At 37.9% G+C, this 130,482-nt stretch overlaps 2 protein-coding genes and 1 non-coding gene across 4 annotated transcripts; 1 reads left to right on the forward strand and 2 right to left on the reverse strand.

Moving 5' to 3' along the window:
• Nucleotides 1-2,251: 2,251 nt before the first annotated feature.
• Trnan-guu (transfer RNA asparagine (anticodon GUU)) lies at nt 2,252-2,325 on the reverse strand. Its single transcript has one exon. It is a non-coding gene; the product is annotated as a tRNA-Asn (tRNA).
• Nucleotides 2,326-28,418: 26,093 nt separating this feature from the next.
• LOC129926888 (cysteine-rich, acidic integral membrane protein-like) lies at nt 28,419-29,672 on the forward strand. Its single transcript, XM_056033364.1, has one exon. It carries the CDS (start codon nt 28,419-28,421, stop codon nt 29,670-29,672), a length of 1,254 nt encoding a protein of 417 aa, XP_055889339.1.
• A 9,187-nt stretch (nt 29,673-38,859) lies between these two features.
• On the reverse strand, nt 38,860-121,684 carry LOC129926953 (protein lin-28 homolog). 2 transcript variants are annotated; one of them, XM_056033746.1, is made up of 4 exons: nt 121,526-121,684; nt 49,868-49,983; nt 47,988-48,160; nt 38,860-46,558 (listed from the first exon to the last, which is right to left on the reverse strand). In XM_056033746.1, exons 1-4 carry the CDS (start codon nt 121,539-121,541, stop codon nt 46,309-46,311), a joined length of 555 nt encoding a protein of 184 aa, XP_055889721.1. In that variant the 5' UTR covers nt 121,542-121,684; the 3' UTR covers nt 38,860-46,308. The 2 variants fall into 2 exon arrangements, with proteins under 2 accessions (XP_055889721.1, XP_055889722.1); XM_056033747.1 differs by lacking the exon at nt 121,526-121,684 and adding an exon at nt 107,751-109,032.
• Nucleotides 121,685-130,482: the final 8,798 nt, after the last annotated feature.

The raw sequence follows: 130,482 nt of genomic DNA on the forward strand, positions 1-130,482 counted from the left end.
GATATAACAATGGGGTATATTGTTATTTTGGACAATTTCCATAGACGCTTAATCTCCAAGCCTAGGTTCCCATATTTTCTTTGTTTTTCTATCTCAGTTTTTCTTAAATTATGAGACAGTGGTACGGCGATATCGATAATGGTAGCGGTTTTTTCTTTTTTATCGATGAACAGCAGATCCGGGCGATTGAAATCTACCGTTTTGTCGGTCAGAATAGGCCTATCCCAGTACAGCAGATGTTCAGTAGACTCGAGAACCTCTTGCGGAGAGTATTTATAATAAGGGGGAGTGTCCTTACCGATCAATTTGTACGTCAAAGCCAGGTGTTGGTGTATTAACTTTGCAACTTGGTTATGGCGACCTAGGTAGGCTGATTCTGATAGGGCTGGACATCCTGCCATAATGTGTTCAATCGACTCGCCCACATTTCCACATTTTCGGCATTTGTCGACAACATTGAGTTTCAGGATATGCTTCTCGTAATTTTTTGTCCTGATTACTCTGTCCTGTATTGCTGTAACAAAGCCTTCTGTTTCAGGGTAGAGATGACCTGCTTTGAGCCATGTTAAGGAAGCAGCCTTGTCGATGTTGTCCCCATGTAATGAAGCCGGAAATTTTCCGTGGAGTGTTTTTTCTTCCCATTGGCGAATCTCATGCCCTACGTCGTCCAAACCGATATTGACATCAGCATTGTGTAGGTTCAGAGGTGTTGCATCGGAGTCGTATTTCCGTAGGAAGGAAACTAATTTGTTGCTGGAGACGAGCAGTTTTGATCGTATTTTTAAAACTTGCATCTTACACAATTTGAAGATGTTCTGCAATCCACGACCCCCATCCTTCCTGGGCAGGTATAACCTTATGGTGGAGGACTTGGGGTGTAGACATCGAAACTTGGTTAGTAATTTTCTAGTGAGTCTGTCAATGTCATGTAGGTCGGTGTCAGTCCATTTGATCACACCGAACGTGTAAAGGTATTATTATTATTATTATTATTATAACTCACAATAAAAATATACGTCCTTATACTCTGGCATTCTTGGAGTCGTTTGGTTTAATTAACAAAGCTTAAGACAGCGCCGCTTATCTTGCAATCATTCTACTAACATTCAATGAATGCTCCCTGTCAAGAACTAACAATAAATACTCCCTGTCTTTAATATAACTAGGAAATACACACACACACATACACACACTCCATAATACTCATTAAATTCAGTCGAGTCGTAACACACCAGCTCTCTCATAAAAAGATGACAATTTTCTCAGCTCTCTCCTTCGTGAACTAGTGTGTGTATATTGTAAGGTGTTTCGCTGTTGCAAATATGTCTGACTTCTGTAAACCTTCAATTACTCTGCAGATGTTTAAGCGTCTTGTTTGCGGGCGTACAATTTCATTTGGGATTTGACTAAGCAAACACACAATACAAATTACTCGTGACTAAGTCTTGGAATTTGACTAAGCAAACACATAATACAAATTACACGTGACTAAGTCTTGGGATTTGACTAAGCAAACACATAATACAAATTACACGTGACTAAGTCTTGGGATTTGACTAAGCAAGCACACAATACAAATTACACGTGACTAAGTCTTGGGATTTGACTAAGCAAGCACACAATAAAATTACACGTGACTAAGTCTTGGGATCTGACTAAGCAAACACACAATACAAATTACACGTGACTAAGCCTTGGGATTTGACTAAGCAAGCACACAATACAAATTACACGTGACTAAGTCTTGGGATTAGACTAAGCAAACACACAATACAAATTAAACGTGACTAAGTCTAGACGGTTCAACAATTTAAACGAAGTGGGATTGGCCACAGTCGAAGTCACTGTCGCTACACCATGTTGTCACTTCAAAGTCCTAATGCTACCTGATTATTAGTAATGCATAAACAACCTAGACCCCCACTACCCGTGACGTTACTAAATGTCGCGTTCAAAGTGCGTCGCTAAGGTAAATAAGCCTATTACAATATTCAACATTTCAGGGTTGTTTAAAAGAAACCTGTTAACTCCAAGGGATCTGTTGTTTTGTTGTTGTTTTGTTGTTGTTTTGTTGTTGTTTTTGATGTTGTTGTCTGTACCGGACAGACAGTAAAGTTTACTGTAACAAATGTTTTAAAATCTAGAAATCAGATCAAACCTTTCCCTTTTTTATTTATACAAACCTGAAATTACAGGCAAAAAAAAAAATATTTTTAAATGAGTTAATTTCTTTAATAAGGAAAAAAATGACCGTCCCTGGGTGGGCTCGAACCACCAACCTTTCGGTTAACAGCCGAACGCGCTAACCGATTGCGCCACAGAGACGCCTGCATTTGACCAGCCGTGAAGGATATTAAGTTTAAAACGTGTGACAACATTTTAAGGTGGACCGTGGACGAAGTTGTTTTTTATTTTATACACTTTTAATTATTTAATAACCTGTCCATCTTTTCTGTCTGTCTAAAGTCATTTGGTTTTTAAAAAATGTTTAAAAGAAAAACAAATTTAGTCAGTAGTAGGATTCGAACACACTCCAACAAACACCTGTCACAATCTTCCGACACCTCGTTGAGATGTCCATACATAGGTTCGAGATAAGATAAATCCCTTTATGAACCTTTTGACCGGGGAAAGGATGAGGAGTTGGCACTTCACCGACCACTCTGTCAGGAGACCCCCGTCTGCTAGTCGATCATTTCATCACATCTAACACCTACTAGGTCTATCACCTGTCCAACTTGTCATGAGCGTGAATTATGAACAAAAAAACAACTAATTTGACAGCCGTTTGTAGGACGTCTTTGATTGATCTCATAGAGCGTTATTTTTGTTGATAGGGTAATTACATGCAATTGTTTTTGTTGATCTAAGAAAAACACTCCTGTGCTTTGCTGTTGTGTCTTATCTTTTCTTATAAAATACAGACGTTACTTTAAAAAAAAAAAGAGGATTACGTCCTACGCGTCATGCATTTAGTCATGCATGTTAACCAGTGAATTAAATTCTGCCAATCATTGGTTTTCCTGACTGGCTCGGGTAACCCATTCTATGCTCTAATACAGGGGCTCTCAACCTGTGGATCGCGACCCCTTTGGGGGTCGATTGGCGATTTGCCAGGGGTCGCCTAAGACCCTCGAAAATATGGATTGTTTTTTTGTCTATTCTTCTATTGCTGTGTGTGTTTGAGGGTGGGGGGTCGCGGCAAAGTGAGGGATTGTAAAAAGGGGTCGCCGAGCTTAAAAGGTTGAGAACCGCTGCTCTAATAGCACTAGGGAAAAAGGAGCACTTGTACGAATTTGTCCTGGCATATGGAACGAGGAATGTACAAAACAATTGATTAACTGAGATAGCAAAAAAAGGCTTTTAAAATACAAGATATGAAACATTCGAGATATTTATAGATTACATTAGGCATATCTTTTTGGCTATTTGAAAAAATAAATGTTAATGACTGACAGATTAACCCTTTAGGCGCGTGTGGTAGATTAGCCGCCAAACATTAGCATCTCAATTCCATTTTGTATGCACTCATTGTAATACAGCTCGGCATTTTAAGGGTTAAGCTTCTGAAACAATGGGCCTCAAGTTGGAATCCCATTGTTGTAGACGCGGCAGGTCGTTGTGATGGCCACAGGCTGCTCTCGTCAACCGTCGGTCCAGTGACGTAGCTAGGGTGGGGGGAGGAGGGGGAGAATTTGAGAATCCCCCCCCCCCTGGCCCCCACTTGAGAGGGGCCCCCAAATGTATGTTTTTTTACATTGAAAAAATAAATATTACGCAAAATGCAGGGGCCCCCAAAAGGGTCAAGCCCCAGGGCCCCCAAACGATGGAAAGTTCCTAGCTACGCCCCTGCGTCGGTCACAGAAAGAGATAAGCTTTAAATCTTCTGCTCTACGGATTACAAGGGAGGTTACTGTGTACTAACATAGTTCTAATTGTGTTGAGTTACGAGATAGAGATAGAGTGTTTCCTGCTTTAATTTGTGGACGGGCTGCCGTCTCGATAGTCTTAGGTTCGAAGCCTGCCCGCCGAAATATCCCCGCCGTCCATCAGAAGGTGTGGGCTAGGATGTAATAATCTTCAGTTCTGTAGACAAAAGTAGAGACTGTCTAGAGATTGTTTGCATTCAACTTGCTAGAAGTAAGTTATTTTGTTGTTATTTTGGTTGTTATTTGGTGGTTGTTTTACTGTTATTTTGTTGCACTATATATTTCCTTGTCTTACCTGCCACTAAGCGATACGTGTATAGAGAAAGGTGAGTGGCGTGGCTTGGGAAGGGGAGGGGGGTGCTATGACCATCATGTCAAGAGAGTTGTAGGCGGTGATGGAAGGGGAGGTAAATGAATGTGAAATTCGTTGAGTATGTGGACTGGGGTTGCCTACCTTTGCCGGGGAAAAAAAAAAGGTCTGATGAACTTGATGGGGTATCTACAAGATGGGGGCGGGGGAGAGGGTTGTATGTCTTGTGAGGGCGTCGACTCCTACATTCCTCCCGTGTTATGCGGGGATCTAGATCAGAATCAGGTCTATGTGGTTCTGATTTTTTTGTTTCTGCGGTTTCGGTATCTCGCGATATAGACGAGTTCGTAACACTTGTTAAATCAAGGGAACCTTCACTTGTGGTGTCACGCTGTTATAGCAAGGGAACCTTCACTTGTGGTGTCACGCTGTTATAGCAAAGGAACCTTCACTTGTGGAGTCACGCTGTTAAATCAAAAGAATTTCACCAGTGAAGTCCTGCTGTTAAATCGAAGGGAGCTTCACTTTTGGTGTCACGCTGTTAAATCAAGGGGAGCTTCACTTTTGGTGTCACGCTGTTAAATCCTGGGAACTTTTACTTGCAAAGTCACGCTGATAAATCAAGGGAACCTTCACTTGTGGAGTCACGCTGTTAAATCAAGGGAAATATCAATTGTGGAGTCACATTATAATTCGTTGGTGTCAAGAGGAGGGGGTTTTATACCGGAATGATAAAAGTGGAGAGGATGTGATTGAGAAGGCGTGTATTTGGTCTGCTTTTCTAATATAACAAAGGTGGTCTATAACGGACCTTTGAGGGGCTGGGAAATAATCTAGATATAAAGAGAGGGGGGGGGCGAGAAATGTGGTCTCAACACGATTCATATCTGTACAGGTAGGGGTGGCAGGAAAGAATAAAAAGAATTATAACCATGCGCGAAAATAATTGTTGATAATTAGCCATAAATGCTTAGACAAAAAGATAATTCAGAAAGAGAGTTAGCGATTTGAATTCAGAAAATGATCTCTACTAATTCACGTCTATGTAGTTAACTCCGGCCATCTGCCGGTCCCAAGCCCGAGTGAGGAGGGTTTGGCGTGGGGCTAGCGACCCTACCCTGTAAAATGTAAAATGTTTTACATATTTCGGATGTTCCTTCAGAGTTGAAGATAATTTACTTCCTAGTCCAAACCTCCCGCAGGACGACGGGGGATGGGAGCGGGCAGGGTTTGAACCCTCGACCGTCGATAAATCCGAACGACAGACCAGCGCGCAAACCGCACGACCAGGCAGCCATCCACCCTGTAAAACAGCAATTGCTGCAGAAACTTGACACATATATAGTTAACATAAAATTGTATTATAAATATTTTTCTATGTGTTATTGGTAATTTTTTCTACACGGATGAAAATTTTAATAATTATGAATTATTTTATTTTAATTTTGTATCGGGTTCACAGAATGCGGAAGTATTTTAAGAGAAGAGTTTTAATAACCATATTGTTACGCTTCTCTCTCTAGTTCTGTAACAATGTGCTCATCATAGAACACATATAGCTCAAGAATGTGACAACAAGATTTCCAAATAATCTGGTACTTTAATAATAAGTCAATAAAAATAGACAGTACGACAAAATTGGCAGTACAATAAGCTACTACAAATGTTACACAGTACATCATCGTATGCTGTCCCATCTTGGACTCGTACGTTTCACTCGAGGACTCCACCAGGACCGACTTCATTGCCGACTAACAGCCCAGGTCTCACTGCTCTCCTGTACTGTACTTCACTGCCTTATATACTGGTCTCTGGTCCACGAAAGCTTCTGATCACATGACCATAACAAGATTCATATTTAAGTGCAAAGTCTAGTGCTGTCCCTTGTCCATTGTTAGACACCTTATTTATATAGTTTAGTTATTTAGCGACGCACCATAGAAGACGCATATTGAACGGGACTAGTGACGTTTGGGATATGTTGGGTTAGAGACCGGAAAATCAGTTAGCGATATAATCCTCTAGGGTAACGACGTGTTTAGTGACAGAGACTTTTACTGTGGCCTTTTCTTAGAATAAATATATGTTACATTGTTCTTCAGCGTTGACTACATCTCTTTACTTGTTAAAACCGATGTCTTGTTTTGTCTGGATTGTTGATCAACTACACGGAATACACCCGAACAATAATACCCAAACGCTTGCAGAGTAATTGGTTGAAATTCAACAGTCATCCATAGTTGACCTCAAGACAGCCTGAACAAGCAACATCACACCATCGATATAGGACGCTAAACTGTATTACAGGCCTGTGTCACACGTGTCAGCTGATCGAACAGTTAACCCTATCGTATCGCCAATAGGGTTACAACACTATAATACCGGTATTTTGTGTGCACTTATCTTCACTGTGACATCAAATGTCTAACCTCTTTCGGTTGTAACACAAAGTCATTCTCTTATTTAGTTGGCAGCAGTGATCTTTCCAAACGTCGTCCTTGACCTTGTTTATTTTGTCTACTCATTTCAACACCTCTCCCAATCTTCCTCTCTTTATTTCCTAACGTTTTTCTTTAGGTTCCATTACATGGTCGCCACATTTCTTCATATCCCGTTCTCTTCGTATCTATATATATAATTCTCTTCATGGCTCAAGAGTTTGGACACCACGTAAGGGAAAGATCTCTCTTTTATTTCTGCAAATCGGACGGACTAGAGTTACCCCACGTAATTTTAGAGGCGAAAAAAATAGGGGTGGGGGGGGGGGGGAGAACAAGTAGTATTCACCCGTCACCAAAAAGCAGGGCTGACTTAACCATTGTGGGCCCTATGCGAAACGGATTTTGCGGGTCCCAGTTTGGGTAGAGATACGGATAATAAGTGAAAATTAATAGTTTGTGTTAGAAAATATATTCGTCTTTGCATTTTATTCATTCTTTACTACGTACAGTATTACTTTACGAGCCTTGCGTGTAGCGAAGTCATACAGTATATCTTAATAATTCTGTTTCCTGCATAGGTCACGCTCAATAGCAAGGATTACCAAATGTTTCAATCTATCTAGGAAAATTCTTCAATAATTTGAGGCGCGAGAAGCTTCTTTCACTAGATTCAACAATTACGGGTATTGTATAATGCCGTTTTTTATCGCTCTTAGGATTGGCGTTTTCCATATTGAATGACACCCCAAAATGACAATTTTTGTCTATATATTTCAGGACAGATGCATGAGTTTTTTTAAAGTTTTAAATAATTTCCAGATATTTCCAGGACATTTTCGTATATTTTGCAATTTCAGGAGATTTCCAGGAGCTCCTGGTAAGTCGACAGGAATCCGCGAGAAATCTGTTATAAGTTTTCGTGGTTTAGAAAAAAAAATGTGATGGGAACATTCTCCGTGTTTCCGATGCAGAAGATCAGAAATACTCTAATTGAAATACCAACGACGTGGGCCATGTTTAAATGGTATATACATATAACACACAAGGTACCAATTTTTAAACGAGAGAGCATAGTTAATAATAATAAAACGAGATAATGGGCACGACCCTCTATCAGTGATGTAAATATCGCCTTTGTTTAGAGCAGGGGTTCTCAACCTGTGGGTCGCGACCCCCTTGGGGGTCGATTGACGGTTTGCCAGGGGTCGCCTAAGACCATCGAAAATATGGATTGTTCTATTGCAGTTTGTGTGTTTATGTGTTGATGGGGGTCGCGGAAGAGTTGGGGATATCAAAAAAGGGGTCGCCGTGCTTAAAAGGTTGAGAACCGCTAGTTTAGAGCGACCCGAACGAAACTAGTTACTACAAACCGATCTAGATTATTATTTACTAAATTTTGTTTAAAAGTCACCAAACATAGCTCGTTTAGACCTTTCCCCTCAATTTAATGTAGTCACTTCCCTTTGTAAACTATATTTAGATCTGGTATGATGTATAGCAGTGATGCCCAACCTAATTCGACTTGCGGGCCATTTTAATTTCTAGCACTAGCGTCGCGGGCCACATCAAGAAAAGGTACAAAAATGAAATAAAATTGACTCAAAACTATTTTATTAGAAACCCGTAGGGATCTAGTATTTGCATTAATTGATTGAATATTTAAAGTTTATCTTCTTTTTTTAATCGTCGGAAAATGGCTTCATTTCTTTACTTAAAATGTGAGCAACATTGTAGCCAGCATTACCACCGACTCATTTTCTGGTCTCTTGTTGGTAAATATTTTCACGGATTCTCCAATCTCTAAGCATAGTTTAACAATCTTTTCTTCATGGCTGAAATTAAGAATGCCGCCATATTTGTTTCATAATTCCGTTTTTATGTTGTTTTTTAACTAGCTACATTTTCTTTATAAAACGAACATATTGGCCTATCATTATGTTCCACAAAAAGATAAAGATCCGTTCACTTTTCCTGGTCCTACATTCTGAGTCCCATGTCTCAAAAGTACAACTGTTAAGGGTCATGGTACCAAAAATGAAGCCCCTATCAAAGGTAAAGATATGTTTTTTAATTTATTATTCCTTTGGTGGGAGGATTTTCTACACTTAGTGCCGACGTTTCTGCGGGCCGGATGGAACCACGTCGCGGGCCGGATCTGGACCGCGGGCCGTATTTTGGGCATCACTGATGTATAGTATGTCAACCCTACATGGTGCAATAATTGAACCGATGAACTTTCGTAAGCAATGTCAAGGACGCTATATAAAACGATCCCTGCTCCCAACTAAATCGAATAAAAATAAAATTAAAATTAAAAAAAATAATTGAAAAAAAAATAAATAAATAAGACTTCCGTGATTAGAAATTAAAGAGATTTAAAATGGAAGCCAAACGCTTTACTTTTTTTTTTTTTAATAATGACGTTATTTCTCTTATTCAGTATTAATATAAATATATTAATTACCAACAATTTATTAAGTTTTTTTTTTTTTTTTTTGGTTAGGTAAAATAAATAATTGTTTAAAGTTTAAAGCATCAGCTTTATCGGAGAATGCGTGATGGAGAAATAGCGTTAACTATTATGTAAGGGGACTAAACTCAACTAATTTTTGCAATATCTGTATTACTGAAGGATTAGTTTTCCCTTGTTGTAATCAAACAAAATAATTAATTACCAGTAATTAATTGACTAAGTGGTTACTTTTTTTTTTTCATTATTGATTCATGTCTTGTCTATGTCAATGAATAATTGTGCTAAGTTTCAGCTTGATCCGAGAATGGGTGTGGGAGAAATAACGTGTACACACTTTTTACCATACAGACAAACAGACAGACAGACAGAGTGAGTTTTGTAAAAATAAGAGATAAGTGGTGTAGGGCTTAATGTTTCTTTTGCTTTCAGAATGAGTCAGTAAGTCCCCAAGACATTGTTAGCTCAAAGCATGTCAAGTACAGTAATCGTTCGTTTGTTTTTCGCAAAAAAACAAAAAGTTCAAATTAAATGTTTGACTCTGGTCTTATCTTATAATTTTAATCAACTGACTTCTCTTTCTTTTTTTTTAACAAAAAGACAACTATTGTGTCCTATGACCCTTTTATATTGCAAAGATTTGCCACAGAAAGTTGAATAAATGCATAGAATATATGTAACTAATGTAAAATGTTGAAGTGCATTTCTAGTGTTAATAACTTTTTGTTTAATATAAAATTTTAAAAAATAATTAATGATTTGGATGAGGTTGATGAGAATTTATAAATGTATCTATGCCCGGCTCAACGAGAGAAAATTTCGAGTCAGGACGGCTGGGGTGTGGGAGGGGGGGGGGTGGCGGCGATCAGTGTTCGAACCTAACACCAGCGTGATGGCAGTCAGGAGCACATCTACAATTTTCTGTGACGTGGATCTATTCTCAATTAGTGGCCTATCTTATCTTATCTTATCTTATATGATACAGACATTACTTCAAAAAAGAAGATGATTACGTCCTACGCGTCATGCATTCAGTCATGCATATTAATCAATGACCTAAATTCTGCCAAGTCACTGGTTTTCCTGGCTAGCTCAGGCAACCCATTCCATGCTCTAATATCGCTAGGGAAGAAGGAGCATTTGTACAAATTTGTCCTAGCATATGGAACGAGGAATGTGCCTTTATCTTTGTGTCTTTCAGAGTATTTTATTAAATTTTGCTTTTGTATTTGAAGATTATTGTTCAGTGTTTTATGTATAATTGCCACTTTACTTTTGAGTCTTCTGTCATGAAGACTTTCTAAATTTAGAGATTTTACTAAAGGTGTTACTTTAGTCAAATGTGAATATTCGTTTGTTATGAATCTCACTGCTCTATTTTGTGTCTGTTCCAGTTTCTTAATGTTTTCTTGAGTTGACGGGTCCCAAACAAAGGATGCATATTCTATTATTGGCCTAACCAAGGTTAAATAACATTTTAGTTTTATGTTCTTATTTGATTTATAGAAATTTCTTTGAATAAACCCAAATGCTTTGTTTGATTTTTTGATAGAGAAATGTGTGTTGCTGGGTTTTTTTTCTTTGTAGAAAAGTTATTTGCAGAGTGGCTGAGTGGTGAGTCCGTAGAAATGTCGTCAGTAGGGTCCCCAGTTCAAGCCTCTCTAGCTGTTCAGTCGAGCAGGAGGTAGGTTGGGGCTACAATCTTCATATCTGAATCTTACAAGTAGCCTACAAACCAAATGATAATATCCAGATATGCTTAGAGATAGTCATCGCGAAATTCCAATGCAAACATTGCGTCAGGGTTTACGAATAGTATTTTTGTTTGAGGACCACTGGAAGTTCCACATCCGGTACTATTTTTTTTTCCCATTTTAAGTTTTTTAACCTACCACATAATACGTCACGGCATTAAAAAAAAAAAAGATAATGGCGGTGGTGGGGCGCCACCACGATGTGATCGCCTCCATGTTTTTCTCCACACCTTAAAGCTCTATCTTACTCGAAGTTGCCTCTCCCTCCTAACTCCCCCCCCCTACACACACACACACGTTTTCTACCTCATCCTCCTTTGGTTTCATTAATTTTCTTTAACCTTGACATTCGTATAGAAAATTTACCACATTCATTCTTCCACTGTGCGAAATTTTAGACTCCCCTCTCCCCCCCGCCCTCAGTCCTCGGAAAATCGTGAAGTGGGTCGGGGAGGAGGGGGTGGAAGACCCGAGGTGAATGGGAGGCTGGAGGTAGGAGGGAATGTCTTATTTGTAGAAGGAGGGGGGAGGGGAGGAGGAAGTGAGAAGAACAGCCAAAGGTCAACAAGACGCCGTGACCTCTCTCCAGTGACCGCGAGTCACCGGAAGTTATTGTGAAAGTTGAATCTGTGTTTGGCTATGCGGGTGGTGCTTGGTAAAGTTAAAGGGGGGGTGGGGGTGGATAGTAAGAAGAAGGCACTATATTGTGTGTGTGGGGGAGAGAGGGGACAAGAGGGGGGGGGGCAAGGGGGCTAAACCAAGACGCATGCTCTTACAAATATGTGTTTTTTTTTTGTTTTCTTGAGACACGGGCCACAGAATCAATGGACAGAGATGGGAAGAAACGTAAGGGGGGGGGAGAGAAGGGCGGCGGGGAGAAACGCTACCTGGGGTAAATCTGGTCAGGTAACGTTTCAACATTCAATGAGGAAGAGAGGGGTGTAAGAAGAAGAGGGGGATTTAGAGAGAGAGAGAAGAAGAGAGGAAGAGAGAGTGAGGAAGACAAGGTTAGGAATAGGGGAGACAGAAGTAGACTTGAGAGGGCAGCGCGAAGAGGAGAGAGATAAGAGTAAGAGAGACAAATGAGATAAGAGACGAGAGGTCATAAGGATAAGACAATGAGACTAGAGAGGGCAGCAATAAAATGCAGAGTGAGATAAAAGGGCAGTACTAGGAGGAGAGAGAGACAGAAAGAGACGGACAGACAGACAGACAAAAGAGGCAATGAGATGGAATTATAAATGTCTAATTTGACCAACAACATACTACAAACTCAAACAACTAAAATTTCATTCTAAAAAAAAATCTTATTTATAGGAACACTTACAGCTATATATCTCAATAGTGTAGAAGTTATTTCCATTATAGGATATCAAACACAATAATTAATTACCAATGATTGATTGACTTTTCTATTGATTGTTTTAATTGATTTTGTCAAGTACAATAAAAAAAACTTCATCCGAGAATGGGTGTAGGGGGAAATAGTGAGACAAATGTTATAAGCTTTGTAATAATAATAATAATAATAATAATAATTCTCGTTGCCTGTCAGAGGGCGGTACTGCTTCAGACCTGCCACATCACCAGAAAATTCCTCGGTGGAAACTGATAAAGGGACTACGATGAATTTTGTTTCCCTTTAGCGAAACTCGACCCTGGCAGCGCCAGAGAATGACTACTCGTTCTTTTATAATAATAGATTTCAATCGCCCGGATCTGCTGTTCATCGATAAAAAAGAAAAAACCGCTACCATTATCGATATCGCCGTACCACTGTCTCATAATTTAAGAAAAACTGAGATAGAAAAACAAAGAAAATATGGGAACCTAGGCTTGGAGATTAAGCGTCTATGGAAATTGTCCAAAATAACAATATACCCCATTGTTATATCAACCGAGGGGATAATAACCACTGACCTCACAGACACCTTCAAGGCCCTTAACATTCCTAGGAACATCTTCGTTGCCTGTCAGAGGGCGGTACTGCTGCAGACCTGCCACATCACCAGAAAATTCCTCAGTGGAAACTGTTAAAGGGACTACGATGAATTTTGTTTCTCTTTAGCGAAACTCGACCCTGGCAGCGTCAGAGAATGACTACTCGTTCATTTCTAACATAATAATAATAATAATAATAATAATTCCCTGGCAGCGCTAGAGAATGAATACTTGTTCGTTTCTAACATAATAATAATAATAATAATAATAATACTTTACTATCCGTGAGGAAATTCGCTGTACAGTTGTGCATCACAACAAAACATGACGTAACAGAGAAAACAATGTACCGGTATACAATAGAACACAAAATAAATATTCATACACCCAGTTTCTTTTTATCACTAGTATAAGTGAGAACAAGCAAAATATAACAATAAAATCCTTTCTTTTTTAAAAAATAACCTAATCTAAGTGAAAGAACTCCGCTTCCAGAAAATGTTGAAGTTATTTCCCTTATTCAGTATCAACCAAAATAATTAAGTACCAATAACAATTGACTAATCGTTTTTTTAAATTGATTCATGTTTTGCTATATTGTGCTATATTTTTTATAAATATTTGTTTATATTTTGATATTTTTTTTATTTTTTTTTAATATTTTGATATATTTTATATATATATTTTTTATATTTTGATATATTATATATATATATTTTTGATATTTTGATATATTTTTGTTTTAATTTCAACTTGATCTGACAATGGGTGTGTGAGAAATAACGTGTACAAACTAGGTCATTAACATTTGGTAATTAATTATTTTGTTTGTTATCTCGAACAAGGGAAAAAAGTTGAACTGAAGGGGTGGTATAAACTGAATTAGTTCCCTTTATAGGTCGCGCTCTAAACTAAAACAAACAACATATACATATATAACTATACTATCTTTTCCAATCATTAGCACCTCACTAGCAGAGTAGTTAGCTCGTCGGCCCGACTAGGCTTGAGCCACAAGCTCGAAGTCAGGATGTTCCCCCACCCCCTTTTTTTTTTTTTTGTAAATGCTTTTGAAAACAAATTACGGTCAAATCCACCCAGATATCACCTTTCTCTGTCTCCCCCCACCCCCAACATTTTCCAAACTGGTTCAGACAAGTGATAGGATCATAGCGTATTGAGAAAGCTAAAAACATGAAAACAAAATTCATTAATACAGACTACTATTTGGAATTTCTTGAAGTCATTGATTTCTTAAATGCATTCGCAGCGCTTTATAGAGCATCTCACCGGGAAACAAAAGACCCGCCATTTGCTTGAGAACCACTGCTGTAGCCCGCTGTAAGCCTACATGTCAGACGTGACGATGGTAAGACCCGCCATTGGCTTGAGAACCACTGCTGTAGCCCGTTGTAAGCCTACATGTCAGACGTGACGATGGTAAAACCCGCCATTTGCTTGAGAACCACTGCTGTAGCCCGCTGTAAGCCTACATGTCAGACGTGACGATGGTAAAACCCGCCATCAGCTTGAGAACCACTGCTGTAGTCCGCTGTAAGCCTACATGTCAGACATGACGATGGTAAGACCCGCCATCAGCTTGAGAACCACTGCTGTAGTCCGCTGTAAGCCTACATGTCAGACATGACGATGGTAAGACCCGCCATTTGCTTGAGAACCACTGATGTAGCCTGCTGAACTATGTAAGCCTACATATCAGACGTGACGATGGTAAAACCCGCCATTGGCTTGAGAACCACTGCTGTAACCCGCTGAACTATGTAAGCCTACATGTCAGACGTGACGATGGTCAACACCCCCATGTGACCCACCTTCTTAGGTTGGAGAGTACGCGGTCAGAGGTTGTGGCCGAGATAACTTTGGAAATGTACATGCCTGACTAGAATAAGAAATGTACTTTTTATCTTAGTGTGTGTGTGTGTGTGTTTTTATTAAGTCCTGGTTTAGTGTTTTATGTTTAATTTATGCTTTAGTCTACCATCCTAAAATGTCTGCATATTTAGTGATTTTACGGTTGGTCAACCTGTCTCCCTAATTATAACACTTCAGTTTATTTATTTGTTTGGAGATGTCCAGATCGTTTTATATACAACTATATTACACTTCTGTCTGTCTGTCTGTCTGTCTGTGTTTTGTTTGTTGTATTTTTATTCGTTTCTTACTTGAGAAATATAGACCATTACGTCCTAGCCCAGTATAATAATAATAATAATAACAATAATAATAATAATTTTGAAACACCAAGAAACTTGTTTGAGACACACCTCGCTATATACTGCGCCGCTGTGGCTGTCACGGAGCTCTCTGGACAAAAGACCTTCGAGCTAGGCCCAATTAATCAAAGACCAAAACAACATGTGCCAGCATGGAAAAGGCGCCTTGAAGACAATATTAATCAACTGAGGAGCCAAATGGATACAATTGGACAATATCTGGGAAACAACCATTCCGCGAAAATACTTAACAAAATGAAGACAATACTAAGAACAACTGGAATCAAATTGACGGACTGTGATAGCCACGCACGACTCTTATGTTTGAAAGATACTCTGAGACAGAAAGCTAAATTAAAGGGAGCTAGGTTAAAGCGCTACAACGAAACCACCAAAAGAAAGGAGCATAACGCTTTATTTCAGCACACGAGAAAACAGTTCTTCCGTAAACTAGCTGATAATGGTGCTGACAAAATTCAAACCATTGATAGCACTAAACACGGCTCCTTTACCGACTACTGGGCGGCGCTTTGGTCCGACCCGCTACATTACAATGTGCAGGCTGACTGGATCGAGGAAATCCAAACTAAAAACAACCTAATACCAGAAATGCCTGATGAGGATTTCACAGCTGAGGAAGTCTCCGCAGCTATTTCAAAAACCCACAACTGGACTGCTCCTGGACCGGACAATATACACAACTTTTGGCTGAAAAAACTTACAGCCGTACATGCACCACTAACATCAAGTTTTAACGAGCTAATTTCAGAACCGTCTTCAATGCTGTTGGAACTCACTGAAGGGAGAACATCTCTCCTCCCCAAAAAAGGGGATCCGAACCAACCATCAAACTATCGCCCTATCACTTGTCTGTCAGTGGTGTATAAACTATTAACTTCACTTTTAAAAAGTAAAATGTATAAATTTTGTTCTGCCCATAAGCTACTAGCAGATGAACAACAAGGTTGCATTGAAGAGTCGATGGGCTGTAAAGTACAGCTAACTATAGATGGTATTATATTGCATCAAGCTAATAGAAGAAAGAGAAATTTACACATGTGTTACATCGACTACAAAAAAGCTTTCGACTCAGTTCCGCATGATTGGCTTTTAAAAACCCTGGACATTCATAGAATCAACCCAAGAATAAAACAACTATTGAAAGTCTGTATGAATAATTGGAAGATAAATCTGCACCTTAATCGTGATAAACTAGGTTCTGTGCACATAAGAAGAGGTATATACCAGGGTGACTCACTATCTCCACTCTGGTTCTGCCTAGCGATTAATCCTCTATCTACATTACTCCAAGACTCTACAAACGGTTTTAGGGTTGACACTAAATGTACAAAATGTGTGTCCCACTTATTATACATGGATGATCTAAAACTATATGCAGAAACCGAGCAAAAATTACACACCTTAATCAAAACGGTAAAATGCTTTAGTGACGATATCTGTATGTCTTTTGGCCTGGATAAGTGTGGCATCATAAGCATTAAAAAGGGCAAGGCAACGAACACAAACATTGAATTTGAAGGCATCGAGGAATTGAACTCCGCCTCTATTTATAAATATCTTGGAATAAACCAGAATGCCAAGATAAACCATAAGAAATTAAAAGAGGACTTTCTTGGCAAATATAGGCAAAGAGTTAATAAAATCCTCAACACCAAACTGTCTGGCAGTAATCTCATCACTGCAATAAACAGCTGGGCCGTCCCTGTGCTCCTTTACACGTTCGGTGTGATCAAATGGACTGACACCGACCTACATGACATTGACAGACTCACTAGAAAATTACTAACCAAGTTTCGATGTCTACACCCCAAGTCCTCCACCATAAGGTTATACCTGCCCAGGAAGGATGGGGGTCGTGGATTGCAGAACATCTTCAAATTGTGTAAGATGCAAGTTTTAAAAATACGATCAAAACTGCTCGCCTCCAGCAACAAATTAGTTTCCTTCCTACGGAAATACGACTCCGATGCAACCCCTCTGAACCTACACAATGCTGATGTCAATATCGGTTTGGACGACGTAGGGCATGAGATTCGCCAATGGGAAGAAAAAACACTCCACGGAAAATTTCCGGCTTCATTACATGGGGACAACATCGACAAGGCTGCTTCCTTAACATGGCTCAAAGCAGGTCATCTCTACCCTGAAACAGAGGGCTTTGTTACAGCAATACAGGACAGAGTAATCAGGACAAAAAATTACGAGAAGCATATCCTGAAACTCAATGTTGTCGACAAATGCCGAAAATGTGGAAATGTGGGCGAGTCGATTGAACACATTATGGCAGGATGTCCAGCCCTATCAGAATCAGCCTACCTAGGTCACCATAACCAAGTTGCAAAGTTAATACACCAACACCTGGCTTTGACGTACAAATTGATCGGTAAGGACACTCCCCCTTATTATAAATACTCTCCGCAAGAGGTTCTCGAGTCTACTGAACATCTGCTGTACTGGGACAGGCCTATTCTGACCGACAAAACGGTAGATTTCAATCGCCCGGATCTGCTGTTCATTGATAAAAAAGAAAAAACCGCTACCATTATCGATATCGCCGTACCACTGTCTCATAATTTGAGAAAAACTGAGATAGAAAAACAAAGAAAATATGGGAACCTAGGCTTGGAGATTAAGCGTCTATGGAAATTGTCCAAAATAACAATATACCCCATTGTTATATCAACCGAGGGGATAATAACAACTGACCTCACAGACACCTTCAAGGCCCTTAACATTCCTAGGAACATCTTCGTTGCCTGTCAGAGGGCGGTACTGCTGCAGACCTGCCACATCACCAGAAAATTCCTCAGTGGAAACTGTTAAAGGGACTACGATGAATTTTGTTTCTCTTTAGCGAAACTCGACCCTGGCAGTGCCAGAGAATGACTACTTGTTCATTTCTAACATAATAATAATACTTTACTGCCTGGTCGTGCGGTTTGCGCGCTGGACTGTCGTTCAGATTTATCGATGGTCCAGGGTTCAAACCCTGCCCGCTCCCATCCCCCGTTGTCCTGCGGGAGGTTTGGACTAGGAAGTAATTATCTTCAACTCTGAAGGAACATCCGAAACATGTAAAACATTTTACAAACAAACATTTTACAAACATTTCTCAAACTGTGTTCCGCGAAACCTTAGTTTTACGTGAGGCCTGAAAAGGCTTTCAAAACTACTGGAATAATAAACTAGAAAGCCACCATGTGAATTACCTTTACCTTTTTTACCTTTACCTATCCCTTAGTCTGTTGGACCGTTGGGGCACCAGGCAAGACTTGTCGACCGTCTTTCTCCATTCCTCCCTTTTTTTTGCCTTGTTCAGAACCTCTCTCAATGGCAGGCCCGTCCATTCTTTAATGTTGTCCTCCCATCGCTTTTTCTGTCTGCCTCTTCTTCTTTTCCCTAGCACTGTTCCCTGAAGAAAGGTCTTTGCGAGCCCCGTAGATCTCGTAATGTGGCCAAAGGTTTTAAGCTTTCGTTTTTTCACAATAGTAAGCAGTGAATTAATCTCTCTTAAAAAAAAAATAAGTAAAGTGTTCCGCCAAATACCAAGAACGAGCGAAAGATTCCGTTAAGGAAAACGTTTTTGGAAACACTGTCATAGCCTAGACGTCCTTCAGGATTGCCGGGGATGTTAGCAGGCAAGGTCGTCTCCGGTGCCCCGGGTTTGAACCCATACCCACCGTTATCCCCGTCGTCGTGCGAGAGATTTGTGCTAGGACGCAATGACCTTCATTTCAGAAGCGAAGTCTGAAACAACTTTCTTGATTTGGAGAGGAGCACTATCACCATTGCTGGTATCATTAACTGATGGACATTAACCTTTGACATGGTCATCGCCATAATCTTATACGCTTGTGAGTCTTGGACGCTTACTGCAGAGCTAGAGAGGAGGATCCTAGCAATGGAATTAAGATGCTACAGAAGGATCCTAAGCATCACTTTCAAAGACCGCATCACAAACCAAGAGATTAGAGACAGGGTTACTGCAGCGATCGGACATAATGATGATCTGCTAACTATCGTAAAAAAAAACGCAAGCTAAAAATCTATGGCCATATTAGAAGGTCTTCGGGGCTCACAAAGACCTTCCTTCAGGGAACAGTGCCAGGTAAGAGAAGAAGAGGCAGACAGAGAAAGCGATGGGAGGACAATATAAAAGAAAGGACGGGTCTGCCATTGTAAGTGGTTGAACTGAGGTAAAAGAAAGACGGTAGACAAATCTTGATTGGTGCCCCAACGGTCCAACAGACTAAGGGATAGGTAAAGGTAAAGAAAAACCTTTTGACTTGGGGGGAGGGATGGGGTAAACTACAAGTACCTAGAAGGACATACTGACATCAAAGCTGAATGTGTGACTTGTTTCGGATATTCACTTTTACAAAGCTTATAACAATTCACTCTGTCTGTCTGTCTGGTAAAAAGTGATAATGTACGGCATTGTGCCGCTGTCTTCCCCTATGAAGAAGTAAGGCTATAGAGCAGCGGTTCTCAACCTTTTAGGCTCGGTCACCCATTTTTACAATCCCCCAATCTGCCATGACCCCCCCCCTCCCGAACACACAAACAATCCTTTTTTCGATGGTCTTAGGCGACCCCTGAGAAATCGTCAATCGACCCCCAAAAGGGTCGCGACGCACAGATTGAGAACCCCTGCTATAGAGCCTTGAAAGCTAAACTAATCAGGCGCATTCGTTGTCATGCGAGTCGCCACTCAAACCGTGACTGTAGTCGGGATCGCTTTACTTGTATCAATGTTTTACTCTGAAGAATTTTGTCCTTTTGGTGACTGGACCTGAAAACACTCATCTAATTTGCCCCCCCACCCCCCTTTCCGAATCTTATGGCGCCCCACAGTCCAAGAGTTGACTTTCCACGGGGGCCACTCCTTGATGTACAGAGGTGAAGGCTAGGTTAGGTCTACAACGGACATCGTCAAGTACACGAAAGTGGTAAGACCACAAAACAGCAGAAAGCGAATGAAGTAACTTTCCCAAAAAAAAAACTGAGCGTGTGTCTCCGTGTGTGTGTCTGCGAGTGTCTGAACGTACGTGTGATAATATTCAATTATCGTTTTTTTTTTTATTTTTTAAAAATTTGCTTGTGTTGTTGTTTTTTTGTTTTTATGTTGTTTTTATTTTTCTATAAGAGTTAAAAAGCAACACAAGGAGTGTTTAAACTTATTTCGAAGGGAAACGGAAAGGGAGGGGGGGGGGAGCGCAAGCAGTTAACAGTAAAGGTCGAACTGCAAGCGATAAGACTATCTTGACCTGTCTACTAAAGATGGACGTTGGCTGGGCGGGGGAAAGGGGGGGGGGGGGCTGCTAGGAGTGGCGCTGGTGTACACATGTACTAAGTTGACTAACTCCAACACTTTTAGTTCTCACGGTACTGGAAACTGAATGAAGGGGGACAACTATGCGAGGTCACAAACTATCCTCCCTTCCTACCTCACCCTCTCTCTCTTCCTCCCTCACCCTCTCTCTCTCTCTCTCTCTCTCTCTCTCTCCATCACCATCTCATTAATTGACTATATTCTTTTCTTCATAGTTTCGTGCTATTTCACAAAAGTCGAAACTAATACATTCTTTTCCAATTTAACTAGACTGGTGTACTACCCTTGACCAGCTGACCAGGACAAGCCTCCAATGTCTGTACATTCTCAATCCCCCCTTTTCCCCCCTCTCGGCTAAGAAAATCGTCTCAGGTCTTCCCCCCCCCCCCATATATATATATATATATATATATATATATATATATATGGCTCCTTTTGTCTCGAAAGGCAATGGATGCGCCCAAGTGAGTCACTGGTTTTGGCTTAATCTTGAGACGGGGCAGAATCTGGTGTGGCTAATCAAGCCAATTCTAGAACGGCAGACTTTGCCACAATATATATATCTACCTTAAGATTTAAGATACTTTAGACATGATTCTCTATGGCCTCCTTCAGTCGCAAAGCGACTATGGATCATCTCATGAAAATGAAATGAATGCCTGGGCATTGGCTGTGGTCGGAACGATGTCGCCCACACATCAGTTCCCCCCCCCCTTCCACGCAACTGATATATCCAAAGGAACGGCCATGCCGATACAGTTTGGGGTCAGCGGCGTCGCAGGTTCTGCCAGGGTGTAGCACTGCCTTAGGGTCGCCAGCTCCTGATTTTTCCTCAGGGTTGACTCCCGAAGCCTTTCCCATGATTGGGTATAGCTGCAAGGCAACAGAGGTTTGAATTCAGAGTTTTCCTTCTCCGTGGTGGGTAGCCAGCAATGGCTAACCAGCCCCTCCTGCCCGAAGCCCGGGTAGGAGACATGATTACAGCCTCAATAAGACGAGGATGACTTATATGTTTTGACTACATTTATGACGGTGTCTGGAATTTTAGACACAGGTAATTTAGTCACCGGACATTTAGGCACATGGAAATTTAGGCACCGGAAACTTAGGCACTCTTTAATAGCGACTTTTAATTTTGAAGATAATTACAGCATCAATAATCTCAGTAGAAGAGGCTGCCTGTATATCTTTCGGCTACGTTTAGGACGGTGTCTGGAAATTTAGGCACTGGAATTTGAGGCACAGGTAATTAAGGCACCGGGAATTTAGGCACCCAGGAATTTAGGCACCCAGTAAATTGGGCACACTTGACAAGGCGGAAAATAGCTTAAATGTTTCGACTCCGTTTTGGGACTGTGTCTGGAAATTAACGCATTGGTAATTTAGGCACCGCATATTTAGGCACCCGGAAATTTAGGGACCCGATAATTTAGGCACCGCATATTTAGGCACCCGGAAATTTAGGGACCCGATAATTTAGGCACCGCATATTTAGGCACCCGGAAATTTAGGGAACCGATAATTTAGGCACCCGGAAATTTAAGCACCGGTAAATTGGGCACTTGTTGACTAGGAGGAAATCGGGTGCCTAAAAGTTAAAAACAATTTAATAGCGACCATAATTTTGAAGTTAAGGACATTCATGTGTGATCATGGTCCCAGGTAGAAATTTTACCTTTCATACTTTACAAATTTTTCATGTTTCGAGTTTCCTTCAGAATGAAGGATTATATAAAATCTTAATATAAACCGCCCAAGGGATTGCAGGAAGGGTTTGAACCCGGGACTTTCTAGACCTCAATTCCACACGACCAGGCAGCCATCCATAGTCCCCTCTATGACCATTAATCAATGTGATATATCATTTATTGTATGTGTCTGTGTTTTTGTCTTTCACGTCATTTGCTTATTATTTTGGCCTGTTCATATGTGTTTATTAAGCGGAACATTTTTATGTTCATAAATTATGCTGGATGTGGCAAAACATGTAGGTCACAACTGGGGCTACGTATCCACTTGAAATACTGTATTCCCCATTAATCTTCAGACTCGAAAGCAATCCTTGGTATTCTTATTATTAAGTAATTACACTAATTTATAAATAAAACAAAGTGAAACAATGATACTGCCGCAGTTATACAAATTATTGTTTACACAGAAAACAAAAAGGTTTATTCAATGTAATTAATTTATGGTATCTACAGCTAGATCTACATCAGGCATGTCAAACTCGTTAAGGTGTATGGGCCAGGTAAAAACTTACTATGACCTGAAGGGCCGCAGCCAGAAATTAGTTGCACAACATAGCCTACTAGTTTTATGTAAATTTGAAACAACAGAATAGAATACAATAATTAAGGAATACCTGTCCCTTGGTTACATTTTTAATACTATTTTCTTAATTAAAAATTATTATAATTACGCATTATTTTCGTTGTCCTGATGCTTGACATCTTTTCTGGAATATAAGTTTATTAATGTCAGGAGGAAGTTTGCCACTGACACTTCCCTCAGTAATGAAAAATTTTGATCAGATAATCTCGAACAGTGATGTGTTTTTGTAGCTTTTATTATGGAAAAGAACTGCTCACAGAGATCAGTGCTTCCAAACTTAGCAAGAATTCTGGCCGCAAATTTCCGCAATTCAACGCACCGTTCAGGGTAAATAGCTGTTAAACTTTGGCACAGCCACTTCTATATATTTCACTTTAAACCAAGAATCTGACTGCTATTCTATCAGCTCTAGTTGCACATTACCAGCAACATTTTCAGGAGCAAATGAGAATGGAGATACAAACAACGAAAATTCTTGCTCGTATGAAACGAAGTCACGAAAACAGTCATTGAAAGCATCTACTAACGATTCCAGTTGTACGACATATTTACCAAACTTTTCAGCCGTATTTAATCTTTTTAGTTCCTGACACGTTGAGAAGTGAACAAGATTGTCTCTTGATATTTGGTTTATCCGCGGTATAGTCGTAACTTAACCTGAAAGCACTTCACATCTTCACAAGAAGTTATGACAATTTTGTCTTTTTTTTTACCTTGAAGTTTCAAATTCAGGTGACCAGTGAGATCATCTGCAAATACCAAAATCCTGAACCTATTCGTAGTTCACCATTCAGGATACAATACAATTGAACAATACAATTTCCTCACGCAGTGTAAAAAATCTCTTCAATACTTTATGACAGAAGAGCCAGCGGACTTCTGTTTAGCAGGGGACACAATCAAATTTGTGGCTTTTTTATGATGTGATTATTAGCAATTAATACTAATTAAAAACTTCACAAAATCAACACTAAACTTCAAAGATAACTTCAAAGATAATGCGAAGTTAATAAATAAATGGAATTTACCACATCAACTCCAATTAAAAATAAAATATTTTTTTTTACAAATGTATTGTTTAGCTATGTACATTCCGTCATACAAACTACTACATTTACACACACAAAAATCTATTTTTATGCATATAAGTGGAACATACTCTAAAACAATAATTGAAAAGAAGTTTTTCATATAACCGAGTGAACTGCAGGGCGGTGTTATAGCTATAAGGACACTTAACTAAAGATTTAAAAAAAAAGATTGTTACGAAATGTTTTTTTTTTTATGAGGCTTTGAATAAGAGATTGACCCTATACAAAACAGATCAATAAGATAATCATAACATGAAATCAGTTAGGCCAGGTTCACATCTAACTTCACCTTCACTTTTACCTATCCCTTTGTCTGCTGGACCGTTGGGGGCACCACACAAGATCTGCCAACCTTCCTTTTCCATTCTTCTCTGTCATTTGCCTTTGATAGAATTTCATTCTGATATTCTTTCTGAAAATATTGAAACCTGCCTTTTTACTTCCTGAACCAGGGGTGGGCAAATTACGAACAGCGGGCCACATGCGGCCCGCAGGAATCTTTTATGCGGCCCGCGGATTCCTAAAGAAATCAGGTGTGCCCACAGGTTATACATATAAAAAATGCAAATATATTTAAAAATAAATAATTCTAAATATCTATATAGATTTTAGAAAGTCCTGATTCTTATCACTTATGACGAAGAGGCTAAAGACACATTGTCTCTACATGTCATTCTAAAACGTTTAAAGTAAATGAAGATTATGCTTATTGGCAATATTTCAAAACATTGAGTCAAAGACACAAACTCAGACCAGTTTTTATTTAACGCTATGATGAACTGGGTTGAAAGTATTGAGTAGGCTTGGAACAAGATGGCGAGTGTAACAACTGATGGACCTCGTGCTTTGACTGAGAAAAATAAAACAATAACCCAACCGTAAACTCCGGGAAAGTTTGCGCAAAGCTGTATTGGATATCAAACATATTATTGACCCAATTATGTCAGTGATCTTTGCTGCTTAACATTCACATTATTTGGGTCCACATACATCTGTGAACAAGCATTTTTTTTTGTTTGAAATATAAACAATTATAATCACAGGTCTATGCTGACTAGCTACAATTTGAAAGCAGTCACGAGGAGAAGAACTAGTAAGCTAGTTTCACAGTTCAGGAACATTATGCACGAGTGTAAACAGTTAAATACTTCACTTTAAGTACAACTTTACATTTATGGTAAAATGTTGTGATGTAAAAGAGACTATAGCAAAATTTTGAAAAAAAGTTTTTTTGTAAAATTAGTTTCAAAAATGGCTCTTGTTGTAATTCCACAATTGGGAGGAAGAGTGAAAAAAAGAAAAAGAAATGTAAATGTATAAAACAGTATAAATGTGAATTAAAAGATCTTATCTTATCTTATCTTATAGAATACAGACGTTACTTCAAAAAGAAGATGATTACGTCCTACGCGTCATGCATTTAGTCATGCATATTAACCAATGCCTTAAATTCTGCCAAGTGACTGGTTTTCCTGGCTAGCTCAGGCAACCCATTCCATGCTCTAATAGCACTAGGGAAGAAGGAGTATTTGTACAAATTTGTCCTAGCATATGGGACGAGGAATGTGCTTTTATCTTTGTGTCTTTCAGAGTATTTTATTAAATTTTGTTTTTGTATTTGAAGATTATGGTTCAGTGTTTTATGTATGATTGCTACTTTACTTTTGAGCCTTCTGGCATGAAGGCTTTCTAAATTTAGTGATTTTACTAAAGGTGTTACTCTGGTCAAATGTGAATACACAGTTAGCTTGCGTATTTTTCTGATTCGTGTATTTCATATACCTATGTGCGACCCCCCATTCCCAAATTTTTTTAATGCGGCCCTCAAAGGAAAAAAGGTTGCCCAACCCTGTCCTGAACTATAAAAAAGAAAGATAGGCAACGAACTGTCGACATTTGTGACATTATTTCCGTTGAAGTGGAGGTTATAGACATTCAGTTAGAGTTAGAAGACAGCGACCTCGGAAGTCTTTATCGCAATGTTTGTTGTCCTCAGTGCTTGACTATAACGCTAATGTAACCAATTTTTCTGGAAACTGTAACAGTTGGTGCATATCGCTGAGAAAAGAATTACTAGCTCGTTGGTCACATGGGGAAACTCTAGTTTGACCGTTATTTTTGTTAAAGAAAAAAAAATTAAATAAATTTAAATTTGGCTAGAGATCTAGATCTAGGTCTATACCCAACATCATCTTTGAAAGGACTTTCGCGTTCTTGAAATGACTATCACTTTCTGGAATTTCCGAATGCAAGGCTTTTTTTTTTTGCAACTGAAGAGTTTGGTAAATTAATGTTCCGGAAAATAGTGCGCATCGTAATTCTAGATCTAAAGGCCAATCTTTAGAATATCAGAAAGTGTACTAGATCTATACATTCGCTTAACCAGGATTCTTTCTCGGGGAAAAAGGGGGGTGGGGAAGGGCTGGGTAAAAAAAAATGTTCCATTGTTTTTCAAACTAATATTCATTAAATTTTAGGAGGGGGGGGGTAAGAAATGTTCCCCTGAAGATGTAAAGGTCATCTGTGGCATACAGCTTACGAGGGTATCATTTGACCAGCACAAATAGGCCTACCAACCACCTTTACTTTCCCCCAACTAATGTCAGGTACGGTACCCATTAGAGCTTGGTGGACTCAGAGGCGCCAGAAATTAAAAACACCAGTCTTCACCAAGATTCGAATCCGGGACCCCTGGTTCGGAAGTCAAGCACTTTACCGCTCAGCCACCGCGCCTCCTAGAAAGGGGGGTATTGTCTTTTTATAAAAAGTATATTTAATGTTTTTTTTCTGGTTTTACTTTGTCTACTAAGTTGTCTGTGAACTTTTTTTCTTTCCTGGTCATGGGAGGTACTACTCGCAGGAAGATATCCATCTGATGGAGTTTTCGGCCATCTTGTTTCTTCTTGACCCCAGGCGGAGTGGTGCAGGCTCAAATAATTCCCACCTTGCCTTCGTTCCGTGACCCCCCCCCCCCCCCCTCCATTTCCATGTGAGTGGTACGATACTTCACAATACTCAAGTACAACTCTTTACCCCCCCCCCCTCTCCTCTCCTGTCTTACTTAAAAGATGCTCCATATTTCTTGAATGAAGCCACCAGACCACGAATGGAAGGCCCTCGCCTTTTTTCCACGTCTCAACGCTCCTGACTCGAGAGGGTTGTGAAAACATTTCATTCATGGAGACAGAAAATAAGCTGGAATGAAGGATTCGGAGTCACTAAGAACTTTCTCTCTCTCTCTCTCTCTCTCTCTATCTCTCTCTCTCTCTCTCTCTCTCTTAATATATATAGATCCATCCAGCACTTTTTTTTTGTAAAAAAAAAAAAAAAAAAAAAGGTGCCGGTACTCAGTGACTAGGTGCCGGTACTCAGTGATTAGGTGCCGGTACTCAGTAGTTGATTGCCTAACTTTTAACTACTAAAAATTAATAATATGCGTTAAAATACAAGAAAAGTAATTTTTTTTTTCAATAAGGTGCCGGTACGCCGTACCGGAGCGTACCGTCACAAAAAAGCCCTGGATCTATCTATCTATCTATCTATCTATCTATCTATCTATCTATCTATCTATCTATCTATCTATCTATCTATTTAATTACCTTATCCTATCTTATCCTATCTTATCTATCTATTATCTTATCCTATCCTATCATATCATATCTTATCTTATCTTATCTTATCTATTTAATTACCTTATCCTATCTTATCCTATCTTATCTATCTATTTAATTATCTTATCTTATCTTATCTTATCTTATCTATCTATCTATCTATCTATCTATCTATCTATCTATTCTAACTATTCTAGGATATGACGTCTACTTATGACTTATATCAAATCACTCTGTCTGTCTGGTAAAAAGTTTGAACAAGTTTATTTCTCACACACCAATTCTCGGATCCATTTGAAGCTGCACAACAATTATCATTGCTAATTAATTATTTTGGTTGATCTCAAAAAAGGGAAATAATTTCTCTTGATGGATATAGTTGTAAGTGCTGAGTACTTCCCCTTTGATAAGCTTTGTTTTGTTTTTTTAAAGGATTCTTTTAAAATGTGCTTGTTATTTTGGTCTTGTCCCTATACTAATATTCTGTATCCATCCTGCTTCTTTTTTTTTTTTATCTCGGCCTCTCTTTCTCTTTCCCTTTTTATCCTTCTTCGTTCACTCCTTCTCTCCATTTCTTTATCCCCGTTCCTTCTCTTCTCTCTCTCTCTAAATTTCATTATTTATTTTCTTTCTTCCAGTTTTTATTTCCTATTTCTCTCCCTCTCTTTTATAACTTTATCTGTTTCCTTCTCTTTCTCTCTCTCTCCTCACTCTTTATCTCTCTTACTCATCTTTCTCTTTCTACTATCTCTTTCGATTTCTACTATCTCTTTCTCTCTCTCTCTCTCTTGCTCCCCTTTTCTCTCGCCATGATATCCTGCTTTCAGTGGCCTGTCATTATCTTCTCCTCTTGTTATCTTTATCTCCCTCTCAATGTCTCTTCCCCCCTTCTCTCTCTTCAAGCCCCCCCCCCCCATCTTTCTTTTGCCAAGTCACCTTCTTGTAAGTCAATGCCGGCCGGCTCTAGCCATGACTCTAATGCCAGCTCTAGCCATGACTCTAATGCCAGCCCTAGACATGACTGTAATTCCAGCTCTAGCCATGACTGTAATGCCAGCTCTAGCCATGACTGTAACGCCAGCTCTAGCCATGACTGTAATGCCAGCTCTAGCCATGACTGTAATGCCAGCTTTAGCCTAGACTGTAACGCCTGCCCTAGCCATGACTGTAATGCAAGCTTTAGCCTAGACTGTAACGCCTGCCCTAGCCATGACTGTAATGCCAGCTTTAGCCTAGACTGTAACGCCTGCCCTAGCCATGACTGTAATGCCAGCTTTAGCCTAGACTGTAACGCCTGCCCTAGCCACGACTGTAATGCCAGCTTTAGCCTAGACTGTAACGCCTGCCCTAGCCATGACTGTAATGCCAGCTTTAGCCTAGACTGTAACGCCTGCCCTAGCCATGACTGTAATGCCAGCCCTAGCCATGACTGTAACGCCAGCTCTAGCCATGACTGTAATGCCAGCCCTAGCCATGACTGTAACGCCAGCACTAGCCATGACTGTAACGCCAGCTCTAGTCATGACTGTAATGCCAGCCCTAGCCATGACTGTAATGCCAGCCCTAGCCATGACTGTAACGCCAGCTCTAGCCATGACTGTAACGCCAGCCCTAGCCATGACTGTAATGCCAGCTCTAGCCATGACTGTAATGCCAGCTCTAGCCATGACTGTAATGCCAGCCCTAGCCATGACTGTAATGCCATCCCTAGCCATGGCTGTAATGCCAGCCCTAGCCATGACTGTAATGCCATCCCTAGCCATGACTGTAATGCCAGCTCTAGCCATGACTGTAATGCCAGCTCTAGCCATGACTGTAATGCAAGCCCTAGCCATGACTGTAATGCCAGCTCTAGCCATGGCTGTAATGCCAGCTCTAGCCATGACTGTAATGCAAGCCCTAGCCTAGACTGTAACGCCTGCCCTAGCCATGACTGTAATGCCAGCTCTAGCCATGACTGTAATGCCAGCTCTAGCCATGACTGTAATGCAAGCCCTAGCCTAGACTGTAACGCCTGCCCTAGCCATGACTGTAATGCCATCCCTAGCCATGGCTGTAATGCCAGCCCTAGCCATGGCTGTAATGCCATCCCTAGCCATGGCTGTAATGCCAGCCCTAGCCATGACTGTAATGCCAGCCCTAGCCATGACTGTAATGCCGGCCCTAGCCATGACTGTAATGCCAGTCCATCAGTACTTGACTAGTTACGAAGATGGTCCGTTGTCTTACTTGCGTTTCTTGTACCCAACCACTGCAACCTCATCCCCCCTTCCCCCGTGACCTGGAAACTCCAAGAAAACACACACTCAAACTTGACTCCCAAAAAAAAAACGCACACACTCACACACAAGAAAACTAACACATCCACACATGTAAACACCTCACACACAATGTTTAAACCTTTCTCCCCCCCCCACCTCTTCCAACACTTTTTCCACTTACCTCCCTCCCCCCCCCCCCCCACCGCCTCCTACATGTTGCTAAAAAGTCAACAGGCTGACGACCCGATTAATCAAAATAAAAACTAGGACACAGGAATCGGGTTTATAGGTCACGTTAAGAAATAGGTCACAGGGGAGAAAGGGGGGGGGGGAAAGAAGAGAGAGAGAGAGAGAAGAAGAGAGAGGGGGTGGGGGGAGTCGGAACAAGTGAAGTGGCATAGATGCAAGGTAAAGTTGGGCCTGGAGAGAACGATGGTGGAATGGCAAGAGAAGTAAAGACAGAACAGAACGAGTGGATTCATGAAAGAAAGAGGTCGAGAGGGGAGGGAGGGGGGGCACCAGCGTGCTTTAGCGATTACCTCATCTACTTTGCCTTATCATATTCGATACCTTTGCTCTAAATATGGCAATCGACTAAAGGTCAAAGCGTTTCTAAATATAGAATGCACTCAAGTGCATCCGGTTTTGTTTTGTTTTTTTTTACTCGGAAAGTAAATAACTATTGCCAGTAAGGATAGTATCTAGATCTATAGGTCCTACTTTGTTATTATACAGATGGAGAGTAGTTTACATTTGGTTTACAATCATTTAATGTGTACCCTATTAGAGTGTGTATGTTTTGAAGTGGGATTAATCCTATTTGTAATAGCCTAATTATTATTAATGATAAATATCTTTGTTTAAATATTGGTATACAGTCGTATACATCACATTGTTTAAACATATAAACAAAAATGAAAAATGCACACAAAAAAGTTGGAATTAAAAAAAAAATTTATAAAACAAAATAGACATTCGTTGTACGGTATTTATCTATATAAAAAAATATCTTCTTCGTTTAAGAGTTTGGACGAGAAGAAGAAGTAAAAGATCACTTTCTTATTTCTGCAAGTCGGACGAACTAGAGTTATGCCACGGATAATAAGTGAAATTTAAGATTTTGTATTAGCAAATAAATTCGTCTTTGCATTTATTCATTCTTAACTACGTACAGAACTACTGTATGAGCCTTGCGTGTAGCGAAGTCATACAGTATAGCATAAAAATTCTATTTCCTACATAGATCACGCTCAATAGCAAGAATTACCAAATGTTTCAATCTATTTTTGAGAATTGTTAAACTAAAGTAATTCTTCATAAGTTTGAGGCGCGAGAAGCTTCTTTAAATCCAGATTCCAAAATTACGGGATAATGCCGTTTTTTTTTTATCGCGCGTAGGATTTGCATTTTCCATATTGAATGACACCCCAAAAGGACATTTTATTCATATATTTCAGGAGATTTGTATGAGTTTTCTAAAGATTGTAATTATTTCCGGATATTTTAAGGACTTTTTCTTATATTTTGCAATTTCAGGAGATTTTCAGGAGCTCCTGGTAAATCGACAGGAGGCCGCGGGAAATCTGTTATAAGTTATAAAATGGTTTAATTTAATAATTTATACACCTAGAATTAGCGCGGGTCGTATGAAAATGGGGGGCCCACTGCGGTCGCATAATTGCGGAGCCCACTGCGGTCTCCTAAGGCAGGTTCTGCAAAACGCGGGTCCTATGAAAGTGCGGGGCCGCCGGACGACTAGTACTTTACTAATTTGTCTATTTATTACTAAGAATAAAAAGTAAAATTTAGCCTAAACTTTTGACAACTTACTTTTTAGCGGTCCCTGTGTTGCTAAATTAAGATACGAGAACTATTCTTTTGTTTCTTTTAAATACACACTCTTCTGTTTTAAAAATTAAACATGCTTTTTTTTCCCTACCTACAAACAAAATATTTTAATACATATAAATTACAATGTGCTAATGATAACAATGATAAGGGACATAGCCTACTAGTAGGAAAAGGAAATCATAATTTTGGTTTTTGTTTATTTGTTTATTTCCCGTGTTTCGGATATTCCTTCAGAATTGAAGATTATTACATCCTAGCCAAAGCCTACCTCTTGTGGAGTTTTTGCTTGCCCTCCAGATATGGCGGGTACGGTACCGGGGGAAATAAAATACCTGGGGTGGACCAAAATCAAACCTGCTGCCAGGCTAGAGCACCTTACCCGAAAATAAAGGCAGCTATCCAGAAAGTGGAATTCCTCGCTCTCCTCCCCTCCCCCCCTCAAGATGATTGCGCGGATAACAAGCCATTATATATAAATATAGTTAGGAATGTTAAAACACATGAAAACAGGACAGGTCACAACGGAAAAAAATACCTGTGCCTGTAAATAGGCACGACTTTTATTTTGAGACATGGGACGTGCTAATCTTGTTTAGAGCAAGTGTGCTAAAGTGCTGAGGAAATAGATGATAACTATTGTAGCACTACAGGAAATCAGGTGGAAAGACTCTTGACACAGGGACGGCCTTAACTATTGCAGGGCCTTATGCTAAATGGATTGCGCGCGACCCAGTTAGGATAGGGATAAGGTTAATAAGTGAAAATTAAGATTTTTTAAATTAGAAAATAAATTAGTTTTTTTTTTTTTTGCATTACATTTTTATTATTAAAAGCTGACAATGCTTTTTTTTTTATTTTTTAAATCGCGCTTATGATTGGCGTTTACCAAATTGAATGACACCCCAAAATGACAGTTTTGTCTATTTTTAAGCACAATTTTTATGAGTCTTCAGGAGATTTTAATAATTTCAGGAGATTTTAATAATTTCAGGAGATTTTAATAATTTCAGGAGATTTTAATAATTTCACGAGATTTTAATAATTTCACGAGATTTTAATAATTTCACGAGATTTTAATAATTTCACGAGATTTCCATTTAAGTTCTAGAACTTTTTTGTAGGCCTATATTTTGCAATTTTGCAAGCTCCTGGAAAATCAAAAGGCATCGGGATACCTGTTATAAGTTGTACTATTTTAATTTCACAATTTACATATAGAATTAGCGCGGGGCCTATGAAAATACGGGGCCCACTGCGGCCGAATAGGTTGCAGTGGCCTAGGACCGGCCCTGTTCTGACATACTCAGAACTAAGGAATACATCTTATTTAATAGTGGTGGCAGCATCAACAACTTAGGTACAGGATTGGCTGTTAAAAAGAAAATGGTTGGTAGTTTTATTGGTGCTACCCCAATGAGGGCAATACAAGTTTTTATCTATTAAATGCATGTGGAAGACGCTTTGGTCTGTATTTTCCTGGTTTGAACCTTGACCGCCACCATCCTCCTCTGTCCTTCAGAAGGTATGGCCTGGGATGTAAACTAAAGTTCCCCTTTCAGACCTTGCGATCTGTAGAGCAGATGATGTTAAGGTCACCCGTTTCTGTAGACTACGGTTAACGAGGGTGTCATGTGGCCAACACAACGACTAACCGCCTTTACTTTTCCCCAACTAATGTCAGGTAGAGCTGGGTGGACTCAGACGAGCCCTAAAATCCCGAAATTCAAAATCCCATGATTCGAAACGGGGACCTCCGGTTTGGAAGCCAAGCGCTTTACCATAAACAGCAGGATTCGAACCCATGTATTATCTTGTTTCGCTTAAAACGAATAACTATTTTTCTTTGATAGTTGTACGTAGATATTTAGGCTAATTATCTTTTTATTTTTTTTTTTAGTCTTATTTGCCTCATTTTGCAGTCTCCATGATGGGGCAACACATAACCGCTCGCAAGCACACACAAACACTCATACACATACGTGCTCTCACGAAAGCACACACAAACACACACGACCAAAACGCACGAACGCACTCACAAGGAACACACTAACACCAGCACATAAGAATACATACACACACACACACGCACTGCCTCAAGCAGTGCCACATAGCACTTAACTTTGTTATTTCTTAGCGGGAATTTCCGATTCACCCACTCTCGAAAAGGTACAACTCTAGGTAGACTGGTATATGTAGAATATTCGAGAAAAGTTGAAAAAACCGAAATGATGCCCGGTGGAGGTGTTGATTGGTTGGGGGCGGGGAGTTTGAACACAATAAGTCCCTGGTCGGAGCAACAGGACCAACTTTAATACTCTGAGGCAGTCAGTTACAGGGGAATGAGTCGATCATATCTTCGTCTGAATAAAGTGATTGAATGAATGCGTCTATAAGGGATTGACTGTTAAAGGATTCAAAATATGAAAATCAAATCGAAATTTAAGACTTTTTCTATATAAGTAATAAATAAGTCCTTGGGGTCTTTGCATGGGATAAGTATCAAGATCGAATCGAAATTTAAAGCTGTTTATATATATAACTTTTTTCCCGGAACCACTCCATCTTGACTCGCTGATTCCTAAGATGATGAACTATTTTATCTCAAGACATGAGTAGGAGGCTACACACACTCAGGAAGCACTAGCGGATCTAGAAATTTGGAGTGGGGGGCTATTTTGTTCCAAACCCTAATCCGAACGCACAGTAAACCTTAATCCTAAACATAAACGCGCGCAATCTTTCCATTCTTCACAGCAGAAACGCATTCTCCTGTCATCTACTACTCACTATTCATCCTATTCAAAAAGGAACTTTTTGAAAATGTTTTAATTCAAAAATATTCTAATATGAAATTACAGGCCCTTACTGCATTGCAAATTCTTCACAGCAGAAACGCATTCTCCTGACATCTACTACTCGTTATTCACCATATTCATCCCCACATATTTAGATTAAGGATCGCCGCAGAAAAAAAAATATTCGAAAAATAATAATAATAATAAAACAGCCATATTGAGACATTTTTTTGACAGCTAGGTTGCCTGGGGAAGCGATGTAAGCTTCTCCACTGGGGTCCGGGGTGAAGCCCCTACGCCAAAAGCGTGTTTTTTTGTGTGTGCATTCTTCACTGCAGAAACGCATTCTCCTGACATCTACAGCTCATTATTCGGTATACGTAAAGATTGGAAAAAGTTGACTAGGAAAATAATATTTGGGTTCAGTACTCATCTCAATTGTCTCTCTTATAATGAAAACTTTCGTATAAATTCTAAAACAAATTCTAAAACAAAGTCTTTTTAACTCCTTCTCTCCTAACTGACGATACCAGTGTTTATTCCACCAGAATGTGGTAAATAATTACGAAGAGAAAGAGTCAAAATAGTAAGATAAAACTCTGTCGCCATATTTGACTATTCTATTTTAAAACGTGAAGTTTACGTCTGGAAAGGGGAGAGGGCGGTAGAGTGAAAACGATTAATCCTCGCGCTTTTTTTTATATAATTTCTGCTAATAATTGCATTTGGCATCAAAGAATAGGGGTGACCTCATCGGGTGGGAAGCGCAGGACCGGCCTTAGGCCACTGTAACCTATGCGGCCACTGTGGGCCCCGCAGTTTCATAGGCCCCAGGCTAATTCTAGGAGTAAATTATTAAATTAAACTATTTTAACTTAAAACAGGGTTCCAGTGGCCTCTTGATTTCCCAGGAGCTCCTGTAAATCTCCTGAAATGGCAAAATATAAGAAAATGTTCTGGAAATCTAGTGAAATTATTAAAATCTCCTGAATACAGTACTCATAAAATCTCCTTAAAAATAGACAAAATTGTAATTTTAGGAGTGTCATTCAATACGGGAAACGTCAGTCGTACGGGCGATTTAAAAAACAAAAAAACGGCATTTCCAGCTTTGATTTAATAAAAATGTAATGCAAAGACGAATTTATTTTCTAATACAAAATCTTCATTTTCATTTATTATCCAGACTGGGCCGCGCGCTATCCGTTTCGCATCGGGCCCCGCAATTGTTTGGGCCGGCCCTGGGAAAGCGCATGGACCACGGATCATAACAGCCCGGATCCACACAAAGATGAAGATGATATACGGTACTTAGGTATTGCCCAGTGCCACGCCCCATTGACAATAAAGATGAGGTGAAAGACAACTTTACCAACAAATTGACGACCATCATTTCTGGGCGACTTCAAGGAAAAGTTGGCAATGACAACAGAGGATATGAGAAGATAGAAAAGTTCATAGGTCAGGGGAGACTAAATAAAATTTTAAACAATTATGGCTTTTATATAGCGCTACTTTCATGCTTATAAAATTCATATTATTTACATTTTTATTAAATGAAAGCTGACAATGCCGGTTTTTTTTTAATCGCAGTATGATTGGCGTTGTCCATATTGAAATGACAATTTTGTATTTTTTTTTTATGGAGGTTTGCATCAGCTTTCAGAAGATTTTAATAATTTCAGGAGATTTTTTATGACTTTTTCGTATATTTTATAATTTCAAAATCTAATGAACCCTTTAATAATAAGTTAAACTGGTTTAATTTAATAATTTACACCTAGAATTCGCACGGGGCCTGTGAAAGTGTGGGGCCCACTGCGGCCGCATAGGTTGCAGCGGCCTAAGCCCTGCCCTGGAACAACCCATGAAAATGTATAAAGAACATTTCGGAATCAAGCTGAAATTTTGCACAACTATTTCTTGTACCTGACAACACAAGAATCAATTTTTAAAAAAATTGACCAATTAGTTAATGAACTATTGGTAATTCATTATTTTGTTTGGTATTTCGAACAAGGGAAAGTGGTGGTAAAAGATGAATTAGCCCCCTTTTATAGGTCGCCGCTATAAATTGAAATAAACCATATATAACTATACAATCTTCTCTAGCCATTAGCTGAGGGATTAGCTCGTCGGTCCGAGGTGCCGTGAGCCATGAGTTCGAATTCAGGTCGTCATAGCCCCCCCCCCCCCTTCCTTTTTTTTTTTTAAAATGCTTTGAAAAATCAATTACGGTAAAAAATCCACACATATACTAAAGAATTTAGGTCATTGGTTAATATGCATGACGCGTAGGACGTAATCATCTTCTTTTTTGAAGTAACTTCTATATAAGATATAAGATAAGATAAAAGATAAGATATCTCTTCTTTCTTCCCCCTCCCCCAATTTTCCGAACTGGTCCAAACGGCACCTTCGACATGGAGGTTACGGTCCAGACCAGTGACAGGATCATAACGTATGGAGGAAGTAATGCACATATCTTGGCGCTAAACAAAAACAATTGGTAGAAATATTAAGACTAACAGAGTGAGTTGATATTAACTTTGTAAAAATTACATATGGTCAGGACAAAAAAATAAATAAAATGTGTGGCCTTGACCTCCAAAGATCACATGCAAAGACTGTGTATGTCGAAGTCATCCCCCCTTATTTAGACAATTTTCATTTTGAGTTCTGGTTGTGCTGGCGCTCATTCTCTAACGCTGAAGTTTAAAAATAGTACGCCATTAACGCCAGGCCATCGGAATGTTTGGTTGGTAGCTACCAGTAGATTTAGTCACCTCTGGCAAGCCTCCATTATCAACCTAGTTAGTGATTAGATCTAGTGGTGGAGATATAGATCTAGTGGTGGAGATATAGATCTAGCTCTGGCCCGGAACGCTTTGTAATATTTCTGATACAGGTTTTATTTGTTAGCGTCCCCTTCACCCAATAATAATAGTACTTACCAGTAAGAATAATAGTGAGGCGCGGTGGCTGAGCAGTAATGCGCTTAGCTTCCGAACCGGGGTCCCCGGTTCGATTCCTGGGATTTTTAATTTCGGGATTTTCGGGTGCCTCTGAGTCCTCACAGCTATAATGGGTACCTGTCATTAGTTGGGGAAAAGTAAAGGGCGGGTGGTCGTTGTGATAAGCCACATGGCATCTTCGTTAACCGTGGGTCATTCAAAATGGAAAACGCCAATCCTACGCGCGATAAATAAAAACGGCATTATGCATTAGCCGTAATTGTGTAATCTGGTGAAAGAAGCTTCTCGCGCCTCAAACTAATGAAGAATTACATGAGGTCAAAATTTCTCAAAGATAAGATTGAAACATTTGGCAATTCTTGCTATTGAGCGTGATCTATGTAGGAAACAGAATTATTATGATATACTGTATGACTTTGCTACACGGAGGCTCGTAAAGTAATTCTGTACGTAGTCTGAATGAATAAAATGCATAGACGAATTTATTTTCTAATACAAGCTCTTAAATTTCACATATTATCTGCTTTCCTACCCAAATTTGGCCCCGCGAAATCTGTTTCGCATAGGGCCCCACAATGGTTAAGTCCGGCCCTGCTGTTTAGTGACGGGTGAATATACATAGCAGATTACTTGTTCTCTTTCCAAGACTTCTTTTTCACAATGGTTAAGTCCGCCGCTGCTATTTAGTGTTTGTAAAATGTTTTACATGTTTCGGATGTTCCTTTAGAGTTAAAGATAAATTACCGGTACTTCTTAGTCCAAACCTCCCGCAGGACGAAGGGGGATGGGAGCGGGCAGGGTTTGACAGTCCAGCGCGCTGCCATCCGGAGCGATGTGTGAATACCACTTGTCCCCCCCCCCCCCCCCAAACACACACTTGTTTTTTCGTGGGGTGACTATCTGCAGAAATAAGAGAGTGATCTTCCCTTTACTTCTCGTCTGACCTGATTAGGGAAGAAGAGAAATATATATAAAGATAGATAGATATTAGGGGTAACACAACGTTAGAGCTTGAAATCTCACACGATGCTGAAGACAGACCACTCTGATGTCACTGACAGATGTCGGCCTGATGTTCAAGATAAATTATCCTTAACATAAGGCACATTCCTCGTCCCATATGCTAGGACAAATTTGTACAGGTGCTCCTTCTTCCCTAGTGCTATTAGAGCATGGAATGGGTTGCCTGAGCTAGCCAGGTAAACCAGTGACTTGGCAGAGTTTAAGTCATTGGTTAATATGCATGACTGAATGCATGACGTAATCATCTTTTTTGAAGTAACGTCTGTATTATATAAGATAAGAAGATAAGATAAGTAAACACTAGTCTGTATACTAATTAATATACCGTACCCACACAATGTTTTAGATCCAAGCACCGAACTTACTACCTCCCCCATCCCTTTTCAAATCAATGCCCCACAACCTTTTTCCAAGCATTACAAAATGCCATGTGCATGTTTGAATTCAATTAGTTCTAGTACTAAGCAGTTGAAAAAACAAACTTGATTTACTTCTGATTTTATTTCAAAAAAAAAAATATATATATATAAATATGCTTGCACTGCACCAGCATTTGAAAGTTTCCCCATGCAGACAGTTCTAAGTGAAACTCTTCTAGTCTGTTAGTTTGAATACAAATACCTCACTGCTCAAGTGGTGTGGTAATACTGAACTTGCTTTTGTGTTGTTTTATTTTTATTTTTTTCAATGCAACATACACACAAAAAAAAAAATACTATCAACATTGGTGATATAAAACGAAAAAAATTCAAAAAAGGTACAATATCCCTGCATTATTACATAACAAAAGAGGTAGAGTGATTTAAAAAAAAAAAAACTTTGTAAAAAAAAAACAACACATAAACAAACAAATTAAAAAAACAAACACAAAAATGAGAATTCTCTAGTTAATGTACAAAAAAAAGCTACATACAAAACCTTCCAGACTGTTGACCAAACAAGTTTTAATGAGCGACACACCGTGGAACTATATCATGCAAGAATTTAAAACCTAGAAAAATCAAGTTGTCGTTTTTTTCCCACTAAAATAATTTGAGACACTTAACAACAATGTAGACATTTTAGTGAGAGAAAAAAATTAGGTCTCTTATGTGGCCCATCGGTTTACTAAAGCATTGTTACACCAGCACAATAAACAGCTGGCTTAACTTTCCTTAACTAATGAACAGGTTAGACCAGGGGTTCTCAACCTGTGTGTCGCAACCCCCTTGGGGGGGGGGGGGGGGGTCGATTGACAATTTGCCAGGGGTCGCCAAAGACCATTGAAAAAATGGATTGTTATTGTCTATTCTTCAATTGCTGTGTGTGTGCGGGGGAGGGGGGGATTGTAAAAAGGGGTCGCCGAGCATAAAAGGTTGAGAACCGCTGGCTTAGACAATAACTGTAGTGGTTAAAATATTTTTTCATTGTAAGCAGTTTTGCTTGTTTTGTGTCTTCTACAAGTTTTGGATGTTCCTTCAGAGTTGAAGATTATTACATCCTAGCTGTAATTCTCCTGCAGGACAGTGGAGGTTGGGGGCAGGTGGGGGTTCAAACCCGCTGCCATATAGACGACAGTCAAGAGCGCATACCACATGACATAGGCAGACCATCCTTTTATTCTAAACAAACAGACCAAAGTCTCGGGCCACAAAAGTTTGCCTTGACCGATGGCTGCTTTTGGAGTTCTAGACTACTGGAGTTCAGGTCCATTAGATTGCTTGGTCCATGGTCCATTTAGATTTGTTATAAACAGATCAATGTCTTGGGCCACAAAAGTTTGCCTTGACTATGAAAAAGGGTAGCTGCTTTTGGAGTTCTAGACCACTGGAGTTCAGGTCAATGGTTCATTTAGATTTGTTATAAACAAGCCCATGTCTTGGGCCACAAAAGTTTGCCATGACTATGATAAAGGGTGGCTGCTTTTGGAGTTCTAGACTACAGGAGTTCAGGTCCATTAGATTTGTCAACAGTGTTCAGCTTCAAGCTACTTCTTGTTCCACTTTCCAAACATAATGCAACACAAAATGTATATACTGAGGTAGCTAGTTAAACAAACATTTCCAATGGTATCTTTTAAATAAAAAAAAAATGTGTAATAATACAAAATTATACCTTATGAAGTATGATAGCACAAACAAACACAAAAGTATACAAAACAGGCAGATGGGACAAAATGCCAGAAAGAAAAATATGAAAAGACATTTTTTAAAAATTGGTTTAGATACTTAACATCACTTAGTCAGTCCCATGTGGTGCTAATCAATGTGTAACAATAAATGTGTATGGATTTACAGAGATATGACTAACTTATGTGGGTTTTTTTTATGTCTCGCTTAATGCTCTATAAAACAGATGAAGGAAAACTAGAGAGCTAAAGGTATTGAACATATCCCAGCATGCATTCTACAAATGACCTTCAAAATATGTCAAAGAGATTCAACAAGTCTTTTGGCAAGCATTTTTTCCTTATGTTCATCCTGTAATTATACCATAGAAAAAAAATAAATTTAAATGACAATTAATTCTTATTGTTGCATCAATTGAATTTTTAGAGTTTCCTATATTAATTCATTTTTTTTTAAAGTTCATATCTAAATTGAGCTTTTTTTTTTTGAGATTCCTTTCTAAAACTGGTGGTACGGTAGGGTATTATTCCGAACACACACACACAAAATTACTCAATTAATTTATCACAGACAAAATTAGCTACTTTCAAGTAATTCTTTTTTAAAAAAACATGATTTTGTATCTGTACACTCCAGAAAACAAAAAAATCGCCTGAAAAAAAAAAAAGAGGACACAGACTCTGTTAGTGTTCCAGTGTTTTCACTTTTAATCAAACTATAATGAACCAATATTTTTTAACATCTTAACTTTACAAACTGCTTTTCGTTTATTTTATCTGTCCTATCGCCCTCCAAAAAATATTGTACTTAATGAAAACCAACATCTTCATTTCTCTGTTTAAACATTTTGTTTTGGTCATTTCATCTCCAATGCATGGACTCATATTGCAACAGACATAGTATTGCAGGAAAAAAAGAAAATCAACAAAAAGCTATATTGCCTCTCAAGTCTATTGTTTCTCTTAACACATGTAATCAAACGCATGACAATATAGAAAAATTTATATTTATAAAATGCTGCCTCAGTTTATTCTTTCTCTCAATTTATAATGCTGAAGGGTAGTGGCGTCACGAGGGTCGGTGTCACTCGGTGCGGCCCGCACCCCCCTTTAGTGACGCCGCTGCTAAAGGGTCTCCTTAATTTGATTTGGCCATAAAAAAAAATTAAATAAATTAAATTCAACAAAGAGGGACAGGTACCTTCATCTGGGATATATTGCAAATACCTGATCATCGTGTTAAACAGAAATTTTATTTAAAGCTTTGAATTGTGATAGGCACACTACTAGCATTAACTATGCCAGCAATGACAGATAAAAAAAATATTTATCAACTAGCTTGAAGTAAAGTTTGTAAAAAAAAAAAATGTCAACAACTGGACTGAGATTTTGTTCTGGTCAACACGATGTGTCTCAAAATGTTATCCAAGGCTGACACCGACTGATACAACAACAAACAGTTTTTCCCTCCTACTGATATTGCACAAGCAAGGTTGAATACAACGTTGCTCCATACATCAACAATAGGTAAACAGTTGTATGCTCCACTGAACAGAATATAAAGCAGTGTTTCCCAAACATTTTCCTAAAGGGAACACTTCGCACATTCTGAGCTATTTAGCAGAAAACTTTGTTTATTTTGTTAGAGAGATTAATTCGCTTGGTGGCCTACTAGTTAATTATTCCAGTAGTTCGTGGAACCCCTAGTCAGGCCCGCGCGACACTAGGGTTCCGCTGGACAAAGTTTGGGAAACACTGATATTGACAGATAAAACATCAACAGTTATCTCTAATGGTATTGTCAAACATAATCAATACAGTAACCCTGTTTTACTAGAGGTAGAAAAAAACAATATTTAGAACTACATCTCAGAATGGATCAAAGGTGGAGTGCTTCTCTAATAGCATGGATTGGTTTATGGTTAACTAATAGATGTAGTCCTCATTGTACCCTTTAATGGAAATTATAAACGCAAAAAATCAATGTTCAAAAACTGACTTTGAAAAAAATGTATAAAAAAAGCTATTAAAAAATGTAACAATATGAATGTTAAATTTTCAAATTATAAACGTCGACTAAGAGGCATGTCAGAAATGAATAAACCCAAACTATAACTAAAGACATGTGTACTGCATAAGCCATACGTGAGACAGTACGGAAAAATGTTTTCAACCATATTTTCTAATTTATAAATATTGTTAGAAATTTCTTCTGTAGGATTTGCAACATCTGCCAGTAAAGTATAAAAAAAAACAAACAACATAAACAAAGAAAAATACAAACTGCTAATAAGCAATCAATACGTGACAATAGCAAGGACTTACAAAAAACTTGTCATGTAAACTTGCCCCAGATGAAAGCAACTATACACACAAAAGTAGAAAATATAAAAAAACCCAAGTTGATTGTGCCTTGTATTCTTATAAAAAAAAAATAAAACCTGAGGTAGTTTACATTTGAACTTAACATGCTGGATGCCATCATTGGGCAGGAAGTTTGACCAATGAATCAAAACCATTTTCAGCACTCACATACGCCATGCAGTTTAACTCTTTCTCTCCGCAATTATTTTTCCATGTTTCAACAGAATTCTTCATTTTGCTCATTACTATTTCACTACCCTGTTATGATTAAGCTTCAATAGCTTTGTCGTTTGTTATCAGAAAATGTTTTATTTGGTATAGAATTAAAGGGAAATGCATGCTCTTTTTATACGTATAACACAAAATGAAGTTTAAAAAATAAAACATTAATTTAATTTAATGAGGTCAAATCAACGATGGTATCATCAATTAGGAGAGAAAGAGTTAAAAATTAAACTATTTTCTTTCAAAGTAGAGCTTACAGATGAAATGGTAGAAAATTACTGTACTACATAAGGGTCTGTGACCCACACTTAACCTACTGATAAATGCAGATAATCAACTCAATCAAAGGTATTTGACAGTATTGGGTTATTTCGTCAATTCAACAAACAATTACTTCATAAAGAAATAAACACCAAATTAAAAAAAAAAAATCCTACATGAAACATAAACACAAGTCTGACTAGTTGAGATCTCCAGTCTTCGGCTACAGTGGATTAAACATTTTGTAAGTATAATTTCCAACAACATTGACCAAAACATAATGACTTATTTACACAATGCTTTTCAAAGTTTCATTACAAGGTAAACAATTTCTTTTTAAAACAGTAGTGCCCATTTTTTTTCACATGTCACACACATGTATGTGACAGGCCACTTTGACTACAAATTATTGTCCTGTCCAATGATACTAATCCTCTTTAGCTTGCCAGGTGGGCAGGGGTTTTAAGGAGTCAAATTAAACTGCGCGGTGACCCCCAGATATGATTGTTTTGGGCATCACTGTTTTAAAAGAAGCAATTAAATAATGAGTAAAAATGTATTTGGAAACAAAACAAAATTCAATTTAAAGATATTGAAAATACTTATAAATGAGATATTAAAAATTTGATTCTGTTGTTTTTGTTATATAAAAAAAGACATAAAATATATTGTAGTTTATAATGTTTAATGAACACAAAAAAAAAAAAGCTTACATAGGAAAAGTCATTAGACATCTACAAATAACAGTTGCAGTCTGGTTTCTTGGGCTACAAAGGAAATAGCTCTACACTATCAGGAGACCAAGAAAAGGGTGCAATGTATTACATGTATCATTGGGGCACCCAAGGTTCAAAGTAAAAGGGTGCAATGTATTACATGTATCATTGGGGCACCTAAGGTTCAAAGTAAAAGGGTGCAATGTATTACATGTATCATTGGGGCACCTAAGGTTCAAAGTAAAAGGGTGTAGTATTCTAATTCTTTTTTAGATTACTCAAGCAGAAATAAATCTGCTAGTAAAAAAAAAAATAACCTAGTGTGGGCCAAACCTAATAAGTTTTGACACACCACTAATATGCTTTGCGTTGTTCACTATTGTAGCAATAAGTGTTTGTGTTTTAGTCCTTAATGTTCGAATTTCGAAATTTTTTTATTTACATCATCTTACTAGGAAATCAATTTTTTTTACTATGACCCTAAGAAAGAAAAGATTGCTTGCTGTTTCTGCAGATGCCCTACATGAGGTAGATATTGGCTGATAGGATAACAATTCACCAGTCCCATTGTATATTAGACCTTTGGGGCATGGCGATACACTATACAAAAATTGAAATATAAATTGAAATAAAAAAAATTTATATCTTTAATAAAAATTTCATTTGCCTAACTGGCCACTTCGCTTACTTCTATTATTTATAGAAATCTCTGCAATGGATAGCTATGAAAAGACTTTTTATGCATTTGAAGACCAAAATACCATTTAGTGAAAATGATTAGCTTCATCTTATTGGCATTGAAAAAAAAAAAATGGTGTCTTCTAATGGACGGTGGGGAAAAGTCTAACAGAAATGATAAAAACAAAAATTTAGAAATTTTAGGCTGTTTTAAAGTTGATGTAGTAATAGCTTTAAAACTTAAACTCATCCAACTACAATATATGTGTCATGTGTACTACGATCAAGTGCACTTGTACAAGTGGCCCATAAAAGATCAACTGGGTCAAGCTTGTGATCTCATCAACTCCAAGATCAAATCCTAGTGAGTGACAAATTGTGCTTCTAGTTCACATAAATATCTCTAAATTACTAATGACTTAAAAGCAACGAAACTACACTTTCTTTTTACATACACAATTTAATAACAAAAAAAAATAAAAATTTTTGAGTTAAATAGAAAAATGTAACAACGACAACAATATAAAAATATAAACAAGAGTTCAATATTCCTTACTATTTTCGCAAATAAACGAAACAATAAGTCATATAAATTACCAGACAAAATGTGGGATGCACACCGTCTACAGACTTAATGCTGTACTGAGTCAACACAGTTGGGATGTTGAGGTAGAACTGGTAAGAACATATAATGAGGTCAGCTGTTATTTGGTTTTTAAAAAAAAAATATATATAAATATTCATGCGCTGTTTAATTCACCTTATTCCTTTGTCACATGAGCATACACCCAAGCAAAACAAAAAATAAAACTCGCCAAGTTTTAAGACACACTAAACCACATATATTTGTGATCATAAGAAATTATGACCAATATGAATATATAAAAAAGATATAATCGAACTGCAAGCAATGTTAACTTCCGACATAAACAAAACACACTCGTTTAAAAAAAATAATAATTCATCTTTGCTTTGGCTTATTTAGCTGGTTGTGGCTCAACATCCAGATGGGTAAAAAAAAAAAATTTGATAAAATAAAAAATATTTTTTATAGTCATTTCAGTACATAGACCACTAAACAAGACTAAGAAAAAAGTCCCATTGGTTGAAAAGTTCAAAGCTATTATTGTTGTTATTATTATTACTGTTATTATTACATTGAGACTTCAACTTCGATTAATAAAATGCGTGAGATCATCCAAAAGGATTTAGAACATTTTTGAATTTTGTTATTTAAGATGATAAAAAAAAAAATCATTAGAAAAAAAAACAACAACTAAACACCGCCAGTTTTTCTGTTTCCTTCTCAAAAATTTCTAACAAGATTCATTCAGTTCCAATAAGCTCCACCCAATCACACCGACACACGACAATCTGACTTTCCCAAAATGAAGGTTATGTTCTTATTGTCACGTTTGGTTCCTTAAAAGGAATAATATTTGGATACTTAGTTCTTCCGTTTGTCCCTTGTTAGGTGAGGTCAAATTGCACTGATAGAATTCTCGTAGGAAAAAAAAAAGTAATACAAATGAGTATGTGTACAAAAAAACTGCATGAGTTATTGCTCTTTGGAGTTTAGCTCAATCATACATGATGCAAACCGCTTGCGCCCAAGTCTGAACCACTGAAGCCATTCTCAGTGCTGCCGTTGTTACCGTTCCTGGACCGACGCTGCATGAGGGAGGTAGATGCTGCTGGGGGCGAGGATGTGTCTTTAAGAGGACAGTCTGCTATCAAATGCTCGGTAGATTTGCATTGATGGCACCTCTTTGGTAATGGACCGTGAGGGCATTTGGCTGCTATATGATTAGCGAAGTCCCCACAATTATAACATCTGATGAACACAAAGAAACATGGTTAGAAAATGCTGAAAATTGAGAATTGAAATCCTAAACCTAACAATAATCTTACCCCTAATCTTAACTCTAACCCTAACTCTTTGGTAATGGACCTAGAGGGCGTATTTCCGCCATAAATAAACATGGTTAGCAAACCATGACACTAACCCTAACGCTATCTTAGCTCTCAATATAAAACACAAGAGAAGACACAGGGCAACCCCGTGACAACTTGAAGTCAACACAAATTGTTGAAATCAAGAATGCAATAATGAGGAAGGTAAAGTGTAGTTGTTGAATTTAGTTGTTTAAATGGGGCTGATGATGTAAAGGCCTGTAAAGTTCATGTTTCTTCAGCCTACAATTATTAAGGGTATCATGTGACCAGCACAATGACTGTTTTAAACTTTCCACCACTAATAAGGCATTGATTCTGAAGATTAAGAAAGACTGCAGTATTTCCTAAGACCATGCAAACTGAGTTGCGACCTACATATTATGCCACATTTAATGCAGACAAAGCTGTTGTCCACTGAGGGTCTACTTAAGCTTTATGTCTATTCTGTGTCTGCAAGGGCCCTTTATGAGTCTCAAATGTGTGTCATGCCATGGTAGTGACAGCTGAAAGGTACATTTTAGAGTTGTATGGAGGATGTCCTTTTATCTTAAAATCAAAATCCCAGGCATCACCAGGATTTGAGCTCAAGATCTCTATTTGGAAGGCAAGTAATCTACCATCTGACCACCACTCCCCCCATAATTTGTATAGGGCCTGCTATTACTATAGTTATGATAGGCTGTGTATCCTTCTGCAAGACATATTTTGTGAATATGCATCTATCTTGCTGCACTGCTCTTCATATCAAGTAGTATGAAGGAGAAAAAAAGTTGGATGCCTTTTCTTTTAAATTTACAGTACCGGTAATTTACGGTCTTCGTACATATTCTTATTCTGTTACACGTCAAAGAAAAAAAAAAGGGAGGGGGGTGTGAGAAAACAACAACAATATATAGATGGATCAAGTGGTGTTAAGAATTTAACAGGGTTTACAGTTAATTGAAGATTAAGATGTGAGTTTTGACTCTTAGACAAAGTAGATAAAATAAAGGAACTACTACTGTTGTCAATTTTAAACATTGGGGTAATCACATTTCTATATTTAAAAAAAAACTATATGATTCAGAAGGCAATATATATCATAGTAAAGGAGGGCCAACCATATATAAAGGCCCAGACTATATATTATAGTACAATGCCATATGCTCCATCATCAGGAAGACAGCTCCAGAAAAAACAGACTAACTAATAAAATATAATTTTTTTTACAGACCCATTAAGAAACGTATAAAATCTATATATTCTTGATGAGATTATACAGAAAAATATGAATATAATTGTTGATATAAATATAAAAATAAACTTACCTAATTTTTCTGGGTTTCTTTCTAGACATAGGTCTCCTCTCACTGCCCTTGCATTCTTGACCTCCTATACCACATACAAATGTTGCCTCCATGCCCTGATTGGACGGTTTACTTTCAAACTCCACTCTTTCACCTTCAGCCAAACTACGAAATCCATTCTTGAAAATAGTGGTCTGGAAAAAATGAAATCAGTTTATAGATTTAACTTGGATAAAAAGGATGCCATTTTATTATTAGTTGGATAGCATTTTACATTATGTATTTTATAAATATGAGATGTGTGGCTAAGTGCTGTTATGGAGTGCATGTGTGTGTTTCTATGGTGACAGTAGGAAGATGTTAGAGATGTGTAGTGAATGGTGCAAGATAGGTGGCATTGTCATCATTTGTCTTAGCACAGACGACTCCATACCATGAAATTCAAAAGATGTGTTATTGCAGTGTGTTAGATTTTGTTAAAAAATATTATTACTAATATTATTACTAAAGTCTAATACATTTATTTTATCTCATATCAACTTGATTTAGTCTATATTATAATAAAAGTAATATTTAGTTTTGTTCGCAGGAAAGTTTTTTTCAAGTTTTATTAGTTAAGATATAATACTCCTACAGTGTTTAAATTGTCTACCAGCAGTTTGGTGCTACAAGTCAATGACTGTCAAAGACAAGTGGCATAAGAGCTGAATTGTGTTTGATTAACATCTAAAAGGAGCACAGAAACCTTCTCCAATTTAAAAAAATTGTTTTGCTAAATTTCAGGATGATCTTTGCTTTGAAAGGAGGTGTGGTGGCTGAGCGGAAAAGCACTTGGCTTCTGAACCGGGGGTCCCGTATTCGAATCCTGGTGACTGAAGACTGGGATTTATAATTTCAGGATCTTTGGGCGCCTCTGAGTCCACCCAGCTCTAATGGGTACCTGACATTAGTTGGGGAAAAGTAAAGGTGGTTGGTCGTTAAGATAGACACATGACACCCTGTAACCATAGGCCAAAGAAACAGGTGACCTTAACATCATCTGCCCTATAGACCCGAAGGTCTGAAAGGGGAACTTTTTTTTTTTTATTGCTTTGAAAAGAAAATTCTTTTTTTATGAATTTCAAATCTTATTGATTGCTACAACTAGATCTAGTCAATGATGTGCCAGTAATTGCACATTAGGTATACTACAAGAAATATACAAAATGCTGTTTCATGTCATAGTCTCAATAGATCATCGTAGAGTTTGAATCAGACGTTAGGGCAGGTGTTCAGGGTGTGATAAGCTAATGATGAGCTTTATTCTTTTCATTGAAACATGATGCTGTTTGCATTCCCTGGCAACACTACTGGTTTTGAACATTGCTCAACTTCCCACATCTCATTGCAGTGGGTTGGTACAGTATCTCCCCAGTGTTAGCTCGGCCTTCTGCCATGCAAGCAGGAGACTGTGTGCCATGTATATCGTATAACACAATAAATATAATGGTCATTCTCATTGCGAAACCTTCAGAATTGGGGACCTTGCCAGTTTGTTAGATAAAATCTTTTCCAATGGTCATTGGTCACTTCTGCAAAAATTCCCAGCTCGACTTTTCAACTATGTACAGAAAAGAATTATGTTCTGACATAAATCTATATGGCTACTAAAGTAACATTAACCTATTTAACATTTAAAGGTACCACATGACCACCCAAGGGCCCAATAAAAAATTTGAAACCTAAATGAGATGATCTAGCAGAACTTGTAAATGTTTTAGAACCCTGAATTCAAGTGAAACATGCAAATGTTTTAAAATCCCTGATTCAAATGCCAGATTGCAGCCAGATTCTTGCAAGAATTGAACTCAAGATCACCCACTAAAGCAGACAAGCTATTGAACATGAGCAATGGTAGTCACCTGGTGAACAAAGACATCAATGCCACCATCGTCTGGTGTGATGAAGCCCCAGCCTTTGGCCACATTGAACCATTTACAGAAACCTTGCCTTCTGTTGGAGCCTCCACCACCTCCACCTGGAGATGAGACACAAAAACAAAACATTATTAATTACTAATTAACAGTTTCTAATTAAATGTTCTTATCTACTCATTTAGATAATTAACATGATTAAAAGGTTATAAAACAATGTCTAAATCTATTGTAGATATTGAATCTCAAGATTATCTATTAGATCTAGATATCTATATTATAAATCTAGAAGGCAGATATAGGTATTATCTATATTATTATATTACATCTAGATATGCATTGAATTGAAATAACAAGGCATCAAATGCATTAGAATCAAAAGGGGGCCTACTAAGTTTCAGATATAGATCTATCTAGATCTTGCTCATTGGCAAATGTATGTAGATTCTGATCTAGATCTAGATCTTAATCAACATAATGTGGATATCTAATTTAGATGAGGTTTAGATGTAGATATCTAGAGTCTAGAATGGATCAAAACTTGATCTAATATAGATTCTATTTTTTAATATCTTCTAAAGGGCCGACTAGATTAGTGTTCAAGTCATCTGCTGAATAATTATAATAAATATGAGTTTAAAAAGTTGATTATTATAGATTCTAGATGTAGAATCCAGATCTAGACTAGATCTAGAATCTAGAGCTATATATCTATAGACGAGTAGGCCATCTTCACAAGTGCTATCAAACATTCTTTTCCTGTAGATCTAGACTAAAGATTTAAATTAATAGATTGTCACTCTATGTAGATCTAATACATGCGCCATTGATATATCTTGATGCTGATATTTCTTTAGTTATACAAATATTTTGTGGTTAATCTTGAGGACAAGAAAAATCTATTATTTATATCTAGCCAATCTAGGTCTATATCAGAAATGCAAGGATCTATTGGCCATGGTGATGATGGTGGCAGGGGAAGGATGAGTAGGCCTACTACTTTTTTTTTTAGAGGTCTATAAAGTCTATTAAATAAGAAAATAATGTTACTACACCTACATATTGTTTTCGTTCACAGTGGAACCATAAACTAGAGCTAGTCATCGCTTTGCTTTTCATAAATGTCAGTAGGCCCTGCTAGTAGGCCTTTTAAACGATTTTTAATAACAAGTTTCACATTTTTCTTCAGAATTGAAGATTACGTCCTGGAACTAGCCCAAGAGGACCAGGAATTGAACCGAGCTTTAACTTGAGGACCACTGTGACGACAGGCCCCGGGGGGGGGGGGGCATAGGCCTACTATCCAACACGCCAGGCAGGCATCCAGTAGTAGCCTAGTAAACCTATTTGTTAATGACTATTGATCCAGTTTCATATCAGTTACTCTACGTAAATCTATTAAAGACCTATATCTTCATTGAGGCCAAATAGACCAATAGCCATATTAACACTGAAATGGGTTAAATCGTGTTCTTTACACTCATTAAAAAAAATTGGCCATTATTTAAAAGCATTAAAAAAATTGGCCATTATTTAAAGCATAAAAATTGGCCATTATTTAAAGCATAAAAAAATTGGCCATTATTTAAAAGCATTAAAAAAATTGGCCATTATTTAAAGCATAAAAAAATTGGCCATTATTTAAAGCATAAAAAAATTGGCCATTATTTAAAGCATAAAAAAATTGGCCATTATTTAAAGCATAAAAAAATGGCCATTATTTAAAGCATAATAAAAAATTGGCCATTATTTAAAAGCATTAAAAAATGGCCTTTATTTAAAGCATAAAAAATGGCCATTATTTAAAGCATAAAAAAAAAATGGCCATTATTTAAAGCATAAAAAAATTGGCCATTATTTAAAGCCTAAGAAAATCGGCCATTATTTAAAGCATAAAAAAATTGGCCATTATTTAAAGCAGGAATCTATGATATTGTCTTTGATGAAGAAGAGAGACAGATATAGCCTAGCATTAATAACATTTTAAACGCTTAAAAACAAAAACGTCTCCCTAATCCCGTAATAGCCTACTCTGAAAGCCGCTTAAAAATATCAACAGAACAAGAAATCTACATTTAAGTAGGCTTTATTTAAGCTTTTCTTAAAAAGAAAGCCCCTTTAAATGCAAGTTCCCATTTTCCAATTCAGATTTGTACAAATTCGATCATTTGATGTTTTAAAGAGATAACAGATCTCGATGAATAGGATTAGTTACGAATGGTCACTTAAAGAGAAGTTGTAAACCCTTAGCTTCTCCCTCCACACTTCTTTGCGGTTTTCTTTCATAAATCACCATTTTTTAAAAGCAGTATGCACCTAAATAAAACTGACATAGAACGGTCCTTTACAATAATCCAAATACGTATATATATATATAGGCCAGTGTAATACTCTCTTCTTTAAACTCAATAATAAGAGGAATAAAAACAGGGCAAACAGATTGTATGACTAACAGAGATGAAACAAAACATTTCATTTCAATATACATTTTTGTAAACAATAGTTTGTGTGTATATCTTAAAGAAGCAGCATGAAAACGCATGAAAATATTAAAATATCGCCCCCTCCCCCCTCCAACCCCAAAAAAAGACCTTATTTTACTCATTATGTGTAAGAAAATAACGTACAAATGTTTATTGTCGGCTAGTAACCTATTTTCGATAATATATTTTTTTCTCGGTCAAACGCAAGGATATAAACAAATTATAAGTCTTTTTATTTATTATGTGTAGTATTTTATTGATAAAAATATATGCATAGGGGTCCTTGCGGGAGGGGGGCGCTGACTCATTAATACTGGAGGTTTAATTAGGACAAATTAATGTCAAGTTGTTCCCTGGGTCAAGGATTCACTTCAACATTTAAAAGTTATGCAGTATACAAATTTTGCAGAGCACGAGTTCAAATGCATTAGCGATTTTCATCATGATTAGACTATGGATATGGTGTGAAGCTTACAGATTGCAACACAATTGCCAGGGTTTTAAATGCCGTGGTTTTTAACTTAATCTATGTTCAGTACCTTCTTAACATAAACCTAGGTTAAAGCCACAATCGATTCTTCTAGCCGGGCACCCAATGGAAAGGCGCAGGGTAGAAAAAAAAGTAGGAGCTGGTAATCAATAAAAGTCTGGAGATCCTGCAAAAGGAGGGAAGGAATTACGAGGGGGGGAGGGGGTTGATACCAGGCCTTTCTATCCCGAGCTACATCCCCGCTAGGACCTAATGTCTGCTATTTTTTTAAAGAATATGTATAAAACCTTGCTATCTCTCGGTAATGGGTCTAACCCGTATTATTTGGAGATGCAGAGCTCGAAATATGGTTCTTTTAGTCGATAATAGGACATCTGCCGACAAAACGGATGCAAATCTTTCCTTACAAATTTGTTTGTATTTTATGACATATACATAAATGTGTTTTGGAGTTACACTGGGCTGGGCCATTAGTTGCGGAAAAGGAAATGCAGTTAATACTGTAGAGGTAGCCATGAAAAATAACAGTGCGAATAATATTTTGATTTTAAATTTGGTTTTAAATGTGTCCCTCAGTTACTGTAAAAAGTTTGTTTTCACAAATACAAAAAACGGGAACATTCTAGAGTTTAAAAACATCGTTATAAGCAAAATATTATTTGATTTTATAGTATTTATACAATATGAATTGAGGTAATGGAATGATAATATAATGATACTATTTAATCAGTGTATTCCTCATAATCTTCGGACTTGAAGACAAGCCTTATTAGTATTAATCAGTGAGATAACAGGGTGAGATGAAAACGTATTCTTATAAGTCTTTAAATAATGCTAATGTTACCACAGTACGCCATATGGTTATGTACCTGTATACTAATATATATATATATATATATATCAAATAAATTTGATATTATGATTATGGTAGAGCACATTCTCTATGATAAAAATCTGTATAATGAAAAAATTTATCAAATGAAATTTGTCTTTATGATTATGGTGGTAGGGCCTATGAATAATGTTTAAAAAATATTCAGTTCCATGCGCTTTATAACTCATACTATTAAATGGAGTAAATTGAAATGCATTGTATTAAAATAATTGTGCAAACATTCACACAGTTCAAGTACATCAAGGCTACGAAGAAACCCCGAACTACTATCGAAACACAGTAGAAACCAGTGAAAAGGTCAAGGCCATCAACTGAACTAATTTATGGACCAAAAGACAGAACGAAAAGTCGGGACTTTTTTTTTTTCAAGTACGAATCAAAATTTGATCACCATGCAAAATAATAATCAAAATAATAATAATAATAATAATAATAATAATAATAGTAATAATTGTGATTCAAATAGAGAATATCTTGGCGTAAACATTACAGCGAAGCAAACCAGCTATAGCATCGCGATAATTTTAATATAGAATAAATACAAATTCTCCCGGCCGGTCGAACACATATGAGATTGTTTCATTTTCCTAAATGAACACAAGATTATAACTACATTTCAGTGGCAACGATTTCTCACTAAGCTCTATGCTAACCGTGAGGGAGAGAAAGAGAGAAAAAAAAAAGTTGTATATGTAATGTTTAATAAAATAGTCTAGTTATAATGTATCAACCAGAAATGCATAAAAATTCAACGGCGCATAAATTCGTATTCATTTAAAAAACAAAGAGCCCAAGCAATGACGAAACTTTTTATGTAATAACACTTGCACGAGATTATAATCTTACAAACGTATTAATATATTTCAAGAATTAATTTATATATTTATGAATCCATCTTTTAAAAAAAAAACGCACTAATTAAATCAAAGTATATTTATATTGTTTTAAAAATATACTTCTATAATTAATAAAAATAAAATAAAAACGCAAACACAAAAACCTCGTTTTCTATTTCAGAATACGAATTATCGAAATTAGGTCACATCCCGCTAAAAAGTTAACGTCACATGCAGCTAATGAAATTAATTGCAAAATTCGATATAGACAAGACACAGATATCCTATAGCGAACTATAGACACAATGAGCACAACCACAAGCGCGCTCCTGTCCACTCACCAACGCTAGACACAAGGTTCTCAAAGTTCTGAGCTAGAAACATGGACCCGCAGTCGACTACCATTTCAGTAATAATGCCCTAAGTCCAGCAAGGGGAAAAAAAAATAATAATAAAGGAGGGAGGGGTTACAATTATGAGAGGTCGACGTGAAGGAGGGGTGGAAATTAAAGACCTGGGGGGGGGGGGGGGGTTGGGGACATTTTTCCGGGCTCCCCCCACCCTCTCTTCCTGATATTCCTGCAAAGAGATCCTTATAGTACAACACCTGCCACGCGACACGGCCCTTAGCGAAGGGATGAAACAATATAAAGACTTATTAAACTCGCCTTGATCTAAATTTCCAACCGCCCGGATTCCCATTTTCTGTACAGACAAGATGGATGCTTGACCCAGAGATCCGTCTTCTCCTTTTCTTTCACTAAAGCCTTTTCTGAAGCTATTTCTTTGTGTGCGCGAGTGAAACTTTTTCAGTAACACTCATATTGTTTCTTCCAGTAGTACTATCATTGTTTCGTTTCTTTAGTAACAGAATATTAACATTGTTTCATTTCTTTTACCCCCCTTAATGGTTAATTTAAAAAAAAAAAAGCTAAAGACACGTGCGAGAGACACGTGACTGGGATTTTGTGATGTCATCCCAAAGCAACAAAAGTAGCCCCCCGTCTCTTGTATGACAACCTACGTAACGATAAGTTTATAACGAATTCTAAGGCAGACGTAAACTTAGAAGCTAGCAGATGCCAACTGTCTCGGTGCCATCAACATGAGCCTTACCCCATTCATCTTTAACATCGCCATTGTCAACCGGCCACCGGAAGTGATTTGAACGGTCAGTGACCTAGGATCGGACATCTAAAGGAAAAGAAAACAAAGGGAGGGCTGGGAGCATCTAAAAAGGACAAAAAAAAAGGGGGGGGGGGAGTAAAATAGCGAGAAAAGTTCAAATAGAATGCAATTTACAAACAATTTCAGGCGTAGAGATTACAATCAACCAATAGTTTGAATGACGCCATCAAAATGGTTTGAACAGAAAATACAATGTTCTTAATTCAACGAATCAAATCATTTCGATTACTAGACGTATACGGTATATAAAGAAATATTTGTTTTGTGTTTTTCATATTCCAATTATGACCAGTAAAATAAGGGTCAAATAAAATATTTCCAGAAAGAAGAAAAAAAAAGGTTTTAAATATTGGAATCTTTTTTAGAGTTTAAATGTTAACAGCTCACTATTATTGCGTGCAATAGCGCCATTTCATAACGCGATATAATGCAAAACTCTAGAAGCGAACGAGAATAAAGGACAAAAGATTAAAAAAAAACAAAACCAAACAAAAAATCGTCAAATTGACAGCTCGCCATGGACTGCTTATTTTATGTTGTCATTTTGATTTTCTTCAAACCAGACATGATAAATACACACACATTTCAAATTAGTGTTAATCTATGTATCTATGGTGATCAGGGCCGCAACTGCGGGGTCCTATGCGAAAACAGATTGCGTGGGGGCCTAGTCTGGGTAGTGATAAGCATAATTTCAAAATTAAGATTTTTTTAAAATTAGAAAATACTTTCGTCTTTGCAATAAATTTTTATTAAATGAAAGCTCGCAATGCCATTTTTATTTATTGGCACCCCAAAATGACAATCTTGTCTATTTTTCAGTAGATTTTAATAATTTCAGAAGAAATTTTGCCTTTACAGGAGATTTCCTGAAGGCCCTGTTATTATTCATAATTTATAATGGTTTAATTTAATAATCTACACTTAGAATTAGCGTGGGGCCTATGAAAGCGCGGGGCCCACTACGATAGCATTGGTTGCAGTGGCCTAAGGCCGGACCTGATGATGCTGCTGCTGATGATGATATAGTAACTCTATGTACAACCTAAATCAGAGGCCGAGCTAATAATTTTATTTCAAAATGCAGAATTATTAGGCTATTGTCTAACAAATATTAAAAGGGTAGCTTTTTATTCAAAATCGTTAAACTCGTTATGTTTACTAAAAGAACCGAAGAAGAGCGAAGAAACTATGGAGCAGCTCCTACCCCCTATACACTATGACAAAAAAAATAATTCTGGAAATTATTTTGTGACGAAGTGTGCAATTAAAAAAACAACAATCAATTAGCCAGCAGCGAATAAAAAAAATACGGTGTTTATGCTTTGCAAAGCACCCTGGGAAAGCACAGAAGACGTATCGCCTAACTTGTAAGAATAAACAATTTGTTCCTTTTTATGTTCCATTATTTCAATCACAAAACTGCCAACAGAACCGGACTGTTCACTAGAAACAGATCATTAGATGCGCACAAAGGTAATCAGTGTGTAGGCCTTTAGTCCTCGGCAGTAGTCAACCGCGTTACTATGGCAACGAAACAAGTAGCTTATCTCGGCGTTTGTGTTTTGGGTATTGCTAGAAATGTGGAAGGGTCGAACATACCGTGTCCCGGCAACATCTTAATAAACTTCCTTCACAGAAGATCTCTCAAGTCTTTTTTTTCTCCTTTGCATAATACAGAGAAGAGCAAGACGCCACGACACATTGGTTCTCTAATGAGCACAAACATCCATAGTACACTGCGATCCTAGGATTTAGTCTGTACCGATGAGCCCACAGCATTAGGTAAACACTAGCCAACGTTAAAATCTACTTTCGATTTCGCTTTCAAGCAATGAGAATAAAAATTCTGATATAAATATGAACTCGGGAGTTATCAACGAAACAAAGTATTAAAATAATGATAGATTTTTTCGAATTGTTTGAATCGGCTGAATCGTAATTCTTACTGAAGAAAAAAAAAAAGGTGTACATAGTTTTTTTTTATTTTGCATAATTTATGCATTAGTTTTTTTTGTATTTATTTATTTAGCATATACTAGAAGCCCACTATAAATTTTTTTAAAAAAAGGAAGGAAAACGGGAACGGAAGAAACTCAAATTCTAATTTTTATGTGACCTAATTTACGACTGGTAGAGATCGATATTCAATGTCTTGAGCAGTTAGATTCCTGAAGGGATAAATTGCGTATTGCAGTACCCTCTCTCAGTATTTGGGGTTAGCTCCCCTTACAAAAAAGAGAAGCGTATGCTAACTATAATATACTTAAATGCTCTTAGAGGGTGGTAGTAAGCAAGGCTGGGAGTTTGTTTAGGTAAACAAAAAAAAGAAATAAAGAAATCGTGAAATACAACAACGTGCAAACAAAATCAAAAGAGCGGGACATTGCAGACGACATGGCATAGCAGACGACATGGCATAGCAGACGACATGGCATAGCAGACGACGCAATTATTCCAGGAAAGACGGATGGACTGGACAGACGAGACTCAAAAGAGATGGAAGGGACGAATCGAAGGATGGACAGAATAGGCGTGGTTATCTGCAGACAGAGCCCACAGGGGTTGGGGGGCGAATCACTTAGGGCTGAGCACTATTCTAGGACTCATCGATCGCCAGCGTCGTGAGCTTGCCGTGTGCTGGTACAGTCAGTGCTAGACATTCTGGGTTGTTTTGGGTTTTTTTTTTATTCCCTTTTTTTTTTAAAGCTAAACATTAAAAAAAAATTGTTTTGTGCATTCTTCAATACAGAATTCGGACGGAATTCTGGTAACACTAGCGTGGTAGATTGGTTCATTAACATAATGAAGATATATCTCTAAAATGTAAAGCTGAGAGAGAGGGAGATAGAGAAAGAGAGAGAGAGAGAGAGAGAGCGAGAGAGGATTGAAGTAGAAAAAGTCGGTCGAATATGCCGCAACACAATTTAGTAGGTCATTAACCCAGAAAAAAAAAAGTACTAAGGCCTGAATCGATTTTAGTCACCAAGAGAACTCGATAGAAAGACTAAAAAAATCAGTAAAAACTCTCTCAGTACAGAAACAACAAAGCTCTCTCCTCTATTATCTGAATCATCAAACCCTTTTTTAAAAAAAAAAGAAATCTACACATCTGTGTAGCATAAGCGATAAAAGTTAACTGAAAGTGACTGACTCACAGCATACGCCTAGATTGTTATAAAAGCAATATGCGCAAGGCTTAGAGATATTCACTTCGATATATTCCGGAAGCTGTACAAAAAAATGGGACCTGCGAAACTTGACCCCTTATGGGGCATCACCAGAGAATGCCCGACCATGTCCTTCAAAGCTGCATACTCTATCGAGAGGCCAAAACAAGGAACTGGCCCAGAAGCCCTCCTATAGAAGAAAAACTCTATGGAGAGATGCCAGATATGGAAACAATGTGCGGTTCATCTGAGATGGAACACTACATCATACAACTAAGAACAGGGAAGAAGAAAATAATTTAATGTTTATATATGTCTATGTTGGTTGTGCCAATTTAAATGGGTGTTATAGTAGCGTTTTATTATTGTAATTGAAATAGTTTTAGAAATGGTGAAAGTTGATAGGAATACTAATTAAAAACAGAAACAGGATTCGCTGACTATGTTGAGTGATGAGGTTTTTGCTTTGCGAGTGTTTAGTATTTACTCAACTCTGACACGCTGCGAGTGTGTGGCGCTTCAAACAGTAAAACAACCGTGCATACTGTATGCGTGTAGCTGTTTAAAGGAAATGACCTATTTTCGATAAGAAAGCTGGCTCAATTGTGTCATTGAAAGAATGTATTTTTTTTTTTAAATGCAACACTTAAGTTGAAGTTGGAATATTATTTGGCTCATTTCTTTCGACGTGGACGCTACTATTAGCGATTAATCTATAATACCTCCTTTTTTTTGGGTCAAGCCCGACACGTGAAGTTAGATGAGAAACTGCATGCCGGGAGTTCAACTTGTATAATTTCCGGCTGATACAAAGAGTTGATAAAGGTTGAAGTACAAACTAGTCGATGTTAAAATAATGGCCCATTTTTGGGGGGAAACTGAATATTTTGATGTAGGATCTAGCCAAAATAATAATAAAACATTTAATTTTTTTAAAATAAGTTATCTTATAAGTCACAGGCGTTCTTTAAAAAATATATATATATTTAAAAAGTGGGGGGAAAAAAAGAAGATAGTTACGTTACGCCCGAGGCGTACCTCTCTAATAGCATAGTCATAGTCCTAAATGTTATGTTATTATTTTATAGTATTTAGCTGCACAAGAAAAAATAATAATAATAAGGCGCCGCTAAGATTACACTGATTTAGTTGACACCACCCCCACCCCCCGCCTTTTTTTTTCTTACTAAAAGATGAAAACAAAAAAAAACAACAGCATTAAATCCAATGTTTTTCAACTCACTGGATGTAGATCTCGAAGGCACAGACACAAAATACATCGCTTTGAAAATGTCAGTGTCATGTATGTCATTGCCCAGTGCATGCATTCCAAGACAGTCGCTGACAACTCAGAAGATTTCGCAGGCCGGTTAACTTACTTAAATTGAACAACTTAAGAAAATCTGAATATTTCTACTTATATGAAGGTTTTTTTTTTTTTTTTTTTTGTGACGCACGGCGTACCTGCACATTTTACAACATAGGGAAAAAATTTATTACTTTTTTTTTTTTTTTTGTATTTTAACGTTTATTATTAATTTATTAGTAGTTAAAAGTTAGACAATCCATCACTGAGTACCGGCACCTATTTCATAACAACAAATCACTGCTTATATGTACATGTATAATATATCATTTTTCAGACCTGCTAAAGAAACTACTAATAGATTTTTTTGGTGTATTCGGTGTAGAAGATAAAATAAGTGTTCATAAGCTATGTGCTTCAAGGATATAGGATCATTTCTGTGCCATATATAGCACTGCAGAATGAAGGAAGCTTTAGACTTTTTTTCTCAATAACAATGGCGAAACAAACAAAAAATTACCATATCATATCATTTATAACCTAATAATTATAAAATGTCACAATTATCTCCATGTTGTTGCCCATATTTTAAAAGATTTTTTGTTTGTTTCGCCATTGATTGAAAAACTTGTATAATTAGATTTTTCCATAGACATAAATAAATATAGACTGGCTGAAGGAAGTAACTTCATGTAACTTGAAAACATGTATATCTATTGTATTCGGATTTCCGAATTATGAAAAATTGCATGATCTTCAGTCTTAGAGATTTAAAAAAAACACTAGTGAAAATAATGTAATACTTATATAGGTTATGGTTGAAATAGATATGAATACTTAACTTTTATACTGCTTATAAATGCTGTATAATAAAGTACACAAAATTGCAAGTCACAAATTTTCGTTTCAGTCTATATTTATTTGTGTATATGGATTTTTCACTCTAAATTTTTTTTTTAAATTACAATTAAAGTTAGCATTTTACTAATTTGAACTAAAATGTTGCTATTTATGTCATTATTCTACATCACAAATTTGCGACAATTACTTGCTAAAATTTTCCTGATATGACTCAATAGTGTCTGCTGTCGCATAAAACATCTACCCCATCAAACTTTGCCTACCTTTATCTACAAAAATTAATTATTATTGTAAAAGAAAAATTAACTAAGATTATAAATTAGTTCCCTGAATTAATACATTAGTATTCAATACTAAGGCTGTTATCTAGACTTGTAGTAAATGTGTGTGGTATTGCTTCTTGTTTCCTTAGATCGACTGCCATCTATTAGTGAGTGGGAACAAGCGGAAGCATCCGGCGGTTCGATGGCCATTCAGGTGTCTCAGCGCGCAAGCTTCTACAAGGGGCTCAACCCTGAAGATCGTCTGGAGTGGCACGTGCGGGCGCGGCGAATGGAGACGAGTTCACCCACCCGGCATGAGGAGAAGGGGGTGGGGTCCCAGAAGCGTGACGAATCGTCCAACCAGCCGATCTTTTAAATAAAACATAAAAAAAAAAAAAAAAAAACTTGACATCGTGTTCTTTAAACAAGAAATGGTTGACCTCATTTTTTTTATTGTTTTTATTTAACTACGAGAAAAAAAAAAATGAAACAAAATTCTAATTACGACATTGAAAAAAAAATAAAAATAGGGCTTCTATTTATTTGTCTGTCTTGATTAGCTGTCATAGAAAATTTAAATAGCCCAGCCCCCAATTCTGTTCTGAAGTCCCGCCCCTTTTTAATCAATTTTTTTTTAAATACTAGATTGTTTACGGGTTATTTTATTACCCCCCCCCCCCCTATTTGGACGCAGCATACCCCCCCCTCCCAAACACATACACACACACTTTAGTTCCTTACTCATTAAGATCGCCAGACAAAGACGGCTCGTGTCTGGTCAAAAGTCTTCTTTTTTTTTTTTTTCAAAGTCTAAGCGTGGACTGGACTGGACTGTTTGACCTGACATTGTCCTCTCGAAATGACCTTTAGTTGTCTGGACGTTGAACTGTCTAAAATTAGAATGTGCGCGGCGAGAGTCCATATCGTCGGTTGAAAACTATAATGGCTATCTATTATTGAGAACTATCAACCACGGTCTTCCCAAATAATCGCTTTCAATATACAAAACTGAAACGTCAAAAGAATGTGGAAAGAAATCTTATTACACATTTTATCTATAGCGGAACAAAATATAAATAGCTTGCTTATTGGTCTATCCGATGTACAGAATAAAGAAAGCCTTGATAAATTCTGTATTTTTTGGAGGTTTTTTGCAAGTTATATGACAACTGCGCATTATTCAGTGTTGCAGAATCGATTTTTTATAAGCTCATTATCTCAATTTGTTTTTATTTAGTTGCCAACACTGACATTCCTTGACATTGTTTAGTAGTTAGTTTGTCGTGAAAATTTGGAATAAAACGGTAAAGTTTGTTTTAAGTTGTTTTTATTTCTGGTTTTTTTTGTGTGTGTTCTTTTTGTTTTTTTTTAGAAATCAGCACCACTGCATATATTAAATCTTGAAATAGCTATTGACGTCGATAGAGATTGACGTTTTTGTGGATATATCCGGATGAATATATAGAGGAGCCAACAGTAACGTTTTAACGGTCCTATAGATGAGATGCCCAGTCACATACGAGTTCTTATTGGTTTGGTGGAGCTGACGCATGATCTCGAATTGGCTCCGCTACGAAGTCCTTCACAAACCATAATGATTATCTTGAACAGTTGTAGCAATGCGTTGACAGGAATCAAAATGCAAAAGATGAAAAGTTGAATAAATATGAACAAATATTGAACAAATATTGCAAGGGGAGGGAATCAGAGTCGGCTTTAAAGACGACCGCATTAGTTTCTTGAATTTTATTTCCAGACGTCTGGAACTGAAATGAATTACATTTTGCATGTTTTATGTTATTTTTACCCCCACACCAAATGTCTTGGGTTCAAGTCGACGTTTCCACTCGTTTGAGATATAAAAAAATTTATCCTCGGTCAGACACGCCCGGCCTCCTATTAAATCTTAAGGTCCTAGGTCAGTAGGTTATGATGGCATTAAACAAAACGAAAAAGTTTTTGGTCCACGTGTCACGTTTTTGTCACACGAACTCTGGAGTCGACGAAAAAAAAAATGTGTGTGAGTGGAGTTTCGGGGAGAGGGGGGGGGGTAATCTTGTCCTTACAGCAGCCCCACCCCACATCTCACCTTTATCCAGTACACCCTCAACCTTTTTTTTTAATATAATACTCTCTACGCCATATGGTCAAATTAAATCAAAGAGTTAAAAACTAGAAAAGAGATCCTCTATTGTCTCTACACGTGCCGTCATCCATTTGTCTCCCCTGACATTGCCCTAAAAATAGTAACAATAATCATCAAGACATTGAACGAAAGGGGGAAAAAAGTGTACAAAGAGAAATCACAACTTTTGTTTAACAACCAGAACTTTTAGAATTTTGTGCCGCGGCTGGCATTACGCAACAGGTGCGACGCGTGCGGGTCAGAATTGAGCTATTATTAAATGACATCAATACTAGAACAATTCTATTGTGATATTTTTTTTTAAAACTGTTCCTGCTCGTGTTGTGTAGGTGGCTGGGGGGGGGGGTAAAGATGCTTTTACAAAAAAAAAAAAATGTAAGAGCCCGGATATCTTCGGAAGTGAAGAAGATGAACGAACAGGTGCGGCGGCTAGCATTGGGTGGGGTGAAGAAGTGACCCCCCGTATGAACCTCCCTAGTTGAAAAAAAAAACATCTGAAAAATGATAGCAAAAAAAAAAAAAAAAAAGATTTTATCGTGGAAGGGAGGGGGTACATTGTAATTACCTTTCCGATATTAGACCCTCCGCCTATTTTTTTTTTAAAATATAATTCAGTTGTGCGGGTATATGGAAAGACCTTCCTTGAGGGAACAGTACCAGGAAAAAGAGGAAGAGGCAGACGGAGAAAGCGATGGGAGGACAACATAAAAGAATGGACGGGCCTGCCAGTGAAAGAGGAATGGAGAAAGACGGTCGACGAATCTTGCATGGTGCCCCATACGGTCCAAAAGACTAAGGGATAGGTAAAGGTAAAAAAAAGTGATAATGCTACTAATTGTGAGCACTATTAACCAAATCTGACCCGCCGCTTGTATATTAGTAGTGGTAGTTAAACAGCACGTGACAGATGTACAGAATACACATTTGTTGACAAAAAAATAGTTACAAAATACTGTAATTATAATGAATGCGCACGCTGAGTTCTAAAGTAATTGGAGACTTGCTATTAGCAAACTGTACTTCTCAATAAGTGAAAGATCCAAGTCAAGTACTTATGACAAAAATAATGCTAGAGCAACTTCGTCCAAGTACTTTTTTTTTCGACAAAAACAATGCTAGACCAACTTAGTCAAGTACTTACTACTAAAATAATGCTAAAGCAACTTAAGTACTTACTACGAAAATAATGCTAAAGCAACTTAAGTACTTACTACGAAAATAATGCTAAAGCAACTTAAGTACTTACTACGAAAACAATGCTAAAGTGTGACGAGATGTTAATTAGTTATTATTTGGCTTGTTTATTTATGTCTAGGGGAAATTTTATTAATTTTATCCCGCTCACATATAAGATTTTGTACAGGCACACCGCAACTAACAGTAAGAACAGACCAATATTATAAGTTCATAAATAAAAATAATTTAATGAATGAAAGTTTACAAAGGAAAGTGATCAAATAAAATTATAATTAAGAAAATAAAAGAAATAAAGGTGCTAATATCTAAAATAACTGTTCATCATGGATTGCTAATTATTGAGTGATTGGAGGAGAAGAATGTTCCTAAGTCTGCTACTTATTTTTCTTAGCTGCTAGCTCCTGGGTTGTCTTCTGGCGGTCGTAAGACTGGCACTCAGAAGGATGAGTCATCCGGCTCTGTCTTAGGACGTCGGCTCGGGATATTCTCTATGCTGTAGGCAAGCTGGCTCTAGGGTGAGGCCGCTGCCTGTTTAGCAATAGAGATGGTTGGTGCTGCAGACTAAGTTGTAGTGGGACGATCTCTCAGCTGTGATCTCTAGCTCGTAGAGAGCCGTGCTAACTCAACACCAGTTTATCTTCTGCTGCGAAGGTTGCTCTAATCTGTCGGCATTGGGCAATAACTACTGGGCAGTGGACAGTTTGGGCCAGGTACTGGGCAGATGATACTGGGCAGTATAGGGCACTGTAGACACTGGGCAATATGTTAAGGCCAAGGACAGTAGGCAATGCCTTCTTGCTAACAGGTATGTAATGGGGGGGGGTATCTGGTGTGGTCTGCTCCGGTTTCAGCTTTCTATGGAGATCTGCTAGTTATAGCAGTCGGGTGTAGCAACCAGGTGTAGCAATCAGGGGTAGCAATCAGGGGTGGCAACCAGGGGTAGCAACCAGGCCGTTTGTCCCTAATGAAATCTCACAACTAAACTTCCTAACAGAGGAGACTGAATGAATCCTAGCGGGCCTAATTTGGAATGCTTTGGTCTCTCTCTATATATAGATGGGACTTTTCGTTTAACGGGTGGGGAAGAAAGCTAGCTGATTTTCTCACATGTATCGATGTACCGGAGATGTCAGGCGTCAGGTCAGATTTATGGTCAATATTCGTTGCCTACCGTGAGAGTAAAGTCTTAAGCGAATATGTATCTGTCCAGCCCGAGTGCAATGCTATTCTTAGAGCGATGTGTATCCTGCGGGGGGGGGGGGGGGGGGGAGGGGGGGGTTAGGTGTGAAAAGTTATTAGGCCGCGGCGTGTAGCGCGGGTGCAGCGCTGTCCAGCGGTCAATAATTAAAAGTTAGCCCTGGAGAGGCTAGTTAATGTTTTACGTCGAGATTCGTCCCGTGAGAAACGTGCGAGGGGGGATAAATCCTACAATAAATTAGTTATGGGTGGACAAGAAAATAATTGTTTTAAGTTAAAAATTAAAGTTTCTCACGGTTTGCTGGGAAAAACTAAAATGAACTTATGTATGCAAGTTTCGTATCGTCACATACCCACCCACTTAAAAAGTATTCGCAGAATACTATTAGTACTTGCATATAAGTTTCATTTGAGCTTTGTCGTTGTCCAGTCTAATTGTCCAAAGGAAAAAAAAAAACGAGTCGGAATTTGAGGAACGAGTCGTAAGGAAGATTGGGCGTCCAGGTTTCCGTTTAAATTCTAATTTCGATCCCATCGTGGACTGTTGTGTTTGGGTGGAGAATAACGTGACCTGTGGTTGAGGTCAGGTTTGTTTGGGTACCTGTGCGTCCTACCTGAAGCAGTGAGGGGTGATGGGGTATAGTTGCAACATGATGGACTGGGCGGGAATCGGTGGCGACTACCACCCTTGTGATTCCATGCAGGTATCATATTTATACGTGGGGGCCAAGATTGTTGACCATACCAACGCCGTCTGACACTGTCAATGTCAGGAATTAGGGGTTTAATTTCCTTAGTTCGGTTGAACTGAGGTGTTGAGTGATGGCGCCCAGTGTTTGACTGATTTGGGCCATCCTTCTGTCTAGTCGTTCTACCGACTGGCAGGGAAAAATATGGCTTCTTGACATTTCCTAATGGTACGTATTGGGAGCCAAGGATAAAGTCGTACACGGGTGATTCCATAACAGCAGCGTTTATGGTCCCGTGCACGTATCGACATTCTACATGAACCCTCGCTATGGGCAAGACCATTGGAGGTGTAGTTTTGTCGATGGTTTGGATCTCTACCGTTTCACCGGTGAGATCTGCCGAATCAATCAGCGCTTCCTTTATTATGGAAGTAAAAGAGCAGGCTGTATCAAACATGATATAAGTTTGAACGCCGTTTATTAGGGCCTTCTCTACACCTGGGGGTGATGTAGAGGGGTGAGGAGGTATATACGGGATTTCTGGGCCTACCGGGTTACCAGTCTTGGGCCGTCTAACGGTCGTCAGGGCCGATACGACGTGTGGGGTTTGTTGTTGTCGAGTCCTCCTGTTGTCACGCGTGTTATGTGAGTCACGGTGAGAGGGGTGGTAGGAATTATTCTGGCGTGATTGATGGGGAGGGCGGTTCGACTGGTTGGATGGGTGTTGTGAAGGGACACGTGCCTGGTTGTTTTGATTTTGGTTGTGAGGTGTGGGCTGGGCAGGGGAGGTTTCGCTAGATTGTGGTTCTGTTACGGGTGTCTTAGCTTTCTGGTCTCGTCTGGCAGCTACGTATCGGTCTGCAGCAATTGCAATGTCAGAAGGGTCAGTCGCCTGTTGCTCATTGACATATATTCGAGTTTCCTGCGTCAAGCAGTCTCGAAGCTGCTCAGCCAGAATAAGGTTTCTAAGACCTTCAAATGTTTCGGGCATTTTGCTTAGGGCTAGCCATTTCCCGAGGTATTTGTCCAGCCTGTCGCAAAGATTGACATAAGTTTCTTTGCGCTCAAGGCGGGACCCTCGAAACTTCTTATGGTATGAATCAGAGGTTAGCTCAAATTGAACCAATAGTGCCTCTTTTAGGGCTTCAAAATCCTCCCGTTGGTATGAGGGGAGCTTTGTGTAAGCCTCATATGCTTTGCCTCTAAGGCATTGAGCTAGTCTAAAACACCACCTATCCTTGGGCAAGCTATAATAGCGTGCCACCTCTTCGAATCGTGTTAAGTAAACCTCAACACTTTCGCTCTTCTCATCGAAGGGCTCGAATGGGATGTTGGGTGAGCTGCTTGAGGACCCTTGGCTGGAGGCTGGGCTAGCAGGCTGAGAATCAGCGACTGTGCGAGCCGTCTCATTCTCTTGAGCTATTTTAGCTCTTTCGGTTGCCTGTCTCTCCCGCTCCATGGCTAACTCGTGCTCATACTTCTCTTTATCTCTAGCTAGCTCCTGCTCATTTTTAAGTCTTTCATGTTCATTTTTCTCTTTGTCTCTAGCTAATTCGTACTCATTTTTGAGTCTATCACTTTCGTTTTTCTCCCTCTCTATTGCTAACTCGAATTCCCGCTTCTCCCACTCATCCAACTTTTGTCGGATGTAGTCAGAGCGGCTAGGCCCCTCTAACTCTAACAATGCCGCTGTCTCTGTCAGCTCTTGTATTTTTAGTTTTCTGTCAGAGTCAGTTTTGGACCTAGTATTGCTGGCCATTATTTACGTATGAGAGAAATAAAATTGGAAACTACTAAGACTACAAGGAGGGATATTACTGAAGTAAGAGCGTTCTATGAAGCCCGTATGAAACAACCACGTTGCCCGTGATAATAATACAATATTAAGTACAGTGATGCAACTTAAAATAACCACAAATAATAATATTATACTAAGTTAATACGTGATAACATCTAAAGTAAAATAGATATAAAATAAAGACTCTAGCAACACTCTTCACTCAGTTTGCAATCCGTTACTTTAAGATAATGAAAGTGTATTAAATTTTGGAAAGTTCTACTGCTGTATGCCTGTGCCTGTCTAATAAAGGATTCTAGTTACAGATCCCGTGACAAGACCCCATTTATATGTGACGAGATGTTAATTAGTTATTATTTGGCTTGTTTATTTATGTCTAGGGGAAATTTTATTAATTTTATCCCGCTCACATATAAGATTTTGTACAGGCACACCGCAACTAACAGTAAGAACAGACCAATATTATAAGTTCATAAATAAAAATAATTTAATGAATGAAAGTTTACAAAGGAAAGTGATCAAATAAAATTATAATTAAGAAAATAAAAGAAATAAAGGTGCTAATATCTAAAATAACTGTTCATCATGGATTGCTAATTATTGAGTGATTGGAGGAGAAGAATGTTCCTAAGTCTGCTACTTATTTTTCTTAGCTGCTAGCTCCTGGGTTGTCTTCTGGCGGTCGTAAGACTGGCACTCAGAAGGATGAGTCATCCGGCTCTGTCTTAGGACGTCGGCTCGGGATATTCTCTATGCTGTAGGCAAGCTGGCTCTAGGGTGAGGCCGCTGCCTGTTTAGCAATAGAGATGGTTGGTGCTGCAGACTAAGTTGTAGTGGGACGATCTCTCAGCTGTGATCTCTAGCTCGTAGAGAGCCGTGCTAACTCAACACCAGTTTATCTTCTGCTGCGAAGGTTGCTCTAATCTGTCGGCATTGGGCAATAACTACTGGGCAGTGGACAGTTTGGGCCAGGTACTGGGCAGATGATACTGGGCAGTATAGGGCACTGTAGACACTGGGCAATATGTTAAGGCCAAGGACAGTAGGCAATGCCTTCTTGCTAACAGGTATGTAATGGGGGGGGGTATCTGGTGTGGTCTGCTCCGGTTTCAGCTTTCTATGGAGATCTGCTAGTTATAGCAGTCGGGTGTAGCAACCAGGTGTAGCAATCAGGGGTAGCAATCAGGGGTGGCAACCAGGGGTAGCAACCAGGCCGTTTGTCCCTAATGAAATCTCACAACTAAACTTCCTAACAGAGGAGACTGAATGAATCCTAGCGGGCCTAATTTGGAATGCTTTGGTCTCTCTCTATATATAGATGGGACTTTTCGTTTAACGGGTGGGGAAGAAAGCTAGCTGATTTTCTCACATGTATCGATGTACCGGAGATGTCAGGCGTCAGGTCAGATTTATGGTCAATATTCGTTGCCTACCGTGAGAGTAAAGTCTTAAGCGAATATGTATCTGTCCAGCCCGAGTGCAATGCTATTCTTAGAGCGATGTGTATCCTGCGGGGGGGGGGGGGGGGGGAGGGGGGGGTTAGGTGTGAAAAGTTATTAGGCCGCGGCGTGTAGCGCGGGTGCAGCGCTGTCCAGCGGTCAATAATTAAAAGTTAGCCCTGGAGAGGCTAGTTAATGTTTTACGTCGAGATTCGTCCCGTGAGAAACGTGCGAGGGGGGATAAATCCTACAATAAATTAGTTATGGGTGGACAAGAAAATAATTGTTTTAAGTTAAAAATTAAAGTTTCTCACGGTTTGCTGGGAAAAACTAAAATGAACTTATGTATGCAAGTTTCGTATCGTCACATAAAGCAACTTAAGTACTTACTACGAAAACAATGCTAAAGCAGCAATTTAATCAAGTACTTACTACTTAAACAATGCTAATGCAACTTAGTCAAGTACTTATGCCCAGAGCAATGCTAGACAAATGTCGAAGCTTGCTGGTACCAGTACAAGATCTAAAAACCCATTGTAAGCACTGTGGAGGGGTGGGAGGGCGTAGACAACAACCGTATACTTCTGCCTTTTACAACTATTGTTTAACTCAACATCCACAACATTTGTGTACTTAGCCCTTTTAAAACCATTTCAACAATTATTCACTCAAGTTAAACAATGTCAGTGCTGAAAACTGCTGAAATCATTTTTCTCAAGTATTGTCTACTTTTAAAGACATAGAATTCGCCCAATCGAGACCAGTCCATGTTTCGAAAGAAAAAAAAAAAAAGAGTATTGTCGAAATAGAAGACAAGAATTACACAGTTTATTTATCTCCCTTTAATAATTGCTAGTTTCTCTTTAACAGTTCCAAAGGTGTTTGCGAATCAATGCGCGGCGGAAGTCGCTTGGCATAGAATTACATCACCTTTTTTTTTTTTCTCTCCGTTCAGTGGATTACTTCCGGTGGTTATATATGTATAAACAGCAGGGAGTGACTTCCGGTTGACCAAAATACTAGACAGCGTCTTTCAAACGCGTAAACTGATACCCCTGGTCGAATGCTGGAGCGGGAGAAGAAAAAAAGATGGGGAGGGGGGGGGTGGCGGAGAATGCTACCAGGGTGTAAAGATAGAAGACACAAAAACTAGGGAAGCGGTCAGATGCAGGCGGAAGGGACATCGTATAGTAGTGACCTTATTCGATGACCTAGTGGTGGTCCATCTGGCCTTTCTCATTTAATTGGGGAAAGGGAAGGGGGAGTATAAAGATAGTACTCATGGTCGGGGGGGGGGGGGGGTGAGGTATATGACTCACATCAAAGGGCCGTACAAAGCGTCCGCGTGGTTCCCATTCCACATCTGTCGCCAGCCATTAAGGTGTTAGAAAATTGGCCACTTTTTGAATTTTTTTTTTTTCAAATAATTATTTGGCGCGAAATAAAACCACCAGAACTCAAGTCCATCGACAAGGATGGAAACAACGTTAAAATGTAGTAGTGATACTATCATATCAAAATGTACATGAAAAAAAATATATATTTAAATATTGCCTAAGAAGGGGGGCGCAGAGTGAAAGACAAGTTGTTTTTTTCAGCAATTAATCATATGAATTTTTAAGCAGACACACACACACACACTTCATGCCCTATAAATCATACCATTAAAAAAAAATAATCTTATTCCTTTCCAATTGCACGTTTATCTGTGACAACTTATAATAATACTAAACACACATCTTATAATAATACTGAACAAATATCTTATTTTCTATCCGAGTATTTTCTAATACAAACAAAGATTTTTGGGGAAAAAATTTACACAAAGCGACAAACTCTTTAAAAGCCGCAAACAAAATGGCTGCAACTGTAAAGAAAAAGGCGAAAGTTTATTTCCATGGGTAGAGAGGGCGACTAACTTCGTATTCACAGTTTTGTAATAAAAATAACTTTTGGTTCTCGTGTCAAAGGTCAAAACAAACGCATTACAAACTGAAATAACGATCACGGAAGATGTAAGAATGACTTCCGGATTAAGAAATAAGTTCGTATTAGTGAAACAACTCACAACAGCCTAGATCAGTGATGCCCAAAATACGGCCCGCGGGCCAAATCAGGCCCGCGACGTGCTTTCATCCGGCCTGCCTAAACGTCGGCATAAAATATAGAAAATCCCCCCTTCCCCTTAAAAAAAAATATGTTCAAAATGTATCTTTACCCAAGTTAGGGACCTCACTGTTTTCTAATGGATTACTACCAAGGCATTTAACATTTGTGCGTGCTGAAATAGGACTATAGAATCTACTAGGAAAAGTGAACGGATCTTTACTTTTTATAGAACATGATACCATTGCTAGCCAACATGTTTGTTTTTATAAAGAAAGTGTGTCTGTTTTTTTTTACAAGAATAACAAAATATAAACAGATTTTACGGGTTTTTTTTTTAAATTGTAAATAGAAAATTCAAATATCCCAATAATTCAATGTAAGTACTAGATCCTCGGATTTGAAATAAAATAGTTTTAGGTCAATTTCATTAAATTTGTGTATCTGTTCCATCATGTGGCCCGTGACACTAGTGTTGGAAATTAAAATGGCCCGCAGATTGAATTAGGATGGGCATCACTGGCCTAGATTGATGACCCAAAGTAGCATTGATGGAAGTTACCGAGTAGCCTAAATAACTAGAAGGCCTACAGTAGCCTAGATGGAAGACCCTGAGTAGCCTTGATGGGAGTTACCGAGTAGCCTTGATGGAAGAAGACCCCGAGAAGCCTATATGGAGGACCCTGAGTAGCCATGATGGGAGTTACCGAGTAGCCTTGATGGAAGAAGACCCCGAGAAGCCTATATGGAGGACCCTGAGTAGCCATGATGGGAGTTACCGAGTAGCCTTGATGGAAGAAGACCCCGAGAAGCTTATATGGAGGACCCTGAGTAGCCTTGATGGGAGTTACCGAGTAGCCTTGATGGAAGAAGACCCCGAGAAGCCTATATGGAGGACTCTTGAGTAGCCTTGATGGGACTTACCGAGTGATCACTACCAAGGAACAACCCAAGAGTCAGTGTCTTCGCCATCTTTAAACTTCAATAATACTACAAACCACTCTAGCTACGGCAGCAGTTATGAATCCAGTTAATCGAAAAATCCGCTTATTTGAACTAAATCCTGAAATACCTAAACATATCCTATTATACAATTATATCCGGTTAATCGAAATAGCCTGTTGGTTATTAGGGGTCGAAACGATTGCATCCCGATGTAGTCCGATTAGACTGAATATTAAAAATAAATTTAAAACAAACAAAGTATGGGCTGTATAACAAGGTAATAAAGACATAATAATGTCATGCTAAAGTGTTCTCGAGTTCTCTCCCTTTCCCACACAAGCTAAAACAGGAAACGCGTTAGAAATAAAATGTACATGTTGTATTTGGAACACCTGTGGGGGGGATTGCACTAGCATAAGTCTACAATCGATCCAGTCTTTCGTTTGGGTTGCTACCTCTTTTATAACTTCATCTATATATACAAAGCTTATGCTCACTCAGTCTGGTACATACCAAAACAGACTATACTTCTTCCACTTCCCAATCTCGGATCAAGTTGAAATTGTGCACAATTATTCATTGTCGATGACAACGCGTGAATAAATTTTGTTAAAAAAAAAATCCAATTAGTTAATAATTAATTGTGGTTTCTATAGAAAAAAAAGGCTGATAAATCTTGCAATATGGTGAAATATGAAAATAATTGTGCGGTACTTCCCATTCTATAAGCCTTGTTGTTTTTCATAAAGTGCCTGTAGTTCACTATACATGATAAGTTAACAATTATATCCTCCTATCAATTGGTATCGTGGATTTACCTGCTAAGGATTTTCGAAATAATCTCTTCGTTGACGTTAATTTTCTTTTATTTGATAGTACATTGGTTTAATAAAAAATATAATATATAGAGTTTATTTGATTTTGATTTTAGGCACATCGGCACAATTTAGGCCATGTCGTGCCTGCATTTCCTTACTCTCTCTCTACATAACAAGGGCTAAATTCTATACAGTTAAATCATTAAAATCAAGGTCTATTCACAGTTAAAATAGTAAAGGTAGTAAAAAATTTAATAATTTGGTAAAAATCTAATGTAAATAGTACATGTTCACAAATTCATAAATCAGATCTTCGTAGACAACCCCACTTCCCGGATATATATACATTAATGGATAAATACATACACAGATATATGTTATGTATCTAATATTTGGTGTTAAAAATGTATAGTTTATCAATAATTCCTTATTCTGTATACCTCATTCTGATTGGTTTCATAATACGAAAATCTCCATACCCGGTATATGATTAACGCAAAGATCTATTTACAAATCAATAACATTGTAAAGCTGTTATTATTTTTTTTTTGTATAGATCCAAACTAGAACAAAATATTCTCGGCCTAGGACCTCGGTAGGACAGAACAAGTTAGAAGAAGCTAGAAGGGCCTAAAAAAGGTTTGTTACAAGGAAATATTGAAAAAGTCACATCCCATGGAAGGGGAAAAAAACCGATGAAGCGTAAAGTAGAAATAAGGCTTTAAAAAAAACAACACAGAAAGACACACAACGAACAGACAGACAAAAAGATTAGATTAGATAATGATAGATTAGATAGATAGATAGATAGATAGATAGATAGATAGATAGATAGATAGATAGATAGATAGATTAGATAAAGATAGATTAGATAGATAGATAGATAGATAGATAGATAGATAGATAGATAGATAGATAGATAGATTAGATAAAGATAGATTAGATAGATAGATAGATTAGATAAAGATAGATTAGATAAAGATAGATTAGATAGATTAGATAGATAGATAGATAGATAGATAGATAGATAGATAGATAGATAGATAGATTAGATAAAGATAGATTAGATAGATAGATAGATAGATAGATAGATAGATAGATAGATAGATAGATAGATAGATAGATAGATAGATAGATAGATAGGTAGGTAGGTTAGATTAGATAAAGATAGATTAGATAGATAGATAGATAGATAGATAGATAGATAGATAGATAGATAGATTAGATAAAGATAGATTAGATAGATAGATAGATAGATAGATAGATAGATAGATAGATAGATAGATAGATAGGTAGGTAGATAGATAGATAGATAGATAGATAGATAGATAGATAGATAGATAGATAGATAGATGTAGCAATTATACATAAAACACTGAACCATAATCTTCTAATACAAAAACAAAATTTAATAAAATACTCTGAAAGACACAAAGATAAAGGCACATTCCTTGTCCCATATGCTAGGACAATTTTGTACAAATACTCCCTCCCTAATGCTATTAGAGCATGGAATGGGTTGCCTGAGCTAGCCAGGAAAACCAGTGACTTGGCAGAATTTAGGTCATTGGTTAATATGCATGACTAAATGCATGACGCGTAGGACGTATCATCTTCTTTTTTGAAGTAACGTCTGTATTATATAAGATAAGATAAGATAGATAGATAGATAGATAGATAGATAGATAGATAGATACTGAATATCTATTTGCATAGTAAATTATGGATCATAATTAAATCGAACGCTGAATTGAGCTTATTCGCCCAAATGCCTCACACACCCGCATAATAACTGCTTTGAAAGCTGTCCTTTTAAACGTAGTTATTCACATCGCAAAGTGACAGCACTTTTTAACAAAAAAAAATGTGACCCTTCCTTTTTAACAAACAAAAAAAAAAAGAAAAAGAAAAAATTAGCCAAGCGAGCGCGTGGGGGCGGGGAATGATGAAGTAACAAGTGCCTGACAGTTTGATTGGCTAATAATAAAACAATTTGTCAACATTGATAATTTACAAGCAGTGCAGATTTACTATCAAGACCAACACGACAACCGAAAGAAGCGAACACACACACACACACACACAGACACCGATTTCTTCCAACTTTCTTCCCCCCCATTCACTGTTTCCAGCCCACTGTAAGCATGAATACACATACACACACTGCGCGCCAGCACACACTCACGGTATTCCAATCGAGGTCAAGGCGAGTTTAGTAGGTCACACGCCAAGTTCAAGAATGGAAAAGGAAAAAAAAAAAAAAGGAAAACGACACGCATGGAGAAAACACACTCAAACAGACGATTGCACAGGAAGTAGGGTTAGGAGAAGGGCGCGAAAGTAGGAATTGTTCAACTCTTACTTACATGTGGCCAATTTTAAATATATATACACGGAATGAACTTTATATATATATATATATATATATATATATAAAGACTAGATCTAGTCTAATGACAAAATGAAATACACCACGTTCTATAAAAGAAAAGAATAACGATTATATGAAATATAATTAATAATAATGATAATATTAATAATTTAATCTTTAAAACGCTGTTAACAATCATAGTGTACGCTCTAGGCCAGTGTTTCTCAAACTGTGTGCCGCGGCACACTAGTGTGCCGCCGAAGATTTGCAGGTGTGCCGCGGCAGTTTTCAAAACGCCACAAGTGCAGGCGTTACACAGGTCTGCCTACTATTGAATTTGTATTTTACGTTGCGATGACATCCCCACTTGCAACGACCAGTAATAGTAGTGGATCTTTCCATTATGACGGAAAGGGCTGTTGTTTATTCAGGTTATGGAATTTTTTAACTATACATATATTATTATAATGACTCAAATAAAGGCCGCCTTAGCTGACGCACAGCAGTTCTTGAATTGGTAACGATAATAATAAGCGATGCGTTTCATGTAAATTTTGTAGGTGTATGCTAATAATAACAAATTATCACTAAGCCTTATTCATTGTTATCCATGGAGAACTACGTTAGCAAGAATGAAACTGCGAAAGCGTTCAATGAAAAGCAAGGAACCAAACGAAGGTACAAAGAAGATTACATCGGATATGGTTTCATATCTTCTGGACCTGAAGATGCTCCATTGCCATTCTGTCTGATCTGCAATGCAACTCTGTCGAATGAGGCACTTGTTCCAAGCAAATTGAAGAGACACTAGGAAACAAAACATCCAGCTGTAAAAGCGCAACCGAAGGAATACTTCGAAAACATCAGGGCTCAACAAAATAAACAAGCTAAGACACTTACGAAGTACCTAAAGCTGCCAGAAAAGGGATTGATTGCAAGTTATAAGGTTGCTCAATTATTAGCAAAACGCAAGAAAGCACACACAGAGGCTGAATCAGTCATTGCACCAGCTTTAGCAATAGTTGTTGAAACTATCCTTGGACCCGATGCCGCCGAAAAAGTTTAAAAAATTCCTTTGTCAAATGATAATATCTCGCGCAGAATTGAAGACTTATCGTCAGATTTACTAGATCAAATCTGCGAACACTTCGACGTGACTGACGATGAAGTGTCTCTGCTGTGGTCTCTTCAAGTTGATGATTCCACCGACGTTAGCGGCAAAGCCCAGCTGCTAGCTTTTATTCGGTTCAAAAAAAAAACAAAAACGGGCAAACCCTTCAAATTAAATGTAAAACTTCAAAACAGGTCAAATACTTTTTTTCTTTTTATTATAAAACATCTGTTGCTCTTCGTGGTGTGCCGCGAAAATTTTGTAGTTTGTTTACTGTGCCGCCAGACAAAAAAGTTTGAGAAACACTGCTCTAGGCACTATAACAACATATCAACATGAGATTTTCAATGAAGACTAAGATATAAGTAACAATGGGCCGTAGTATAGTTTCATTATTTTATCAAATGAAATTAGAATCTAGTTTATATGACTGTAACATCAAAGTTTATAAGATACGGTTTAACCCTTAAAGTGCTGAGCTTGTTTACAATGAGTATACAAAATCATGGATCTACAATGCTAGTGTCTAGTGGCCCACCACACGCTTCGAAATAGTGAAGAAAGCAAAGAGTAAGAGACCAAAATAAACTTGATATTTTGGTATATCATTTTTTTATTGGTCTTCAAGATATTCTTAATAACCGGCTTGTTTATTTAATTAATTTATTAGCTATTGGTGGCGCTCGGTATTTAGATATGATTATCATCTAATTACCGAAAAATAAAAATCTGAGATGAAATGTATGAGCCAGTCCTCCAGGTTACAAAACAATTAACACCAGCAGGGACTACAAAATTAGCCTACATTTTATCGGTGTGTTTGGTTTTAATCCAATGGAGCTGGCCTTTTTGCTAGCACTTTGGATTGTTGACATGTGGGCCCTTGGAGTTTGGAACCATTAAACGATGACAGAAATAACTCCGTGCTAATTGCGTGTTTAGTGACATGGCGACAGGAGACCTGCATTTTAATAGTTTTTTTTTTTTTTTGCCATTGTCTAGTTTTTGCGACATGTAGGCAGTTGGGTTATGATTTTTCTTTAAGTATGCGAACTTTATTTTTTTTTTTAATGCACTTTAGAAGTCAGAGGGAGAATCCAATTCTGTCTTTAAGTTTTCATAGTAGAGAAAGAAGTAGAAGAGCGACACGATAGTATTTCATAATGAAACACCATGTCATTTATTTCATAATGAAACACCATGTCATTTATTTCATCATGAAACAGCATGTCATTTATTTCATAATGAAACACCATGTCATTTATTTCATAATGAAACACCATGTCATTTATTTCATAATGAAACAGCATGTCATTTATTTCATAATGAAACAGCATGTCATTTATTTCATAATGGAACACCATGTCATTTATTTCATAATGAAACACCATGTCATTTATTTCATCATGAAACAGCATGTCATTTATTTCATAATGAAACACCATGTCATTTATTTCACAATGAAACACCATGTCATTTATTTCATAATGAAACACCATGTCATTTATTTCATAATGAAACAGCATGTCATTTATTTCATAATGAAACAGCATGTCATTTATTTCATAATGAAACAGCATGCCATTTATTTCATAATGGAACACCATGTCATTTATTTCATAATGAGACCCCATCTCATCTATTTCATAATGGAACACCATGTCATTTATTTCATAATGAAACACCATGTCATTTATTTCACAATGAAACACCATGTCATTTATTTCACAATGAAACACCATGTCATTTATTGCATAATGAAACAACATGTCATCTATTTCATAATGAAACACCATGTCATCTATTTCATAATGAAACACTGTGTCATCTACTTCATAATGAAACACTGTGTCATCTATTTCAAAATGAAACACTGTGTCATCTATTTCATAATGAAACACCATGTCATCTATTTCATAATGAAACACCATGTCATCTATTTCATAATGAAACACCGTGTCATCTATTTCATAATGAAACACTGTGTCATCTACTTCATAATGAAACACTGTGTCATCTATTTCAAAATGAAACACCATGTCATCTATTTCAAAATGAAACACTGTGTCATCTATTTCATAATGAAACACCATGTCATCTATATCATAATGAAACAGCATGTCATCTACTTCATAATGAAACACCAACTCCGCTATATCTTAAAGATACACCATGTCATCTATCTTACAATAAATATACCAAACTCTTCATAAAGATACACCACGCCAGCTATTTCTTGAAAAAAAAAACACACCATGGCAGCAATTTCATAGTGGCATCAATTTTTTTTAAAGCAAATAACAGCTGAACAAAAAAAAACTCACATATTTAAGACAGCTACAATATACAAAGTAGGCCTACTATGAATTATTTTCCCTATAAACCACATAATGTCAATGGCGCTCAATCTGGGCTTCAAAATGGATAACTAAATGAAAGTCACAGACAGAAGAGCTTAAAACATTGCTTCTGCTGTGCTATAATGTACACAACAACATATTGTAACTTTAAAAAAAAAAAACATAGCGTATCATCAGTGCCTTTATCTGCACACCTGATACACCAACAAAGCTGGCTATTTATAGGTTTTCCGCCATGTATAAAAAGTTTCCAATACACTGAATGCAAGTAAATCACATGCACCAGAAATATGCTTTGAATTCTTAGAAATCACAAAAAGAATCAATGTTCACGCAGACATTGCTGCTGAAGGAGAAAAACTTCGAAAGGATGATTCTGTTTACGTCCGTACAATTAAGGCAACATGAAGTTTTGTCTGTAAAAGTCTTGTCTCTGAAAGTCTTGTCTGTCAAGACCTTATTTTTTTTGTTTGTTTATTATATTTATTAAGGACAATTTAGATATTTCTGAACCTTATTTATTTGAAGTAGACCAGAATAATGACAGAGTCTGATTTTATTAAGCAAATTAGGAGTCTTCGTTTATACACCTCTGACAGTCATGCAGGGGAAAGAATCAGCACTCCTTCATTTGAAGTTCGATCCTTTGATGCTACTCACGTGCCACACTCAAAAGTTAATTGTGGAGCTTCATTTTAGTTACCTCTGTATGATCCTTCAGGAATAATATAAATCTAACTAGCGTAGACGTTAAGTAAGGCCCATTTTAAATTGAAATACATCGCATATTCAAAAAGAGAAAGTCGAATTATTAACACGAATTTCGAGCATTAAAAAAGTAACACCGTTCGTTTGTAAAGGAAAATTCCATTACAATTTTGACAAACAAGAATTTTCAGTTTTTAGACGCAAAAATTATCCCTGGAGCGGATATATTTGTATACCATATACACAAATGACATTCAGAGCGTATCAGCTGACACTCCCATCATAAAATTTGCTGACGACACAGCAATCATTGGCCTTATTGCAGGTGACGAAAATATGTGCCATTTAACAATTAACACTTTTTACTAATGGTGTATAGATAACTTTCTAATTTTAAATGTTCAGAAATGATAATAGATTTTAGGAAACATAAAGGCCATCTTGCAGAAATTCAGATAAATAACCAAACCGTAGAACAAGTGCAAGAATATCTAGGTACAACCATCAACAACAAACTGAAATCGAGTGAACACTGTCAAAACATTTACACAAAAAGTTTAACATCGACGAAATAAATATTAAACTTTTTTTATACAGCAATCATCAGCAGTCTAATTAACTGCTGGTATGGTAACACTTAACTGGCACAAAGACTTAGACTAAATAGACCAAATCAAAAAGAATCGTATATTACTAGACAACAGCTACCATCTCTTGAAGAGCTTTTCCATGAAAGATGCCTTTCCAAAACACTCTCGATTCTTAAGGACAACCTGCACCCATTAAACCACTGTTACATTAGATCTGAACGAAGTGGTCGTCTCCTTTCCTTACAACTAAAACAGAAAGATTTTTAAAAAACTCCTTCATCCCACTTTCTGTCAGAGTGTTACAAGATCATCTGTCATCATCGAGAAGTACGTAGAAGTCTAATTCATAAAGCGCTGGTTGTGTGTATGTGTTTCGTGTGTGAATGTTGTTCGTATTTGTTATTGTTAATGTTATTGTTACAGTAGTTACGCTGAGGTTGTCAATTGTAGTCAAACTGAATTTCCATTTGATTGGATCAATAAAAATTCTTATCTTATCTTATCTTATTTTGCAGGAAATTTTTCGACATGTCATCTACAGTTGCTTAAAAGAGAATAAGCCCAATGGCGGGGGTTGGGGGGTGGGGGGGGAGATCAACTCTTTCAATGAAGTAATTACCTGGAGGGGACAACAACAACAAAACAACACGCGCAAAACAAAGCGTACCGAGCCCAGAACGAGGGCCGCTCGCACGTCTCACTTTCACGCGTGTGTTTAAAATAGCACACTGAGCACAAACACACAGGAGTACGTACGCACATACACACACACCCACAAGGATCAACACTTTGACACACATACACGTGACCTCTGACCTCCTTTTTTTTTTTCCTCCCTTCTTCGGTTCGCGCCTTGGCCGGTCGGTGGTTTTCAAGACACACAAAAATTACACCCTGTGAAATCTCCTCTGCCCCTCTGAATCCCTCCTCATTTGTTTTACCTCCTCTCCGAAATAACTCTCTTCCTTACCCCCCCCCCCACATCATCCGCCCATGTTAACATTGTTCCTCCCACTTGCTTGGCTCCCCCTCCCCCACCCACTTCGTTATCCCCTGCATAGTCGTGGATCTTTATTTTCCAAGATTTTGACCAATCCGGTAGATTCTCTTAGAAGATTTTCAGGATAAGCATATATGCATTCTCTGTTTGGGACCCCTCGTGTCAAGAAAACATTAAGAAAGTGGAACAGACACAAAACAGAGCAGTGAGATTCATAACAAACAGTGTAACACCTTTAGTAAAATCACTAAATTTAAAAACCCTTCATGATAGAAGACTTAAAAGTAAAGTAGCAATCATACATAAAACACTGACTCATAATCTTCAAATACAAAAACAAAATCTAATAAAATACTCAGAAAGACACAAAGATAAAGGCACATTCCTCGTTCCATATGCTAGGACAAATTTGTTCAAATACTCCTTCTTCCCTAGTGCTATTAGAGCATGGAATGGGTTGCCTGAGCTAGTCAGGAAAACCAACAACTTGGCAGAATTGAAGTCATTGATTAACATGCACGAACAGATTGGCGTAGATAAACGCGTAGGACGTAATCATCTGTTTTTGAAGTAACGTCTGTATTTTATAAGATAAATTAAACACTGCCAAGGACGCTAAAATTGAAATTTACTGTCACCAGCTAAATAAATAAAGAATTCAGCCATAGTTTTAACACCATCTCAATGAATAACAGACGGATCTTTATATCCAATTTCTTTGATCACAATTACGCAATTCGTTGCCAATTGAAAAGTCCAATACTTTCTCTGTATTGACAAACTCGGACTCGAAAGACAAGCCTTATTATTATTATTATTATTATAACTGATATTATTTTGTATTTTGTTCAACAAAGGATAAAGAACTTAGAAAATGTGACTTTAAAGAGCTAAAGAGTGCACAACAATTATAAATGACTTTAAAGAGCTAAAAAAAGTGCATACCAATAATAAATGACTTTAAAGAGCTAAAAAAAAGTGCATACCAATAATAAATGACTTTAAAGAGCTAAAAAAAAGTGCATACCAATAATAAATGACTTTAAAGAGCTAAAAAAAAGTGCATACCAATAATAAATGACTTTAAAGAGCTAAAAAGTGCACTACAATTATAAATGACTTTAAAAAATAAAACATAAATTATTAACACCATCTTTAATCTGTGCGGATACACAAGAAAAAAGCAATCTATTTATAGTTGTTCGCCATAAATGAAAATCTCATATTTGGACAAGAGTCGTTCGGAGAACCTGGATGATTCAAGAGACCTATACGGTTGTGTTTTTCAATTATATCTTGTTTTATTTTAAGAGAATGTTATTGACATTTTTTCCTCAGCTCACACGACACCTAACCCGCTCTTGGAACACCGAATTTGTAAATGCCATTAGAGTATGGACCAGGTTTTTTTGGAAACTTAAGGCAAAAAGGACCTGTTTCCACCGGCCGGGATGGACAGTATCTTTACGAAAGGGGTCCAAGCACACCAACATAAGAACATAAATCCTTTCAAAAGAATAACAATCACTTCTAAGAACAACTTATCTTTGTAAAGAGCGCCAAGTTATTCTAAAGAGGATCAACTGATACTAAGAACAGCCAATCTTTGTTAAGAACCCCAATTTATTCTAAAGATGATCAACCAATTCTAAGAACAACTAATCTTTGTTAAGAACACCAATTTATTCTAAAGATGATGGGCCAATAATGATAATAATGTACCACTTCTGGCAATGACAAATCCTGTATTTAAAGAACAACAACCACCTTTAATGAGCGCTAGCCACTGATAGAAAACATTAACCACTTCTAATGAGCACAAGCCACTGCTAGAGAACACAAATCACTTCTAATGAGCGCCAGCCACTACTAGAGAACATCACCACTTCTAATGAGCGCCAGCAACTGCTAGAGAACATCACCACTTCTAATGAGCGCCAGCCACTACTAGAGAACACCAACTACTTCTAATTAGCGCCAGCCACTATTGGAGAACACCAACCACTTCTAATGAGCGCCAGCCACTGCTAGAGAACACCAACCACTTCTAATGAGCGCCAGCCACTGCTAGAGAACACCAACCACTTCTAATGAGCGCCAGCCATTGCTAGAGAACACCAACTACTTCTAATTAGCGCCAGCCACTATTGGAGAACACCAACCACTTCTAATGAGCGCCAGCCACTGCTAGAGAACACCAACCACTTCTAATGAGCGCCAGCCATTGCTAGAGAACATCACCACTTCTAATGAGCGCCAACCACTGCTAGAGAACACCAACCACTTCTAATGAGAGCCAGCCACTACTAGAGAACACCAACCACTTCTAATGAGCGCCAGCCCCTTCTAGAAAACACCAAGCACTTCTAATGAGAGCCAGCCACAGCTAGAGAACACCAACTACTTCTAATGAGCGCCTGCCACTGCTAGAGAACACCAACCACTTCTAATGAGCGCCAGCCACTGCTAGAGAACACCAAGCACTTCTAATGAGCGCCAGCCACTGCTAGAGAACACCAACCACTTCTAATGAGCGCCAGCCACTGCTAGAGAACACCAACCACTTCTAATGAGAGCCAGCCACTACTAGAGAACACCAAGCACTACAACAAAATGTCTAAATCTTAAAACTATTCAAATAAAAAAAAGGCTGATGCTTTCCTCTGAAGTTCTGAGGGAACGAAATATTAAGTTGTAAGCGTTACCGAGTGGCAAAACGCTTAGCTTCCGAACCGAGGGATCCCGGGTTCGAATCCTGGTGAAGACTGGAATTTTTAATTTCGGGATCTTTAAAAAAACAACAACGAGGGAAGATGCGTTCCTCTTACACAGGCATCCGCGTAAACCTGTGGAAACTTGTAACGGTAAATGACGACTTCAAGTCTTCACAACAATCTTAATATCAACAGACCAGAGCCAGGTAACACTGTATTGAAGGTGAGCTCAGGATGATTGAGTACACACGTGGCAAACATGTCCAGTGGCGGAGTTTACTGAAGCTGGTCAACTTAGACATGTGGACATTCTCAAGCGACCATCATGACATTTCATTAAAAGTGGTCTTTCATAAGCGAATCTAACAGGATTACATTACATGTGGTCTTCCTCGGGCGAATCTAGAGTATTTTATTTAACGTGGTCTTCCTCAAGCAACCATAAATGGTATATTATTAACAGTGGTCAGGTCGTCTTTGCATGTAATTGAAAATAAATAACCACTTGTTCGCCAGGTTGATAAAAATCTCTATCACATAAAAACCACAGACATATATTATACCTAGACTGGACATGGAAATCTTTAACACTACACAAAAATGTCGTGAAAAATTTAAAAAAAAAAAAAAACACAAAAAACTGAAACAAGGCAATTTAGGAGTTGTTTTGTAAAGTAATTATAAGTAAAGTTTTTTTTTTTTTCAACCCTAACCTATGTAACATATAATGTTTAGATCTAGATTCTAGATCTAGTAATTAAAAAATTTAAAAATAAGAGCACTCTCGTCTCGTAATTATTATTTGGCAATTTTTAGATACATAATCTAGAAAGATCTAAGTAATCAATCTATTTAAAGGTACATAAGATGATTAAAATCAACAGGCTTGAATTATTTCGGTCTAGGATTTTCGAGACATTTTTTCAATGGAAACTAACAAGAAATGGCTTTATTTCATAGACTCGCGTTATTACATAGTTCTGTGACTAACAGCCAATTTTATAGAAAATCCGCAAAATGGTATTGCACTATTTCTAAACTTTGTAAACTAAAGATCGATTTTCGGGGCGACTTCCCAAATAGCTTGAAAATGAGTTGCGTACAGATATATATATATATATTTGATCATTATCGGATAACAATGTTTCCGTTTTCCAGTTAATCAAAGTATAATATATATATATATATATATATATATATATATATAGGTCTGTGACAAAAATATTACAATTCGACTTTTATACAACTTAAAAAAAATGTGTCAGGTAAAAAAAAAGTAATTTCTCCCGATTCCGTAGCACTAAGCCAGCACGATGTGTGTGTGTGTGTCAGAAATACCATGTCCGCGATTCGTAGTAGCGTTATAATTTCAATTATATAGTCTATTTATTTATCTATTAATCTTTATATAGCTCAGTGATGCGCGAAGCAGTCAGTCAGTCAGTCAGTCTGTCTCTCTCTCTGTCTCTCTCTCTCTCTCTCTCTCTCTTTTGCCACCTTTTTTAAAAACTCTTCTAGTTTCGCCATTACATTTTTTTGTTATCTCGAAGCCATTCCAGTTTCAAGTCCATCCCGCCTCCCCCCTCTCTATTTTGTCCACCCGCACCTATGAACTCTGGGAAGGGTAGAGAAAAAAAAAAACATTAGAGAGTGCCTATTAAACAGACCTATATATATATACGGGAAGTGGGGTAGCGAACGAGATTTGGGGAGGGCGAAATATCTCGATTTTTTTTTTGGGGGTGGGGGGGGGGGGGGTTGTTTTAAAAAAAAAGCGTGAACGGTTTACCCTGGGCTTTGGAATGCCTCCCTCCCTCTCTCTCTCTCCCTCCCTCTTACCGTCCTCATTTCTAGCACAAGAGTAGTAGGAATATTTTGTTACAAGTTCATTCATAAAAAACCATCACAATGCCGAAACATACGCGCGGGAAAAGAAGAGGAGAGAGAGAGGGGGGGACAAAATGGAGGGTAGCGATGGGAGGAGGGGGGGGGAGGAGATGAAGATTCATTGGGGTGGCCTGCTTAGATAGAAAAAGAGGTCATGCATGGCAGTGTTAGTTTTTTTTTTTTTGCCTCCTCCCATTTTCGTGCAAGGTAGCAGAGCTTTGCGCCTGTGCGTTCATGTCGGTACCCCCCCCCCTTTTAAAGGGCGCTGTGTGTGCTGTATTTGACGCCTCGTTGTGGGACGTGGCTCTTGACACAGGGCGCCGGAGTCACCGGGATCTCCTCCCCCCCCTATCCTCATTCCGACACCACAAGTGCGTGAGCAGCCATATATATGAAGCGTGGAATGCAGGAATAGGAGCCATAAGTAGTCAATACAGAAAACAACAAGGAAAATATAAACAAACTCTAAGGGAAGAACTCCACGTTTACCGCAACATCTCAGACGTCAGACTTGTTTCCATTTTTTCGATATCAAACAAACCTAATTGATTATTAACTCTTTCTCTCCGTAATTATTTTTCCACGTTTTGAGGGAATTCTTCATTTGCTCATTACTATTTCACTCCCCTGTTAAGATTAAAGTTCAATAACTTTATCGTTTGTTATCAGAAACTGTTGTATTTGGTATAGAATTAAAGGGAAATGCATGCTCTTTTTATATAATTCAAAGTCAAGTTTTCAAAATTAAACATTAATTTAATTAATGATGTCAAAATCAACGATGGTATCGTCGATTAGGTATGTGTGATGTGCATATTACGAATTAATTATTTTTTTAAATTTATTTATGTTTTTTTTAAAGGAAAAAAATGAATAATTGTGCAAAGTTTCAACTTGATCCCAGAATGAGAAATTGGAGAAATACCTTGTTCAAAATTTGTATCAGACAGGCAGAGGGAGTTAATAATAAGTATTATAAAAAAATAAGGGCCATAATTAAACGATGTTGCGTGCAAGTTTACACGTTAAAATAAATGCCCCTGCCATAATCACCTCCCCTTTTTCTTGTCTGTCACAGTTTTATGTTGAACTGTCAAAAAATCGATGTCATAGTGTTGATTCAAGATTGCCTGATGTTTCTACTGAAAAAAAAAGAGGATCAAAGGAAATCAATACGACAGTCTGCCCAAGAATAGTGATAGCTATAATAATGATAATAATAATAATAATAAGACGCCTTCGAGTCCAAAGATGCTACGCAGCCCTAGCTGTGACCTACATATTTTGCCACATCCAGGGCAAGCATAACCATTGTCCGCCAGTGGTCGATTAAGATTTTCTTTTCGCCGTCTCCTCCGCAGCGGATTTTCATTTAGTCTCAAATGTGTATCCCGCGGCCTTTGTCTCGTTCTGAGGCCGCTTGCAACCGGGTGCTCTCTTCTATGTCAGCTAAGGCAAGCTGGCGCCTAAGCTGGTCTTCAAAGCGTTTCCTTGGGGCGCCTCTGTTACGTCGACCACCTTTTTAGCTCACAAAAAAAAAAAAGACTGCTTTTGGCATACGACCGCCCCCCCCCCAATACGGGATACGTGCCCTGTCCAGCGTAACTGTCGGACCCTAGGAAGCCCCCTCTTTACTGTTCATACCGGTGATAGCTCTAACAGCGTTATGTATAACAACAACATCAGCAACGACAACAATATTGATATTAAGAATCTCGAGAATGGCAGCAGTTTAAGGGAGGTCTGATGTACGTACTTGTGAAGAAAGCGACCTTCTCTTTCAAAAGTACACATCCATGTTGTTTGTTGAGAAATGAGTTTCTCTTCTGCGCGTCATTTTTTCTCCCCCCTCCCCACAAGTGACGTCACAGCAGTTTGTTTCCTAAGGTTAAATTTGATGCTGCCGACAGCTGACAGGGGGGGGGGCAGGGGGGGAGGAAGGATAACGGCACGAGAATGTGACAAGTGTAGCACCACACCCAGATATCTACACGCCTTTGCTCACCCATAACCCGCCCCCCCCCCACGCCCCCCATTCCATACCTGCTTACCACGAACTGGAAGATCCTACGTAGCCATTGTACAATACTAGTATATACTTTTATATATACCCGCCCCCCTTTTCCCTGCATTTTTTATGTGTACATTTCCATACACATTTTTTTTTCTTTTGCCATGTGCAGACAAAGTGGACTTCACAATTTGCTATCACAGATTTATAGTGTCCGCTACAATCCTTTCCCCGGTTTACAAAGGCCTGGACGCCACTCGCCATTTCTTCGTAGAGCCGTCCTATGTGGATGCTCACTAAAGCTCTGTACTTCTAAGAATTCAATTTTTTTTTTGTTTATAACTTGGCGCTTACAGTTTCAATCTATTGATTTCTGTCAAGTAGAACTGGAAACAAGCACAATATATTTCTTTAAAAAAAATACTTATAAAGGAAAAACCTGCACATTAACAGCCATTTCTCTAAATACTTTAAGATTTCCTTTTCTATATTAAACACATGTAATTAATTACCACTAATTAAGTTTGTGGATTCTTGTTTAGTTAGGGACAGTGACTAATTGTGCAAATTTTAAATTTGGTCCGCGAATGGACCAGTGGCAAAACTTGTACCAAACAAATATGTGTGTGGTGAAGATTAAATATACTTAACACAAAATCAATATATCGTTAGACTTTCGGAAACTGATCCATAGGTAGAAGGTTAAACGGTTAACAAACAGGGGTGTGGGAGAATGATGGAAAAGCCAAATTCGCAATACACGCGAACTGATGACGTCAGTGCTTTCACACTTACTTTACCCCCGCCACCCCCCACCCCACCTTTCGTTGACACAATAACATACACTCACAGTTACCGAATTTTTTATTTTTATATATATATTAAAAAACAAACAAACAGCATATAGATTTAGATCTACATGAAAAGTGAAATTTTATAACAAAGTGACAACGAAACTAGGTCAGCGTCAACAAGTGTCGCACAACGACACATCCGTTTACGTTAGAGAGTAAGCCACGAAATAACTCGAAATGACGTCATCCCCTCCCAAGCACCAGTCAAGCCAGTATCGCCGAGTAGAACAAGGGCATAGATGAAACTTGAGCGTTGATTTTTACATGTTTTAGATCAGCGGTTCTCAACCTTTTAAGCTCGGCGACCCCTTTTTACAATCCCCCATTCTGTCGCGACCCCCCCACACACACACACACACACAAACAGCAATTGAAGAATAGACAATAACAATCCATATTTTCGATGGTCTTAGGCGACCCCTGGCAAATCGTCAATAGACCCCTAAGGGGGTCGCGACCCACAGGTTGAGAACCCCTGTTTTAGATGATGTCCCTTTACATTTGAAGACTGTTTCATTCCAGACTGAACCTTCCGCGTGGCGGCGGGCATGGTTTGGAACCCGGAAACATCGAACGACAGCTCAAAGCGCATGCCAAACGACCCGGGAAGGGGTGGGCTGGACAAAAATAGAAATTATTGCAATTTAGTGGTTTAAAACTATTAGAATATAAACTTTGTTGAATGAATGTTAATCCCCTTTCGGTAACTCAAGTTATATTGTATATTAACCCCCCCCCCTTTTTTTTTAGGTATATTGTATATAGACATGTGGACATTCTCAAGCGACCATTATGGCGTTTCATTAAAAGTGGGCTTTCATAGGCGAATCTAACAGGATTACATTCAATGTGGTCTCCCTCGGGCGAATCTAGAGTATTATTTTTTAACGTTGTTCTCCTCAAGCAACCATAAATGGTATTTTATTGACAGTGGTCAACTCTGGTCGTCTTTACATGTAACTAAAAATAAATCACTACATGTGAGCCTAGAGGGCTGATTAAAGAAGCGAGTTATTTGTTTCTATTTTGAAAGTGTAGTCATATTAGTTCAAGTATCCTCTCTTAACAAGCTTTAAAAGGACGGCCCTAGAGGAAGCAGCGGCTGCCTTGGTAGTGTGGTTTGTGCACTGGATTCGAGCCCAAACCAACGGAGGTTAGGGCTAGGAGGTAATCCTTCGTTCCTGAAGCAACATTTAAAAAAAAAAAAAACTGTACTAAAGTCTTCATCAATAACTATCGATTCGTTTGATCAGCGCACACGGTACTGGGCATTGGGGAAGGCATTAAGAGGCGATGACTAAAAGCTGGGGGTGGGGGGGGGGGAACTTAAGGGTGAGGGGGGGGGGGGGTAAAAACGCACATTGACGCGAGAGAAATTATCTTCTGGTTTGGGGGGAGCGAGAGGTCAAGTGTGAAAAGTTCACATCTGTGACACCCCCCCCCCCGGCCCTCAGACCGTAGGAAAGAGAATTAGCCAATCGAGATGTCTGGTCCAAGCTTTCTATGAAGAATAACCCTACAGGTATGTCTACAAATTCTGGAGTTTATAACCTAGGCTTTGGTTTTTTTGTTTTGGGAAGATGACTTGAAGATCACTTCCCCCTAGTTCAAAACTCCTGCAAGACGGAGAGAAAATGGAAGCAGTCTGGGCGCGAACTCCGGACCATCGAGGTGACCAAGCCGAAGGGCATACCACACGACCAACCTGTTTTATCCCGAAGACATCGCTTCTAAGTTTATAAATGGGACTTAAGTAAACATATGACACCTGTTGAATCCTCTTGGAGAGTTGCTTGCTTGTAAAGTATATTTCAGAAGTTGGGGTAACAGAACGACTCCCAAAACAGACAACAACAACAAAAAATACAACAACAACAGACAAAATGTTTTTATTAAACCCACCACTGACGCCAAATGCACATCAAAAGAAAAGGTCATAAAACGACACATAATCTAGCGCGCATCGGCAGGTATATTGTTGATATAATCTCATCAACGGAGTCACCTTTCCCCTTCGCCCCTCTAAAATAAAAAAGAGGGGGGGGGGGAGAAACGGTAACCGGATATTCTTACAAAGAAAATAATACAACAAAGTATTGTACAAGTGTAACCAAGTGCTATTTTCATTTCCTACATAACAAGTACCCCCACACATGTCAATAAAGTTATTTACCACACACACACATTTCATAAAGTACTATTTAACACCCCACGCTTGCACTGGATGTGGCAAAATATGTAGGGCACAGCTGGGGCTGCGCAGCCACGGGAAATACTGCATTCCTCATTAATCTTCGGACTCGAAGACAAGCCTTATTATTATTATTCAACAACACCCACGCATTTCATAAAGACATACAACTATTTCGAAGAAAGAGAAATGTTTACAACATGATCTTATGAATGCGTATTACAATGAACATTGTGGAATGAATAGGGCCAGTGATGCCCATTCTACGACCCGCGGGCCATGTCAGGCCCATAAAGCAGTGCTATGCGGCCCTTAGTGCATAAAGAAGCCTCAGATGCGAGGCACTATTGGATTCAACTTTTTTTTTGTATTGTTCGTGAGGCGAAATAGAGTGACCCAGCAAAACACACGGTGGGAAGGTCTCCTGCACTCAAGTGTTATTGTGTAAATGTGAGAGTGTGTATTTGTGAATGCGTGTGTATGTGTTAATGTGTATTCTTTGTAAATGCTATTACCTAACCAGTCTTTCGTGCGCATAGAATGCCCAGTGCGCTTATGGTCCAATATCTTTCGCGGTGAAGTGGAGAGGGTGGGCACATGGGAGGTTTCCTTGCAGCCTTTAAGTGCTCAGCAAACACAGCTCTGCTCGAGTCGAGATTCGAACTCTAGCCCCCCTTGTTAGACGACCAAGCCGTAGACCAGCGGTTTTGGTCTCTCAGCCCCAGCCCACCCACTAGTGTGAATATGAATGTGTGAGTGTGTATGTGTGAATATATATGTGTGTGTGAGAGGGCAGTATGTAAAATCATGAGCCTGTCTATCTTCTGAGACCTTGATACAGCTGTGATACAGCTTCATTCAATAAAACAAAACAAAACAAAAATCAAAACAAGAAAACAGAACTCTTGTCAAGTTCAATGCTTGAAAAATGGGGGGGAGGTAGAAGCTTGATGACCTCAATATTTTTGTGAATGAATGAATGAAAAAAAAAAAAAGCTAGGTCACAGGGAAAGAGAGAGGGGGGTGGGGGTGGCTTAAGCAGTATTGGCACTAGGGGGGGGAGGTGGGAAGAAGTTACATTTAGCGCTGATAACATTACAAGGAGCTACTTCTCCGAATGCCAGTACTTTTTCCCTACATTACTCCCTGTGCCTTCCAGTGTCCATAGACCTCGAGCAAATATAACCGGTCTCCCCCGCTTTTTACTCCTTCACTCTTTCCTTACCAGTGAGGGCTAATATTTAAAAAAAAAAAAACGGGGGGTGGGGGGGAGAGAAAAAATAGGTCGCACCAGAATGACGTACAAAGGTTATGAATAGTTAACCCCCTTTTTTTTTAGCGAAGAAAAATGGCCGCCTTTTTAGCCTAAGAATAGTGCTAGGAAAGAAGTACTGTTAAAAAAAAAAACAACTCCTTTCTGAACTAAAATAAAATGCACTGTTATGTGTTGCTTTGTGTGTGCGCGTGTGTGTGTGTGTGTTCCCACAGTGCATATATCTCGTTGTTTGCAACAGTATCCTAGAGTAAAGCGGCACTCTCCATTTAAATGATTCCGTTGACAAAAGTTGTTTTAAATTGTAAAAGTGTTCGCGATAATTATTGGTCGCGGGAAGAAGAAGAAAAAAAAAAGGGGGGGGGGTACGACCTTGAACCAGTCACTCGTATGCTCTCTGGCCCCGCCCTCACCTAGCTTCTCTCTCTCTCTCTCTCTCACTCTTACTCCTCCAAGTTTCCCACCTCTTTCAAAAAGAAGAGGATAATACAAGCGCTAAAACGGATTGAATTTCAACGATGCACTGAATTGTTCGAATGGGATGGTCAGTACACCTAGTTTGTTGGTTTTTTTTTCTGTGTACACCATATCTTGTCTCTGTAGACTATGTCTTTTTAGTCCACCATATCTTGTCTCTGTACACCATGTCTTTCTAGTACACCATATCTTGTCTATGTACATTGTCTTTCTAGTACACCATATCTTTTCTATGTACATTGTCTTTCTAGTACACCATATCTTGTCTATGTACACTATGTCTTTCTAGTACACCATATCTTGTCTATGTACATTGTCTTTCTAGTACACCATATCTTGTCTATGTACATTGTCTTTCTAGTACACCATATCTTGTCTATGTACACTGTCTTTCTAGTACACCATATCTTGTCTATGTACACTCTTTCTAGTACATCATATCTTGTCTCTGTACACTGTCTTTCTAGCACACCATATTATTGTCTCTGTACATTGTCTTTCTAGTACACCATATCTTGTCTCTGTACATTGTCTTTCTAGTACACCATATTATTGTCTCTGTACATTGTCTTTCTAGTACACCATATTATTGTCTCTGTACATTGTCTTTCTAGTACACCATATTATTGTCTCTGTACATTGTCTTTCTAGTACACCATATTGTTGTCTCTGTACATTGTCTTTCTAGTACACCATATCTTGTCTCTGTACATTGTCTTTCTAGTACACCATATTATTGTCTCTGTACATTGTCTTTCTAGTACACCATATCTTGTCTCTGTACATTGTCTTTCTAGTACACCATATTATTGTCTCTGTACATTGTCTTTCTAGTACACCATATCTTGTCTCTGTACATTGTCTTTCTAGTACACCATATCTTGTCTCTGTACATTGTCTTTCTAGTACACCATATCTTGTCTATGTACATTGTCTTTCTAGTACACCATATCTTGTCTCTGTACATTGTCTTTCTAGTACACCATATCTTGTCTCTGTACATTGTCTTTCTAGTACACCATATCTTGTCTATGTACATTGTCTTTCTAGTACACCATATCTTGTCTATGTACATTGTCTTTCTAGTACACCATATCTTGTCTATGTACATTGTCTTTCTAGTACATCATATCTTGTCTATGTACATTGTCTTTCTAGTACACCATATCTTGTCTATGTACACTGTCTTTCTAGCACACCATATCTTGTCTATGTACATTGTCTTTCTAATACAACATATGTTGGCTCTGTGGTGGCGCGGAGGATGAGAGGTTAAGCGCTAGGCTTCCGAACCTGGGATCCTGGGTTCGAATCTCTGTGAAGACTGGGATTTTTAGGGCGCCCCTGAGTCCACCCAGCTCTAATGGGTGGCTGACTTTAGTTGGGGAAAGTAAGGGCGGTTAGTCGTAGTGCTGGCCACATGACACCCTGCTCGTTAACCGTTGGCCACAGAAACAGATGACCATAACATCATCTGCCCCCATAGATCGAAAGGTATGCACATTATGTCCTAATAGTACACTATGTTTTCTGTGCACTGTCTTTCTCTGTACTCTACGCCTGACAAGAAACAATTTTTTTTTTAATTAGTCCGCTATTGAGGATTTTCACGAGACGTTTTAATGTCACAGTTGCCAACTAAAAAATGAAAAGATGTGAGTTATAATTTGTACAAGATCTCAATGTATCCGCAAGTTTTGGGTTAAAATAACTTTTAGCTCTATCTTAAAATAACTTTTAGCTCTATCTTAAAATAACTTTTAGCTCTATCTGAAAATAACTTTTAGCTCTATCTTAAAATAACTTTGAGCTCTTATCTTAAAATTACTTTGAGCTATATTTTAAAATTAATTCTAACTCTATCTTAAAATGACTTTAGCCTGCAAACAGAAAAGCTTAGTCAATCCGCAGAGCTAAAAAATACTTTAAAAAAAAAACAACAGCTTCTCAACAATTCCTTTAGTTTATACACCGGATACACCAAAAGATAAGTATTTATAAGCTAGGTATTTATAAGCTAAGTATTTATAAGATAAGTATTTATAAGATAAGTATTTATAAGATAAGTATTTATAAGATAAGTATTTATAAGCTAGGTATTTATAAGATAAGTATTTATAAGCTAGGTATTTATAAGATAAGTATTCATAAGCTAGGTATTTATAAGCTAGCTATAGGCCTATATAAGCTAGGTATTTATAAGCTAGGTATTTATAAGATAAGTATTTATAAGCTAGGTATTTATAAGCTAGCTATATATAAGCTAGGTATTTATAGTTTTTCTCCAATAATTAGCTTGTATCCATTTTTCAAACCTTGAGACTCACAGAGGGTGATTTTTAACACATTTGTGACAATTCAATTTTTTGTTATATATATATATATATATAAAGTCATAAGTTTAGTTTATCGCGTACACCCCCAACACAATTCTTAACGCCTTTTTGATTTAAAACAAAAACTACAATGAACTACAAAAACTATGTTGCCATGTGTCAGAGAATGTTAGGCCTACATATAAATCATTACAACACTGTCACCGTAACTACACTATAAATCATTTTGTTTCTTTGTAAAAATGTTTCCAACACATTTCTGGTGTTCCTTCACGTTTCAAGATAATTAAATCCTAGCCCAAACCCCCTTCAAGGCGACGGCGGACGGCGGTGGGCAGGATTCGAACTCAGAACCATCGAACACAGCCCAGAGCGGATTCCGCACGACCAGAGACGTGATGCTGATCTACACCTTGTTGCAAAGACACTTTCTACATAAGTCTTGTGAATTTGTTTTAAAAAAGGTTATTAGACATTCGCATGCATGGTGGCAAACCCAATAATGGAAATTCTTTTGGTATATCCAAATGGCTCTTTCTTCCTCACTGTCATTAAAGCTCGGAGCATTAAAGCTTCATCTCAACAAATGCGGACTGGGTTTTAATTACTAGCTGATTCGCTTAAGACCTAATGTCTCATTATCATGTAAACAGAGCAAAGTTCGCAGGAAGATGACCACTTGTGACGACACCAAGCCACCATGACCCCAAGAGGAGATATCGCCTGCAGGACAAGATCGGCAGTGTTTATCTTCTCACAAGAAACGCGGGACGCTCGCGGCGGTGAGTGTCACAAGGCGGCCCACGTAAAAAAACTGGGTCAAGCTTTTGGACACACCGGGCCGCCCTCCATCGGGACCAACTGGCGAGAGATAGCTTGAGAAACAAGCACAGACCTAAGTCTATGTGTCTTTCTAAAGTTGTTGGCGCGAGAGTCACTAAAACGTGGGAAAGATTCGTTGAATTACTTTTGTATAATTACTTTTTTTGTGTTTTAAAATGGCCATTGATTTTGTCTTTATGGTACCTCTGCTGTAGGAATAGTTTCAGTTCTTCTCCTCCAGGACTGAGAGGCGCACTATTTCACAGTTAAAATTGGGTTATGAGATTATTTCTGTTTCTATAGTTTATTTTATTGCAATCTTTTTTCTACAGTCAAATTTATTTCAATCTGTTTCTATAATCAAATTTAGTGTCTCTTTCTATGGTCCAAAATATTGCATTCTGTTTCTATAATCAAATGTATTGCAATATTTTTCTATTTGCAATTTGTCTCTATAGTCCAATATAGTGCAACCTATTTCTATAGCCCAATTTATTGCAATTTGTCTCTATAGTCCAATATAGTGCAACCTATTTCTATAGCCCAATTTATTGCAATTTGTCTCTATAGTCCAATATAGTGCAAACTATTTCTATAGCCCAATTTATTGCAATTTGTCTCTATAGTCCAATATAGTGCAAACTATTTCTATAGCCCAATTTATTGCAATTTGTCTCTATAGTTCAATATAGTGCAACCTATTTCTATAGCCCAATTTATTGCAATTTGTCTCTATAGTCCAATATAGTGCAAACTATTTCTATAGCCCAATATAGTGCAAACTATTTCTATAGCCCAATATAGTGCAAACTATTTCTATAGCCCAATTTATTGCAATTTGTCTCTATAGTCCAATATAGTGCAACCTATTTCTATAGCCCAATTTATTGCAATTTGTCTCTATAGTCCAATATAGTGCAACCTATTTCTATAGCCCAATTTATTCCCTGTTTCTAGTCAAATTTATTGCAATTTGTTTCTATATTCCAGTGGTTCTCAAACTGTGTCCCACGAACTACTAGAATACTTAACTAGTAGGCCACCACGTGAATGAACCTCTCAAAAAACAAAAATAAGCAAAGTGTTCCGCTATATATTCAGAATAAGCGAAATGTTCTGTTGAGGTAAAATTTGGGAAGCACTGCGTTAGTCACATATACTGCACTCTATCTGTAGTCAAACCTATAGCAAAAAGTTCCCCCCCCCCCTTTACTAATTTGTTAATTCATAGTCATTGTATATTAATCCTGTTTAAATTTAGACCACGCTATTTCGGTCTGAATAAACGAGTTCTTATCTTTATTCTATTTTCGTTTCTAGACTAAACCACGCAAATAAACGAATATAATTATAAACTATAATTATGAAGGGGAAAAAAAAAGACATGACAAATGACAAGGTTAGTGCGCGCTTGCGTGGGTGGGGGACACATTGGGGACGGTTTATCGTTGTAGTCATCTGAAAGTCTTGCCGGAAATCACCAAACAGATTTAGCCAGGAGTGGGGGAGTGGGGACGGGAGGCAGCCAAGAGCCACGTTCTATAACAGACGTGAGCAGGCGCGAGGGACAAGATGGCGGGAAGGGTAGAACCCGAAGACGTAGACGAGGGGTCCAAATAGAGAGAGAGAGAGAGAGAGCTCATTTATTTAAAAAAAAAGTTTGAATTCAAACGGATAATTTAATTATTAAAATTTTTTTGGCATAATGTATATATATACTTAATGATTTAGAGTGTAACTATAACAAAACATTAATAGTCCTTTATACGCTTGAGTGCCGAACCCAAAGGAAAAGAAATCAAACCGTCATTGCACTTAAAATCCCTATGGGGTCGGATTAACTGATTGACAGTTCAGTGCCCTAGTCCACATTTCTCCAAATAGCATTGTGTTTCACCTAGAAGTCGATAACTTTAAGGCCACAAAGTCTGGCAAATAGAAATTGCAAATACTAGGTGGGTATTGTCGCTGTGACATGCATATTCCCCGAATTTCAAATTCTTCGCTGTGACATGCATGCCCCAAATTTCAAATTCTTCGTTATGACATTTTTGTAATTTCAAATTCATAGCAATGACATTTTTTTAATGCCCCAAATTTCAAATTCTTGGCTATGATATGCATGCTCCAAATTTCAAATTCTAAGTCTCGGAGAAATACCAAAACTCACGCTACAAAGACAAACTACGACAGTCCCAGAGCGGGGTGAGAAAAGAATAACAACCAAGAAGGATGATGTCACGTGACAGGAACACGCCAAAGTGCAGCTTATGAGTTTTGTACCGTGGTTTCCATTGTTGGACCCGTTTTTTTGTTTATACATAATTCTTTTTTGTGCCACAAAGTTTTTCAGAGCTTTAAGTAACATTTAGCTCCCCCCATACCCCAAAGTGTATTTTAGCTCCCCCGTTCTGTCTCTTAGTCCGATTGTTTCTGGGCGCCTAGCCCTTTTTTTTTCCTTTGAAAAAAAAAAAAGGGGGGGGGGCCCTAAAAAAAAATTGGTGAAGCCCAACCGTCTTTCAAATTAACCAAATTAAACAAGCAATCCTTTGACGACACCAATGAAAAAAAAAGAAATTAAATCATATTTTTTTTTGTTCAATTGAAATTTTTTATAGGATTGGCGTTATTTTGTGATTCCATCGGCACTGCGTCTCATGTCGCTAATAATAACTGAATGTCTGTTGTACTGGGCTGCAATCTACGTCTAGAGGCAGGTGAGATTTTTAAAACTACGGCATTGGTGACTAAAGAGGGTGCGTGTGTGTGTGATGTCGTCTGACCCAGTTGTCTCCCCCTACACAAGCCACAGCACGGGGGAGTTGGTGGTAGCTGCTGCGCAGAAGATGACCAGTCAATAGACACTGCTTGTGGGGAGTTTGATGTCACAGTGCTATTGTGGTACTGAATGCCATAGTGCTGAGAAAGTATTGAATGTTATAATGCTGATGGGGTACTGAATGTTATACTGCTGACAAAGTATTAAATGTTATAATGCTGATGGGGTACTGAATGTTATACTGCTGACAAAGTATTGAATGTTATAATGCTGATGGGGTACTGAATGTAATATAGTGCTGACAAAGTATTGAATGTTTATAGTACTGACAAAGTATTAAATGTTATAATGCTTGCTAATGGGGTACTGAATGTTATAGTACTGACAAAGTATTGAATGTTATAGTGCTGACAAAGTATTGAATGTTATAGTGCTGACAAAGTATTGAATGTTATAGTGCTGACAAAGTATTGAATGTTATAATGCTGATGGGGTACTGAATGTAATATAGTGCTGACAAAGTATTGAATGTTATAGTGGTGATGGGGTACTGAATGTAATATAGTGCTGACAAAGTATTAAATGTTATAGTGCTGATGGGGTACTGAATGTAATATAGTGCTGACAAAGTATTAAATGTTATAGTGCTGATGGGGTACTGAATGTTATAGTACTGAAAAACTATTGAATGTTATAGTGCTGACAAACTATTGAATGTTATAGTGCTGACAAACTATTGAATGTTATAGTGCTGATGGAGTACTGAATGTTATATAGTGCTGACAAAGTATTGAATGTTACAATGCTGATGGGGTACTGAATGTTATACTGCTGACAAAGTATTGCATGTTATAATGCTGATGGGGTACTGAATGTAATATAATGCTGACTAAGTATTGAATGTTATAATGCTGATGGGGTACTGAGTGTTATAGTGCTGACAAAGTATTGAATGCTATAATGCTGATGGGGGTACTGAATGTTATATAATGCTGACAAAGTATTGAATGTTATACTGCTGATGGGGTACTGAATGTTATAATGCTGACAAAGTACTGAATGTTATAATGCTGATGGGGTACTGAATGTTATAGTGCTAAAAGGGTACCTCTGAATTTCATTCAACTGGCTCTAGTGCCCTATCCCCCCCCCCCCCACTTTTAAAAACACTATTTGCTTAGCACTACCTAGTCTTAGGATGACTATATCTTCACTTTTATATATTCGGTATGTGCTTCTTCCAAGAATGTCATGAGTGTGTGTGTATGTGTGTTTTATAAATGAAAAAGTTGCATTTGTGTTTATTTTGTAGAGATAATTAAAATAATTTGCTTATTAATACTTCCGTATGCTTAACACCGGAGACACCAAAGACTCGATTTATGAAAATCCATCCTACATATATTATAAGTATTGTGGATGTATGTTAAACTAGGCGACCTGCAGGTTTTGTCTGAATTTAAACAATAAAACAGGTTTAACTTATTTGCTTAAGAGCAAGATTTTATGCTAATTATTAAATCAACACACAGCTAAAGCAAAACTTTACTGTAAGGAAGAAACCTTAGTTTAAATGAAAATTGCAACAATATATAAATATATGTATATATATATATATATATATGTGTGTGTGTGTGTATGTATGAGTATGTATGTGTATGTGTGTGTGTGTGTGTTTCAGAGCAAATGTCAAAGTGAGCCTAAGAAAAGTTTCTATATAACAGAAGATGAGGACAAAGTAAGTAAGTGTACAAAAGACATGGCATATATAAGTGGACAAAGAATAGGCGGAGGCGCGGTGGCTGAGTGGTTATGCGCTCGGCTTCCGAACTTGGGATTCTGTGTTCGAATCTCGGTGAGAACTGGCATTTTTTTTTATTTTGGGATTTGTAGGGCGCCCCTGAGTCCACCCAACTCAAATGGGTGCCTGACTTTAGTTGGGGAAAGTAAAGGCGGTTGGTCGTTGTGCTGGCCACATGACACCCTGCTCGTTAACCGTTGGCCACAGAAACAGATGGCCTTAACATCATCTGCCCCACAGATCGTAAGGTCTGAAAGGGGAACTTTTTACAAAAATAGGCGGGAAAAAAAGTAGCGCGGAACAACGGAAGATTAAAAATCAGCTCATATTTCCTCAAAATAGAGTTTACGCACTGCCGCGAGATTTAAAACCGCCTGCCTCTACCAGCCCGATATCTAAGGCTCAGCTCTACGGGTAAAGGTTGGCCGTCTTCATAGTTGAGACAACTGGACGCAATACTAGAAACAAGGACTCGTACTTTAACATATAATAAACTACAAAAAAAGTGAATATTCATATATAAAAAAATATACTACAATGTCATATATATTAATATCAACAAGTCTATTGTGTATAAATATGACATAAATATACAAATATATTGAATATAAATATAGAATAAATTACAACAAATATTTGTATATTGATACAAAAATACGTTATTAAAGTATATTGCATATCAATAGAAAATAAATTCAATTGTATACTATGCATTAAAAATAAAAATAAACTTTATAGAATTCTAAATGCTGCTGCTAAAATCATTGGCAAAAAACAAACCCCATTTGGGCAGTTGTTTGAGACAAACATAGAATCTCTAAAAAAGCTAACAAGATCCTCGAAATAAAGAATCACCCTTTGTGTCAGGATTTCGTGATTTTACCATCACAAAAGAGATACAAGACACCGATAGCAAAGACAAACAGACACAAACACTCTTTTGTTCCCCTGGCAATCAAATCATTAAATAAGAACAATCTGGTATAAACTTTGTCACATGTAAACTATGAGTGAGTCTGGTGTGAATGTACACTTTGGTTTCTTATAGTTATAATGTTTTTTGTTTGGTGTAATGCACACATTGTAAGACAAATTTCCTTACGGATAATAAAGATTATTATTATTATTATTATTATGTATTATACTTACTAAATATAATATGCTAAATTAGTTTGATTTTAATACATATTAAATACAAAAAGGGATACAAGTGTAATAATATAAACCTTTCTGTAAGAATACTCATTAAATGTAAGTAAATAAATTGTATAAGCTTATATTTTAATTGTAGATGTATTTATTATTAAAAAAATATTTTAAAAAAAACAAGACGTGTTATGAGTTATAGTGAAGGTCTTTCATGTGTCATTAAACCCAGATCTATGCTCTTTTCATTGACATCGTATGAACTGGTATGTCTGGTATGTATATGTGTGTGTGTGTGCATATGCGCGATAAAGTGTGTTCAAGTGTATGTCCTAAGTCGGGGTCGCTCGCCTGTTTGCCAACCTGTATTCCGGTCAAGGTTGGGATTTCCCCAGGACATACCTGGGCGACAAGACCACCCAGTCGTACCAAAAAAAGAAAAAAAGACACCCCCCCAATGAGGGGGGGGGTGGGGGAAGAGGAGGGAGGGTTGCGGGCGCTGAGAAGTGTAAAAGCCACGCAATCATTTAGTGCGCTCTTCCACAGCTAATAAAATATTTCGGAAACTGCACAAGAGACACAATTAGAGAGAGAGAGATCAATGCCTGTTTACAGTGAGAAGATGCAGCCTCTAATGCCGACAGGAGTGCCTATCAGGCAAGGTGAATCAAAAAAATGTTAGAACATTCGAGGCCTTCACAAGTGTTGTTTTTTTTAATAATATGGACAAAGCTTACGCGTCTGACTGACACCAAACCCACCTTCCATTGTCACAATATTTGTAGGAAGTTTTTCTTTCATTCCTTTTTCTTTTTCCTGTTATTATCGATAACTGGTAACACTGCGACAAACACATGAAACTAGTTCCCCCCCCCCTTTTTTTTTCTTTTTATTATCGATAACTGGTAACACTGCGACAAACACATGAAAATAGTCCCCCCCCCCTTTTTTTCCTTTTTTCGTGTAATTATCGATAACTGGTTATACTGCGACAAACACAACAAGAAAATGTGTTTCCTTCCCTTTTTTTCAATTTAAATTAGATAACTGGTTATACTTCGACAAAAACTTAACAAATATTATTTTCAAGAATGTTTTTTTCTCTTTTTCATATAATAATCAATAATTGGTTAAAGTGCGACGAAAAATTGAAAATGTGTTTTCTTATTGGTCTATATTGTTATAACATCATTCATAATTAAGAAAAAAAAACAAATTATCATCAGCATAAAAAATAACAAAAGAAAAATGACAAAGAGTATTTATATTTAAAATTATCATTAGGAGACCAGAGGAAAACATTGATGGGGCCCAAAACAGCTCTTCCAAACTCAACGAACGACAACAATGCTGGTTAACAAAAGGAGGCAGACTTTCAAGTCAGAGTCTTTATAAAGCTTTTGCTAGTCAAACATACGCGCGAAACTATTTCTCATATTTTATTTCACTTTAATGAAGCTATCGAGATCAGGTTATGTTGCGACAAAAACTAAAACAGTAAAAAAAAAAAAAAAAAAAAGCAACTATTTCATTCGTACAATAAACGAGCTCACTAAACGCTTGTAGTGTTGGTGATTTTACCTTAAATTGAATTGATATATTAAACGTCTGCTTGTCTGTAACGTTTTAATAATAATAATAATAATAATCTTTATTATCCGTGAGGAAATTTATTTACAATTGTTCATTTTAATTGTCAATTATACTAATTAAGGTGAAGAAACGCGTAGTGTTCCAGATCATTTTATGTAGATAAATCCATAAAATAATATCATAGAATTAAAATTATTTATTATATTAAATGAAGTTTACTTTTTGTTGTTGTTTCCCTTTATTTCCGTTTTCATTTTGATAGATTTATATTAGTCACTATATCTTTTATGTTTCTTCTTAGCGATGGAGACAAATCACTAGAATTGAAAACATAATAATAATAAAAATAAATAGTCAAAATTATCTTTGACCAACTCGCCTTATTATTATTATCACTTTTTCAACCCTGTTGATCTAAAAAAAATATAAGCTGTATTTTTGTGAGTTGAAATGACCATGCTGAATGTATATGCCTATTTCAAATGTGTGGATAATATGATGCCTACTAAAATATATATTTTATTGTTTGTTTCAATATTACACGAAAGATAGTTTACTGAAAATAAATATTCCAAGACTGTCTTGTAATTATTTTAATTACCTTGTTCTTATAGATAAAATGTTTTTTGTTTGGTGTAATGCAAAAATGGTAAGACAAATTTGCATACGGACATTTAAGATTATTATTATAATTATTATTAAATAGACAAAATTTTTAAACATTTAAAAAAAAAATTGAATTTTTTTTTTTTTTCTAATTTGTTTCTAAGTAATATGGTATTTATACTTCAAAATATTGTTTGTTTTACTTCTTTTAAAGACTGCTTCATTATAGTTGATTATATATATAATATGTAATAATATATAATATACAGATGCTGTAGGCCAGCTCCTCAATCCCAGGAAGGCCATTATATAGAAAACAAATGTTCATCCCAGGCTTAATATTTCCAGTGTATTTAATTGCAAGTTAATTATTTCTGCATTTCTGTCCCAGAATTATTCACATTATTAAGAAATATTATAATAAACATTTTAATACAAGAGTTTGTTACTAATTTCTTTCTAAATTGTTGAAATGATTGTTAAATGATGTATCAAATAAATTGACTTACTTTTATGCTTACTTATTTTTATTTTTTTTTAGAAAACGGCCTTTTTTTTAGTTTGTTTTTGTTGTAGTTTGTTTTTGTTGTTTTGTTTTTTTATTTTGGGAGGAGGCATTCATTCCCTAAATAGAATGAAGCAAAGTATTGAAAAATAACTCAAAATTTGATATAAAAATATATATCATATGCTAACAGGTTTAGGGTCAGATCTTCCTATATTTAACAACAGTTCTACAAGAGTGTAATCACAAAAATAGGTTTAATTAATACATTTGGTACATCAAACAGAAATGAAAACACCTCGAAAGAGCACCTTGGAAGAAATTATCTTCCTCCTTTGAAATGTGTAGATTAGTCACGCCTATAACTTCTACAGTGGTGGACAATGAAATGTATGTATGCTAATGTATACAGGCTACCGACACCAGCAAAACTAAATAACGTCTGACTCCTACTGAGTCTATATTTCTGAAGGTATATACTCTCTATACATAACCTCTGTTCATTCTATCAGGTCATCAAAAAATGTAAGCCCTAACCACAGTGACGTAGTTAGGGTGGGGGAGGAGGGTCCAAATTTGAAATCCCCCCCCCAGGCCCCACACTTGAGGGGGGGCGGTCCCCCAATGAGTGTCCCAAGATTTGTTTTTTTACATCAAATATTACGCCATTATCTCGTTTCATGATGTCGAATGTACAAAATGCAGGGGCCCCTATAGAGGTTAAGCCCTCCCGGACCCACAAATACCTAGCTACGCCACTGCCCTACCCAAATGCTAAATAAAAGGTTTACTGAATGACCGTGTAGAAAATACAACAAACATGCATAATAGGAAACCTTACTGGGCCAAACTAAAAGCAAAGGAAGTTTAGGACACACGGCCTTCACCTGCTAAGAACAAACAGAAAAGACAAACAAATATAACAAAATAGGCTTGTAGTTCAATTATCTTTACAATGTTGTTTTCGACACGAGCCTTTCCATCTCAGTATCATTGTTGTATTTTCTACCAAACTGCTACACTGCATATATGTTTTATTGTATTTTTCTCTACAGTCGTTCGCCTATTCAGCAGTAAATTATTGTTACCAGTGATGCACTCACAAGTAATAAATAGATAGACTTGACTTAATGTATCATTCTACTTCACCTTTAGTTAAGCCAAGTTGATATTTTAATATATTTCTTTGTGTGTGTGATTTGGGCATATATAGAACTGGAATGCCTTCTCGCAAGCTCCGTCAATTAAAACGGGCGGCCTTGGTGACCTAAGTAGGTGTGTGTGTGTGTCACGTGCGCTGTTAGCATATTCATGAAGCTTGTTGGGGGGGGAGGGGGTGTTCAGAACTAAGTACCACCGCCCTGTGGGGGCGAATGTGTAGAGGGAGGGAAGAGGGAGGCCGAAGTTCAAGGTCGTGTGAACTAGTTCCATCAAGTAAAGAACCCGTCTTGGTGGCCGGCCATGTTTTCCCATCAGTCACCCCCTGGCGCCATGTCGACCACCGTCCTATCTTACAGCGCCCTATCTCTCCCTTGACTCCCTAAACACTTCCACCGTTGCCTTAAAAATCCTTACCCTTCCCCCCCTCTCCCACAATTCCCCCCCCCCTCTCCTGAAAGAGAGAGGAGAGCGAGAGAGAGAGAGAGAGGGTTAAAGGGGGAGTCAAGAATTAAACAGAAATTAAAAATAAATAAAGGTGGTCTCTACGGACTGAGCAGGACAGACCTGGAGACATTGTCGTCTGCCAAGCTTCTCAGTTTACCTGGATGGAGGACTTCCCGCCACTATCTATCACGGCTAATCAGACGACACTAAAGACAGAAGCTATTCTTATCTCCCTTTCACCGACACCGTGACAATATGATTATAAAGTTTATGTGATACGATTGTAAACAATGGACATGTACAGTTGGTCATTTAAAACAAAAGAAAAGAAAATTCCACTTTTTTGAAAGTGTATTTGATCCAAGCAGCAGTCAAGTAATTCAGAAGTAGAGTCGTGCTCGAAAATAGGTTAGCGAGCGACAACTTTTTTCAACCACCAAACTAGAGATCATGAAAACGTCAATAAAAGTTGTAAACGAGTAGTCACCCTTACGGACACAAATCTTAAACATATCGTTATGTTTATTGCATATATATACATATATGTAATAGCGCTTACGAAATGTGCATATATAGCGAACCGGCGTGCCCAGTACAGTACATAGATCTATTATTTTCGAAATTGGATCTTTTTTGTGGGAAGTGATTTTAAGTTCAATGCTTATATGAAACTTCAGAAACTTTAAAGATTTAATATGATTATTTAGCCCTATTGTCATACAATAAGAAGAATCTTATGTATGTGGCTATTAAAGATGCATATGATTATGTTCCTTACAAAGGCATATAGCAGTCAAGCGAATGTTAGCTTTCAACTATTTCCATATCAACAGACATTGTAAAAGACACCATCAGTTTAAAAAAAAATATAAAATTATGTACTAAGTGTAATGAACTTAAGACTTTATCTTCTATATCTGTTTAAATAATATATGAATATACCTGTAACTAAATATTTGAAAGAATGCTTTCAATGAATAAAAAATATAGAATCTACAAAAAATTAAATTTATTAAAAAAGGAATAAATTACAGATTCAGATTTACCAGAAAAAAATATTGGAAATTTTGAATCAAGCATGATTCACATATTGAAATCAGAATTTAGAAAGTCTACATTAAGTAGCCCTGATCTAGATAAATCAATGCACTCATGGTACAAATCAAAATCATAGAATTATAATCTAGATATGTGTTAATAACAATGAATTGAGGGATTATATTTTTTTTAATTCAATGCGCCAAATAGATCTAGATCTAGTTACTCTAGAAGCATGGTCATTTTGGTTATTAGCTTGCACTTACCTGTGGCCATAATGTAGCCTGTTTTCTGACCGTTTGGTCCAACTAGCCAAAGAAAAGATGGTTCTTATATCCCCTGATACCTCGTACAAAATCCAGTGAGTATTTTTCTGTTGATCTGTGCTCAGTCTTGACCAGTAACTGGAGTATCCGATTTGAATTGGTAATACTGAAGGAAAGGGCGAATCCTTGGAAACACGAGCAGATATGCCTGGCAACTTTAGACTAGATCTAGATGTTTCAAAATGTACTTGTAAAAAGGAATACTTTTATGGCTTAATTAGGAATATAAATGTCTAGATCTAGATGACTTTGTGGCAGTTACTTCAATAACGCACAGCATAGATCTAGACCAATCCTAGATCTAGAATCATGAACAACTAGACAGATCTAGATCTAGTAGATGTAAAATCCACGAAGATGGATCTAAAGACTGTCATCAGAAGACTACAAGGGTGATAGACGTCAAAGTAGATCTGTAGAATCTAGATTAACAATCAACATCAGTAAAGACTCGAATAACCTCCAGATAAAGATTAGATCTAGAGGAATCTAGGTACTAGAGATACTAGATCTAGCTCTATCTTATTTAGAATCGAGCTCCCTGAGCTGTATACGAATGAACAGCTGGGTAGATGAGTAGATCTAGATATATAAGTTTATAAACCTTTAAAATTATAGACATAGACCTAGATTAGATCTATAATTTATATTTTATAAAGAATTTTTTTTCCTTTTTGATGTATAAAGAAAAGAAATATGAACGACTGATTGTGTTGTACTGGTCTATGAGAATAGCCTAGTTTCATCCATTTGATAAGGATAGACCACCGAATGTCCTATAAAGGAAATATGGAAGCCCTTTAAATCCAGCTCCACATTTGGTTCAGCAGACGACAAAGTAATCCTGTTTGAAAGCGAAACAGCAATAATAAGAAAACAACAAACGATAGATCTAGTCCTTGCTAGCCGTTGCTTTAGGGCTTTAACTTTAGCTCAGGCAGACGACACTAGATTCTAGGAGATCCTTTACGACGCTCGGTCCGAAAGAGCACAAAAACAGCGCACACACACACGAAATAGCCTAAAGCACATTAACACATTATTTTCAGTGCGTGTGTGTGCTATCGAAAGTAGAAATTTCCAAAATGCGGAAGGTTTTTTTTTTTTTTTAAAAAAGGGGGATCTGCGTGGAGCAGTAGCTCCCCCAGTACTGTTCTGTAGTTATAGTGAAACACGCTGACTTCAGAAACGACTCCACGATGGCTTCCTTACCATGGAGGGAATTTTTTTTTTAACAGAGAAGAGGGCGAGAGAGAGCTAAAAATGTATACCGAACAACTGAATCATCCCCCCACTCCCAGTTTTTTTTTCCCCCATTCAGATCTACGGAACAATGCACTGCGAGGGAAAAAGCGTTGGTGATAGTGGCTTCCATTCGCGTGACCTACTTACGAGGTTAAAAAAAAAATGGAGAGGGAGAGAGAGAGAGAGAGAAGAGGGAGGGAGTAAAAGAAAAAATTGGAAATGACAGGTATAGCGCGTTATTGCAAATGCGCAATTCATTTTTTTCGCCCCCCTCTTCTCTGTTTTTTTTTTTTCCGCCAACAAGTCGCGAGAAAGTGGGAGGAGTCGTGAGAGGACGGGGCGGAGCGATTTATGCTTCGCGCGATATGCGGTTGGTGGGAACAGCTCGGAGTGCTACCATTAGGAAAAAAGCGAGCGCGCGAGAGTGTAAAAATGTTCCCACAGATGAAAAAGGCGGCAAACCAGGAATCCCGAAATCATTCACGCTGCACGCGACAAGCAAGACCCTAACGTTCCTAACATGGAGTGGGAGATCTCAGGTTGATCTGCATCTATTTGTTTGACGACCTTTACGCATGCTAGTTTGTATATAGATCTGGATTACTCTACATCTAAGTATAAATCACGAGACAGATTTCAGATCTGCAATAACATTGACTCTAGAAGAAATATTAAGACAATACTTGATAAGTTGATATTCCTGTTATTCTGGGTTGAGGCAGGGGATTTTACATTCTTTACTCTTGCAAATGATTTTTGTTTTACCTGAAGATCTAAATAGGCGTATTTCAACCCTACTTAGGTCCAGTTATCAAAATATATCTATTAGAATTATTCTTGTTTTTATTCATCATCCTCAGGCCTCTACAGCGGTGTTTCCCAAAGTGGGGTACGCGTACCCACAGGGGTACGGAAAGAGTTTGAAGGTGGAACATGATGCACCTGATATTTTCAACAACAAAAAAAAAAACCATTTTTTATGTCCAGTTAATAAATTACAATTACTAATAAAATAAATTTTAATTTACACTTTTATTTTTAAGAATTTTAAGAAAAACGTCCACAGAGATCTTGAAATGAATACGCATGTTACTATCTCCACCAAACGTCCACTTTTGTTACGTCAATAAGATCTTATTATTTTTTAACTTATGTTCAAATATGCAAACACTAAGAAACCAAACTAAAGTCTATTCAATACTTTAATATTAAAGCGGGATACTCATGTTTCTAATATGGGAGGAATCATATCCTACAAAACGCCTAGAAAGCTCAGTCATTTTCATAATGTGTAGGTAAGCCACGATATCTGTAAGGGTTTACAACTTAATATTTAAATTACAGATATTCATAAGAAAATACTTTGAGACACCGGCATTCGAGACGCCATCTGTGTCTCGTGTTTTTTTCCCTGATTATGTCGTCACATCAACCTAAGCCGCCCCCCCCCCCCCCCCAGGATGTAAGCCATTGTAACCAAAGAACATGATACACCTTTTAGCGTACATGGTCAAGGTTCCTTATGGGATAGATGAGCTGGCATGTATTGCGAAATAGACTGAAAAAAAAAAAAAAGAGCTTAATGACCAAATAGGTGTTGACTCTTACTGTTTCAAATGTTCACGAAAGCTAGGCGATGTCCGGGGCATTAAAGACTGAGCTTCAAGGAGCTAAAATCTTTAGTCTTTTTTTTTTTTTTTTTTAATATCATGGTGCTGCCCATTTGTTAAAAAAAAAATTGTAAGTTGCGCCTACGTCATAGAGCGAAATCTAATGGTTCCTCCTACATGTTGGAATTAATTGGTACAACTATCGTAAGAGCCTAGCCCATTGGATTCTGCAGAGTTACAAAGTGCACAAGAATTACAATTGTAACACAGCTTATCAGGACCTCCTTTATTTATATGGACCGGATAGACCAAAAAGGCTAGCTATTTATAGTATGGAAATCTCCAATAGAATGCTGCGTGACTGAGAGGACAATTAGATCCCCAGTGGTCGAACAAGACTATGCAAATTATAACTTTAAAAAAAAAAAAATCTTTTTCTAATTTATGCATTGGCCTAACAGTGTTGTTGTTTTTTGTTTTTTTTTTTCTCTACTACGCATAAAAAAGTACAACTGTTAAGTCCCAATCCTATAGCAGCACATTAAAGTTATAGCTTTAAACAAAAATGTATTCAGTATTGCTTCAGTTATATCAATTCTCATATCAACAGTGGACGATGTTGACGCAAGAAATCTTTTGGACACGGGGATTGAAACAATTCATATTTAATAGCCGAGGACAGACGCAGACGGCGAAAAGAAAATCGACCACCTGCGGACAATGGTTTGCCCAGGATGTGGCAAAATATGTAAGTCACAGCTGGGGTTGGGACGCCAGAACAAGCCTTATTACTAGCCAGTGTTATTTTCAATAAAGTGAATTTTAAGAGTGTTTTGATTCGAATTTCTGAATATAAAAAGGACAACTTTTCATGCTTATGTTTTTTCATATTTTTGATAATTATTTAGTTTTGCTTTATCTGAATATTTTCATTTTATTGTACAAGAAAAATAGACGTCGCAAAACTTTCTGTTAAGCGTGAAGTTAGATGCATAGGAGTATAGTTTTACATGGAGATCTGACTGGATCCCCCAAATGGCGTCGCACTGGTCAGCTGCGGTAAACATGATTCGGACCTCTGCTTATACTATAGAAGGAGTTGGGGGGGGGGGGGGGAGTACTCCCAGACACCGGGCAATGAAAGATTTAGGGGTTGTTTTTTTTTTGGGGGGGGGGGGGGGGCAGGGGTGCATGAAAGATAAGATGAAATGTTATCTCGGTGTACGCCTGATGGTGTGTCCACACTGGCAGAGAGGATGGCCTGGTAGAGGTGAAGGGGAGAGGTACTGTATAAACAATGGCCTGAGAGCAGATGTGGGTCGGCGTGTGCTGGAGATAGAGAGAGAGAGAGTCGGACAAACAGATCCCATAATTCCACATTTTTTTCTTCTACAATATGGAATATATGTTTAAAATCACACTTGGTCTGATAAAATTCGATGGGTGGTTGGCGAGGATAACATGAGGTAGGGCCGGTCTTAGGCCATTGCAACCTATGCGGTCGCAGTGGGCCCCGCGCTTTCATAGGCCCCGCGCTAATTCTAGGTGAAATCACTATATTGCAAAATATATACGAAAAATTCCTGGAAATCTCCAGAATTTATTAAAATCTCAGGAAAACTCATAAATATCTCCTGAAAAATATACTTAATTGTCATTTGTGGGTTTCATTCATCGCGGAAAACGCGCGATAATAGAAAAAAATCATAGTCAGCTTTCATGTAATAAAATGTAATAATCGGACGAATTCTGACCATAATCGGAAGTTCCAATACTTTATTTACTTTTATAGTCGCTGGTATGAAAATATGTCATAGGTTGCAAGGTTCGTAAAGTAAAGTTAATTTGATCGCAATTTTGTACTTAGTAAAGAATTAATAAAACTGAAAGTCGATTTTCTTTTATAATACAAAATCTTAATTTTAACTTATTATCCTTATTCCCAGTCTGACTAGGCCCCGCGTAATCTGTTTTGCATAGGGCCCCGCAACTGTTAGGACCGGCCCTGACATTAGGAACATGGTTGACCATAGCACTGGAGCAGAATGGTTGTCGATGACATATAGGAAGATGTGGTCTGACCAAAAATCTAATATATAAAGTAGGATGTAAGGAGTATGTATGTGTGTGTGTGCATATATGTATGTATGTCCCGCATAGAAATCAAAACCGTTTGATCAATCTTGATAAAAACGTGGCATAAATGTTCCTTAGATCATGGCGGAGACCGTAGTGTATGCTTAATGTCCCTCCCACAACCGCAAGGTCCTAAAAATAATTTTTAAAATATCTAAATTTACCTCTATTAACCTTTCAACAAATCGGGGAAACCCGTTTCGACATTATTTTATATTTGATATGAATGTGTTGGCTAGACTGGTAAAAACATTCTCACAATCTACTTTCATTTTCGTGACAGAATATTTTAAAAAAAAAATGAGAATGGAACATTCGCCATGTTGGACATAGATCCACTCGACCAGTAATACCCAAACTAAACCCAGCCCGGGGATCTTTTCCGGCTAGAAATAACAATAAAAAGTCTCATTCAATCATCAATCTCATACCACACAGTGCTCCCTACAGGCAGACGTCAACACAGCCAGACTGTTACGTCATCTAGTGTGTGATGTTTTGTTTTTAAGTAGCCATGCATGACCTGATTTCGACTTCATTAGGTTCTAAGTTATTTGAGATATGGGGACATTTTGTAATTAACTTGAGGCACATTTTCCTCTGCTCTTCCCTAAAAAGGATTGAATGTATCCCTGGAACCATTTTTTGCTCCCCCCCCCCCTCCATGGAGCAAGTGGAGGCCCTAAGTAATGTTTTTCGTATAGGGTAAATCCAGAACTGCATTACAAACATAGGGCTGAAAGAACAAACTGTGCTACATAAAACATCAATACATAAACATTTTGGTTATTGTAGACAACTCGACCTAGTTGACAATTTCGGGCACTAATTTACAGACGCAGTTAATCAGACAATCTTATTCCATACACTAGAACAAATTCGTACAAGTGCTCCTTCTTCCCTAGTGCCATTAGATAACGGAATGGGTTGCCTGAATCAACCAGGAAAACCAACGACTTGGCAGAGGGATTGACATGCATGACTAGATTGACACATGAAATGCGTAGGGCGTAATTATCTTTTTTTTTAACTAACGTCTATAATATATAAAATAACATTTTAAAAACAACGAATCCGGTTAATCGAGACAACGGTTAATCGGGACAGCTGGTTACTAAGACCAAAATTAGCGCGTCCGATTAACCAGAGTCAACTGTACTTAGCTTAGAGAAGATCTTTAATCATACAAAAGAGAATGAGCATTCGTAGTCATCAACTCAAATCTGCACAGCCTAATGAAAATATAAAACTACATAATACCACACGTACGCTTAATAGTCCAAGGCTAGATGGAAAACAAAGATTGAGAACTAATTATCACCACTCCGATGGACAGGAAGGCGCAGGTGAAAGAGGAGTAACAAACGCTTATCGAAAACAGGTTTCCGCCGACAAATCGTCAGAGACGTGGACGCTAGACACGAAAAAGACACACAACAGAAATTACCTTGCGCCATCGTTGCTAGGCTACTGACCGAGAAAGGAAAAAAAAAAAGCTCAGATCTGTCCAGTTCTGGTCAGCTTCGAAGCTTAAGCTTAACTCCACTAGGCTCAAGACTTAACGCTATCGATCAAGCCCCCGTGTATATACTACGAGGCCTTAATACAACGCAGGTTCTTGCTGTGTTGTTTGGGTTTGTTTTGTTGTTGTTGTTTTTTTTTCCTCTGTACAAGATGGAGACGCCAAAGACACGATAGAGAAGGGGGAGGAGGGAAGAGAAATAGATGCGGTTATGTGATTGGTCCGACATGTTTGAAACAAGGACAGCTATTGGTTCATTACCAAAAGCTGTGGGCAATCGAAACGTTTTTCACTGAGCAGACGACAGACATCCTCGCACGCGCTTATACTCACACTGGCGCGTGCGTGTCACAGCGTCAAAGCATATCTGCGTTAGATAAATTTACCATACAAAGTTCAGCATGATGTCTATCTGTAAGGATGTAGTTAACAATTTTTTTTCAGAGGGGGGGGGGTTGAATTCTACACAAAATGGGTTATTGGTTTGGACAGTTCTGTTGAAAAGACCCGGGGGAGGGGGTGATGGAGGGCTGCCCAGTCAATCGGACTACAACCTCACAACGAGGTCAAGGCTACTACGAGACATAGTAGGTCATGTCTGAGTCACTGACCAACTGTCCTTTTACTGGGTATCGGTGCCTTAAAACATTGACATTTGTATTTTGAAGGGGGGGCCCAAACTCGTGTCCTATTTTCAGGCTCTCCACTCGCCATTTCGGAATCACGTGACAGATTCTACCATCTGGGGACATGTAACCAAATCAGTGCTCAACCGTAGCCCTTTAAGAAACCAAAAAACGAGTACTATTATTATTTGTTACTATTGGATATAGACTATGAGTTGTGCTTTACTAAATGCACTATTTTTTTATCGTCTTAGTTTAACTGAAATTACACTGTTTTCTTAATGGGTTTTTGTTTCTTATTTATACAAACATTTCAGCAAGAAGAACAGAGACTTGTGATGTACAATTCAAGTGTGTTGAAAAGTTTGTCAGCAGCATTACAACATGAACATTTCCATTGTTTAAACAAGGTTACAAAGACAGTTTGTGTTGAAACACAAACTCGAAATCGGCCCCCCGAAGTGGTCCACCCAGGCAGATAAAAAGGCAGGTATCAATATATTCGGAAAGAACATCAGACTTAAATTCGATCAAAGACAAATGACAGAAAAGAATGGAGAAAGAAGGTTGACAGATCTTGTATGGCGTCCCAGCGGTTCAGCAAATCAAAGGATAGGTGAAAGTGAATGTGAAGTTAAATGTGAACCTGGCCTAACTGATGTCTTATAATGAATATTTAATTGATCTAATTACTTTGTAAATGGTCAATCTCTAATTCCTCCAAAAAAAAAAATTTCGTAAAAAATATTTTCCTTTAGTTCAGTGTTGCACATTCTTATGGACGCGCTGCAGTTCACGCGATAATATGAAAAATTATTTATTAAATGTTGTTTTAAATTATGTTTAACTTATATGTATACTAAATAGATTTTTTCTCTTTAAGAAAAAGTAAACTTTTTTTTTCGTGTAATTGTAGTAGTTAGTATGACAGAACTTACATAACTTAGCAATACAAATGTAAAAAAAAAATATTTTTTTCACAAAAAAATCAAATACCATTAGCATAAATGTGTTAAAAATATGGTATATATTCCTCTCCCCTACTAAAGAGCCTTTGGTGTTGGTTACTATTAATAGTGAATAGTTGTATAAGTGGTGTATTTTTTATTTTTTATGATAAAACTGCTTGCATAAATGATTTTTAAAAATTAGACTTTTTGCTTTTAGAAAAGAAAAACGTAGCCGTTGCATCAGAACTTTCAATGGACTAAAATATTATGATGTCGGATTTTCACTATCTTTTCTAATTTACGAGATCTAAACGAGACAGACGGACAGACATTTCACACAAAACTAATAGCGTTATTTCCCTCTTTCGGGGGCCGCTAAAAATACAATTGAAAATGATCCCAAGACTTCCAGTCTACACTTATACTCAGTGAGTTGACATGACGCCATTCGTTTTAGAAGGCCTCAACACTGATCTGTGACGTCACAACCTGTGGGAAGTGGAGACCAATAGATGTAGACCTTGCGATCTACAGGGCAGACGATGTTAAGGTCATCTGTTACTTCGGTTAACAAGCAGCACAACGGCCAAGCGCCTTTACTTTCCCAACTTAAGTCTGGTACCATCACGGCGGGACTCAGAGCGCCCGAAAAATCCCGAAATTCAAAATCCCAGTCTGTAAATCTTCGACATTATTTGTAATACCGATCTGCAGGACACAGAAGTTGTTTGCATCCAGTGGCGTACCGAGGGGGGTATGGCAGTACAGAGAGGGAGGTGTCTAAGCGGGTATCAAAGAGTCAAACTGCTACAAATACCTTTGTGTGTGTGTGTGGTGTGGCCATTGACTTATATTTGTTATGCACCAGGGCCATAGAGGGGGCAACACTAAATTTATGCCCCCGTGTCTTAAAGTGGACAACGCTGTAATGAATAATTTTACGTCACGTGATTTAGCCCCTTTTTGGTAACAATTTGGGTTAATATTTAAAATTAGGCCCCTGTGTGATGAGCACAATCTCATCTCCTATGAACTCGAAGTTGGCTGTGGGGTCCGATCTTTGCTCTGCAAATCTCATTTTCATTTAATTTTTTTTTTTTCTTTTGCTGTCGGCTAGCCTTTTAGTCACAGAATACTTTACGCTTTTAAGGCGCAGTCGTGGGCTACTATTAAAAGTATCGGTGATACACACACACTGAAAACTCTCTCTCTCTCTCTCTCTCCTTTGATCAGGACATCTGTATTAATTATGACCTTATATTTCGAAACCACGCATTCATTCATTGGTTTTAAAAGGCCTTTGATTTTTCTAGTCTGCCAACTTACAAGCACTCCTAGAGTTAGAAAGCAGGGGAGACCATTTATACCATGACTTTATCTCCCCTTTTGTAAGTCAGGGTAAATTAGCCGCCTCGTCTTTCAACTCTAGATTGAAGTTAAATTTCTAATTAGACCCAGAGTCTTAGTTTGGTGGTGGTGGGGGGGGGGTACCATCATTCGAGTCTCGCTTCAAACTACTATACTTAATTTGCGTGTCCACGTGAGGATAAATGAAGTAGATTTATTGATTTTCCTATTTCCTTCGAATAATCTAGACCAGGCATGTCCAGGTTATGGTCACTTGACCGTGTCCGGCCACCTAAGACTACTACCCACTGTTGATGTGTGTTTTATATAGGTTGCACCACTCGGTGTTTGGGAGTAACATCCCTTGTAACTGTTGTTGTCAACCAAGATGGCGTTAGATTAAGCAGCTGATTTCATGTCTTATAAGTGATATCCAGAGTCTTGTTATTATTCGTTCATAATAATCAACACCCATCCATCCATCCATCCCAGTGGCGCTACAGCCCATGGAGGGCTCTGGCCTGCTTTAACACATCCTTCCATTCAGATCTCTCCTGGGCCTTTCGTCTCCACGCCCTAACCCCAAGCTGCTTCAGATCTGCTTCCACGTCATCTATCCATCGCATTCGGGGTCTGCCTTTGGGTCGCCTGCCTTTTGGTTTTTGCCTGTATACGATTTTCGCTCCTCTGTTGTCTGACACTCTTTCAAGGTGACCTGCCCAACGTAGTCTGTTCTTTTTTATTTCGTTCACTATTGGTGGGTCTTCATATAATTGATATAACTCATGGTTAGTGCGTGTCCTCCACCCTGTTTCATCCTGTATGGCACCATAGATTTTCCTAAGGATTTTTCTTTCCCAAGTGTTAAGTAAATTTTCAGATGTCTTTGTCAGTGTCCAGGTCTCACTTCCATACATTGCTGCTAGTCTTATTATAGTTTTGTATATTATTAATAATCAACACCCACAGTGCATAATAAAGTAAAATAGGCTCTGTACTGTACGATTATTTATTTTACGAAGTATCAACTCTGTCTGGGTGGAACATGTTCATGTTATTTCTCCCATTTCCCAATCTCGGATCAAGTTGAAACTTTGCACAATTATTTATTGTCGTTGACAACTCATGAAACAAGTTTTAAAAACCAATTAATTAATCAATTAGTCTTTTTTAATTAATTTTGTTTAAATGTACTAAGCTAAGAGAGGATAAGACTTCAGTAGAGAATTAAGTCACACTTAAACGTGTCTACTAAAAAAATTGAACCAACATGTTATTGGTCCATTCCAGAGTTCTGGAATATGTTTTACATGTTATCTTATCTTATATGATACAGACGTTACTTCAAAAAAGATGATTACGTCCTACGAGTCATGTATTTAGTTATGCATATTAACCAATGACCTAAATTCTGCAAAGTCTCTGTTTTTTTCTGGCTAGCTCAGGCAACCCATTCCATGCTCTAATAGCACTAGGGAAGAAGGAGTTTTTGTACAAATTTGTCCTAGCATATGGAGCGAGCAGTGTGCCTTTATCTTTGTGTCTTTCTGAGTATTTATTAAATTTTGTTTTTGTATGTGAAGATTATGGTTCAGTGTTTTATGTATAATTGTTACTTTGTTACTTCTATCCTGAAGGCTTTCTAAATTTAGTGATTTTACTAAAGGTGTTACTCTAGTCAAATGTGAATATTCGTTTGTTATGAATCGCACTGCTCTATTTTATGTCTGTTCCAGTTTCTCAATGTTTTCTTGAGTTGAGGGTGTTCCTTCGGAGTTGAACATAATTTATCTTCCTAGACCAAACTTCCCGCAGGTCAATGGAGGATAGGAGCGGGCAGGGTTTGAACTCGGAACCATCGATAATTTCGAACAACAGTCCAGAGCGCAAACAGCACAACCAGCCATGCAAAACTTACGGCAGGGATTTTTTTTTTAAATTTAGATCTTGGTAGAACTTTCCAGCATAAAGTAATGATACTGTGGACTAGTTTAGCTGTAATCCAATCAACTACCTCAATCTACCAATTAAGTTATTGTTTGACAATGAATAAAACATGGCAGCCCAGCGATCTGCCTTCACTTTCATCCTTTTTAACACTAACCAAAAAAAAAAATTTAACGGCCAGGCCAAGTGATAAGTGATTGAAAAGACGCCTCACGCAACCCCCTTTCCCAGGTCTCTAGATCACAGCGGTCATCGGGGCAGTCAGCACCCAGTCATGTAACACGTTTAAACACTGACCCAGGTAACAAAAGAAACCCGGAGCACCCCACCCCCCCCCCCTTTCCCCAATACGATGACTAACTCAAAACGACCAAAGGCGGAAACAAAGACCACGTGGTCAACGTGTTTCTTTATTACAAAGGCCTGGTTGTCATGGTAACCCATCGCTGAGAGAAAAAAAGGGAAGGGGGGTGGGGTGGGTGGGAGCTCCTGGCCGTACTTCGGACTTGGTCACTTAGGAACACAAAGGAAGTTTTAAAAGCGTACACGAAACACGACCCCCCCCCCTTTTTTTTTCCGCCACCAGCGCCATGTTGCTACAACAATCAAACATCAGCTCAAGGGAAGTAAGAAAAAAATCTTTCGCCGGAACCGGAAATCGCTCGTTGCATAACCAATCATCCGCCATGACATTGTCAGCAACAAACTTCTCGCCTTTAGTTATGACTCTTTAACAAAACATTCCATTATGATATATATACACACACACACAAACTACAGCAATATCTTGGCGTCTGTCGTGAAACAGCAACAGACGGCAATGTGAGATATATCGGCAAATATCATTGATGGCGAAAAAACACCTAGTAGAATAAAGTCTAAAGATAGAGTGATAGAAAGAGTAGAAACAAAGAGAACAGAGAGAGGGAGGGAGGGTTTGTGTAGGAGAGAGATAGAAAGAAGGGAGTAGAAAAAGATCAGGAGAGAGAGAGGGGGGTAGTAGGAAGGGATAAAAAAGAAGAGAGAGCGTTAGAAGAAGAGAGAGATTAAGGTTAGGGTTATGGTCAGTTTAAATTTTTTATAAAAAAAGGACGCAATTTATTTCGTAACTCTAGACACGCTACACAAGTAGGTCAGGACAGCCATTACGAGGCTACCACGCAATCACGCCATGCGTAACTGACGAAAATAGGACAAACTGACCTAAAGTTCACCCCCCCCCACCTCTTCGCGTATGCTCATTTTCTGCCCGCGTCCACGCCAAGCGTAACATGGCGTAACTAGTAACGCATGCGCAGCTCGACCCTCGCGATGAGACATCGCTTGTACCTCAGACCATGGACTCTGTATAAAACTTTCATTTTTGTTTTAGCAGACGTCAGACCTAAATCTTTCGTGTACAAATAATCTACATTGACATATATAAAGTAGACTTTTTTGAAAAGTGCATCATACAACAAAGGCAGATCAAGAGTCGGCGGCAGCGTTTGGAGACAATCCTTCAGAAAATACAGAATTTTTTACGCCCAAGTCTAAAACTCATGGGATGAAATTGACCCGAGGTTTTGAACTCGGAATCATCGGTATGATAGTCCTAAGCACATACCGAACGAGCAGATTGCATGAAGCCGACCTGCGAGGGATTTTAGGTAATCGCTCAAACGTTTGACCTGACGATAAGGACTAGACAATGACCGAGGTCATTTAAGGGATTACGGAACACTGGCGCCCTTAACAAAGACCTGCTTCTATTTAACACAGAAATTTTACTTGAAAATTCTCATATTGACGGCCAAGGTGCTATATCACAGTTTTGTTGCTGAGCTGTGAGCTCTTTTGCAGACTGTGCCAAGGAAAAAAAAGTGTGAGAGAGAGAGAAAGAGAGAGAGAGGAGAGTATATACATAGAGAGAGAATATCTAGGCCTATATATCATAATCAGAAGATCTCATCTGCCCTAGATCCCATCTAAATAAACAAAACTTTGATAAGTCTACAATAGTCAATAGTGTAGTCTAGATCTTTCCCTACTTCTGGTGTCATTTCCTTGTCGGTTCATCTATGATCCTAGATTTCTAGAATCTAGACCAAAACCTAGATATTTAACTTTGAATTTCTAAATCTAACTGGTCTACATGGTCATAGAAAAGAATATGATGAAATGCCCTATTGGCCCAAATATTCTTGCCTAAATCAGTTTCAGGCAAGTTTTGCAGCTACGCGCCCTACACAGGACTGCCGTGGACTCATATGAAAACTAAAATCGTCTGTATGGTCACATTCCAGACTCTCTGTAAGGAAAAGACAATAGTATTTACTTTTACAGTACGTACCATATTCAGACGCCATCTTTGGATTATCCGCAGCAACAAGGACCCCGAACAAAAAAAAATATGAAACGATTCTAGAACTTTTTGCAGTTGGTGTATTTTCTGGTCAGTCTGCACTGGTCATTAATCCATTAACTGAGCCTAAGTCCAATCTCAGGGACGCCGAAATGATCAGTGACGTTAAAACATGTGGGGGAACTTCCCCCCCTTTTTTTTTTCAACCAAGCACGCTCACACTTTCAGACTCCCCCCCCCCCCCCACCCATATGGCCAATGGTCAAACAAAGAAAGTACTACAGCCTTCTCCACCCCTCTCCTTCTTTACTAAAGGCTTGACTGGGCTACTAATTACAGCCGTTACGCAAATGCCCTTAAAGGGGGAGAAAGAAAGAGAGGGGGGGGGCGAGGCAGGGGGAGAGTCGACGTCCGAGGGCGGTGTGGGGGACTTTGAGATAAATTGTTTCAACCCACGCCGGGGGAAGGGGGGGGGGTTCAACGAGGCTATCTGGACGCTGGGCATGCCAAAACCTGCAGTCATTGGGCCGCGTGCACGGACATGTCCGGAGTTAATGGACCGTAAATATTAATGAAGTTTGTCCAAAAATCTTTGTTCCACTACAACGAGCGAGTAGACTTATACTCTAGACCACGCCTGTAGAGCCCATTTTGATATTTTTTTTTTTAATATTGTAACTTAAACTGACAAAAAAAAAAAAAAAAAACATTTTGTTAACCCTGACATCACAATTCTCATGATTGTCAATTTTTTTTCCCGGTTTTGTCAACGTTTCTTTTGTATCATGAAAATGCAGCTAGAATCGTTATAGTTGCTATTTTTTGATAACGTCACCAATAGCCCATAACCCAAGGATAATATATACGTCAAAACTTTTTAATTATGTTCACAATATAGGTCGCTAATTAAAGAGTGCCTAATTTCCCGGTACCTAATTTTCCGCCTTGTTAAAAAGAGCCTAATTTACCGGTACCTAAATTTCCAGTTGCCTAAATATTCGATGCCTAAATTTCGAGTCACCCATCACCTCACCTATCCTTTAGTCCGATGAACCGTTGGGGCACTACGCATGACCTGGCATGACCATCGCTATTAAAAAACGGCGAATGTTATGTTGTCTATTCCTATAGTGAACAATACATATATATCGGTAAAGAATCTGCAAGATCACAATGCCCCGTTACATGTTGTATGTGAATGGGAAAGTGGTGGTATAAGCTGAATGAGGTAGTTCCGAGTCTCTGACCTACTTTATAAAAAGTCACGTGACTGTGGTCTTATACATGGCAATATCTTCCTATGATAAGATGTAGATCTAGATTTAGTGCTAGCCTAGATCTAGTAGACCTACTAAATAATCAAAAATAATAGTGAAATTATTGTAACATACTTGTTATTACTTAAAGATGTATAGATCTAGACTATTTTCATGTTTAAATTACAACGAAATCAATAAGGTCATTAATGTAAACAAAACACACCCACGTGACTGAGAAGAGATCCGGAACTACCCCATTAGTCCCCTTGAGGAGGCCTGAGCCCTGAGTTCAATTTCAAACGTACATTTTCTTTTATGCATTTAAAAAAGCGATCACGGTAACATTCACAAGAGATACCGCCTTCTTCCCCATCCCCCTTTTTTACCTCAACTAGTCCAGACAAGTGACAGCAACATAGCGCATTGAGAAAAAGCCAAAAGCATATAAATAGCGCTAAACAAAAACAAGTGGTAAAAATAGCTCTAATCGCACAGATGTATTATTGTTAGTCTAGATCAGGGGTTCTCAACCTGTGGGTCGCGACCCCTTTGGGGGTCGATTGACGATTTGCCAGGGGTCGCCTAAGACCATCGAAAAAAAATGGATTTATTGGGTCTATTCTTCTATTGCTGTGGGGCGGGGGGGGGGGGGTCGCGGCAGAGTGGGGGGTTGTAAAAAGGGGTCGCCGAGCCTAAAAGGTTGAGAACCGCTGGTCTAGATCTATTACAAATTATGGCTGATCAAAACAAAAAAATACAATAACACCTAATTTAAGCTGTTTTTCACTTGTTAACTCTTCAGTTATATGCGTGTTGTTACTGTAATCTAAATTTTACTCTTTAAGTTACCTAACAAATAAAAACTGATAGATTGGGCAATCTTGGATGCCATAGACTCCATGGCTTATTCTCGAAATTTAGCTGTGGGGCGGGGGGGGGGGAGAGGTCGCGGCAGAGTGGGGGATTGTAAAAAGGGATCGCCTAGCCTAAAAGGTTGAGAACCGCTGGCTTATTCTCGAAATTTAGCATCTGTGTGCCAAAAATAAAATGCTAAAAATTCCTAACCATCATTTGTTTGTTTGTTTATGATTTACATAACTTTAATAGTGGGAGATAATAACAAGATCTTCGGGGCTCGCAAAGACCTTCCTTCAGGGAACAGTACCAGGAAAAGAAGAAGAGGCAGACAGAGAAAGCGACGGGAGGACAACGTAAAAGAATGGACGGGCCTGTCATTGAAAGAGGTTCTAAACAAGGCAAAAGACAGGGAGGAATGGAAAAAGACGGCCGAGAAATCTTGCTTGGTGCCCCAACGGTCCAACAGACTAAGGGATAGGTAAATGTAAAAAAAAAATAGTGGGAAAAAAAAAATTCTCGATATCTAAACATCTTTTTTTTTTGTTTCATCCAAAGTAAAAGTAAAGCTCAGACCTTCTGGTCTATAGGGCAGATGATGTCAAGGTCAAAGGTCATATGTTTCTGTTGGCCTACGGTTGCTTCATCTATAGTTAGTTAAATTCAAACAGTACAAAGATCAAAGATTATATTTTTAGGTTAATAATTTTTTACCAATCAAATGAAATTAAAATCTAGATTTGAAAATGTAAACTCTTTTATACGTGTCAGATGTTCCTTCAGAGTTGAAGATAATTTACGTCCTAGTTCAAACCTCCCGCAGGACGACGGGGGATGGCAGCGGGCAGGTTTTGAACCCGGGACCATCGAGACGACCGAACGACAGTCCAGAGCGCATGGCCTACCACTCGAGCAGGATCCAGTAAGACTAACACTGCTTTATTGACCCTTACGGACATTTGTTGTGATTACTAGACTGACCAACGGGGACAGTCAGCACAAAGTCATGTAACATTGTATAACAATGGCGTACGTACGGTAGGTAACATAGACATCAATAAATATCGACTGGAAAAAGGGAATAACTTCATGTTACTTGAAAACATGTATATCTATTGTTGTCGGATTTCCGAATTCTGAAAAGTTGCATGATCTTCAGTCTTAGAGATTAAACAAAACTACAATGCTGTATAATAAAGTACACAAAATTGCAAGTCACAAATTTTCGTTTCATAAAACTCTTTTATCGGCCAGTCTATATTTATATATGTCTATGGTAGGTAACTAAAAGAAATCCTTCAGTGGGTAACTCTTCTTTCCAAAGAAATTGATAACTTAAAAAATATAACAAAAAATTATTCATAAAATGAAAACCACAGACAATACATATATTTATGGGCCTACCTAAATCGGACATGAAAATCTCGAACACTGCCTCCGACCTGTTGAAACTTCAAAAAAAAAAGCTGAAGCAAGGCGTTCATTAAAAAAAAAAAGACTTATTCAGGAAGAAAATATGTAAAACAAATATTACTAGCAAAGTGAAACACGATGCAAAAGCAAGACTACCTAAAGATTACTCTGTCGGACAGAAAGGGAGAGTACGTCTAGGACAAACATGGCAGAGAGCAGTTGTCGTTCTTCTTCTTCATCTTCTTCTTGTGACAAAGTTGTGGGAGCTTTTTTACAACTCCGCGCAGTGCAATGAGGATGCTCTCGCACCTCCTTAGGCACCCCCACGGGACTCAGCAGTTGTCGGTAAAAAAAAACATCCATCACCCAGATCTTACATCATAAAGACAAACGATGGAAAAACATACAGAAGAAAATCAACGCTTTTTGAACAAGAGTTTCGATGAAGACATCCCTGGGTACTATGATATCGATGAAGACAATGAACAGCAAACTGTTGGAACAAACGAAACAGACAGTTATAGAGCAACGTCTAGAGAACTTGTTGTGCCAGTCAAGACAGCCAGAAGTGGTCGAATTGTTAAGGTTCGTAGTAGATATCAGTCTTAAGAACTTTAAAAGGAAGGATGTGATAAAAACTTTAAAAGGAAGGATGTGCTAATATGTTTATATTGCGTCAATGTTTGTTGAGAAAGTACGTAACAGGATGTGACGTAATAAAAAAGATGGTCTTCTATGTCTACTTGTATAAACACAAAGTCTCTGTTGTTATTATTATTGTTATTATTAATTAATGTCTACAGTCATTTATTTATCTGTGACAACAGAACATACTCTACTCTAAGCAGAGAACAAAGAACAATTTTCCAAAATTCTTAAATTAATGCTGAAAAAATGTGGACAGCTTGAAAAATACCTCGACCCCCTCGTAACTAGCCTTTTAATTTCTAAAACGTTGAAACCTGGATATCTAGCTCTATTTAGCCACCGGTCATCGGTTCTTTAACCAATGTCACGAGATGGTCAGTCGAAGAGTGATTCGCTTTCATTACTAGTGCCCTATACTTCCATTTCAAAATTTTACTCGGGAAGGGGGCGTACTCCAGTGCAACGATCATTTATATTTGAGTTCTGGATGTGAATATGTCTTGAAGCTACGATGAGATTGTGTTGATCAGTCAATGCGTTTTCAATGTTATACTGTAGTATAGATTTCTACTTTTAAACAATTACTGAACACTCACATAAAATCGTTATGCTGGAGATTCAAATGCAAACTATTAATTCAAACAATGAAGATTTTGAAACAATAAATACAAAGCTTTAATTCTGGAATTAGGAATCGCTTAAATAAAATAGACCTACTGTACAATAAAATTAAACTAGTTAACTCTCTTCGTTCAAGTTCATAGTTACAACTGACTTTTTCTGTCACTTCAAAAACTTTGTGTTATCTCCCTCAAGCTATATTTAGCAACCAGCAACTGAAACAAACAAATCTCGCTGCTTTAATGGAATGAACATCGCTTCTGTCGCGAGAGATGATATCTGTTCCGAGAACCCGTCGACTATCAACCTTAACCTTGCTTTGGAGATGGTTGCAGAAAACAAACAATAAACTTAGCGCAACACGTGACATCCAGGAATAGAACACAATCTGTGACAATGAACTTCGAGGGCAATGTTTAATTGTATATGCTAATTATTGTTACATTTCAATATTGTTACATCCAGATTTGAACCGTATAAATGTTCGGGGGGGGGGGCGGTTTAAATGAAGGCGCGAGCTCAACCATCGTGTATGCATGCTATTGGCTGATAGTCAACTGTAGGCGTATGTCTAAACTAATAAAACTTCAAATAACTTTAATGACTTCCTTGTGAACAAAACTAAATATAACTTTTTATTACAATGTAGGCTTATAGATAAATTCTACTTGAGATGAAATAAACTTACATTGTAAAGAAATCTAACTCACAAAAAAAAAACACGTCTTTTCACTCTGGCTTCCTGGACTTGTCTTGCGCACCCAAGACAGCTTACAACAGTGCCGCTTACCTTGCATCATTCATACTGCATAGCCACCAGCCAATCATTAGCTTCTTCTCACCGTCACCATAGAAACACACGCACACCCCATAACAGTTATTCGATTACTTCAAAAGTTAATATAAATAGTTGTAACTTAGGAATGGGGGTCCATACCATCACAAAAGAGACACAAGACACCTATAGTAAAGACAAACAGACACAAACACTCTTTTGTTCCCCTGGCAATCAAATCATTAAATAAGAACAATCTGGTATAAACTTTGTCACATGTAAATTATGAGTGAGTCTGGTGTGAATGTACACTTTGATTTCTTATAGTTATAATGTTTTTTTGTTTGGTGTAATGCACAAATTGTAAGACAAATTTCCATACGGACAATAAAGATTATTATTATTATTATTATTATTATACACTTTATGAACATTGTAGATTTTTGCATTCGAATTACTTAAAATAGATATGGGGGTTGCTGTTCTAGGCGAGTTAGCTTTGACTTCACCGCCAGCCTATGTTTAGCTGGATTACATATCTGACATGGTACCGTCTTTGCAAAGCTATTCGGGGATTCTCACTAGTTTTAATGATGCCACGTAGATCTAGACACTTCATCACTAAGTAACCACGAATTAGCATATTGAATTTTCAAGCCAATGCGAAGTTTGTCAAGTGCGGAACTAGCTGTTTGACCCGTCTTTCTCTGACATCGATGGCGGAAGAACTTTCTTGAAATAGTCTGTATCCTTCACTTTGGTTGCAATGGGAGGATATCCACAAAATTCTAAGTCCTACATAAAGTCACAAACGAGAATTCGACACACGATACTCTTTTTTTGTTGTTGTAATCTCTTGATGAATGTTGCATCAGAAGACCAATTCATAAATGTTGCATCAGAAGACCAATTCATAAATGTTGCATCAGAAGACCAATTCATAAATGTTGCATCAGAAGACCAATTCATAAATGTTGCATCAGAAGACCAATTCATAAATGTTGCATCAGAAGACCAATTGATAAAAGTTGCATCAGATGACCATTTGATACATGTTGCATCAGTAGACTAATTCATAAATTTTGCATCAGATGACCAATTGATACATGTTGCATCAGATGACCAATTCATAAATGTTGCATCAGAAGACCAATTCATAAATGTTGCATCAGTAGACCAATTCATAAATGTTGCATCAGTAGACCAGTTGATAAATGTTGCATCAGAAGATCAATTGGAAAATGTTGCATTAGAAGACCAATTCATAAATGTTGTATCAGAAGACCATTTCATAAATGTTGCATCAGAAGACCAATTCATAAATGTTGCATCGAAAGACCAATTCATAAATGTTGCATCAGTAGACTTGACCAATCCATAAATGTTGCATCAGTAGACTTGACCAATCCATAAATGTTGCATCAGTAGACTTGACCAATCCATAAATGTTGCATCAGTAGACTTGACCAATCCATAAATGTTGCATCAGTAGACTTGACCAATCCATAAATGTTGCATCAGTAGACTAATTAATAATTGCTGCATCAGAAGACCAATTGATAAATGTTGCATCAGTAGACCAATTAATAATTGCTGCATCAGAAGACCAATTGATAAATGTTGCATCAGAAGACCAATTTGACGACTGAAAAGACTTTAAACAGATCCACTATGAAGACAGGATGGCGCTCCTATTTCTTTTTCTACTTCTTCGTTCTCATTTCACATGTCGGAGGGTTCAGATCAGTAATCCTATATCTGAGATGAACCGCGCAGTGGTTTCCAGATCAAGCAGTTCTCCGTATAGTTTTTGTTCTATAGGAGGGCTTTGTGACCAGAGTCTTGTTCGGGCCTCTTGATATAGTATGCAGCTTTGAAGGACATGGTCAGCATTCTCTGGTGATGCTCCACAAGGGCAGGTTTCGCTCGTCCCGACTTTAAGCGTCCGGAACATTCGTTATCTCATTCTGTTGTGTCCGCTTCTGAGTCGAAAAATAGGTGCTTCTATGAATTTGATATCTTATCTTATCTTATCTTATATATATGATATGTGAGTGTGGGATAACTGATACATGTTTTCGGCGTCTTTTTCTAATAAAACCATTAAATCACTGCTTGAGGATTCAAACCATGTGTTGTATTATCTGTTGCTCCTTGCACTGCTCTATATCTTATACCTCCATCTTGTTCGTAGCCATTTCTGACTTTCTGTCTCTTCAGTATATCCCGAAAGGCATCGAGGCGACATGCAGAAAGATCGTCTGCCAGTTGTGTCTGCCATCTTTCCGCCTACGTCACACGCCTCGGGCGCTGTCTTCCGGTTTATCTTTTATCCCTAGCACACCATCAGCTATATTTTGAGGTACCGTATGCAGAAAGATCGTCTGCCAATTGTGTCTGCCATCTTTCCGCTTACATCACTCGCCTCGGGCGCTGACTTCCGGTTTATCTTTCATTCCCAGCTCACCATCATCTATATTTTGAGGCATCCCTCTTAACTATATTCTTTTAACGCGTCCTTGCTTCGTAGATATATGGCACAACTTTGGATAGATGTACCCGTTCCTTAAAAACATCTTCAAGTGACGCTGTTGAAAGTCAAAACCTGAGGAGTACATTTCGTTTGAAGCTAGTCCTGGGGTGAAGACAGTTATGTCATTCGGCTAAGCGACAACGATGAACTCCACAGGAAGTGGGACATGTAAACAAATTCGCGCTGGAAGTGCTTTATGTAACAGCTCCATTCATTGGCTGGGGGCGTCATATCTCGGGCGATAATGTGTTTTATGTAACAGTTTCATTCATTGGCTGGCGGCGTCGTATCTCCCGTGATAATGTGGTGCCCCGGAAGTAAACAAACATAAAAGGTGAAGGAGACAGTAAGTACGTTGGAGTGTGTTGATGACAAGTAGCTCATGAAAGAATCCAGTGGTTCTCAAACATTTCTGACATGATATGGTCAAGGACTGAGCATTCATTTAAACATATCTCCACTATTTTAATGCAAGAAATGCATCCACCATTTTCAAAATAACGAGGGACGGTGGCTGAGCGGTAAAGAGCTTTGCTTCCAAACCGGGGGTCCGAGGTTCGAATCCTGTTGAAGACTGGTTTTGTTAATTTCGGGATCTTCGGGCGCCTCTAAATTCACCCAGCTCTAATGGGTACCTGACATTAGTTGGGAAAAAGTAAAGACGGCTGGTCATTGTGCTAACATGAAACAAACAAATCTCGCTGCTTTAATGGAATGAACATCGCTTCTGTCGCGAGAGATTGTATCTGTTCCGAGAACTCGTCGACTATCAACCTTAACCTTGCTTTGGAGATGGTTGCTGAAAACAAACAATAAACTTTGCGCAACACGTGACATCCAG

The sequence above is a fragment of the Biomphalaria glabrata genome, chromosome 6 (assembly GCF_947242115.1).
Source record: "Biomphalaria glabrata chromosome 6, xgBioGlab47.1, whole genome shotgun sequence".
Classification (NCBI taxonomy): Eukaryota; Metazoa; Mollusca; class Gastropoda; family Planorbidae; genus Biomphalaria; species Biomphalaria glabrata.

Coding starts and splice junctions, on each gene's coding strand:
- LOC129926888 (XM_056033364.1), top strand. CDS start 28,419: ATGCCGGCCGGCTCTAGCCATGACTCTAATGCCAGCTCTAGCCATGAC.
- LOC129926953 (XM_056033746.1), bottom strand. Junction 48,161..49,867: donor TTGATGTCTTTGTTCACCAG/GTGACTACCATT, acceptor CATTTTTTCCAG/ACCACTATTTTCAAGAATGG. Junction 46,559..47,987: donor AAGAAACCCAGAAAAATTAG/GTAAGTTTATTT, acceptor TGTGTTCATCAG/ATGTTATAATTGTGGGGACT.